We start from the raw sequence: 126,752 nt of genomic DNA on the forward strand, positions 1-126,752 counted from the left end.
CATCTGTACACAAACATGAAAACAGACTGCACAATACCTCAAAACAGCTTCGAAATACAGGATTTTCCCTCTATTTAAACAAAACAGGCATACATTATCATTATTAAACAGATAAATGATCTGTTGAAGCAGCATGATGAATATAAAACAATAATAAACTAAAGAATAAATTAAAAAAATCACAGTTATACATATTACATAGAACTAAACAAGAACACTATAATGTAAATTAATCATTATTAATTATTGTAGTCTTTCAAAGTGGATTAATATTTTGGATACTGAGTTTCCTTTCAGATCATTTGCATCTGTGAATGTAAAACTTGAAATCAGAATCAGATACTTTATTACTTCCACGATGTGTAAGTATTGGTTGCAGCATAAATAGAACAAAGAGAAAATAAAGTACAAAACAATAGTTATATCTAACTGTCTCTTGTAAATGAAGCTCAGTCCCTACATAACATATCATTTTCTGCAGCCAGTCCAAAATGTATTTAACCTAAATGCATTAATAGAATAATAGTAAGGTTGTTCATGTGTCCTTAAACAGGCAGACAATACAAGAGGTTCTCGTCCATGGCTCCTCTCGTCACTTACTTCCACCACATCTGTTGTTGCAGTCAATAAATCTATAAGTCAAACCGCATGATCAGCTTTAAGGGGACAGACAGGACATCGACTCAACTCATTAGACAGCTGATGAAACTCTTAAGATTGATCTTTAAATATTTTGTCACAGTGACTTCAAAACCTACATTAGAGGTATTCAGAATCTGGACAGGCATTATAACAGACAGACACAGTAATCATGATAACTTTCACTTCTTCCTGCATGCCCTGTTTTGAGGCCTCATCTCTTAAACATGTTACCTGTTGACTTTATAACTAATCTAAATATTATCTGATACCTGAATGATTAAATGAATGAATGAATGAATGAATGACATGAATGACTGGCAAACTGATTTAGATGATGAAGCCCTGTCAGCAAAATGGGTTATTTAACCTCTGACCTTTTCTCAGTTATTCTAACCCAACCACAACGGTCTGTGCATCAACACCAAGAGGTGAAGAGGGTCACAGGTTTGAAGTTTCTGGGAGTGTGCATCACTGAAGACCTGACTTGAAGCCTAAACACCACCTGCATCATCAAGAATGCTCAACAGAGACTCTTCTTGCCAAGGACCCTGAGATGCAACAGGCTTCTGCAGAGACTGAGTTGAGCTGATAAAAAGCAGCAAAGTGGCGCCCCATACACTGCACCCATCTGATGGCCCCAGCAGCACTGGAAGGTGTGGTGTGATTTTATGACACACCCAGCTTCACATGACAAAATCCAGAAACACACTAACCAACATTATACTCTATAAATGCTAATCGCAGTAATTTGTGTTGTTTAATTTTATTTAGAGTTCAACTGACAGGTAAAGATTGTTTGATTTACAGCTTAACAGCACTTACTGACACTTTATATTACTTTATATACTTCAGTAATCTCCTTTCACTGTTTAAACTCATTTCAGTAGATCACACTGGCACAGGCTGCAACACATAACCTTTATTGAACACATGATCAAAGATAAAACAGTGTCACATAATACTGCATTTTATTTAACTGTCATGAAGATTTGTATTGCAGTTATTTCCCTCAAATGCAATACATATGTACCCAGTAGATATCAGTCTTGTGACTGTATCACATGCTGTTCAGTGTGGTTGTCTCTGGTTCAGTGCTTCCGAAAGGTTTGCTTCCTGCATCACTACCACTGTACCTTCAGTGCAGGGAAATATACAGTACAATTCTTCAAAACAGAACAAAAAAGACTTATTTTTCTTTCTTCGGATAACTTGAACTCCAAAAAATTTTAAGACACAGCATCACAACAACAACAACAACAACAACAACAATAATAATAATAATAATAATAATAATAATAATAATAATAATAATAATAATATATTTTAGATATCTGGTGGAATTTCAGACCATTTGTGGACCTAAAACTTGACCAAAAAAATAACATTTAGAATGAAAGCAAGTCCAATGTCCATGCATTTTTTCCTACAGAAAATCAAAGATAATATAAAACATAAAACATCAAATCCATTTTCAGAAAACCAATCCAATAATCGCACTGAATCCAAATTCGTTTTTTAAACGGTTCTTAGTTTAACGAACAGACAATAAAGAAGGTTCACGGGTTTTATCCAATGAAATCATCAAAACAATTCCTCGTGAAAAGACTGAAAGTATCATTGGCCAATCAGTACGCTTTCTTCTAAATGGGCGGTTCTTATTTGATGGACAGCTGTAATACCGAATTAACCAGAGGCTTAAAAAAGCTTGGCGAATAGAAACAGTTAAAGGCGGAGCTTATTGTCTTACCGCCAGCGAATTGCCGCGCACCTCCGTGTGACGCATCCACCCATCAGCTGTTTTTGTTTTGCTGTGTGAATATTGAAGTTATAACACAATAACAACACTGCTGACCTCCTAAAGTGAAAGGAGTTCATCAGGAGGTGTTCTGTTTTCCCTTTTGTCCGTTCGGGGGTCGGTGTGGGCAGCTCGGCGCCTCTCCATGTGTGCCTTCTGAGCTCGTCCGTCCCGGACATTCCTCTCTCCCCTGAAGAAGAGTGCGAGCGTGGCGCTTGGAGTCGGGGAGCTGCGGAGGAGGGGAAGCGAGTTCCGGCGGGGATCGACCCGAGCCCAAAAGGCCTCGATCCGACCTCGGACTGTCGAGAGGAGAGAGGCGAATCTTTGGCGGCTCGGATGGAGTCCCAGGACGCACCGGACGGCCCCGAAGCGCACCGAGGCTTCATCTGTGCCTCGTTTAACCAGGACACCACGTAAGCGACCTGCGATCAGGGCCCAGCATGAACTCAATCTCCTTGATGCACCTGACTGTTGCATAATGATTTTCACCAGCGTTTATCTACCCTTCTATATGCTCTTACCTCATTATATCCCCAACAAGTGGGCAATTGTGTTCGTTCCTCTAAAATGAAAACCCAGGCTCTCTGTTGTCCATTAAAAGTTGTTGATCAGACTCGAGCTAAAAGTGAACTAGGCCAGTGTGTTAATCTTCATGGCCTGTTGCTCATTAAATTACACAGTTATACCAAATGTTATTCACGTGAAATGATGACAAACAGCTTCATCTAGTTTATTTTAAACTGTTTATTACAATGTGCCTTCCTTCTCCTCCATTCATAACAACTTATTTCCAGAGGTAGTCACAAGCTGCTGTTTTGGGAGATTCTAAATAATGATTTTACTTCCATAGGTCCCTCTTGTCTAGGGCTTACTATCATTATTGTGTAGAGAATGGATTACCACACAGCAGGAGTTGAACTCACTTACTTGTTCAGTTACAGGTGTGTCCTCATATGAACATCTCTGGCTTTTGTTTGTAAAACTAGACAGGTGGTCAAACAGTTAACCCACCCATCTTATCTGATTGTTATCATGTCCTTCTCACCCTCAGGTATTGTGAAAAAAACAGCAGTGTCAGTTTATGGCAGTCAAACCTTTAATGAAGCATTATGTGTGTGTTGTTGAAACAACACAAGACAGATTGTAAGAAATCAAGTCATAAATAGCTACTAAGCACCTCCTCAAATCAGGTAAATCCTCATCTGACCTTTTCTGCATTTGTTGTGGCAGATAAGGCATCATAGGTTTGTCATAGCATGAGCAACAATGCAGTAATGCTGCAAAGAAGTCACCTTAGCTCACACCATATAAAACATACTATAAATAAGCAGTAGGTAAACGATGATCATGCTTTAAATAAAACAAACTGTCTCTTCAGTGTGAATCAGAGGTTGACTGAGGGCTGATTTCTAAAGGCCAGTATAACAACAACAGTTACAGTAACAGTTGAAGCAGAAGCTGATAGGCCTGCATCATTTTCTCCCCCTAGAATTTTGACATTGAAAACCCATTCTGCATGTCTGAAATTAACAGCGTTTCACTTCAGTAGAAACTGTGTAACTCTTAAACTGAACATTGAATTCAAAGTAATAAATATCTTCATTAATTAAAAGACAATAAATGCCTAACTGCACATTTGTCTGTATGGATGTAAAAATTCTGCACATAATGTATATGCAGTAAACATGTAACTGTATGATAATGTGCTCTAATAAAAACAATAAATGAAGTGAAAGTGAGTTATCAGTAAATGTGGAAGTAAATATAAATCCCATGTGGAAGTGATTTTTATCTTTATCTATCTTCCAAAGTCTCTATTTCCAGGTTTGAAGCCTGTTATTAATTATTTATCATCGTTCTCAACAACTTTTGGTGATACCGATACTATATCAGTATTAATTAGTCTATCCCCAATTTAAACCTACCAGTAATTTATGTCAGTAATCACAAACAAAAAAATGGTGTGATAGTTGACATGATGTGCAGTATAAAGTGTGCCATTATTGTAGCAACAATGTAATGTACTACACAAATTACATGTGAAAGGAATACAATGTAATAATTATTAGGTTATGATTTTGAAAATACTTGTAGGTGAAAATGTAATTTCAGTGTATATTGTAATATCCCCTCCAGATATATTGCAGGGCATAATAATAATAATTTGTGTCTGCTACAGTTTTTTCCACAAAAAACTTCAATGCCTTCACAAAAAGGTCAAGTTAACTTCACTTAAAAACTTTACTTGTTTCCAAATATTAACTGCTGGTTGACACCAGATGTTTCCTAATCTATTTAAAGTCTGGTTTCAGTCTAACCTACGTGCAGAGACGCTTTCAGAGTAAAAGTTGCACCCTAGATCTTGACAGCCTCCAAACTATTTGCGATGTCATGGATTCTGGTCATAAGTACTGTATACGCCCTAAAATTCAGAATTTTGATGAGTATGAGAATATTTCCAGCTTCAGCAGATGAAAACTTCTTGAGAATGGGAATCTCTGTGCTGGCATCCCTCTGCACAATGAGAGTCAGAGAAGGGAAACTAATAATGTGTAATTGATTACAGGTATTTTTTTTTTTGATGTGCTTGTTTAATCTGGTGTTTTTGTGATGTAGGTCTCTGTCAGTCGGCACCAAGACTGGCTACCGGCTCTTCTCTGTAACTGCGGTGGACAAACTAGACTGCATCCATGAAGGAGGTAAGAAGGGAAATGCACTTTTATTCACATTTGTCATGAGCTGTGTGTCTGCATTAGAGAAAGTGAAAGGCAAATCTACAATGCAGAACGCTTATGTACATGTATATGCACTTAATTATACAAATACATCATGGCACACAAGTGCACCATGCAGTGATAATATCAAATGCAGGAATCTACACAGTATTATTTGTGCTGTGGTCCAGATCACACTGGTCAAACAGAGGGTCTTACAGCTCAGACAGGCCACAGCATGTTTGCTCTGCTGCGTTGACAGTAAATGCAGAGGAATGCTCAACTTTCTAATCCTCAGTGGCTGCAACGAAAGAGAAAGCCTGGTGTCAGTTTAAGGAAGTTGGGCTTAAATAACGCATTCTTTGTTGGTCAAAGAATACAGTTTGTAGAAAACCAGACTGGAGAGTGAAAGGTCCTTTTTCCTGTATGAAAATGTCCATACTATGTCCCCAGCCTTTACACCAACAAAGGACTTTGGAGATACAATCTAGTCATATTTTCAGCTAAAACATTTTGTTATTTGAACAATGGTTTTAATAAAGTTTATAAAATTCCATGTAGCACAGAAATACATAATATAAATCACATACTAAAACAAAACGCTAAATATACATTACATAAAATTCATCATCAACATATTGTAGTGGTTCACTGGAGTCATGTCACTGGTAATGCATCAGAAATCTGTTATTTCCAAATTACATGACACTTTTAACATCATTTTTTGATCTTATTTCACATATTTCTTGCAGATCTGTAAGGAAATGCTCATGATTAAGTCCACTGTTTTTTCGAAATGTTCTGATTTCTCATTGTTACCTGCTTTTTCTGATATATAATTTTTTCCATTATGTAATTTAGAATGTAAACCATGACTAACTACATGTGCATTTTTCATTAAAATTGTTACTAGTATTACCTTTCTTTTGGTTAAAAAAAAAAATGTAAAAAAATATAAAAAATCAGCCAAATGCCTTCACATACTATGGTGGCTAACTTTTTTTTGTTAGAAAAATACATATTTCTGTAGAATGATCCTGAAAACATAAGATCTCTGCTTTATAAATACATGCAGCATGAGTTCCTACATAGCCTTCCTCAGTAAAAGTGTCCGCCGTTTGTCTTGTCCCTGTCCCAGTGGAGTGTCCAGATGTGTATATAGTGGAGCGGTTATTCTCCAGTAGTCTGGTGGTGGTGGTCAGTCTGTCCATGCCTCGGCGTATGAACGTTTACCATTTCAAGAAGGGGACTGAGATCTGTAACTACAGCTACTCCAACAACATCCTCTCCGTCAGGCTCAACAGACAGGTAAATCAAAAAGAAGAAATGTATCACAGTAAATCAATCCATCAAATTTATAGTGCCACATCATAAGAAAAATTATCCCATAAGACTTCACATTTAGAGCTGGTCTCAACCAGACTCTTAAACCAATTTACAGACACAAACAGAATCCTCCAGAAGCAAACACTTGGTGACAGTGGCGAGGAAAAACTTCCTTTTAACAGGCAGAAACCTGGAGCAGACCCCAACTCCTGGAGGATGACCATCTGGCTTAAACTGTTGGGGTGAAAGAAAGAGGGTAAAGGAAGAGAAAGAGAGAGAGAGAGATTGGGGGAGAAGGGGGGAGACACATGGATGCACAGTAAACTGAACTAACTGTTACAAACTAGTTCTGCTGTTACTAATATAACTACCAACAACTAGTACAAATACCCATAACTGTTAACACTGCTACTACAAATACAAGTACTAACAGTGGATATACTACTACTGAAGCTGTTAGTACCAATAATAGAAACCTCTACCATCCCAGTAACTATATAATACACACTATCAAACTATATGGAGGAAGGAGAGAAGCAGAAACACAGCAGCAGGTCCAGAGATTATCCAAGGAAAACCTGTGAGGCCAGATCTGCTAAAGGTCTGCGTGTATAAAAACGTGTGCAAACTCATTGCACACGCAAAAAAATGTATAAACTGATTTACTAACAGTGTGCACTAAGGGTTGCGTCTTTCAAAGGTGCAAAATAATGTGTCTGCATCCAGTTAGTACGTTTGCCGCAATGAATATGCAATATGGGGTGTTTATATGCAATTATGCGTGTGCTGGGAGGAGAAAATGTAAATATATTAATTTAGCAGGTGCAAAATGATTTATTAAATCCGAAAGCAATTTTACTCATAGAAACTGTGTCAGTAGGCCCTTTCCCACCAAAAGGCCCAGGAACTTTATTACTAGGAACTTATTTACCAGGAACTTTTTGGGGTAAAAGAGTTCCTGGTAACTGCGTTTCCACCGCACGCGAAAGTTCAGGGTAATTTATTCAAATCAGGTTGATGATGTATGAGGGAGCAGTAACAGAAACTGTAGTCCTGTTCATGTGCATTCACAAACTAACCTCTAGCACAATGAAATGACACAGTACTGTAAGTGGATGGTTTGGATTTAACATTTTACTGGTTGTTGAATCACTTAATCCATCTGGAATACATTTTAAATGAAGTTAACCATCATACCTTAATTTGTATTTAAAAATGGTACAACATGTATTTTCAACTTCTCATTCCTTAAACTAAATCACATCTGACTTTCAGTGTGATGGATGGTTCTGTTTCATTTCTGTTGTTTTACAGATATAGTCCAGGTTCAACCTAAAGTCCGACAGATTTACTCAAATACTTGCATTTAATTCAATTGCATACTACTGATAAAAGTACTTATACTCATATTTTGATGCCTTGTAAATGAACAGACAGTATTAGATTAGATTTTTTTTTTTTAAATTAAAAATTGAAACGAAACAAAGGTGCCTTGAGATTAAAAGGGAAATAAACACGTGTGAAAGGTTCAGGCTTTTGGACCAGGGTCTGGTCCAGCTAGTCCAGGACAGCCGGTCTGGAACTCCATGGTCCTGGTCCCTTTTTCGCTTTCCTACTGGAAGAGTAATAAAAATGCATAAATGAATAACAGAACACATGATGACAGATTCCTACCAGTGTGATGTGTCATGTGACATGTGTGACCTGGGCTGTTGTAAACAGCAGTATACGATGGACCAAGACACAAACGAGCCGCAGGTTCAGAAAAAGAGGCGAGTCCGTCCGGTCCATTTCAGGTGGAAATCACAAACATACAGAATAAATCAGTGTTCAGCTCACGGCGACAACACAAATACATCCAGTTCTGTGATTTAGGTTTAATGTCAGACTGTTGACCAGTTAGTATTAGGTTAACTGGACTTCACTGTTGTCCAAACAGCTGATGTTCCACTGACTACTGTTACAACATGGAACCAACTAAACAGTGAATATTTCTGATGTACATGCCATTGGTTTGTTCGACAGTCGGATCCACTGCGACCGCTGTGGTCCTTTAGTTTCTTTTAATCCTGCATCAGTTTCTTCTTCTTTTCTCATATTTCTTTAGGCTTGTGTCTTATATTTGGCTCCGACAGCTTTTACTCGCTCGTTTCGTGTCGGCGATTCAAAGTCCGTCTGAATTTCCTCGTCATCCATCCACTTGTTGTAGCTTCTCTTTTGGCCCATTTTCCGAATGATCAAAATCCAAAGCTTGTGGAAATTAAATGAGTTAAATATTGGTGGTGAACAGAATGCGGAAATGCTGCCAGTCTAGTCCACCACTCAGCATTCTCCAGCACACAGCCCCAGCCCTTAAAGTTCCTGGTAATCTGGAAAGTACTACCTCCCTACCAGGAACTTCTTCGGGGTAAATTCGGGGCCGGGGGAGGGTCAGTTACCAGGGTAATTTTCGGTGGAAACGCACCAGGAACTTTGAAAGTTCAGGGTAATACAGAAAGTTCCTGCAAAAGTTCCTGCAGTGGAAAAGGGCCTTATATTTAAAATGTCTCATAGGTGCAAACGATTTGTATGTGTAATTGTGCACACATGACTGTGGTTATTGTCACAAGGAGACATCAAAACAATGAAACTAGATGCAGAGAACGCATTTTTCACCCTCGTGTGCCTCGTATGCCCCCCCAACACACACACACACACACTTTGCGGGACTGTTGTGCCAAATGCTGCTTTTCCACTTGATCTAATAATTGTGATTATAAATACACACTGACATTAGGCGACAGTGTGACAAAATTATGTGCACCTGACAGTCATTCAATCCAACAACCCCCACAGCCCCCCCACCTCTAAAATGAATCCGGTGCCGCTGTCCTTGTGTCTGGCTCATTTCAGTGCACTGTTGCCATTAATGCTGGCGTATCCCAGGTTGCCAGACATTTTGCACCCAGGCCGTCTCATGCTCCAAATGTCCAGGGTCCGAAAAGACCTGCTCCCGTATCCCAGAGCAGTTTTTCCAGTGTATTGTCTCCATGACGATAACCAGTAGCACACACAAAATCCTCATTTAAATAGGGTGGTCTCCAAAACTTTGCACCTGTTGTCATTTGCGCAAGCAATCTTAGTAAATCACCCACAAACCGCGGTTCAACCCCGCACACAAAATTCTAGATTGTGCATGCAAATTAGTACACACAAATTGGGATCTTAGTAGAAAAACTGCAGGGAAGAAGTCAAGTCAGTAACATGTATTGAATGGGGCGTGAATCAAGGAGAGAGGAGGTCAGAGAGGAGGGGGAGGATGGCAGCAACGGTTAAGAAAGAGTTTCAGCTCCTGACATCAAACCATCACAATTGTTGCATCTTCTTCTTTTGTGTTAGATAGATTTGAATTTGTTTGATTTTTTTTCTCAGCGGCTGGTCGTGTGCTTGGAGGAGTCGATCTACATCCACAACATCAAAGACATGAAACTACTCAAAACCTTGCTCAACACACCTACCAACCCCTCAGGTAGGTTCAGATACTAAATTCACATACAGATATATGTGCCACCCTTTGATCAGTTCGTACATTGATTGTTATGGATCATGACCTGGGTTTTGATGATGTGACAATGGTAGAGGAGGTCCTGACGTGACAGCCCACTGCTCCTAGTCTGCAGTGACTAGTGTGTTCCTGCATGTTCAACTAGTGATGGGTTAAATGCAGAAGGTCAATGTCAGTGTGTGTTGCATGTCCACCTCCGCTTCATCACCTGCTTTTATTTTTATGGTCAAAAGTGAATGTCAAATTTTTAAAAAGTGATTTGATTTTCATTTTCTATTTCACAGAACATTAAGTTAAGTCAATATGAAACAGAAACAAAAATGATGCATGTTTTTCATATTCTGACCTTGGATATAATTTTTTTATGTCCCATGCCATATCTGTTAACACAGCATGGGGTGGATTATGTTCTTCTGAAGCTGCTTTTTATCTGGAATAACAACTTCAACAACAATTTTTTTCTGTTTTTTTAAAAATGTTATTAATTTCTGAAAAAGAAACCAAAATATCAAGTACATGCACATGGCACATTACATGCAGTAAAACCTCAAAATATTTAGGCTGGAGTTTTCATTAGCAGACGTTTGTACACTGCAGTTTATTTTCACATTGTTATTTTTTCTTATCTAAGCTTCCATTTTGAAATACCTTTAGTTTTAATCTTATGAGTGTTTGTTCCCTCCTGTGGATTAAGCAGTTATAGAAAATGAATAAATAAATGAATTAAGATTTTTGTTATTGCCTCCAATGTTATCTCACAAGATAAGATAAGATAAGATAAGACTTTGTTTATCCCACTGTGGGGAAATTTCACAGCTGACAGCAGCAACATACAACAAACAAGTGCAAAGAAAAAGACAGGTAGAAAAAAAACAAAAAATGAGTGACATTTATATAGATATTCTTAAAAATATAGAATTAGAATTCAAGTTTAATATTATTTACATATTTGCATTGTAGTTGCACATGCTCATGGTGTGATATGGGGGGCATATTCCAAATAAAGGAAGATAATCGTACATGATGAAGTTTATTTCATAACTGAATTAACAGATAAATGACTGTATCCATGGTATACAGTGTTATCATGTCACTCCAGTCACTGCTAATGGTCATTTTACTACACTTACTTCACTTTAAAGGTAATTTACAGGATGCATCTTACCACCTCATAAATGAGCAGGGTCATGTTTTGATGATTCTCTCTGCTCTCTCACAGGTCTCTGTGCCCTCTCTGTCAACCACAGTAACTCCTACCTGGTGTATCCTGGCAGCGCCACCATCGGAGAGATTACAGTCTATGATGCCAACAACCTGGTGAGTCTGACACAGCTACAAAGAAAAAAGCATTAATCTGCTGTCAGTCTCTTGAAAACCTCACAGAGAAAAACAAGGCGGCGTTGATGTTATTGTCTGTTGGTCCTCCAGAGCACGGTAACTCTGATCCAAGCCCACGACAGCCCACTGGCAGCGCTAACCTTCAACGCATCTGGCACCAAACTGGCTAGTGCTTCAGAAAAGGTGATCAATCATCACATCAATCTATCAGTCCATCCATCCATCCATCCATCCATCCACTGTATCTGACTGGTTTGTTTTCTGCAGGGTACTGTTATTAGAGTCTTCAGCATCCCTGAAGGACAGAAGCTCTTTGAATTTCGCCGCGGGATGAAGAGGTCAGCACTCATCAGTGTTATTATAGTTAATAAAATAAGACTAAAACCACAAAAAAGTCATGTCAAGTCAGCTTTGTTTTCATTTTAGACTAAAATTTGACATTTGATATACCCTCTTGATGGTCAAGTATGGGAATTTTAATTAGTTATGCCAACCTTTTCAGTTCCTAACATATCTTTCAGGCTTTCCGCATAATACCTGAAGAACTAATAAAAAAGAAAAAAAACAAGTCATTTCCCCCAAATAAAAAAACTACTAGTGCACTCAAAAAACTAAATAGAATTATACTGAACTCAAAACAAATAATTTAACGGGTTGGTTAGCACTGTAGTCTTTTACCAAGAATGTCCTGGGTTGGATTCTGGCCGGTGTTAGTCTTTCTATGTGGAGTTTTACATGTTCTCGCCATGTCCCTGTGGGTTCTTTCCAGGTATGCCAGGTTCCTCCCACCATCCAAAGACACGCACCTTTACAGGTTCATTGATCATGGAATGGTAGAGTGTGTGGCTGTTTGCCTCTTTATGTCAACCTTGTCATGATGCAGCATATCCAGGGTGTACCCCGCTGGGACCTGGGTCTGGCTCCAGTGATTCCTTTGTGAGCCTTGTGAGTCAGAGGATTAAAGGGTACCTGTCGTGAACTTTCACTGCTAGCTATTTCAAAAGATCACATATAATACTAGTGGTTTCATCCAATAACTTACATTCTCGGCCGTTGTCAAGTATGCATGAGTACTAAATCGCTGCTCCATCAGTCAGACATCGTCAACGACATGTTGCCTCCTTCACGGGTTGTTCCGGTACTGGTAGTGACACAGACTTGTTGGTTTGTCCGATTATTTGGGCTGTGATGGACTGATCACTGATGCCGCGTAGCAAACACCAGTCTAAGGTGACACATTATAGGCCATTGCAGGGTCACGTCTGTAGGACAATGGTGGACAAAGCTTAAGGCAGCACAAATAAGCGTGAACACATGATTTCCACTCAGTCTCACTCACTGACTGCTACTTGTTTACTTGTACTTGATCATCACCAGAATTAAAGATGGTACGTCACTTCTGGCTGGCAACAGCTGCTCCTCATAGGTTCTGCTCTCACCTGTAATTCACGTAATAAAAAGGTCCAGTGTGGTGCATTTATGGCATTTTTTACTGCATTTGCCCCTCTCTTGCTTACAAGTACTACACAAAGCACAACTAAAGACCCTGGTGCTAAAAGTACAGAAGTCACATTTTTGGATAATTCAGGCTGAGCATATAAACAGGTTGTATTTGTTTAGCTAAGTCCACCCTATAAATATTTTGAGCAGAAAATATGCCTAAGTCTCTGTGTTCCACTATGGAAACAAGAGGTTATCATACTCTGGTACACAAGAAGTACCTAAGTCCAGTACGTCAGTGTTAAAAGTCTCTTAGTCTGAAAAGACCAATCACCACCTGACTTTGGGTCATGTGACTCACAAGCTGTCAAGGCAGAGTAAAAGGTCGTACTCAAACGCACGGCACTGAAGGGAGTAAAGGTGTTTATTGAACAGAAAGTAAATGCGACAAGGAAAACTTAAACCCTGAGGATATGAATCAGAGTCCATATTGCTGTGGCAGGAGTACATGTGGATCTGTGGTGGGCTGTGGGAGATCTGTGAGGAAGCAGCAGTGATGACAGTAGTGGCAGTAGAATGTTCCAGCACTGCTCTGGAGCAGAGCAGCCCCTTACGTGGGGCTCTGAATGAGATCTGCTCCAGGTACGGTGCTAGCTGGAGTTTTCATGCCAGGAGTATCTAAGTCCTAGCCAGGGGCAAAAAATATCTCCAAAAACAAAAATGGCGCAATCTCACAATTGAAGAGGTTTCAAAATATTGAAAAACCATTTACATACACTTCAAACATCAATGATTACAAAGCAATGCATAAAAACAGCAAAACTTTTAATTGCTGATTTTATGAATTAATAATACTAGCAGCATTGTACCCGTGGTGCCATTGTACGATAGCATGAGAGGTTAAAATCGCCCAGCATACCTCACAACATTTGAATACGGGCATAAAATTGTGCCTAGTAGATAGTCAGGTAATGTTTCTGTTCATTTGGCGAGTTTGGTGGCGATCCGGCCTTTGAAGGTCTGAGGTGAGCTGGAACCCTGTCTGCAGTGAGCTCGGACCCGGTCAGAGGTTTGCTGGGACCTGGTCTGTGGTGAGCTAGGACACTGTTAAAATCGCCCAGCATACCTCACAACATTTGAATATGGACATAAAATTGTGCGTAGTAGATAGTCAGGTAATGTTTCTATTCATTTGGCGAGTTTGGCAGTGATCAGGCCTGTGAAGGCTGATGAAAACCCGTACAAACGCCCTCCTGTGCTGCAACATTGGGACATCGATTGGACGGACGGACACAGAACGTGTATTATATAGTAGGATTTTCAGATCTGATTTTCTCAAAATAGATATTTTGTGACCTCAGTACTTTTAGCACCAGGGTCTTCAATTAACGTCAAAATCATGACCAGGATGGGTACACTTTAAGTGGTTTGGAAAATGAATGAATAAAGGATATTAAGATCAAACTCAAATCACTTCAGCTCAGCCATGCATCCATTACTCATTATTAGCAGTTATGACCAAAAATATGTTCTGTCAGATCACAGTGGTTGTGACTTTTCACCTTTGGCAATCAAAATGTTTTATTTAATCCATGAGTCCAGGTGAACATTTGACACTCAAGCCATTCCTGAGATACTGTGCGTTAATGTAACAGGAACTGGACAAGCAGACAAACAAAAAGTACAGATGAAAAATGAACAAATAAGTCTGGAGGTCATGAATGAATCATGTTGTATAAACTGCTGACAGAATGTGGACTGACTTGTATAAACCACCTCTACACTGGAGTCAAAAGGCAGCTAAAGTGACAATTACAGTGAAAGAATTCATCATGTGTGAGAATATAATTCGTCCAGCAGCTCAAATGAGAAACAACCTCCCACTCTTCAACATTTGCTGTTTATGTGAGTAACATGGTGTCAGTGATCAGTGACTAAGTATCAGTGATTAAGGAACGTGAACAGTAGAGAAGACAAACAGAAAAGGCTTTTTCTAGCATTTGTCTCATATCTGGTGTTTCTAGGATTCAGTGTTATAGGTAAACATAAGTTAATTTATTATATTCATAAATAACTGAGGATGGTCTGTATATATTAAGACCCAGTGCTACTTTGGTGGCAGTTCCCAGATGATTTTTTTCTCTCCATTTAACCTTTCTTAAGTGATTTATCACCATTTATTGTAATATTATCCTCTGTTTTTTACATGCGTAAGTGAAAATCAGGTTATTTTTTCCTATATTTAATTATTGATCATGAAGATGCTCGTAAAAGCTAAGATTAAAGTTGAGGGTTATTGTATCAGAAACAGAGAAAACTGAAGAAAAAGTGACCTTTTCAGTAAATACATAATTAACTAAACAAACCAAAGGTCTTCATCCACTGTCATTTATCAAACTCCATGGGTTTTACTGGTGAATCAGTGTTGTAGAAGATGATGGTGTTTCCACGTTCACTACGGAGCCTCTGAACGTCCAAATGGGTCATATCTGATGACCATGAAAAGATGACAAACTGTAATTTTACACCAATTATTTACATGTATTGATAGGATTAGTGGATCAACAGGTATTAAACAGTTTATATCAGTAGATGCATTTGATCATAGATGGATGTTTTGGTCTTTATGGTTTAAAATAGCAACACCATAAAAACATTTATGTGTAATGTTCACTTTTCCCTATTTTTTGTTGTGTGTCAGATACGTGAGCATCAGTTCATTGTCCTTCAGTGCGGATACTCAGTTCCTATGTGCATCCAGCAACACAGAGACAGTCCATATCTTTAAACTGGAACAGCATAGTCCCAGGTAAACACTCAGTTCATTTTTACTCCATAAGTGGATTTATCAAACATCAAAGTAACTAATGTATTTGCAGCGTTATTATGGATAGCATCAGTTTTCCTTTGACATTAAACTGAACATTTCCTGATGTCAAAATCCACCTAACCATGATCCATGATGTGTTCCAGTCAAGACGAGGAATCTCCTACATGGTCAACATATGTGGGCAAAATGTTCACAGCAGCCAGTACCTACTTACCCACTCAGGTGTCTGACATGATGCATCAGGACCGAGCCTTCGCCACAGTTCGACTCAACATGTTCGGCCTGAAGAACATCTGCGCACTGGCTATGTAAGGCAGAGCAGGAGACAGAGGGACAGGGACGGTTTTACAAAATGGGCTTCTGGGTAGGATTAGGAACACTTAATGTGTGTGTATTGTTTTCCAGGATTCAGAAGCTCCCTCGTCTGCTGGTGGCTTCATCAAATGGGTATCTCTACATTTATAATGTGGATCCACAGGATGGAGGAGAGTGTGTCCTGGTCCAAAAACACAGGTGTGCACATGTATCACACACACACACTTATATATATATATATATATATATATATATATATATATATATATATATATGTATATATATATACATATATATATATATATATATATATATATATATATATATATATATATAAAAACCTGCAGTGTTAAACATCCCTTTAGGACTGTGTTTCTCAACCTTTTTTTGAACCAAGCCCCACTAACGGCATCATGAGCCTACTGGCGCCCCCCCATCCATGAAAAATTTTGGGACTGGGATGGTGGTGGTACGTAATTCTAAAAGTAACGTGACTGCCCTGTATGTGCAGGACGTGGCAGGTGATATGTCTCTGTAGATAAAGCTCCCCTAAACTTATCATTGACTACCTGCTGCCCCCTGAAAACAAATTTGCGACCGGGGGGATGACAATATGCTGGATGATATGCCCCCCCACTCACCGCTATCACAATATCAGTCTAATCTGATATGGTTTTTCCACAAAAACATCATTCAACCTCACTTCACCTCCATCTTACGTGAAAAGTGTTGGATATCTGAATAAGTAAATACTGTTTTTGAGTTTATTTGTTAGCTACTGCATGTTTCCTGTTTCCTTAAAAGTCCACAGATTTTCACTTTCAGACATAAAAGTTCTTTAATAGATCACAACTGTCTCATTTTTGAATACTTATGCTTATTTTTTTAGATTACGGATTACGTCTTTGAGTACTTACAAAAGTGCTACATAAAACCGATATATTACAATTATTATTATTATTATTATTAATAAATAATAACAGTTACAATACAATTGCCTATGAGCCACTGGCTCAAAAGTCTTTTATGACTCCATGGTTCTACCCCTTCATTCAGATTTTTGGTTAAGAATACACACTTTGGAAGAATGAGCGGTACTGTCACTTGGCTGTGGGCGCTGGTTTGCCACGGCCTTGATCATGTCACTGAGCTCAGACATTCCTAGACATCATTCTTGGATGGGCCTGTTGTTGCCTGTTGTTCTTTTTCTGCGTGGTTTTGGGGGTATGGAGGGGTGTGTGGAACAGGGTGGGATGGAGGACCAGCCAGAGATGCTCCAGAACAGTTTTTTCTCCTGTTTATTTATTTTTTTTTTTATTTTTTTTTTAAATCTTTCATTAGACACTCACAGACCCACATGTGAGTCAATGTTCTCTACAACTTTTCTTAATTTTGTTACACTTTGTGTAAGTTGTTTATTGTATCCTCTCGACTTTGTCTTTTCATTTGCTCAAGTAACTAAAACAATGTCAAAGATTGCAATGAAAACACATCAGAACTTACTTGTTTTTGAAAAGGGAACTTTAGATGAGGAAACTGCACATTGAAGTCATATTCATCCACTAGATGATGTCCCTGTTTTTTCAGTATCCAGCATCAAAGCTTACATTGTGACAACAGCCATGTCTTCTTGTGCTTTAATTTGATATTTCAGATTTAATATGTAACATAACTTTATTGATGTGTTATCTTGACGTAGGTTGTTTGACAGTAGTGAGGACCAGGTGGAGCAGAAAGAAGAGGAGGACCCAGAGGATGTTTCACTGCCACCAACCAGCCAATCATACGCTGCCACTGTGGCTCTCCCGTCAACTCCACCCTCCTCCACCACTCTCATGGGTAAGTATAATTTAAGGTTAGGGCAACCTAATCCTGACATGATTAAATAACACATTTAGAAAGCTGTACAAAGCTACGTGTGGAAAAGTGCATCCTTTCCAAGAAATATTATAACAGATAAGATAAGATAGTTTATTTGCCATTTGTACACATTCAGGTACGTAGGAAATAGTATGCAGAGGTCTCTCAAAAAACAAAACACAAAACAGCTGACATAACAGAGATTTCCCAGCAGACACTCAAAAGGAAGATTTCAGCACTGCTCATTTTCTTCCCAGGATACTCTGAGGACGGAGGAGCCCAAAAGGGGGAGGTCATCCCAGAGCACGAGTTCGCCGAGGGCCCTGTTTGTCTGGATGACGAGAATGAGTTTCCTCCTGTCGGTAATCAGAGTTAACTGACCAAACCTTCCCAAGAACGCCCGTTTCCCCCAAAATCCCTGAACCCTGCAAAATGATCAGACTTGTTTCGGGCGGGGAGGATGGACAGAAATATTCCTGAAGTGATGAAATCATGCAGCACCCCCTCAGCCACCAACATGTACCCCTGCAGGCCTAGGGTCAAATTTACCAGAGTGTTACCTTCTGGTGTTTCTGTATTATGTGTCCCTCTCACCTTTTGTAAGGAATAAATTAAAAATATACTAAAAAAACAAAAAAACTAGTGGAAGATCCACTCATGATTAAAACATTCAGAACATCTCAAGCTCTTTGCTTAGACAGACTTAAAGGCTGTCTGAAGAGTCCCAATGATAACTACCTATTATGCCATAAATACCAGTGTTAAATACTTTTTTTTAAACTAATGACTGCACAGCAAGAAACTCTGACAATACCTGCACATTATCATCATGGTAGCTAGAAGATTAACCTGTGATTGGCCCAGCAGATTAACAAGGGGTGGGTTTCATGAAAATAAACTCAGAAAATGTGTTAAGAAGTGACCTGAGAAGTCGTTTTTGAACTTCTTAACATGACTGTCCAGTTGGGCAATAATGTAAAGGGCTAGTGTGTAAGATTGAGGGGAGTCCACGTGCAGATATAGAATACAATATTTATAATTATGGTTTCATTTGTGTATGATCACGTGAAAATGAATGAGAGAGGTTCACTGTCTGACATGTTTCAGCCATAGCTCTTACAGTGTCTTACATTCAGTGTTGAGGTGCATTACTGTCATCTACTATGTTTTAATAGCATTAGCTTCATAGCATAATTGTCTAAGTCATTTTTGGCCAAATTGTGATGTCTACGTAACTGTACTCTCCTAGCACTGAGGCTTCTTTTTATGCAGATATCACAATTGGACAAAAATAAGACTTTTGCTATGAGGCTAACAATATGGACCAGAGTTAATACTCCCATAATGAAAAAACAAAAGAACAGACAAAACAAATACCTGGAGGTCTGTAGATGAATGTGGTTGTAAGCTGAAACGTCACTGACAGAAGTTTCTGAATATCACATACTGAACAGTTAAAGTTACAGTCAGTGTGTTTTTTGTCCATTCTGGAAATTGAAACTCTGGACCAGACTCAAATACACTAGTTAACAGTATTCATCTTAATACTAGATGGCACCTTCTATAAAACATTAAAATGGAGAAGAGGAAATCCATCTGAAAAATAATATAATTATCATTTCTGTGTGATAATACACTAATGAAAACATTATTATGAATATTTTATTCAGTTTCTGCAATCCTAAATCTCCCCAAATCTGACATGCTAGACCTTTAAAGCACACATTAATCTCTGAAGAATTTACGTTTTCTATCTTCTATCATCAGTTTTGTGAGTCACAAAGGAGTAAATTACAAATCAACGGGCATTAAATGCATCACACCTCAAGACAGAGCAACAGTAGTTAAAATAAAAAAGGAGAAGATTTAGTGTTACACTATTTAAGTAATGGTACATGCAGTAAGTATTATATGACATACAGATGCAGTCGTCATACTAATTTTGTTAGTGTTTGAGGATGAAGCTAAAAACCTGCAGAGTCACAACCTGATAATCTACTGGGGAGTGTTGTCTCTGTGGGAGGAGCAGCCATGTGCTAAATGTGAACTGATGATGATGAGCTGTATGTGACAATGCTACATGTCCTTGAATTTCAGTAATATTTTGAATATGCTAACATGTAAGTCATAGTCATTTTTACTTTGATGTATTAAATTTTTAAGGGGGTTAACGCTTTAAGTGTTACACATCAACACATTGACTTACCATCCATCATTATGTTTTAAAAATTTTTACTGTGGGTATAATGTATATATAACATTTATATATAGTACTGTTGAAATGAGTAACATGGTAATGTAACTGATTTGCCAAAAGATGGTGCTGTTAGGACGCCTCTATGCTGCGTTGAGCTGTTCCATGGATATTTACACCAGATACTCATTAAAGCTGATAAGTACATTCAACCACTACTGTGTGACTTTTATTCACCTAAAGCACGAAACAAAAAACAATATGTAATGTGCAATATGCATTACATAACTGCATTATTGTATTATGCAATATTATACAGGGTGGGGAAGCAAAATTTACAATGAGCATTTAGTTGTTTTTTCTCAGCAGGCACTACGTCAATTGTTTTGAAACCAAACATATATTGATGTCATAATCATACCTAACATTATTATCCATACCTTTTCAGAAACTTTTGCCCATATGAGTAATCAGGAAAGCAAACGTCAAAGAGTGTGTGATTTGCTGAATGCACTCGTCACACCAAAGGAGATTTCAAAAATAGTTGGAGTGTCCATAAAGACTGTTTATAATGTAAAGAAGAGAATGACTATGAGCAAAACTATTACGAGAAAGTCTGGAAGATACTATTAAAGAAGAATGGGAGAAGTTGTCACCCGAATATTTGAGGAACACTTGCGCAAGTTTCAGGAAGCGTGTGAAGGCAGTTATTGAGAAAGAAGGACGACACATAGAATAAAAACATTTTCTATTATGTAAATTTTCTTGTGGCAAATAAATTCTCATGACTTTCAATAAACTAATTGGTCATACACTGTCTTTCAATCCCTGCCTCAAAATATTGTAAATTTTGCTTCCCCACCCTGTATATGTTAAGCAAAATGCATAACATAGTTGTCTAAGTAATATTTTTTCATGTCATAGCCAGTGATGAAAAATAAAGCATCAGAGGGTTGTTTTTGGTCCTTAAATGTAACATTTATTTAATTAAGCTGTATGAGACAAATATGGATGCATAAGACTTCACTTGATATTTTCTATTTTGTGTTTCTCTGCATTTAGCTAAAACACAACCTAAACTAGTCTAACAATGGCTGAAATAATTACAACCCAAACTCTTAACACTGCCTCTTTTTTTGTATTACTGCATAAAAATTCCATAATTACCTTCCAGCATATTGTAATGCAAGTGGTCTGAGAGGAAATCTGGCTTTTGTACATTCATTCATTTACAGCCTGTATAACATATTGGCTTCGATGGCTATTAACGGGTTTATTTAGAGGGGTGTATGTGATCCACAGCTTTAATTACTAATGTTGAGAGTCCAATGAGACTACTCTTCTCCATAGCTGATCACAGAACCAACACGGCAGTTCCCATAAATTTGATATTATGTCTTTATTTTTCCATAGTTGCATGAATGTGTCTGGTCATCTGTCTTTATATTTAGTCTTTTGATATGAACAGAGAGAAAAGAGTTTTTTTTCCCCTGATTTTTGCCTCCTGAATGTTTAAAATATATTGTGACAGATCTGGTGGATATATAAAGGTTGACAACACTGATAAAAGCACATTTTTGCAGCTGTCAAAGCCTCCTGAATAATGCTGTTGCCAAATTACTGACCTTGTAGAGTTTTTCCTCCCTTTGACCTCTCTAACCTTTCCGTGTTCCTGCCTGTTTGCACGTCTCCTGCCCCATCTGGACTTTGAGCCTCCCAAACAACACATTCTATAAACAAACAGCTGTGCACATCCAGAAGAGATATTTGTGTCTACATGTGTTTGCTGACATCTCTCTGTCTATTGTGTGAGTGTTTGTATGTGCTTCTTCCCTCCGTTAGCGCAGCAGGTGGCAGCGACAAACAGCCTGTGTGGGGTCACAGCAGGGTGCTGCTGATTTGTCTGTGGTGTAGTCTGCTGTGGACACAGACGTATCAGTGGCAATATCCCATAATAGCTCCTCTCTCCTGCGGGCGATCCGATCAGCCACCGCCTTGTATTCAGGTTTCTCAAAATCCAGGGGCCTTTCCTCGGCCTCATCCCTTTCCAGATCAAAAATCAAAGGTGGGTCATGGAGCTGCTGACTTCCTGTTGCACCACCACATGCCTCAGCTGCACCTGCATGGGAGGAGGGACAGGTGTGTCAGTTTGTGTTAGCCTGTGTTCACATTTATACCAGGTTTTGCCCACACTGGTTTTTTTTTTCAAAGTTACTTTAAACGACATAAACAACTCTAAATATAGTTGGTGTATACTATATGAAAATATATTTATGTACATTTCCATTTTTATATAAAGTAAACAGAAATTAATGCTTAAAACAGCACATATTTGGTCTAAAACATTTACCTGTGGTTTCAGGAAGGTTTTAGCAATAATATGTAGTTTTACTGTTTTGTTAAAGAATCAATATGATATGCTTCATTGTGGGAATAAACCTGGTACTATATATATCATTTTGTGTTAAATCCATCGACAGAAAAACAGGCTGATGCGCCCATGTTGACATAAGAACTTGTATAATCCAGTATGATAGCAGGGAATAACAAACCACTGTTAACATTACTGTATGACATTAAACACATCATCTCTACAACAAAGATTCTTCTGACAAACCTTTCTAAAAACAGTATAAACATTACATCTCAGTGTTATTGCAACACACAGTGATTGAATTTTGATTTCTAGACATGTAACAATCCTTACCTGTCATATAGAAAGCTTTATACTTCCCATTTCGAACAGTCTGTAGATCCCCAAACTTCCCTGCTGCACCACTGTTAGGGTGGAAGAGGAACTGCAGGAAACAAATGTAATGCTAATGACTGCAATTGAACTGTCATTCAAAGGGACAGTGGATTTTCAGTAGAATTTGTACCTCATGACCCGTTTGTTCACCATGCAGGAGGATATCTGTGGCATCGATGCCATCGTAACGTCGGTCTGAGGGGGGTGTTACCCCTGCCAGGGATAGCAGGGTTGGTAATATATCCATACCACTGTGAAAGAACAAAAAGAAGAGAATGTGTTTGCATTTGGAACACTCAAAGAAAACACATACTGCATTTCTAAGCAAATACAGTCGCAGGAAAAATTATTAAACCAACTTTGTTTTCTTCAATTTCTTGTTCATTTTAATGCCTGGTACAACTACAGGTACATTTGTTTAGACAAATATAATGATAACAAGAAAAATAACTCATAAGAGTTTAATTTAGGAGCTGATATCTATCCATTTTCCATGTTTTCTTGATAATAACCAAAATCACTTAAGTTCTTACATCAATAATTATGGCATTGTACTGCCAAAAACAGTGCTTTTAGGCATTCCATGTTTTCTTTTCTGTCTGTTTTAGTCACATGATACACACAGGAGTTAGTACTCGATTGCATAACCATTGTTTTTGATTACTTTTAAAGGTCTAATCAATTTTTCCACGACTGTATACCTCATGAGCCAGTTGTGTGCTTTGGTAAACATGGGTGAATCCCAAGGGGCGAGGACTACATCTCCAAAGTGAAGACAATTTTTAAAGTGCCATAACGTCGATGGCCACTACATGCTGGCCCAGGTCCCATAGACATATACTGAACTTCTAGGTCAAATATTAAGTATTTATCTGTAATTACTGCTCCATCAATAAGAATTCAGGAGCAATACATGACTTTTACATCTGCTGTGTCAGGAAACACATTTTTTTGCTGATAAAGAGCTGTTATGGTTAATAACTAAGAAACATCAAATAATGTTCAATGAAGTTTACAGTTTTGCCATATCAGTGAGCTAGCTTGCACTCCACTAACCCCACCCTTGTCCAAATATAGTCACTTCTGGCTCTAACAAGCCAATATGGCATCAGCAAAAATACAAACCCCTGGCTTCAAAAGGACGATGCAAAACACAACGGGTGATGAAATGGCTCTGTCCATTTCTTATGTACTGTCAATGGTGAGTCTATACAGATAAAGGGTTTGTGTATGAGTTGCTGGCTGCAGATTATAATGCACACATACACTGTTGCCAAAAACACTGATATCTGGATAGAGTCAGTGCTTGTCTTTTGTAGGTATTTTAGTTAAGGAGATATTAAAACAGCAGTGCTTTATAGTTTTAGCATCACTGGATCAAGAGGACAGAGCTGTAAATGGAAGGTGTGTGTATTCTTGTAGTTTTTGTCCCTGATTTTGTCTTTTGTAGGTTTAACTTTTATCCACTCAAACAGTATTTGGTGGGAATTCAACTTAATGCTGTGTTCCACCAACTGTACAATGGAAAAACAAGGAAGCTCATTTGGAGCTAATGGAGAAATATGGTGGGGCAAAGAGGCCTACATGAATGGCACCTGCTCCATTTGGAGATATAAATGGCTTACTTTAAGATAACAAAATGTAAAAATTTATGTTTTACATAACTGTGAATATTATATTTCATGACTGCAATTAGATTTTCCCACATTGCCATAAACCTTACACACTGGACCTTTAATACTGAATCATACTAGTGATATTCATAAACAAAGGATTTGCCAAAGTTTCTGAAAGATTAAATGTCTGAGCAAATGGGAGTACCTAAGCAAGGCGGTGCTGGTGGTGTTTGCAGGTATTCTACCAGGCCAGTAGGCCAATGTTGGCACCCTGTGACCTCCTTCCCAAGTGGTCCTCTTTGCTGATCCTCCACCTGACACACAACAGATGAATATGGAACATGGGAGAAGAAATATAGAAACTACCACCCAATAGTTTACAACTAAGCTGTTTTTTCAGCTGAGATGTTTGTACAGTATTCTTATACCTCTGCTGATCTGCCACTTTCCTTGGAAAGGCCCCACACTACCTGCAAACTGGCATTTCTGTTCCCAGGGGCCATTGTCACCTAAACATGACACAGACACTTTACAGGTGAATGGTGAGACAGACCCTGTGGTTGAGCAGTCACAGTCCATTCAGCCGACTGACCTGTGAACCAGATCAGGGTGTCAGAGTCAGAGGCGCTCTTTACCGCCCCCACCAGGCTGTCCATCTCTTGCAAAGTAGCTGCGTACACTCTGCCATCGTCTGTGTTTTGAGAAGTGGATGGGGTATCAGGAGCGACCAGTGGAGACAGGGGAACATGCATGTGGGCCAAAGCTATATAGAGCAGGTAGGGCTGCCCCTGGTCCCTGTGAAGACAATTGAAAGGTCAGTTTGAGGTGAAGATGTAAGAGATACTTATCTAGAGATGGTGAATTACCTGACACAGCCTCAAAAGCAAAGCAATGTATTACTGTGGACAAGGACCCACCATCAAATAAAAAGGTCTATCTAAAAGTTACCAGTGTGCTGTATTTAGAATATTTTCATCACTTTACTGTGTTTTCTCAGACAGTCCATTCTGAAGAAACTAAAACCATTACATCATTCTCTCCAAAGCCACCAGACACATTCGGCAAAAACCACCATTTTACCTGAACATGAGAGTTGCTTGTCCAGTGTGTTGATCCATTAAGTTTTCATTGTGTTATTATGTGACTTTTGTGTATTAAACACATTAGTATTCTTTAAACGAGCTGTAAGACAGCTGTAGTACATCCAGAACACTGCTGCTCGGGTCCTAACTAGAAACAGGAAGTATGACCATATCAGTCCTGTGCTCAGATCTCTGCACTGGCTTCCTGTCACTCAAAGAATAGACTTTAAAACAGCTCTGCTGGTGTAGAAGTCTCTCCATGGTCTAGCACCAAAGTACATCTCTGACATGTTGGTCCCATATGAACCATCTTGGACCCTGAGAACCTCAGGAACAGGTCTTTTGCTGGTGCCCAGAGTCAGGACTAAACACAGTGAAGCTGCGTTTCAGTTCTATGCAACTAAACTCTGGAACAGTCTTCCTGATGATGTGAGACAGACCTCTACTCTGACAATGTTTAAGTCCAGGCTGAAAACGGCTCTGTTCAACTGTGCATAGAACTGAAAGGGTTCTATCTGACCTCTTCTCTTTAACTTTGTTTTAATTGATTATTGTTTATGTTTTATTGATTATGTTTTAATTGTAATTGTGTGTTTTTAACCTGTCTCTTTTCCATTTTTTTTTTAAAGCACTGTGAATTGCGCTGTGTATGAACTGTGCTACACAAATAAATCTGCCTTGCCTAGCCTCGACTAGTACAACTTTGGAATACATGTCTACCAATGTTGGGGAAGCTACTTTGCAAGTGTAGCTTGTAAAACTACAAGTTGTTGGGCATGGCAGTAGTTTAAACAAACTACATTTCTACCCCTGGAGAAATGGAGTTTGTAAAACTATGGCTAGAAAAAGTAGTTTTAGCAACTACTTCTTATTTTCAGCATTAAATTGAGAATGTACATATGGTGTATATGAAACAAAATATAGCCATTGTTGGGGCAGCATGTCGCTATTGGTGGTGGCGCTGGTGGGAGGGTTGACCATGGTGGTGACGACCACATGACATCAGTAATGATTGCAGATCTGCGAAGCATTCGAGTGCTGCCAGGGCGAGCCAATCAGAGGCAGCATTGGCTGTCATGTCATGACATGATCATGCCTTCAAAGCAATTCAGGATGAAAGAAAAAGGGACCGCCTTATGTTCAATGGTGAACTACAATTTATAAAACAAAAAATTAATCTAAAAACCCCCTTAATTTTATGTTGTTGCCCAAAATTGGAATTTGCAGAGTAATTAAACTACAAAAAAATTATCCAAAAAGGCAGAAAATATGAATGCAGTTTAACTACTAGTGAGTTACAGCAAAATGTAGTTTAACTATGTAGTTCAACTACATGTAGTTTAAGTCTCCCCAACACTGATGACTACTTCTGTTATTATTTATTATTTATTTATTCTATGTATTCACTATTTCCTCTGTCATAACAATGTAAATATTCAACTTCCTGTAATACACAACTTCTGTTTACATTTCATCCTGTCTGCACTTCGTCCACTTTACCCACTTTATTCCTACAGTCACATGCTTACATCCTCTGTGGACAATTCAGTTATTTTTGTTGTATAACAGTTTGTTGTTATCATGTCATGCTGCTTATACATAACTTTAAATTGCCTCCAGAGACAAAAAAGTATTTTTAAAATTAAATTCAAACAGAGAGAACAGTTAACCACTAACTCCAGTGTTGTGAGAGGTAAAATTGCTGTTTTTGTTAAATGAGTTTGGTGGCTTTGAAAAGTCCTCTAGGGTTTTACTTTGGAAATGGCTCTCTGATGGCATAGTAGAGAGGTAAAAATATTACATATAAGCACAGTATTGCATCTTGTGACAAGACGTCACGTGAAAGTCTGCCTTAACCTCTTCACAAAAGAGGAAATCACTGCCTGAATAACAACCGTGCAGACCAGCTGTTCCTCTATCTCTGGTTGCTTGTTTTAGTTTCTGTTATTCCGGTTGTTTAGACTGTAGGTGTTTTATAAAGTCAACCAAGAGTCTTTCAAGGCTTCATTTACCCCATACTTTCCTTTATGTACATTTCATAAACATATAAATGGAGCATCCAGAGGAAAATAAAGACAAATTAAATGATAAAATAATTATTGAGAAATATACAGGACACATAAAATTAAAAACATAATAGTAAGAATGAGAAGGTGCAGCACTCCAGGATTTCACACCAATAAATCCTTCAGTAAAATAAGAATGAGTTATGAATGGTGTTGTTCAAGTATAAGCCCATATTTTTACCTGGATCTAAAAAAGTCTAAATTTGTGGAAGCTCTGAGCTGTACTGGATGAACTAAACCCAGCTTTACCTTTGCCATTGTATATATATTTATTAGTAGGTTATTAATATAACTGTCATGGTAACAAACAGGCTTCAGTTGGAGAGGTGGGGTGTCTGAGTAGGCATAGTTGGCTTATTGTTACAACCTTCATGTATGTTTTCATTGTCATTTGTAAATAACAAATATACATTACTAAACTATAAACTTGAGGTGAGTCTTCTGCCTGGCCTATGAAATTCATAGATGTTAAATTTGGTTAAAATACATATTAAGTTAAACTCTTAAACTACTCTTAAACTGATTTTCTAGGAGGCTAAACCCAACTTCGTAGTGCCTTTTTTATGAGCTAACACTGTGTTATTGACTTACAGTCTGTATTGACTTATTACACTGACAAATGCTTCACTACATAAACAGCTGCTCTATCTAGATCCATCCAGAGTTGTTTATGTAAAAGCTGCAGAGTTCATGACCTTCCTACTGCTCATCCAAAAATGTTGACTATGGCATTTTCACTTCATTGAGGGACATTTTTAAAGCTCTCAAGATCTGAACCAAAAGTGCAGTCAGTACGTATTGTAGTCCCAGTGGACACCTTCATAAGGTAAAGGCCTGGTAAAGTTACATCCTGTGGTTGTAAAACACGGTGTACCTTGCGTTGTGGATAATCCTCAGTGCTGCAGATTTGTATCTTTCTGTCAGTGTCCACAGGTCGAGGGGCTGTGCCACAATGCTGCTGTTTTCAATCAGAGGAAGGCCCACTTTGGAGTAACAGCCTCCATGTACATCCCTCTGGAGTCTGTGGCATGACAACAATGCAGGATGGTAACATAATATTAGAAATGTGTTGTTGCGCTACATCATTGCATCCTCCTAAATTCCACTAAATCTTACACACTGGACCTTTAAAGGTGTACTTCATTGGACCTGTTGGACAAAAATTTTACAAATATCTTTTTCTTTTCAATAGCAGTATGAAATGATGTCATGTCATTACTACTTATATTTAGTCTTTTGTTTTGGATCCAGAGGAGAAGATGTAGCAGAAAGGTCTGTATTCCCAAACTGGTGTTTTTTTGCTCTGATTTCACCTCTTGCTTCACAGACTCTGATCAGAGCGGGTGGCACAAAAAGTTTAATCCCAAATGAACTTTAAAGATCAATAATTGGCCAAATATGGGTCATGGGTTAATACAAGGATATGTTTGTGTCTAATTATTTGTGCAACAGGAGCTTCCATGGAATGAATATCTGCAGAAAGAGCTCAGAATAAATAGAACTGCTGAGTTTATTGGTGTTTGGTAAACCATTAATCCAAAGAACACGAGTACTCTCATCCAAGTTTTCCACACTTGCCTTTCAGTGTTGCAGATACTTTTCATGCACTTATGATGTTGTAAAAAGTATATAAGCTTCTAGTATAACAACATAAATTCAGACGATAGTAAGTATAATCAATTTAAATTAATGTTAGCGCACTTAAAGTATAATAAACGATTTCATATATTTCATACTGTATAGATTTACATCTAGATTTCTTAAAGTAAAACTGTGTAGAGGTGCATGTTCCTGTGGAGCACTGATGTGTTCTCAGTGTCACTGCATAATACATGAAGTTTCCAAGGTTTTGTTCAGACCTGGCATTAACATGTGTCTAAAGTGATCCACTCACACATGGACAGCTCTAATGCCAGCAGTGAACACACCTGGGATGTAATGAGGATGTACTCAGATCTCTTCACTTAGGACACATTTGGAAGTGGTCACATCAGGCATTGTATGAACATGATGCATTCTGGGACAGAAGAAGGACTACCTACTCAGCTGACATCCACTGTGTAAGTCAAGCTTATCTTAGCGAATACAACTAAAAAAAAAATCTGAAAAGCTTTCAAAGATACACTGAAATGCAATGTGTGCTACACTTTAGACTATAGAGAAGCTTATTTACTTATATATACAGGAGGGAAGTGGGATTCGACTGATCACTGGAGATGCATTCTAAAGCAAGTCTGAACGGGGCCTAAGAGGGTAGAGATACTTTTACACTGGCCTTAGAGTTCCTTATTTGTTCAAGTAGGAGTGCAGAGTCACACCTTATTACTTGTGGTCCAGGTGAGTTACACGGGAGGCACTCAGGGAGGTTAAATCCAGGCCGATCAGTGCAGCCCATATCATTACTGTAAGGAATACCTAAGTAATAATCAAACCCTGTCAAAACAAAAACATATCTCATAAGATCACAATATCAATCCTATAAGAAACACAAAATTGTCTGCACACAAGGCCTGTTTATATCCTACCCTTAAACGTACACACGTTATAAGATTCACAGGCTCAGAGTAGTTCAGTTAAGGTACAGTGAGCATACATTCAGTGGGCTGAAGGTATGTGTGTGTGTGTGTGTGTGTGTGTATGTGTAAGTGTGTGTGTGTGTGTGTGCGTGTGTGAGTGTGTGTCTGTGTGTGGCGGGGGGGGGGGTGTTGAGTCAGCTGTGGGCCATCAGTTTGGGGTAAGTGTGTCATCTGAGCAGACACAGCAGCAGGGAGTTTGTGACACTGACCCTGTTTAATCTGGTCCCTGTAGCGAGGCCGATGGACTCATTCACATCCTCAAGCCATAACCCTGCACTGAAAGAAACGCTCTGCTGCCATTTTGCTACAGTTTTCTCATTTTTATTTATGAAAATTGTTTATCCTTTTGTGTGTAAAGTGCAACAGATGTAACAAATATTATTTTAGTCTTAAATTTTTATTTATCTATAGTCTTGTAAACTTGCTCAAAACTCAGGGTCCAACTCAGACTAAAATACGGAACAACACTATAATATATGTGTTACAACCAAATGACAAGTCTTATCTCAGCTGCAAATTTTAATGTCAACTGAACAGCTCTAATGATTTTTGCTTGTGAAAAGCTTCCAAATGTCTTAAATTAATTGTCATTGTGGTTCCCAAAAGATAGATCAGGTTACATTAGTGAGTTTTGCCACTATTTTCATGACACATACATAAAAATGCATGCTGTTATTAGCTAACTAACATTCCTTGTCAGTTTTAGACACAATAGTGGCCGTAACCTTTATCACCATTGTTCAGCCCACTGATTAGACAGCAAAGTGAATTAGTTAACATTTTTTACTGACGGACGAATCAACAAAAATGTACATATTATGGCAATTCAAAATATATTTCATAGGTTTTGGTCTCAGGGAGAAACCAAAACTCTTTATTTGGTCTCAGCTAAAAAAGTTTGGGAACAATGTTCAAAAATGATATATACAGGGTGTCCCATAAGTCTCCATACATAGGAGACATAATACATATGGTTCTGACATGTATTTCTTTATATTTCTTCTTTATAGTTCTTCAGCAGTGGAGGACAGGCATTGAAATGTGTTCCCGACAAAATGGCAGTCATATAGAGCATATTATATAAATAAAAATGGTTTATGTCAAGAAACGTTTATTTTTCCTATGTATGGAGACTTATGGGACACCCTGTAGAATCTCACTAGACTAGCAGTAGCATGTTTTCTAGGGTATCAAAACCCACCCAACTCTGACTCCCACTAACCTCTATTAGTTGGGCTGTAGGGGCCTGTATGACCGAGATGCCACTTCCCGATCATGGCCGTGTAATATCCAGCTTTCTGTAGCAGCTGGGGCAATGTGACCTCAGACAGAGGTAGACCAGCTACTGAGTCTACAGCAAAGTTATGAGTGACCCCGTTCCTTAGGCCATAACGTCCTGTCAGGAGGGCAGCACGGGATGGGGAGCAGGTTGAGGCTGCAGAGTGAAAGTCTGTGAATCTAGGAAAAGTTTAAGGGTAAATAACTATTTAGCTTGTTGGTAACTGCAAGTGAATGTCACAGAAAAATACACAGAATAGCCATACTTAGTCATACTTAACAAGACTGAATCAAACACCAACATCTTACTATTAGTGCACACATAGAGGTTAGAGGAAACACTGCAAAGGTCTTACACAGCTTTAAGCTTTGTTGTTTTTGTAGGGTTGTGATGGGCATGAGTTTTTATTTCTTAGAAGAAATAAGGAGATATGTACTGAAACACTCACTCACACACACACACACACACACACACACACAAATCAGGACTACAGCAGCTTCAACAACGTTCATATTTTTTCTGAAATACGTTTTTGTTGTTGATACTGTTGACATATTTTACGTCTATTCCAGTGGCATATATTACTACAAAGACTGACAAATACATATGTGTTGTCATGTATTTCAGGAAAACAATCTGAATATTATAGAAGCTACATTGGATCCTATGAGCACAGAAAAGGATCAAAGACTATGAAAGCCTCTGGGACATTCTGAAGGTGTGTAATAGAACCTAAGGTTATCCAGTGAGGGTTTTTTTTGAGTGTATTTCAATACTGCACACATATTTCCTGTATATTTCCTGTTAGAAATAAAAACACATGTCACTTATAACCCTGCAAAAACCACAAACCTAAAGGCTGCCTAAGAGCTTCTGTGCATCAAGCATAAAGTGAATAAACAACTGAACGACCTCATTCCTTGCTGGGCCATCAGGTTAAGATGAGGTGTGTTATTGTTCGCTCTCTCTTCAGGCAGATTAACATCCAGATCACCCCAACCAATATCATCGGCCAGGATGATGATGAAATTTGGCTTCTTAGTGGATGTACCAGCATGATGGGATACTATGTGCAGCAGGACGCCACACAGTAGCATCCCCGACAGAAGCAATGTGGAAAAAACCCCAGCCATTTTGTCTGCAAAAAGATAGGCTTTATTAAGATCTTCACACAAACACATGCACCAATCAGCCATAATATTATGACCACTGACAGGAGCAGTGGTCATAATATCCGTCATTTCACTACAGTGGGACCTTTCAGTGGGTTGGATATATTAGGCAGCAAGTGAATATTTAGTCCTTGAAGCTAATGTGTTGGAAGCACCGAAATGAACAACATAAGGGACAGCATCACTTTGACCAAAACCATATTGCATCTGTGAGGACTGGGTCAGAGCATCTCCACAACTGCAGGTCTTGTTGTGTGCTCCTGGTCTGCAGTGGTTAGTACCAACCAAAAATTAGGGAAGGACATCTCAATTTCAGGCCAGTTGAGTATCTTTTTTTTTTTTTTTTCCTAAACCTGCCTTATCCTAAACCACCCCTCTTCGGAGGACAACTTTATTTTTAATTACAGCTCGTGTTTAAGTAACAATCTCCAACTTCATAGTCACATGTTCATTCATTCCATGCTTGTATACATATACAAAGAGGAAGAGCTCACATAGCCCCAAGTGTACAGAGACAGGACGAGACAAGACAGTGGGACAAGCCAGACAAGACAAAAACAGACACTGATTACATATTCATTATTTTACATTGGTGTGTGTGTGTGTGTGTGCGTGTGTGTGGGTGGGTGTGGGTGTGAGGAGAGGGAACCAAACACAGAAGCATTCTACTGCTGGGGTTGCATGGAAGTGGTTCAGTTTAGGTTCTCCAGTGAAATGTGTTCTAAAAGGGGGAGGAGAGAAGGAGAGAGCGGAGGGGGGAGAAAAGTGGAGAAGAAAGTGGCGAAGATCCCCACAGGAGAACACTTACAATACCACTAACAGCAACCATGGTGATAACCACAATGGCAACAATGACCAAAACAAGAACCGAGCAAATTGGGCAGCGGGAAAAGAAGAAGAAGAAGAAAAAAAAAGGAAATTTCAATAAAACAAGATAAATAAGACACGCCAAACGAGAAATACAAGAGAAGAAAACATGAAAAGAATCCCACAAAAGACAGCACAAAAACAGCACCAGCAACAGATCCACACCACATCAGCTGTCCTCACAAATCCACCATGACAGAGTGACCACACCAGTGCGAAGAGAACAAGACAGAGAGACTGAGGTGCACCCAGTGATGAACACATCCATGCAGCCGCAACCCCTCCAAGGACCAGGGGCCAACAAAGAGGATCCCAAGGCCCGGCCAACCAGCAGACAACACAGAGAAGGGCCAGTTGATCATCTGTGGGAAGCTGTTGGATAAATAAATGTGATCCATGTAGGTCCACCTCTCGGTCCACCTCTCTCTACTTCCAGGACTTCAAGGATCTACTGCTAACGTCTTAGTGCAGATACCACAGCACACCTTCAGAGGTCTGGTGGAGTCTAGGCCTCAGGTCAGAGGTGTTTTTGTGGAAAAAGGGGAACCTACACAATATTAGACAGGTGGTAATAATGTTCTGCTCCCATAGATGCTTGATTGTTTGAGATCCGGTTGCTGTTCTTGACATACTTTTGGTAGGTACTAACCACTTTGCACTGGCAATAAACAACAAAATCTGGAGATGTTCTGACCCAGTGGTTTGGTCATCACAATTTCTGCCTTGTCAAAGTCGCTCAGATCCCTACTCTTGCCCATTTTGCTGTTTCTAATACATCAACTTTGAGGGCTAAATGTTCACTTGTTGCCTAATATATCCACCCACTGACAGGTCCCATTGTCATAAGATAATCAACATTAATACCACTTTGCCTGTCAAGAATCTTATGGCTGATCAGTTTAAAATCCTATGCAACTTTGTTTTCATCAAAACAGATAAATATACACACCCAGTAAATCACTCACACAGGGAAGAAAAACATAAAGAACAGAAGAAAAAGCAATTTTGAAAACACTCACAACAACACAAATGTTTGATGATGGTCGTGTTAATCTGATTTCTGCTGTTCAACATGAGTGTAGAAGATAAGCTGTTGAGTGGTTGGCCTTCTGACTTCACTTTAGTTTTTATGCTGGTGATAAGATAATGAGTGAACTTCCTACTGTAGTGCTACTGTAAGAAATGAAGCTGAGTGCAGGCTTTCTAATGAAATTTGTATTTGACTTGTCAGCTGCTGAATTCATTTCTTAAACACATGCATCATGTACAGTAAGCGCCAAATTTGTTATGTCAGTAGTAATATGTGGGGATTTTTTTTGGGGGGGGGTCATGTGACAGAGTAAACAACAGCCATATATGCTGATGAAATTAATGTGTCTGAGCTTTCCAGCAAAACTCAAAACATGGCAGTTAGATGTCAGGCTTGTTAGTACACGTCAACACATACTGCAATGATTCTACAGTATTTCCGATAGCGTCATTCTTCCTCCTGACACCTGCATATCTAGTTGAACTTGTTTATCCACAGTCACTGCGCAACAAAAAAAAAAAGAAATATGCATTCCCTTGTGAGTGCTGTAAAAACAACTTAGCAAATGTACTGAATATTAAACAATAGATTCTCAACCATTCCTTCATTATGTCTAAAACATACAGTGAAAGACAAATACATCTATTTGACTTCAATAGTATAGCACTTTAAAGGCAGACTACAGGCATCTTTGTCCTTCTCTGCTACTTTCCAGCGACAAAAACTGTACCTTTTACTCCTTTACATTGTTCTGACAGCTTTAGATAGATTTAAGTTTGCAGTTTTTCATTCCATATCCTGTCAAATGAAAAATCAGATCAAATAGAGTCTTTAAAAAACTCCCATTAAATCCAATATATTAAGAAATAACAGGAAATTAATTTGTCACTTCTGGAATGTGTTGAATGTAATGATTGTATTATATTGTATTGTAAGAGGTTTTATTTGACAATTCTGCTTGACATAACTGTAAATGCACGAGTATTTTGTTAAAAAATGGGCAGAAAATATAAGATTGTTCTATGTTCTGCTCCTTTTCATTCAGAATGTTGAGATTTTATGGACATGAGAGTGCAGATTTTCTTTTTCTCTTTCATTTAATACTAAACTAAAGTACTAACACTATAATAATAATAATAATAATAATAATAATAATAATAATAATAATAATAATAATAATAATATTCCTTCATACCCTTAGGAAATTTTCATACTTCTGTAACTGTTTCTTCATCCTTTCATACTCAGATACTTTTACTCCAGTTTTGTGTTTTGTTTGGGTGTATGTTTCTACCACCTAATCCCCACGGCTGAGGTGTGTGTGTGTGTGTGTGTGTGTGTGTGTGTGTGTGTGTGTGTGTGTGTGTGTGTTGGGGGGGGTCTGTGAGGGTATCCACAGACGGATACGGGTACAGAGAACTGGCTGTGACCAGTCCAGATCCCCCTCGCCCGGCTGGGAGGAGCCGTTTATGAATGCGTGTCTGTGGAGGACAGAGTGTGTGTACGCGCCCTGCTGTGTGTGTGTGTGTGTGTGTGTGTGTGTAAATATATATGTGTGTGTTTATGAACATACCGTATACACGTGAGAATGCGTGTCACTCGTTGACGCAGCTCGGCGGTAGGATTACAGCAGCCGATCCGGGGACTATTTGTGTGTAGATCTGTCTGAGCAGCTTCATACAGGTGAGAGACTATTTATTCCACCGGTTTGAACCATTGGATACTCGAGTACAGGTTGTAAACTTCTCTACATTTAGGCGGATTCTTGTCTAGAGGTAAACATAGAGTAATGGAAGTCAAAGAGGCGCAACACAAGTACTTACAGAAGTACTTACAGAAATGTAATTACAGTCACATTACCCACCGACCACATGAGCCACACCGGGGTCGTTGCGTCAGCCGGTCCAGGACCATATGGCTCCGGTCAGTATCTGCCCGGTCACCCCTCCTGCTCCCACCCCTCTAAATGAAACAACTAAAAAAAAAACCTCCAAGTACTGTCAAACAGAAAATACAGCCTTGAGAGTCATAAAAAAAACCCAGCTGAGGGTTGGGTACTATTACTACTACTATTACTAATACTACAACTACTGCTACAGCCTCAAGTGGAATGTACAAGTGTTTATTTGGGATCAATTTTAATTTTTCTGATTGGGATAAGTTGTTTCATTCCCAATGTGTGGACTTGACTAGCTTAACTTAAGTGTTTATGATGGGTTTTAAGCTCCAAAGAGAGGGTTAACTTCAACAGAGGGTAACAAAAGGTTAAAAAACTGCATTAGACTACTACTCCCATGATGCATTTCAGCAATAATCGTCCAATCACAGTTACAAAAATATCAAGTAATCTGAAGCTGACAGATTGTACTTTGTATGAACAGTTTGAGACCCCTTCTCCATTGCAACAACAATAGAGTAAGTAATATAAAATTTAGAGTCAGTTAATATTTTAATTAAAACTCGGTGCAGGTTTTGCAATATTTTGAATACATGAACGTACATTGCATACTGAGGTTCATTCTTAACCTTCGAAATTGTTTTGACAAAATAGTAATAAAATTTGACTCTGTTTCTACAACTTTAAACAGTAAAGTACATGAAAGTACACTAAAGTACAGTCTTGAAATTCATGAAAAACCCAGATATTACTTCTACTATTACCACTACTGTGGCTACTACTTCTGTTTTGAGTATTACTGTGATTTATAATCAGTTTCAATTTTTCTGATTGGGATAAGTTGTTTCATTCCCAATGTGTGGACCTGACTAGCTTAACTTGAGTGTTTATGATGGGTTTTAAGCTCCAAAGTGAGGGTTAACTTCAACAGAGGGTAACAAAAGGCTAAAAAAACTGCATTAGACTACTACTCCCATGATGCATGTCAGCAATAATCGTCCAATCACAGAGTTACAAAAAAAATTAAGCTATCTTAAGCTGACAGTCTACTTTGTATGAACAGTTTGAGAACCGTTCTCCATTGCAACAACAGTAGTGTAAATGTATTTTTATGCCTCTCCTGTGATGCTTTTATGTTTTATGTAAGGCACTTTGAATTGTCTTGTACATGAAAATTGCTGTACAAATAAACGTACCTTGCCTTGCCTGGCCTAGACGAGGTAATATAAAATTTAGGGACAGTTAATATTCTAATTAAAACTTGGTGCAGGTTGTGCAATATTTTGAATACATGAACGTACATTGCATACTGAGGTTCATTCTTAACCTTCAAAATTGTTTTGACAAAATAGTAATAAAACTTGACTCTGTTTCAACAACTTTAAACAGGAAAGTACATGAAAGCACATTAAAATACAGTCTTTAAACTCATGAAAAACCCAGTTATTACTACTACTGTTACCGCTACTGTGCTACTTCTATCTTTAGTATTACTGTGGTTTATGATCAGTTTTAATTTTTCTGACTGGGATAAGTTGTTTCATTCCCAATGTGTGGACCTGACTACCTTTACTTGAGTGTTTATGATGGGTTTTAAGCTCCAAAGTGAGGGTTAGCTTCAACAGAGAGTAACAAAAGGTTAAAAAACTGCATTAGACTACTACTCCCATGATGCATTTCAGCAATAATCATCCAATCACAGTTACAAAAAAATCAAATTATCTGAAGCTGACAGATTGCACCTTGTATAAACAGTTTGAGACCCCTTCTCCATTGCAACAACAATAGAGTAGGTAATATAAAATTTAGAGTCAGTTAATATTTGAATTAAAACTTGGTGCAGGTTGTGAAATATTTTGACTATATGAATGTATATTGCATACTGAGGTTCATTCTTAACCTTCGAAATGGTTTTTGACAAAATAGTAACAAAAGGTCTATAGACTCTCTGTTTCAACAACTTTAAACAGGAAAGTCCATGAAAGTACATTAAAATACAGTCTTGAGACTCATGAAAAACCCAGTTGAAGGTTGGATACTATTACTACTACTGTGGCTACCACTTCTGTCTTTAGTATTACAGTGGTTTATGATCAGTTTTAATTTTTAGGATAAGTTGTTTCATTCCCAATGTGTGGACCTGACTAGCTTAACTTGAGTTTTTGTGATGGGTTTTAAGTTCCAAGAGAGGGTTAATTCCAACAAAAGGTTAAAAACCTGCATTAGACTACAACTCCCAGGATGCATTCCAGCAACAAGCATCCAATCACAGAGTTACAAATTCTCACTTCTTACAAAGATTAATGTGAAACTACAAATTCTATTTTGTACAAACAGCCTGAGGCCTCCTTTCTATGGCAACAACAGTTGATGCTTATGGGTAATATAATATTTGGAGTCAATTAATATTTTTCTTGGACTAATCCTTTTCTTTGTTATTGTCTGTCAGGTTTTTTGTTTTGTTTTGTTTTGTTTTTGCGATTGCAGTAAATACATCCCATTCGTCTCCAAAAAATGGAGTGACACTACTGTAAGATATGAGTGTTGAATTTACAATGTGTCATTAAAATTTGGAGAAGGTTGTGGAATATTATGTCTACATTCTACATTCATTCTTGACCTTCAAAACTGGTTTAACAAGACAACGTCCATTGAATCTCTGTTTCAAGAACTTTAAATAGGAAAGCACGGTGAGTTGATACTGTGAAAGATAGTGGCCTTGAATAAGTGAAATAGGAGTAAATAGTTCTTCTAATGTTTTAGTACACTGATCATTCACTGTGTGCAGGCCTTTGTCTGAGGCTTCACCCACATATTAGAGTCGTGTGCATGTTGACACATGATTATACTGCAGTACTGCAATGGCTCTGCACTTTATTTACGTACTTATAATTTTTGTATATGTTCCAAAAAATCTAGCAGATCATTTAAGGGTTTAAGACAAATAGTAATGTGTCTTTTTCAACAGGAAAGAATAATGCACAAACATAACACAGGAAATTTTTCGCCAGCATTTTTAATGTAAAACTCTGTACTTGTGTACACATTAACATACCAATGTAGCTTACCTCTTTGTGAGAACCAGAGGAAAATATTTCACAATAGCCCTCTTAGAAAGACGCTTAAGTACATGGTCAAACAAAGTGCACTGTGAATAACAACACAGGGACATAGTATGAGGCAATAAGTACAGAATGTAAAGTATGAATATGTGGTTTTAATAAGGTTGAACAGAAAAAGTGGCAAAACTGTTGCTGCAAACCTTTCTTATTGTAAACATAGTGACATATAGGTACACAATGTAAATCCAATATGAAGATCGTGTCTGTTATGCTGTAACTTTTCTTTCACTATGATTTTTGTGATAAATATTCTCTAAAATGAGCCACAAACTTGAAACAAATGGCTTAAATTATATCTTTAGATCATCCTCACCATGTAAACAGAGATAATAGACATTAGAAATACTACTTTATTTTACACACACATACTTTTTCATGTTCTCAGTGCACATAATGATCCGAGTGGAATGTGAAGCTTTAGAAATTCATTCATGAACCCACAGAGCAGTTTTTGGATTTAGATTTCTATTTTAAGAATGTACAATCACCATCATCCATTTATGAAATTATAAAAACCTCAAATGATTCTTTGGTTATGTAATAGAAGGCTTAACTGCCCCTATTATATGCACTTTTTCCTATAAAGTTGGAATAATTTTCTTTTCAGACACATTCCTCTTTTTATTTTTATTTATACACATCAGAAATAACCTTTTACCAGGTGCAATGATTACATACTGAGTCCCAGTTATACTTTATTTATAAAGAATAAATCACATTGTCACAATCGTTTCATGAAAAGAGGTACAAATATGTAATTCCAACCTTATGGGCAACACTGTATTTAAGTCAGGTCAAAGTAACTACAGTTTCATTGATTCTTTTATTCATTTATTTAGAATGTCATCTCTCATTTATCATTTTTAATACTACTGATTTCTTGACCCTCCAAGCTCGACAAACATGAATGTATTCCTAAAAGCTAAGAACTACTTTGACAGAATGATGAAAACGAAATGATGTTCTACTGAGTAGTGACTTACGCAGTTACACAATAGTTACACTAAACATCTAATCTGATCTAGTGTCCCAATATCTACTGGGTATTAATAATTGACCAAGTATATCCTTGTGCTGACAGGGGCTGGACGTCTGCCACTGCTGCCTCTTCCTCCATGCCTTTGGTACAGCACCGTCACTGTTTCTAGATTAAACAGAGGCCTGCTCAGGATGCATAGGTTCACTTTATTAACGGCTGAGGCTGTGAACTCCTGAACATCACCTAGAGTGGGGAGGTCACCTCATTTATCTGACTGGAGACATCCTCAGGAGCAGGCCCACCACCGTTCATCTGTATTTAAGAAGAGGAGCAGCTGACACCTGTATCAGCAGAGTGAGTCAGTCTTTGTCTCAGCTTATGTCAGGGACAGGGATACACTGGACTCCTCTGGGCTGCTGGTTGGTGGACCAATGAACATGGTTGTCACATGAACGTTTCTGTTTCGTAACTGACTCACCATGCTGTTTGTTTAAGATAATAAATAACCCATGTGTGTTAAACTATATTTACATTTACGTTACAGTTTGTCAATGTTAATAATTGGATTTATTTATACACCTGATGGATACCTGTGTTGTACAGGGATGCTTTGTCACATGCAGGGGCGGGTGTGGAGGGGGGCAAGGGGGCATGTCCCCCAGCTACCCAGCTACCCCCCACCCCCAAAAACAGGCCACTAGACAGAGCTGAAATCACAGTCCTTCTGGTTGTGTCCCATGGGACCTAAATTTGAGAAAAAAATTGTAGTGGGACTAGTATTTTTTAATCCTTTTTGAATTATGGATCATTTAGAATAGAATGCAATACAATACAATAGATATACACAAGTAGTAAAGTGCAATGTCATGTGATTTTGTTAACAATATACCAATAAATGGAAGGGAACAAAGGGTAGTAAATGTGGTTATAGATAGAAATATAAAATGAAAAATACTGTAAACTACAAAAATATGGCTATGGGTAGAAATATGTACAAAATAGTGCAATTAGTTTACAGTATAAATACATTATTTATATAGCAGCATGGGTCAAAGTTTAGCATCCAGTATTGATATATCATATACATAGTAGTGTGGTGATGATTTGCATCCAAAATAGTGTTTTTTATACATAACAGCATGGGTGACAAATTATCATCCTGGTAAGTACTTTAAAAACATAGCAGTGTGGGTGGGGTGGGTTGTGTCTTAGGCAGAGAGTTCCTTGGCCTGACTCAGAGCAGCCACAGCTCATGGGAAAAAGCTGTTCTTAAATCTGGTTGTGTGGGTGTGAAGGGCTTTGTAATGTTTCTCTGACAGCAGCAGTTCAAGCAGGTGCTGGTCACTTTCCTGAGGCACCTGGTGATGTAGATTTCCAGTGCTGGGAGTTGAGTTCCCATGATCCTTTGTGCACTAGACACAACACACTGAAGTGTCTATGTTTGTCACTTTAACAGATCATTTTACTCGTTAAGGTAGTTGTAATTTGTTGTAAAACTGTTGAACTATCTGTAAAAATATGTAAATAGAATTAGTGGCGCAATTTGTCCCTCCCCATTGACCGCTGTTCATATTTTTTCCAAAGTAAAATAGCAATCCCCTTTGAATTATGTAATCATTTACATATATGGTGTTTAACACTTTAAAAGATAATTTTACAGATTAAGACAGTAGTTTGTTGTAAAACTTTGACCAAATCCCCCTTGCCTGCCTGGGGTCAGACTGAAACTATAGAAATACAAAGACTACACACCCTAAAGTTGTGGAGATGATGTCATTGCAACTCTCTCTCCACAGAATCACTGAACACGTCTCTGAAGGCTCAACATGATCAGACTTGATACTGATTTTAATCTCTTTTAATGCTTTTTCGCCTCCCTCTCAGGTGAAATATGCCAAGTAATGGTCATTTTGGTGTTGGTGATGTGCACCATGTATGACAAGAAATGCAGTCAATTGAGCTGTGGCACACAAAACTAGATGTTAGTTTACTATCCTTGCAACATTAAGTTATCATTTAAATTGACAAACAACATCAATGATGACCTCTTGCCATTGCTACCCATTCATAATGTTTCTGATGTTAGCTCCTTGTTTGAATTGTGTCACCATTTACACATGCATTTGTCAATTGAAAAGATAATTTTATGCACGAAAGAAAGTAGGAGCAGTTATATGTTGTAAGTTTGTTGCATTTTATTGACATTAGTTAAAGGCCTTCCAGTTGAGTCCCATGGGACCTTATTTTGGAAAAAAATATCCGCCACTGTGTTAATCTCTATAATTTCTTTCTACAGGATATGGCACCGTGTGGCCCACTGCGAATACCTTTCTTGGGACCCAATGTGTATCCAGAGATCCCTGATGGAGGCTGGGGGTGGCTGGTGGCTGTGGCCTTTTTCTTGGTGGAGGTCTTCACTTATGGGACCATCAAGAGCTTTGGCATTTTCCTCCAGGACCTGATGGGGGAGTTTGGGGAAACCAACAGTCGAGTCTCCTGGATTGTTTCAATATGTGTATTTGTCATGACCTTCAATGGTAAGTGTTGATGTGTTTTAATGAGCACAAACTTACAAAACCCAATAAAGTAGACACTAGGGATGTAAACAATTAATCAGCTATCATAATTGTTGATAATAATTTGCTCGATTAAATTTTTAATTGTCAGTTAATTGCACTTTTCCATGGTGGGATTTGTGGTGTCAACAGCAAGGGGGGTCATCGCGGCTAAAATCTCGCTCCATCATATCAGTGATGCAAAGTCAGAAATGCCCATTTCTTCTAAACTGCCCCTCTTCCGATCCATTTATTTTATTGAATTTCTCTGCGGAATTTATTTAGGTCTACTCCATAAATGTCATAGCCAGTACTGTATCCAATGGTACAATAAATCAATCATTAAGGAACATGACATGCTTTTTTCATGAAGTATATAAACAATATTTAGCTTTTATTCTCATAGACCCTATTGAAAGACAAATTCAGGTTCTCAGGAAAATCCCCACTTATCAATTAATCTTTAATCGATCAATAAGGTCAACCATCTAATGGATTAATCGATAATTTGCATCCCTAGTAGACACTGAAGTAACAATATAGTAGAGTACTGTTATTACTGTTAGAATTACTGCATTATATTTTACACTAATGAGTACTTGTGTCTCCAGGTCCTCTCTCTTCTATAATGACGAATCGTTTTGGATTCCAACTCGTTGTTATGACTGGTGGGTTCCTTATTTCTACGGGTACCATTGCCACCAGCTTTACCACCTCCATTAATCAAATGTACTTCACCTACGGACTAGTTGCAGGTATTGCAGCACTTTCATATGTTTATTACTGTACTTTTTTCTATGTCTAGAGCTGACGTATTCTTATTTGTACAGGGCTGGGCTACTGTCTGACATTCCTGCCCACTGTCACTATCTTATCCCAGTACTTCAACCGCAGGCGGTCTCTGGTCACAGCTGTGGCTTCCACTGGAGAGTCCCTGGCCATGTTTGCCCTGGCTCCAGGTAAATGAGAAATAACAGCTGCCACTGATGTTTTGCACAATTGCCTGTGCATTTTCAAGATTCAAAGATTCTTTATTGTCAATTCACTAGATGCACAGAACATACAGACAATTGAGATACTGTTTCTCTCTCACCTTGTTAAATGTCATGCATTTAGTAAAAAAAAGAGGTAAAAAGAGAATAAGAATAAATAAACGGTATGAAGAATAAACTATAGCAGAATATAAAGTCTACATGTCAATATATTTACAGTAGAAGCTTTAGTGCAATACAGTAATGGTTATGAGGTAAGAAAGTGCATAATGGAACCAAACAGCAGCAGATATGGCAATAGTGCAATGTTTATAATAAAACAGAAGTGAAATAAAGTGATTTTTGTAACTGGGTGGAGAAAAATATAAATAATTATCTATCTATCTATCTATCTATCTATCTATCTATCTATCTATCTATCTATCTATCTATCTATCTATCTATCTATCTATCTATCTATCTATCTATCTATCTATCTATCTATCTATCTATCTATCTATCTATCCATCTATCTATCTATCTATCTATCTATCTATCTATCTATCTATCTGAAAAAAGTGCCATATGTTAATTTGGCCTCATATTTATTCAACACGAGTACAAAAAGTAATTGGATTTTGATTCCTGCAACACACAAAAAGCATTGCAACTTTTCTCTAATGTTGACTCTTGATTAATACTCCTTTTATCCTTCAGCCTTTTCTGCACTGAGGGACCAAATGGGCTGGCGGCATACTATGGCAGTGATAGGATCCTTGCAAGGAACCATAGTCATCTGTGGCGCCCTTCTCAGACCAATTATTATCAAACCTAGAACCACCCAGGAGATAGAAAATGATGAATCCTCCAAAAATGAACTGGAAGCTCTCAGTCCACAGAAGACTGTAGACACATGTGGAACAAACAAAACCTCATTTGAAGCAGATACGTCCTACAGTCAGGACAATGAACTAACCAGACACTCTGTGAGCACTGGAGACTCGGGTGTCCAGTCTCTGAAGGACAACACCTCTGAGGAGGGGACTTTGCTGCAGAAGGATGCAGGTTTAGAGACAGAAGAGAAGAAATCAGTGAACAACTGTAATGCATACGCACAGGAATCTGAAAAACAAGAGCGAAACAATAAAGATGTAGAGAATCAAGTGATGCAAAAAAGTGAAGATGTAGCTGCAAAAAAACTTATAGATTTCTCCATCCTCAGAGAACACAGCTTCATCCTATATTCTTTGTTTGGACTCTTTGCAACGCTCGGCTTCTTTGCCCCTCCGCTCTACATAATAGAACTGAGTGTAAGTCGAGGTGTGGAACGGGAACATGCCACATACATGCTCTCCACAATGGCCGTGGCTGAAATCTTGGGCAGATTCTCCATTGGTTGGATCTTGACAAGGAAGCAGTTCATGACGAGGAAGCTGCTTGTGCTTCTGGGTTGTGTAATTATGATGACTGTTGATCTGGTGGGATTTACGTTGGTCCAGGAGTTCTACGGGCTGGCTGTGTGTTGTGCTGTGTATGGGTTCTTTATGGGAACCCTGGCGTGTACCCACATCCCCATGCTGGCTGAAGATGATGTAGTAGGCATAGAGCGGATGTCTTCGGCCGCTGGTGTGTATGTGTTCATACACAGCTTTGCCGGGCTGGCCGGACCCCCACTTGGTGGTAAGACACATCTTTTAATTTTACTGTACTTGAGATTCCGTGTTCTCAGGATTCGAGGATATTCAAGGATGTTGAAATGTGTTTTAAAAATATTACTAATGAAATTCACACAGTTGAAGCTGTCACTGATGAATTTTTTTTCCTCCTGTACGTGGGGGTGGGTATTGGTCAGAAATGGCCAGTACAGATACTTATTATGATACTTTGAATTAAATACTGGTTTGTATTTTTATAATAATTTCCTATTCTAATCAAAATTAAATTACTGGGGATGTGACAGCAGAAACCTTTGTTATTTTTCAGCTTATTAGCATTTTTGTACACTCACTTTTACAACACTGAAACAAACCTATTTATCACAAATTAAAGCTGTTTTTTAACATATCATAAATACAAATAAAGTAAAATCCATTAATAAGCATTGAATGCACTGATTGATGAGATTAACTCCTTACATATTGACACTAGGTATCAAGCAATACCAGGTTTTTTTATATTTGACATTTATTTTTGTAAAATTGTAATGATGTGACTCTCAATGGGACCAATCTGGTTAAATAAAAAAAAATATTCAAGTTTTTTGGTCAGTGCCACAGAAAATAAAATGTATTGTGACTATGGATCTTTACAAAAACAGATGTTTTGATGTGTTTGGAAAGAATTTATCACCATCACAAAGCAGCTACCCTCTGCTCTTGCCTCAAATTTCTCTGAACTCTCTTTTTTTCGTAGGTGTGTTGGTGGACGTCACTAACAACTATGGATCAGCGTTCTATTCCTGTGCTGTCGGCATGGCCCTCAGTGCCGTGTTCCTGGGTTTGGTCAGACCGGCTAAGAGAGGGTTAATCTGTAATAAGAGGAACTCTAAATGTCCAGAAGACACAAATGAAAGGACAGACGACTCTGTGGAACAACCTACAGACCATATGGCGGACAAAAGAAATGACAGTCCAGAGGATTTGTCCAAAATAGATGTGAACTTAGATGACAATCAGAGAGAGGCTACTAGAAATGCAGAGGAGGTTATAAGTTTTGCTTGAGAGACGATGGGTCAGGGTCAACAAAGATCAAGCCATATTAGTTGAAAGGGTCATGAGCTACTGCTGGTAGAGTGAGATGGATACAACTGAAGAAGATCTGTATCACATGTTCATAATCTACTGTTGTAGATCTAGTCTCTGAGCCCAACCTCAAACATTTTTACATCACTTAACATACAGTATGTAATAACTGTACCGTACATTACTAAACAGTGTTTTACCAAGAGTCATGACCATTAAAATACTGTTTTAGACAGTCTTGCTCTAAAGGTCAGTGTTGTAGGAAGTGAAGGAAAGGACTTGTTCCAAATGGACCATCAGTGATGTGCTGTTAATGGAGGAGCCTTGGTTTGAAATATTCCAGAAAGAAGCTGCTGCGCTGAAACTTCATAAACTAATTCAATCACCTCCTTCCTGATCACCAGCGCCTTAATGTAAAACTGAAATAATGTAGCGACGAGAACAAGAAAGCGCACGAATTATGTAACATGTCTGTTAAAAGATCCATGAAACTCAGGTCAATAGTATTTTTTTTTTATTTTTGATCAACCTGTAAACAAACTGACAATGCACTGTTATGTTATATGTGATATCAGAATCAAGCTATTTTTGTAATAAAGAAGTTCAACCACAATAAAGCCACTGAGTGACTTGAACCCTTAAATTATAAATAAAGGTTTACTGCAATAAATTTCAACCCTGCCACAACGTATTTTTCCACATATACAGGATTTTTATTCCCTTCTCCAGAGGTATTAATACACTATGATGAGAGCATCTATGAATTCAACCACCAAACCATTCAAATTTGTATTTCATATTTTCTTGTAGAAAAATACATCATTTAAATCTTGCATTAGTATTTCCTTAAATCTCATTCTGTCATAAGCAGTATTACAATAGCCAATACCAGTATGAAAATATGGAGTGGGCTTCTTTCATTCTAAAATTGGTGTAATAATCTGACACAGCATCAGGATTCTGTGTAGATCAGCAGCAATAAGTCAAATAAGACACACATTAGGCATGGTTCATATAAATGTGTATCCCATTCTTCTCCTTCTCATTCAGAGTGAAATACTATAAGTCACCCTGGAGTATGCTCAGACATCTGCAGAGCCACAGTTTGCAGGTGTGGAAAGCATGTGTGGGTTTAGGGAAGCTGAGAGAAGACTGACAGGCAGATGCTTCTTCAGGGCTGGAGACTGGACTCTGATCCTCCTCCATCCACTGCAGTAATGCCTGGAGGAACAAAGATTTACTTTACAAAAAGAACAAAATAAGACAAGAGTTACATTTGCTTTCAACATTTACTGCCTCACCACACCAAAGCACTGGAAAAAATCTAAATCTTACTAAGTGTGTTTTTCTCATTTCTAGTCAAAATATCTCATCACACTTAAAATAAGACATAACCACCTAAAGAGTAACTTTTCAGTGAGATATAAGAACTTATTTTTAGACAATAGATCTTGAAAATCTTATTTCAAGAAATCTTACCAAGATAATTTTCACTTGTTCCATTGTCAGATTTTTTTTTTTGCTTGAATTAAGCTTAAAAAAAAAAAAAAAAATCTTGAATTAAGAAAAAAATCTGCCAGTGGAAAAAGTGAAAATTATCTTGGTAAGATTTCTTGAAATGAGATTTTCAAGATCTATTGTCTAAAAATAAGTTCTTATATCTCACTGAAAAGTTACTCTTTAGGTGGTTATGTCTTATTTTAAGTGTGATGAGATATTTTGACTAGAAATGAGAAAAATACACTTGGTATGATTTTGTTTCTTGCAGTGAGATATAAATCAGTCTGCTTTGAGGACTCCCTGTGCTCCCTGCCCAGGCATGTCATCCAAATGAGAACAGTTTCCATGAATTCACGGATATTGGTAGAAAGCAGAGACAGATCAATGAATGTCTATAGCACTGATAGAACCTTTCACAAACTGTCTGTATCAGCAGAATGTAGCTCTAATAGTAGCTGATATCAGACTTCTAAAATTAAATACATTGTCTCTGAAGGAAGAAAAATAGCTAAGAAATAAAATAAAATCACACTGTAAATCACCCAGGTTTTTAACAGTTTTCTGATGTTTTCACTTCAGATTTATCTGTTGCCTATTTCATTCATTTGGGTATTTATTAATATATTTAACATGTTCCGTTTAACAGCTCTCAGGTCCTTAATAAAGTCCAGAATTCATGTGTTGATATTGGTGTATTGACTGGCAGTCAGGATTGCTTTGACAGAACTGAATGACTGAGCAGGCTGAAACTGTACTGTCATTCCATTGAGTACACCATAACTGAAGTGTTTTGTCCTGTTTGAGTCTTACAGAATCTAATCTTGATATGTTGTCACAAATATGCACACAGAACATGGGTTCATCATCTAAAGGAGCATATTTCTTTCCCTTTCTTTCTTTTTTTTTTTTTTTTTTACCTTGTATCTATCAGCAATCTTAAAGCCAATTGCGACTTGTAGCTTGCGAAGGCAGATGGGGCAAAAATCCAGGGGCCGACGATCTGACTCCTCCAGGTGGTTGGATCCTTGCATGACACAGTTTAACCACTGGCAATGCCTTATTCCAAACATATGACCGATCTCATGGGTCATTGTCTAGAAACAAAGGTTACAAAACATGAGGGTCTGTTAACCTGAAAAAACCAGCAATATTGATTATTTTTAAATCAGTAGTTTTGATACTGTTAGAGTGACCTTTGGTGAGACTGTTAGTAGGGTCATAGTACCAAAACAGATTGAGTGGAGGAGCATGTTTGTTTGCAACCTTGCATGATCGAAGCAGCAGAGTGCTGGTGATGGGGGGAGTATAATATCCATCAAACACAGAGTAGTCCCCTTTCTTTGGTTTAAGATGTTTTCTTAGTCTTCCAGCATAATTTCTGGTGTAAAAGTTGTCATCATATCGGGCAAAGCTGAAAACACCCATCCCTGCACACAGTTGAGAGACAACTGTAAAGATATAGTGAATAAAAATCTATTCTGGAGTCTAATGTGTTTCACTTTAGCACCATCTTGTGGCTAATGCATATCAGTTATTGTACTTCTACTGACTCTGTTTCTCTTCTGATATATTTTTGTGATTATTTATTCATTTATTTAGTTTTATTATTATTTTTGGTTGTATTTTTTATATATTCTTATTAATGCTGACACAGTACATGCAACTTGTTTTGAGGTAGCATAGATTGGACATCCATGCTGCTGAAAAAAAAAAGAGAGAAATTGATATAAAGTAGGACAAAATCTTTTAGATATTATGTTAAACTATGCTGAAAAAAAATTGGAGTAAAATATTGAAGAAAAAAAAAGACAAGACACCCATGCTACTTACAGAACAAGTTGCATATTGATAGTGATGTTGTAAACTCTCACCCATACTCAGAGACGCTTGTCCAAAGACGAAGTTCCAGGAGTCTTTGGGGTAAAGGTCAATCATAGTGATCCCAACAATACAAAAAGCATCCTTTGGTTTCCTGTTGCCCAAGAATCGCAGCAGGTCTCCTGAATTTGAGAGAAAAAGTTATGACAAATGACTGTTGTTGACAAACCCATTTTACATAGCTACATACAACATTACACTTCTGAGTAAGTTAATGGAAAGTGACCATTAAAAAGTCAAATCATCATCTTACCGGTGAGAATCTGAAGGTTGTACGAGTTACTGTTAAGCCTGAAAGAGCATCCTGTTTCAGCGACAGTAACCGCTGGCAACAACTTGACAGTGAGCCCGTAGAAGAAAGCCTGGCAGTATGCTCTGAGCCACTCCACATACTGGTCTGTCTGGGCCCCCGCCTCCCCAAACGAACCTAAATGTTAGATGAAGCGTTAAAGGTGTCCAACAATGGGATGTCTGCATTTAGTGTGCTATCATAAAAACAACAGTATACATCAATACACAAGCCTCATTTATCTTTATAGCCCATAATATTGCTTGAATATGGTTTGTTGATGGTCATGCTGGCATATCTGCTCCTGTGACGTGATAGGAATTTCCCAACGCGCTAACACAAACTACACAGATACAGAATACACAAGTACGACTCACCAATGGTCTGAATATAAATAGTGTTCTGACTGGTGCTGGGGGTCTTGCGATAAGGATCTTTGTAGAAGCTCTCAAAGTCCTGAGGCTCCTCGGGGTGAGCGGGAATCCAGTCTGAGTCTGAATGCACAGTGATGTACTGGAAAAGGGAACCCTGCTGCCCTGCATGGAACCCCTCCTCCAGAAGACGCTGCTCCTCTTTTGTGTACTTCTTGTAAAGTTCAGCCAAGTCCTTATGTTTAGATATCAAAGCTTTTTGCAGCGTCTCCACTGAGTGCTGGATTACCTTCATCTACAGGAAACAGACCACAGTTAAACAGACAACAGTTATAAAACACAGCCTGCTATACAAAGATATTGAGTTTAGCATCAGAGGAGAAATTAGAAAACAAGAAATTATTAAAATTTAAGAAGGCAGATCATTTTGACTTGTATTTTTTAATGACAGAATCTGATTAATGGGTCTACATTATACCCACAAGTTTATATAAGTGTCACATGTCGTTACCATGGACTTCAACTTGAGCTGAGCAAGAGGAGACTCAACTAACCAGATCAAATGTCTAAAACATAACAAAAACATGAATCTTTGTTGGAGTTATCAAATGTAAAAGTGCTGTAAGTTTCAGCTAAAAATTCTAAACAGATCACTAATTCCAGTCCTGTGCAAAATATATTGTTTCTGTGTCTACTGCTTTATACTCAAATAAGCAGTTGCTGACCACGACCCTCTCCTCTCAGTCCTATGGATAAAATCATGCCCTAATGATTGGTTTAATGAATCTTGTGAATCTGGAGTTCTGAATGAAGGCTGTGACTTCAGAGTTTAGACATAAAAAAAGAGGAGACTGAACTCAAAACAGGTGGTTTTTGGCCCATGTAAAATATATACAGCATTGTCCAAAAGTCTTAGACCAACATTAGGTGTTTTGGTTTAGTAAAGTTATAATAACGACACACGTGCATTTCTCAATCTCTGCATTAAGATACAATCTGGATATATGTGAAGTATGTACAGCAGTAAAAATAAAAAGTTTCAGAGAAAAAAACAACTGTTATAAACCACAGTGGTTGTATTTAGTGTGACCTCCCTTTGCGCTTAACATGTCTTTACCCCTTTTGCTCAGACCATATGAGATTTATTGCATTCATTTTCTGTTGTTTTACACCTGGTTTCATTCAACACATGTCAGATGTTTCTAATCGTTTGTGCTGCTTCTTGTCATTGGGTCAGGGGTCACACTAAATAATGACTTTATTCTTTAGAACCCATTTAGTTCAGTTCTTTGTGGGTCTTTTAAGGCTGTGCTCAGATTTGGTGTACATATATCTGAAGAAAAGAGAATGAGAAACAAATATGTATACTCATTAAAACACTACAAAAACAACAAACCTATAGGTGACCTAAAACTTTTGCACAGCACTGTATATTTTATCTGAGTGAAACTTTTGATATGTTGTTTACAGAACCCCCAGACCTGCTTTATAATACTAGAGAAAGGACAACTGTACTGTTCACAATATCTATGTCTACTTAATTAAATGATAAAAACAGCTGTTATAATAATAATATTCACTGACAAATGGATTGATTGTTACAGCATGGCTATGCTGGTTTGCCATCAGCTTATTTATTACACCAGCACTTCTCACCTTTGACCCAGCTACACCAATTTAGTCTGGTCTCCAGATAACAGCCTAATAGTAGGTAAATCAAACATGAGTAGCCAAATCTACAAATTATTTATCTTTGCAGCAACCAGGAAGTAGCAGGGTGAAAGCAAAAAAAATCTACACCCCCAAGCCATAACATTCTGACCACTGACAGGCACAGTGGCATTAATATTGATTATCTTCTTAAAGATTCTTAAAGATTCATAAAGTACGCACTACATTAAAAAGTTTCTGTATCACCATTTATGGAGTAAAACTGTGGAACAAATTGTGTGCAGAGATAAAACAAATATCAAACATAATTCAGTTTAAAAAAAGATATAAAGAATTGATTCTTGAGAGGTACAGTATTTAATAATGACACTGAGGCCTGTTTGTTTATTAATGATGTTGTACTGATAAATATGCTGTAATTATTGAAGAAAATGGTTGATTTGTTGAGTCTGTTTGTATGACTGTACTGACATGAACAGACTGTTATGGATAATTCAGTTACCGCATTATGGATTGTTGTGGTTCGATGCTAAAATTAGGGAAATAGTATTGTTTGATTGTTGTATTAAGGTAATGATAAAGGTGTAAAAGCACTGAGGGGTAGGATTAAATAAGTTCATACTTCTTCCTACTCCTTTTTGACCATGCAATATTCAGACTTGCATGTGCTTGAAGATAGATTCTGTCCATTTAAATGTTATTTTGTTTATGCCTTAATTTGCTTTGTTTTGTTTTATTTTTCTTTGCATGTTCGAAATATATAAAATAAATAAAATGGAAAAAAAAGAAAAAAAAGAAAATCTTATTACAGTGGGACCTGTCAATAGGTGGATATATTAGGCATCGAGTGAACATTTAGTCCTTGAAGTTGTGTTAGAAACAGCAAAATGGACAAGAATAGGGATCTGAGCAACATTAACAAGGGAGAGATTGTGATGTCAAATCACTGGGCCAGAGTATCTCCAGATCTTGTTCATTCCCAGTGTAAAGTGGTTAGGACCTACCAAAAGTATCTACAGAAAAAACAATGGAGCATCTATGGGAGCAAAACATTATTAACACCTGTCCTATTGTGTAGCTTCCCCTTTTTCCACAAAAACAGCTCTGACCCGAGGCCTAGACTCCATCAGACCTCCGAAGGTGTGCTGTGGTGTCTGGACCAAGATGTTATCAGCAGATCCCTGAAGCCCAGGAAGCTAAGAGGTGGACCTACATGGAACAGACACAAAACAACATCTGACACTGAAACAAACTTGTGAACAGAGACAATATTCAAAAGTCAATATTATTACCATTTTTCCTGTCAGTGGTTATAATATTACGGCGGATCGGTGCATGTCAGTAACGATTAAGTGCGTGCAACTTCAAATAGCAGGCGATATGCATGTAGCATCAGCGGTAGAATGAGGTTTTGAAACATAGACAGGCAGTGAATACATGAAATTTTCGTGTACCTGGTTATTGTAACACTTCAGTTCGACCAAAGGCAAAGTCCTTCTCAATAAAAGGTCTTCTATGACAAAAATATATCTACTTGACAAAAATATAAGATAAAAATGTCAGTTTCGTTGCCCGAAGTTCACGTTAATATTGATACCGGAAATGGTTTTGGTTTTTGTGGTACCGTGTAAACAGAGGGGCGGAGCTATTGACTGAGGGGAGCAGCAAACACTCACGCGCCGCTACATGACACACTCCGAGACGTTTAAGTATCACCTATTCTACTTCTGGCGACGAAAAATGTATGTATGTTTTAGCATTTCGTTGTTTGGTTCACTGTTTTAGAGGGCTGTGAAGTACAGGGAATGGTTAACCCTGTTTAACGGAAAGTGAAGGGGTTACGAAAGCGGAAGAACTTGGAGTTAGCATAGGGCACAAGAAGTTAGCTTCATTAAGTAGGCTAGTTAGCTTGACAAATAGCCGGCAGAACGTTACAAGGCACCAGCTGCTAGCGGATTAGCCTGTTTCTGCTGCTGTCATGCCTGGAGTTCCTCGAGATTTCACTGCAGGAACGAGAACACGTAACAGTTAGCAGCTAAGCAGGCGTCCAGCAGTAGCAGCAGCAGGCACTGACAACCGGCCGAGGCGCTGACCGGTCGTAACTAGCACCCCCACAGCTGCGGATTGGACTTCTCTGCGGCGACTAGTGCCCCTGAACATACTCGGTAGGAAATCCTGGAAATCCTTCTAAGATGAGATACGATGGAGCTTGTCACACGGAGGTTGTAAAATAAGGTAGAAGAGCTGTAACCCAGCCAAAGCTTTAATATAAGACATCGAAGTCCAGCTCATAAGGATTGTCAACCCTTTTTTCTGCCAAACAACATCCTTTAAGACTGAAGAAATGCTGACTGATAACAGGTAAGAGGATTTTTGGCATTTGGTAATCATCACTGGCTCATCCTTACATACTGTTTTCCATTTAATCATTGTGTCATTCAATATATCACACATTTTTAAGCATTTTACCCAAATCCAATGCACAATTTTAGTCTGATAACACAATTATCATATGAATAAATACCCATACCCTGTGTCTCCCAGCTCTAATTAGACTCTATTGAAAGTATGTTAATAGTGTAGTCTCATAATGAGAGTGCCACATGTCTGATCATGTAACTCTCTGAATGTGTGTTACTATTTTTGGTTCCTCTTCATGTTTTTTTCTTTCTGTCACTCTGCCTTTCTCCACCCAATCTCCCTCTCCCCCCTCCCTGTATCGTTTCTGTCACGCTATCTCCCTCACTGTCATGTTTCCTCTGCTTTTTCTCGGCTGTCTCAATACTGTCATTTTCCTCCCTATTTCTTCTGCTCAGGAAACGACATCGTAGTTGTGACAGTGAGGAGGATCAACAGCTGAGTCCTCAAGCCAAGAGGTCAGGTGGTGGTCCCTGCCTGCTTGTGTCAGATTTGGACTCCGAGGTGAGGGAATTAATCTTAACATTCAGCTTTAGAACATCTTGTGAGACTCACAGTAGGTTCACACAGTTTTCATCTATTGTGAGATGAAAGTTATTTCTTGGGGAGGTGATTAAGATTTCTGCTGATGTCACTAATGATGATGTCTTTCAGTTTTCTGCATAGTATAAAGCAGGTTGGCTGTAACGCATAGCAACCTAGTGCTGTGCATATAAATACACTCTGCACTGCATTTGCACACAGCGGCATTTGTAGAAAAACCTCAGCCGGTTTTACATCCACAGCCATTCGCATTCATTTGCCATATATGAGTAATTTGTAGCCAAGTCTGCAGTTCAAAGCTCATGTCTCATTCTGTATTTGCAGTCTTCCAGCAACGACAGCAGCAATGGGATCTGCAGTCCAGACAGAGCAATAGTGACCAGCACAAGTCCATGCACACACAGCCAGAACAACTGCATCTCTCAGTACTCTCTTAGCCCAAAGCCTGAAGACTCTGCCAGCTCTTTGCAGCATGGTTTCCATGGCGATAGCAGCAGTGTCTCCTACGACTACATCAACAGAGTCCTGAGGGAGGCGCACTTCAGCAGTCTGCAGACTAGAGGGCGCCCAGGCTCGACATGATGTAACCTTTGACCCTCTCCTGACCTTCTGCCCCTTGCCCATCAGTACTGACTGTGCTGGCACCGTCCTGGAAAAAGCCTCAAGTGACATACTTGGGTCAGGGGGGAAGGGGATGAAGGTCAGGGAGGTTTACAGATTTTTGGCACAAAGGCTCATCCCCACCATCTCACAATGTAACATTTGTCAAGACCATAAGCACATCCACCTTACCATGGCCCAGCCACTGTGGTTTTCTGTGCAGTATTGATGGGTATGTGTGTTTGTGAGTGTGTGTGCATGCACCCTGTGCACTTTATAAAGAGGTATCTGTCTCTTTACATGCGTGTGTTGATGCGTGGACATTTTCATTGGTGCTAATCACAAGATAAGTGTGATGATCCAAAGTGCTTGCATATTTAAATAAAGCTAAGCACTTTACTCTTCGTTTTGTTTACTCTCGACTGGGGAAGTCAGCCACATGTTTGTTTTTGTAAAGCAGGAGCTGTTGAAATCCCACTCACAAAGTCAGTCGACAAGCCAACAGATTTATTCCCATGAAGCCTTGTTAAACAGTCCAGTTAAATATCATTTTAAGGCCTCATTTATTTTCTTCAACCAAAGTGATATAAAGTTTAGAGTATACTGGACTTTGCACTTCCTTTCATTATCTAACGACAGTGTGTAAGGTTAGCGGGTTCAACCTGGTGGAACAGAAATTCTTCATGAGCCTCACCACCGAAGTCCAACCTGAGATTAGACGCTGGCTAATTATAGAGCGGTGAGCAGGCTCTGGAGTCTGCTGCATGGGCAGTGAGTGACATGTTCTACAAGAAGCAGCTCTCTAAATCAGTCTGTAATCAGTTGGTTATCTCCTGAATATCTTTACACAAAATGTGTATGTGTATGTCATAAGCCTTTCACCCATAATTGTTTATGGATGGTTTAATATGACCAGTACACTGTGTTGCAAATAAAATAAAAGTGAGGTGTAAAAGTGATAGTTACTCATAATCAATGTAATTTTCCAGATCATTTGACATTGAAATAAAGTGTTGCTGCAGTTTAAAATAATGTGACTTCACTTATCTTCAACATATTACAGACACTACGGTTATGTTCACACACAGGTAACAGTAGCCACGGTGTTGTGTTTTTGCCCATATGTGACTCAGACCTGTTTTTGTCAAACCTTAAAGCTGTACAGCAGTAAAATGCAACATATACATAATCCTCATATCGTTGCCGTCTGGCAGAAACCGCTGAAGTCCAGTTTTAGTCCTTTTTTTGTCATAAAATGATGCTATTAGTCTTCACGTTGGCTTAATGGTTTTTGAAATATTTACCAATGAAAAGTATTGAAAACAGCTTGTGACTACATCTCTTAACTCCATTCATTTATTTAGAATATACATTTTTTCCTGAAAAATAACCATTTTGGACATAAGAGGTTTTTGCCCGACAGCAACGATCTGTAACACAAAACGCTGATTATGTTACTGCATAGTGACTAGATAATGCTGATGTTACAGGTTTGTAATGCACATCTTTGACCTGTATTTTTACTGTGTGTATTATTTTTACTTAAGAAAACTGAATATTTTTAGAGCTGCTCTTGTTCCTGTTGTTCAGTTCACACTGGAATCTGATACTAGTTACACACAACACCAAACAAAATAAAATTATAGTTCAGACACATAGTTTGTTGCACTGCCTTGAGCAACACAGTTCATAACAGAAAGCTACTGTGAAAGTGAAGGTAATCTGCTTTTTATTTGGTGATGAGAGCAACTGTCAGCAGTTGTAGATATTTTGCATTATGTTGATTTCAATCCAGAGTTTTAATCAAACACAGTTCCAGACATGGTTATGCACACAGAATATCTCAGTAATACAATTCTCCATTAGTTCCCCATAAAATAGTATACACATGCACTCAACAGTCACTCTCATGATTATGATCCAATCAATACATGGTAGGCGGCATAAATAATTTGTAAACTAACACTCACAATGTTTATATTAACATTTAATAGTTCAGTACCAAAAAATAACGGAAGACCACTCTCAATTATGAGCTCATATGAAAAGCCATTGTAGTGCAAAGTACAATAGAGAGATTCTCCCTCAGAGGTTCAGGGTGTGCTGCAGAGGCATAAGAGTTGTTTCAACCACCTTAAAGGAATCCTGAGATCAAGCAACTGTTGATAATAACCGTATGTACTTGTGAAATACTGTTGAGATTCTAGACACCTCAGTTAACAAAAGCAGCAACATAACTCAGAAATGAATGAGCACTCAGCTGAAGGCTTGTTGAACAGACTCAACTGTGTCCATGCTTTTAATGCACTACAGTTGTGTGACTCCTTGATTCAAATGTGACATCTGAAGAGGAACCAAACACCAGACCAAACAGAAGGTGAATCAGCCATCTTACTACACTGATCTGGACGCAGAAAATGACAATAAAGCATCTAAGTCCTGCTCTTTCCTGTGGTCCATCACCGGACCTTTTTCATAAAAAAATGTGGACAGTTGTCAGAGGTGGAGACTAATCATTTTCTAATTCTGTTTGGATCACGCCATCTGATATAATATCATTATATCAATATTATATTCTGCAAATGTTCAGCAGTTGTATCAGACTGTGAGAATATACCAACAGAATGACTACATGCCCAAAACCTGTGTCGTGTGATGTCATTGTAGCTTTGCTGCAGCAGCTCTCCACATGGACACATGAGGTGATTTTCACCTCTTTTAATACATTTTCAACTATTGTAAAATATCTTAAATATGCAGAGACAGGAGAGGCATTCCACTGAGCAGCTTCACATACATATAAACATAACTGATCCCTCAGGGAAAATGGCAAAGGAGACACAGGATCTACAGTAACATTCAGTCGTCCACTGCAGTTGCTTCTCTGGTTGGAAAGAAATACTTTCCATTTTCTATTTTATTGTTTTTGCAAAAAACTGCACATTTCTTCAACTCAAAAAAAATATTTGATGGGTAATTAATGGCATGGTTTGTCTCACCAGTGACTACTGTACTTTTTTTTTTTCTTTTCAGACCCTGCCTCAAAGGAGATACTTCATGACATCATTTGTTTAAATATATAAGTTCCATCTCTAAAAAAAAAAAAAGTCAGTTGTCAAAAGTTGAGAAATGAGAAGGCAGATACAGGCTGGCTGCTATCAGACACAACTGTGTCATTTGCTGTTTTACTGATACAAGGCTGAGGTGAGTCCACAGGACTGACAGAGTTTTGTTCATCTTGATTCTCAGTTAAACTTCCGTCCATCATGTCAAACTCTGTCTGAGATGTTTCACAGAGAGGCCTGTCGCACAGTGGCCTCCCCTTGGTCACCAGCTCCATACCACTAAACAATGACAGTCTGCTCAGACAGGGCTGAGCGCTCTGATGCCCAGACGATGTGGGAGGGCCCCCGTCTGCAATAAGCTCTGGATCTTCACCGCCAACGTCCATCTCAGCAGTCCTGACAGGATCTACTCTCTGAAGGGGAGGAAGGCTTTCATTTACAGAGCACAATGTGTGATTGAGGGGGTGTGTGGCACATGTGGATAAGGTGTCGGTCTGTGACGCCTTCAGCTGATGATGGTTGGAGTTGGTGCTATCAGCAGAGTGAGCTCGAAGCAAAGGGTTTGAGTATGTTGACATGGACGATGGGTCATTTGTTGCCCGATGACTGCCGTTCGTTGCATCCTGCCTGGGTGTGTGCAGAGGTCCTTGCATCAGAGCCTCAAACTGTCTCAAGATCTGTTCAAAGGAGATAAGGAAGAAAAACTTGTAACTCGTCTCTTCCTCTGTATCGCTCTCACCACATCATTCTTTCATTTACCTTCGTGGCCTTGTTTGCTGCAGGTTCCGGAGGCCCCTCGCTCAGCTGATGAAGCCTACGGTGTGTAGCTGCAAACATTTGTTCCAAAGAGAGGAGGTCAGTGGTCATGAGGCATGCTACAGCACACAGTGTCCGCTGCAGGGTTGGAGATACACAAATATAATAGTTTAAGTACAAACACCAGAAAGAAAACTAGTGTCTTCAGTGAAAGCTCAGTGGCTGTTACCATTTTAACAGTGCTCGAGGGATCTTGAAGTTTGCTTGACAGCAGTTCCACCACAACTTCGCAGTTAAGAATGGAGCATCTGATTGAAAAAGACAGAAATTAGGCCACAACTACGAATGATTACACACTCTAACACTGGGGTTTCCAAACTTTTTCAGCTCGAGATCCAAAATATAAATTCGGTGTCTCCACAGGACCCAAAGTTAACAGAAAAATATTACAAACTACCAAAACATCTACAGTTTTGAACAATGTTCCACCATAAAAACAATCAAATAGCTGTAGAGTAGAAAGTACAATATTTCCATCTCAAGTAGGATAAATCAGAAGCATTTTGGTAAAGTACAAGTCATATTTGTAACCTCTTAAATCATAGCGTTTTTACACATTTTACTGGTTGCCACAGTTGGTCACCTAAATGTGGATCCTGACCCTAAGTTTAGGAAAGGTCATTGTAATAAAAACCCTCCAAAAAGAAAAATAATGCATTATGTAATGGACAAACAAAACCCCTCATGTACTGACTCTTTGATGAAGTGCTGGCTCTCCTCTCTGGACAGAAAAACTCTGGAGCCCTCAATCAGTCTGTTAATGAGCGCCATCTCCTGGCCACAGTCTCCTAACTGCAAGGCTTCCACCCTTTAAATATCAAAAAAATGTGGAGAATGCATGATAATGAGAGGGTACCTTATGGTAGAAATGCACAGCAACAGACTTTTTTTATTTGTGCTTCTTACCGTTCTGACAGGTCTCCACTGCTCTCTCTGCTGGCCCCGGATTGACTCCCGGTACCGGCTGACTTGCTCCCCACAGAGGCCCTGCTGTGGGCTGCGATGTCCTGAGAAGAGTTGTGAGATGAGCTGTTGCCGCTGTCAGTCTCTTCCCATCCGCCTCCTACCTGTCCTGGACACCGCTGGGTCACTGTTGTAGAGTCAACACACAGTGGTTACAGCAAATTCACTGAATTTTAAGATTCAGATTCCAAGTACAACAAATAATTTGCCGCTTCTGCACTAATAAGTACTAATTAAACAATTCAAAGGCAAGTAATGTTTGTCAGAAACATCATATAAATATTTAGTGGAGGCCAGTACGAACAACAATCCACACTACATAAAATACAACAGTTACAGGTGACATGATGATATAAATGAATAGAAGAGTCTCAGAAGAATCTAACAGTCACTTAAAACTCTACATTTAGTAGCTAGGTAACAGAAACAATGAAGGAGGTGCTTTCTAACACTAGCCTGAGGGCACTGCAGTGAATCCACTGCCCAGAACACGGTCAGATTGCTTAATCATTCCTTTTCCTTCACAGGCCTCTTGTTTCTCCCAAAGGGAGTATGAGTCTCTGTTTGACTCCAAATATATAGAAGCATTACAACTGTTCCTGTCCTTTGCAGACCACACATTGAATCAGCAAGTAAAGGAGAATGTTAAAAACTTTCAATGAATTTCTGTGCCAAACTGTGTCGGAGCCACAAAAAAACATTTGTGTAAGTTTGTGTACTGAGTGAATTCATTGTCCACACTTCACTCTGTGTTTTAAATCAGCTTTGAACTAAGAGTGTATAACTGTTCATATGTACTCATGTGTCAACAGTCTCATCATTTGATAAAAGCTGCATTTTCAAAAACGTAAGACCTCAGATCATATTTTCTAATCTTAATTCTGATGTCAGACCTTTTGGTCTGTGAGCCGGTAGGTTGTAGGCACATGCTGGCACTGCCACCTCTATAGGTGCCGTTGGAGCCACAACCGCTCTGTAATGGTTGTCATGGAGACGGATGCCCTGGTGCTCAGTTGGGGGAAGAACCGCACTGGCTACCACCTCTGCGGCCTTCTGGATTTTATCCAGTAGAGAGTCACTGCCGGCTGAGGGGCCAAAGTACAGACATGAAGTTACAGAATATTGCACAAAAGTCCAACTGATTTCATTGTGTGTGGAGATTGTGGTGGGGGTCACGCACCTGTTCCCTGCTTCCCTGGACTGTATCCAAAGCCCTGCATTCCTGACCTGTGGGAAGCTGCTGAACCCATACCTGAGCAGGAGGCAACAGAAACCCCTTTGTACTCATGACTTTGACAACCATATAACAGCACTTTTTTTTAGATTAATGCTTATCTTAAGTTTTATTTACAACCTCACTTTAAGTCGATCTATCAGGGAATTTCAAGGTATACCAAAATTAATTATTGTGACCGGGCTTGTTTCTAAGTTTATCCAATCAAAACCCTAAATAACATTCACTGCCAAGTGTTACATGTGCTTGTTATCATTAACTTTATCTTCGATGCATCCACTCATCATCGACTCAATACCTTCAAATTTAACACAAACATTCACTTGGTCTCAACAATGGGCTTGAAACATTTTGGTGCCTGAAGGTCAACGGTCAAGGATGCTGTGACCTCAAATCTGTCCATTCTTATGACTGTGATATCTCAGGAACACCTTGAGGTAATTTCTTCAACTCCACCACAAATATTCACTTGGACTCAAGGAGGAACCAAATTTATTTTGGTGGCCGAAGGTCAAGGCCAATGTGCATGGTTGACACTTGTCAGGTATCTCTTACTAAAATCTTTGTCACTGCTAGTAACAACAAAAACTACATGAACAGATTCTGATTTCAGGATAGGGGATGTATCTGAATGAACTTACTCACCCATTGTTGGGGGGGCAAGTGAAATTGGGGTGATGTTGCTCTTGCTGGAAATTGTTTCTGTAAAAAGCAGCCTAGCCACCTCCTGCAAATGTAAAGTTAAAACCTGAATGCTTGTCTTAAAATCATAGACATATAATTGACTTGATAAAAAATATGTGCCAATTAAATACAAAGTTGATCTCACCTGTGCTGTATTCCTCACTTTCTGGTACAAAGCTGTGCCATGGATGGGATCAGGTGGGCCACTGTAAACTTTTGTTTGAAACAGAAACAACCAGAGGCATACGGGTTGACTACTCAGTTGATAGTGGTGCCATTCAGAGTTCTGAGTGTTACTGTGAATGAAGAGCACAAGTGGCTATTCTTGTCTGACCTGATGCCTGCTGGATGAAAGTTGAGTTCCTTCGGAGTTCTGTGAGGAAATGATTTGAGCCATGGCCACAGAGGTGGACAAAAATCTTTAGCACCTGGAACACCAGAAGCATCAACAGCCACATGACCATACCAGTGCACATCTTGTTTCATATTACACACATTATCTTGAGTCTTTACACTGCTGTTACCTTGAGTTTGACATGACAGGATTCCACCTGCAGCCTCTCCAGAAGGTACTCCAACAGACACTGACCACATCCTGAGGACTCATGGGAGATTTCTACAGTGTCATGACAGTTAAGGAATAGACCACATCTTAAAGGCTACAACAATATTATAACAATTTCCTTCAACTTTTCTTCAAATAAGGGAATTACATATGTCATGACAGCCAGCATTTTATATTTATAATGTACAGGGACGAACAGGAGTACAGGATACTACCAATTTCTTGGAAAAGGTAGCCAGGACAAGGATTTTCATCATCTGCTGTGGCCTTCATCAGAGTCGGCACCTTTAGTGGATAGAACAAAATGACACACAACTTTGACATTAAACCTACATACTCTAAAATGAAACAAGGGGCTCTACTTCATGTGAATGGCAACTATCAGACCACAGTTAATTTTTAACTTGCACCGTTGAAACACTACCTACTGGCACGGAAAAAAAGTTATCGTGATGGCACTGCTATGTCTGACTGCCAGTGTTGGATAAACAGGAGTTGAACACCTTTCTGGGGGTTATACCTATGCGAAAACAAGCTGGCATGTGACAGGAATTTACCTAAATTGTTTCTTCATGATGTTAGCTAGCAGGCTACCAGCAAGCTAACCATAGCAAGACATGACAGTTTCAAACAGGCACATTAACGCTTCGTCGCACTGGTCTTGATTTATTCAGCAGTTTATTATTTTTATGACTGATATGACTCTAAACATTGCTTACTTTCTGAAGAAAAGCCAGTCGCTCCATAAATGTTGCCATGATTTAGCAATCCTGGCTGCGGGTTACTCATCTTCTTCTTGGGGCTACGAGGGGAAGGCGGAGCTAGAGGTGACAGCTAGCCAATCACAGAGAACTAAGGACTACCGCTGAATGCTATTGGTGTTCTTGTGAGGTTCAACGTGGAATAACACGCAATCAACTCCAGGAAAAATTTTGCTGACATTTTGATGGACACGGAGTTGAACCAATCACATTTTAGTACACTGCTCCAACCGTTTCCGTGATGACAGGGTCAACAACATGGCGCTGTCCATGGTTTATGAAATTCCTCGTTTGTTCGTTGATATGTGTGTTTTAGTCTAAAGCTTTATTCGCTTAAGAACTTGTGAAGCAGTGTTTGTTAATAAAACACCCATTGGGTTCGTCAGAAACATAAACAGTTCTAAGAGCTTCACCATGTCTGGCTCAAATGTTTGGAGTCGCAGCCGGGAGAAGATGAGACTTTTCCCCGAACTTTTTGCACAGTGTACGATGGAGGTGAGTCCAGACTGAGGGTTACTGTGGGGAATTTTCATATTTTATTGGAAATACAGAAACTTAATTAGTTGAACATCTTAAAATAGTCCACTTAAACTACATGTAGCCTGTAGTTAGCTTAGCTTTATTGTGGCATGTACATCTTACAATCAGAAATGCCCTTTTCAGTTCATTCATGATTTGCTTAACACATAAAATTTAATCAAATTACAGGATCAGAGTAATTTAGCATCATATTCTTTTGCATCCAGTTTTAGCTAAATGTACAGCTGTATTGCATCCCAATTCTATTACAAATATTTTTATTTGTATTACACTGGTTGTTACTTAATATTTATTTTTTAATATATCAGACCAAGTACAAAGCTTTAAAATGAGGAGATGCATATTCCTAAATTCTCTCATTACATTAGTTGTGAAGCACAGTTAGGTGAATGTGTGACCACTCTATAAGTGAGAAGCAGAGAAACGGATATTCCACTTAGACATAGTGCTTCCTCATATTTAATGTCACATCTAATGTGCAACAGGGGATCCTTGTTAGAAGGTGAATGAATGAAAGGAATCGAGACTAATGTATGATATCACCACCATCAAACACCAGATTTTTTTTTTCCCCCATAAAAACACAGTCGCATTAACCATCTTGGCTTGCTTTTCCTCCTTGTGATCCAGGCAACGGCGTATGGGAAGTGTGTGGCAGCTACCACAACCAGCAGACAGGAGTTAAAGAAGGACTTGTGTGTCAAGGAGTTTGAGGCACTCAAGACCTGCTTTGTAAATGCAGTGAGTAGTAACATCGGGAGCTCTCAGACTGGCCCCTTTGTCATGGAGATAGCTGCTCATACTTTTTAAACACACCATTTTCTTTCAGGCCAAGAAAAAAGGCAGATGAATGGGAACCATCCTGGAGGAAAATGGACCTGACGTAAGAATCAACGGTGTGGATGCTATTGGAAAAGATATTTATAAGCTCTGCGATCTTTGGTGTTAACTGAATGTGTGTTGTGTGCAGAGGTGGGTAACTCTGCTCCAGAGTAGAAGTTCTACCCACATATTTGTTCCAACCATTCACTAAACCAGCCTATTTTGATGAGCACAACTCATCCTTCAGGTAGAAGGGATAATAAGTGGAATCACCTGTGTTAAGTGAACCGGTAGAAACAATACATGGCAAGACTTTTTCTCTTTGAAGCTAGGATTCCCCATCTCTGGTTGTGGGCTTTTTCATGACTTCCAAATGCAGTGACACAAAGCCATATTTATACATTCATAAAACTGTTTCTTTTTCTATGTAATATCATAATGTATATAATTACATAATAATTGTGTTATGTACGGATGTGAATAAACTATGTTTTTCATGTTTATTGGAATGCACTCCAGGAGCTGTGGTTACAATAAAGATCTTTTATTTTATTTTCTCAGCAAATGTACACAAACACAATGCATATACAAAAATAGTCAGAAAAATAGGCTCTTATACAAAGCAAAGGTCCAACATGGGAATTCTGAAACACTACAAACAGTCTGTATTTTTTCTTCTAAAATGTTCTTAAAGCAAAGGAACTGTTTCTCCATTACTGTGCAATTTACAGTAAAAGGGGCCTTGTGAAATCAACAACTACCATATTTTGTCTTAAAAACACTACTGCAGCATACAGGTTGGAAGGCACTGAAAAATGAACAATGGAATGATTAAGAACTACAGTCTGGATCAAGCTGCTTTAATATCCACAGTTCCTCAAACGATAAGGCTATGCTACACCTTGTAGCTCCAGCATGAGGCTGATTTCAGCTACTTTCAGTTGAAAGTACAGTAAAACAAAAACATGTTCTGAAAAAGGCTTGACCTCAATATGTGGCTCTAATATCTTTGTCATCAATATAACAGATTTACAATATTTACATATCAAAGAAATACAAACTGAGCAGAACTAATAAAGACAGACAAAGCAATAACTGAAAAAAAAAAAAAGACAAATTAAAGTGACTCAAAGATATTAGATACCCCATGGAATGGTATTTGCATAGATTTATATACATTTTAACAGTAACTTAAAATTCTCCCTCACAAAAAAAATAAGTTAATATTTACAAAACACTTTGCTCTATTTAATAAAGACTTTGGGGTTACTAAAGCCAGCCACTTGGACCAATGAAGGTGCACTTTATGTCCATAATATCTCTAAAGGCATAAGAGACTCTAAGGCAAAGATATCATGGTCCACAGTAATAGGAGGTTCTGCAGGTAAAATGGACAAGTGGAGTATGTGGTCCATTTATTGAGTGTGAGTGTGTCTGATGTGTGTTATTTTGCCCCCTCAGCCTCTGAGGCCTGTTTAATCTGCCGTGAGTGCACCATAGCCCCTGCCAGTAACTGCTCCTCCAGGGCTGCGTGCAGATTGGAGCCTCCCAGCTCCAGCAGGGGCTCCAGCCTGTGCACCCCCCTGGACGCCCCGGCCTCCTCCGGGGGCCCTCCCACTGCCTCTCTGGCCCCCAGTGCCCTGCGCCTCCGCCTTAGATCCATCTCCCCCTGGTCCCTGACTTTCTCGTGGGAGCCCTGGGGGATAGCCTGTGCTTTCATAGCCTGGTCTTCTGCGCCATCTCCAGGGTCTGCCAGGGCACCGGCTTCCTCCTTCAGATCTCGGCCTCCTTTCTTCAAAGTATCACCGTCTTCTCCCTCTCTCCCCTGTGCTGCGTTTTTGGCTTCAGCGGCTCGATCCGGCCTCTCTTGCGGCTCCTCCACCTCCTTGTTCCTCGCTCTGTCGAGTTCATTCTCTGCTTTCTGTGCCTCTCTTTGGAGTCTCTCCTCAGCTGCTTTCTTCTGTGCTAGTTTATCTCTTTCTGCTCTCTCTTTCTCCAGCTCCTTTTCCCTGGCTAGCTTCTCCCTCCTCTCCCTTTCCAGCCGTTCTTTTTCCACCCTTGCTTGTACTTCTTTTTCAATCCTTTCTTTCTCAGCTCTCTGCTTCGCCAGCGCTTGGTCCCTGGCTATCTTTTCTTGCCTCTCCTTCTCCAGTCGTTCTTTTTCCAGTCTTGCCTGAACTTCTTTTTCAATCCTTTCTCTCTCAGCTCTCTCCTTCTCTAATTCTTGTTCTTTGGCTTGCTTTTCTTTGATCTCCCTTGCCTGTTCTTTTCCTAGTCTTGCTTGCACCTCTTTCTCTATTCTTTCTTCATTAAGTTGGTCAACGTGTTTTTCTTCATCTTTAACTTGGGCTATCTGTTCATTTTGAGGTACAGGCTGGTGGTCATCAGGTTTTTTCCTTCCCAGAGGTACTCCTCTTGCTCCCAGCTCACTTTCTCCTCCAGCACCAGCAGGTTTGATGTCCTCTTTATAAGCTACTGGAACAACGACTTTAGGATCCACAACCTCGGCATGCGGTTCCACGGGCAAAGCTTCTTTCTTGTCTGCAACGTGAGGCTCACCTGCTGCACCTTGTGCAGCCTCAGCCTCTTTAGGCTGCTTTGGTTCCACAGCGAGGCCTGACTCTTTGGGCTTCACTGCTCCACCTTCCACCACTTCAGCATGTTCCTGAGCGCCTGCCTCACCTTCAGCAGCAGCACCTAAAGGAAACAAATACTCAGTTTACAAGTTAATTTGACTTAAGACACATTCACTACTTATTGTAATGACTGCTTTTCTCAGTAAAATATGGACAGTAGGGATTTTAAGACCCGATTAATAGGTTATGTTCACCAGGTACAAGTCAGGATGAAATCGAGGTCATCATTTTAAGCAATTTTGCTTGGATAAAATCTGATTAACCCATTAAGACATTAAGAATCGTGTGAAGACAGTGAAAAACCTGGCATTTTTAAAAAAAAGTTTTTAAAGAATTCTAAATGTTCACAGCAGTTGTCAGTCTTAAATATAAAAATATACAAACATGACACTGACCCTTTAGAGTAAATTTCCCTATGGGATGAATAAAGTATCTATCTATCTCTATCTAAATATATGCACCTGGTTGTAAAAGTAAAAATATGCAAACATCAGACAGTCTCAAAACGTTGCGACTGGTCTTTAAGGTAAAGATACATTAAGTTGCTTCCTGTCTTAAAGATGACAACATGCAAACGCCACACCTGGTTGTAAAGGTAAAAGACACAAATGTCACATCCGGTTGTAAATGTAAAATCAGACAAACGTTGCATCTGGTCATAAAGGTAAAATCATGAAGATGTTGCATCTGGTTGTAAAGAGAAAAATCTCGCAGTCAGTTGTAAGGGTAAAAAAAAACACAAACGTCTCTGGTCTTGAAGAAAAACCCATTTAAACATTGCATCTGATTGTAAAATAATATGCAAATGTTATACAATCTTGCAATGATGCAGTCAGTCATAAGGTAAAAGTACAGACACACGCAAACCTTACAAACTGAAGAGTGTCCAGTCTTTAAGATACACAGTATGTCTGATCTTAATTGAATAGGTTGTATATTACTATTATTAGTAGTAGATGTCCTATGTCTTTACTATTCAGAAATATGATCAGTCATTTGTGCTTAATATCCTATTCATCCGAATATTATTCCTCTTAAACTGTCCCCCCCCCCCCCCCCCCCCCCCAAGTACGTCTCATCTCCACTGCTGTCATGGACACTTCATACAGAGTCTTGCGCAACGAGTACAAAGCTTTAGGCTGCTGTGGAGCCTGAGGTGTGTTATAAAACTTTAACTGGAGACAGAAGAGAAAAGAAGGACTGGTTTTTATTTTATCTTTAGTCAGTCACTTTTTTGCACTACAGAGGACATTTGAAAGGGTGTTTTAGAATTCAAAAAGAAAGGCTATAAATGAGACACTGACTGAATTTAAGCACTAGAGCCACAAATATGTGAAGGAAAAATGGTTCTTGTTTTATTTATTTGCGGCCTGTTTAAGAAAGCATTAACTCTAATCCAGCTAAATGTAACACAATGAATAAGCTTTAACTACATACCTTTGCATCAAACTGCATCATGTGGATATTATAATATGTTGAATTAAACTGCATCACAATCACATTAAAATGTATTTGTATCACATTCTTAGTTGCTTTATATGTATTTTTAATGTATCAAATCATGTGCAAAGCGTTGAGATGATCACATCAGCTTCAGTGATGAAGATGCATATTCTTAATGGGCACTAACAGTCTCAGTGTGTACTTACCTGCAGGCTGTTTCTGGTGAATTTCCTTGTGTTGCTCTTCGATGACAGCCAGCAGCTTCTCCTGTTGGTCCAGAAGTCTCTTCTGTTGCTCCTGCTGCTCTTTGATCACCTGCAGCAGAACTGCATGGTCGAGTTGGCCCTCTGCACAGAGGAGCAGAACACACTCACCACATATTCTCACATCATTACATTAGTTATGAAGCTCAGTTAGGTTAATGTGGGGCCAGTCTCTACGTGAGAAGCAGAGAAATGGATGAGATTCCACTTTGACTTAGTACTTTCTCATATATAATGTAACATCTAATGGGCAACAGGGGATCCTTGTTAGAAGGTGAGTGAATGAAAGGATTCTAAACTAATGTATTACATCGTTAAATTATGACAACACAAGGAGGAGAAGAGGCAAGAGGGAATTCGTACCTGCAACCAGCTTTTTTATCACTGTCATAGTAGTCCAGCAGAGAAAGAATGAAAACGGAATAAAAATGGAGAAAGAGAGAGAGCAAAAGCAAACAACAGAAGTCAACGAAGGCCAAAAAAGACTATCAAGCCAAGTCCAGAAGTAAGGAAAATAAATGGATCTGTTTGCACTTTACACCTTGAAACAAATAAGGGCCATGCTGTAGTTCATAGATGATGAACGTCATGAACAAAACTGCACCTGCATTCTGGTCCTCTGAGGCCACTACTGATGGACAAACCTATGGGAATGTCTTACTATAAGTTGAATGTTTTACAATGATTTTTAATCTCACTCTCTGTAACATGATAGCTGCTAAAAAAGGGACAGAAGACTGATGTCCACTCCCAATGTCCAGTCCACTTACCGTCCATTTTTTCATCTGCTGCATCTTTGCTGTCTGCAGCTGGAGCGTCATCTCCTGGAGGATGATGCTCGCCATCGCCAACTGGAACTTAAGGACCACCAGATATCACACGTCACTCTTAATGTTCCATGATATGAGCTTCACTTGCACTACAGTTGTATGGTAAAGGTTAGTACAGACCAAAAATTTGTACCAAGTACAAACTATATCAGAATGTTAGCCCAAGTCTGATGATTGATTCTACCAAAACTGTGTTTTTGGAAAGTAGAATTATATAGTGTGCGTTTTTTCACCATTTATGGACAGTAGGTTACGTGTTACCAAAAAAGGCTTGCATTATCGTAAGCTGTCCTGGTTAAATCCTGTTTTAATAGTGACACCAACATTTCCACTAAATACATAAACATGAACTGTCTTGTCTTTTTTTTCTACTGTTTCATGAATACTACAAATGTAACTGAAGTCACTCATCATCAATAACCTCTTTTATATTTAACATTAGAAATTATATTCAGCTACAAAATGGCCTGAAATGTAGGCAGTTAGAGCAGGAGTTTAGAGAGTCACTGCTCTGGAAGCTTGTCTCATAAGTTTGTGGTCTGAATTGTGCTTAATAAATACTCACGTTTCCCACCAACATCTGAAGCTTTGCCTGCTTTCTCAACCTGATTGGCAACCGCTGCTCCATTCCCTACTGCGGGGTTTTTGGCAGGATCTCGTTTTTCCGGTTCGTTTAGTTGAGCGACGTCCTTTTTGACTACGTCGGCACCAGGCTTCTCCAAAACCTCATTGGACTGCACCTCACCTCCACCCAAGTCCACATCCTCTTTCTTCACCTCCCCCTCAGCAGGCTTCTGTTTCTCTTCAGCCTTCTCCTCTTTCTTGTCTTCTTCTCCCACTGCATGCTCTTGATCTTTTACAGGTTCACCCTCACCTCCTCCTGCAGGAAGAACAGGCTTCTTCTTCTCCTCCTCCAGCTCTTCGTTGTTCTTTCTTGTGTCTATCTGGACCTCGTCATGAGGGATAGGAGGTTCGTGGCGATGGGCCTCCCCTTCTGGTACCGCAACACCTGGGTAAACATACAGCACTATCATCAGCTCATATCATTGGGGTCAAATTATAGCTCTTATCTGGAGAAAAAAAAATTAATGTTAGAAAAGAATGTCTGCAAATATTTGTAAAAAAAAAAAAAAAAAAAAAAGAAAATCCTTTTAAAATAACCGTTTCAATATTTGAGTCTTTAAAGACGTCAAAGAAAATCCATCCACAGTTTAATCAAAATAAGGAACAGATACAATAATTACACATGCTCTGGCCTAGAAGGCTGGAGAGACGGCTTGTGACCAGTTTGATAACTTCGACTGACAGAAAGTTGTTGGCTGATGTGCCCTTGGGCAAGGCACTTAACTCCCCATTTACTCCCCAGGTGCTTGATATGGCAAGCCCACTGGTCCTAGTCTACAGTGTGAGGTGTGTTTCTGCATGTTCTAGTGATGGGTTAAATGCACAAGGTCATTTTCTGTCTGTGGTTCATGTCTACACATGTGATCTATATACGAGCGTACTGACAAAAATAAAGAATCTTCATCTAAGTGAGAAGCGATACTCAGTCATACAAATTTGCGCCAACTAAATTCTCTTCAAGATGGAATATTCATTATTTTTGTACTCCTCCATTAAAAGATTTCCAAATCAGACACTGAGAAATTTTTGGACCAAAGAGGCAAACTATTTTTATGTATTTTTTGGAGCTGATTCAAGCAGCTACACCTGGTTGATTTGGAGGAATATGCGAGGAGGAAGAAGGATAAATAACTGGTAAGAATATTTGTGTTGCCATGTAAAAAAGTTCCTGGCTAAAACAAATGTGTGAAAAAAGAAACACCAAGTGTAGATGACTGAATTTAATCTGGTGTGTAATTCTCTGAAATGGAGGATACAACAAAGATGCATTTCTTCAGAAATGGGCAAAATGGATTACATATGTCCACACCCACTAGCATTCATATGTTGATTCACATAAAAACTTCACATATAATTTTATTTTTTATTTTTCTGTGTCATTAAAGCTGCAGGAGTCAGAAGTCAGGAACTTATGCAGCTTTCTCATCTGTCCAAATCAAAAGACTAAGTATGAAGATGGATGATCCGATGCTGTTTGATGCTGCTGTGGAAAAGTGCAGTCAACATATCACAGTTGTGGGATTTGCCATGTTGCATCTGTGTCTAACAACAGAGTAGAGCAGTAGACTTGCATCTGACGGAGCCTTAATAGCAATCAGTAATTAAAGCTATCAATCATATAGTATGCAAGTCTCCCTGCTGTCTGGAGATGGCTATGATTATCCAGAACCTTCTGTTACAGGGAAGGTCTTCTACAGCTTGGAAACAGAGCTGCAGAACTTGTTTCTTCTCACAGCATATGACTTATAATATGCTGAAATATAATTACAATTGTAACCTCTATAACAGTGATGGCTGAAACTATGTTGCACTGGAGCTTTAAGCCAATAAAAAGATAGTAAAGAAACGGCGGGTCTGGTTCAGATTCCTACCAGCATCAGGTCGGTCCAGCTGTGCTTCTTCCTGTTTCTTCCTCTCAGGTAAATCCACTGGTACAGCAATCTGCGGGGGATCGCCTGGGTCCCGCACTGCAGGTTCCCCCACTGCAACGCCAGGGTGCTCAGGTTTTTCAATGTCTTCTGGTTTCTTGTTTGGGTGATTTCCTTCATAGACACACAAAAATAACATTTTATTACACTTTAAGTCAAGATCCTCTAATATCATCTGAGTCCTTTAGCAACAGATTTATACCACATTGCTCATATTTTGTACTAAAACCGGTAGGTCTTTGATTCTTCTTTTGTTGTTTTCTCATCTAGAAAATATGGGAGAGTTGACTGCAGTTATATTAAGAAAACATACATTCGCCACCACATTTATTCCATTTACTTTGTCAGGTCTAAGGAAAATAGCATTACATTTATACTTTATTTTAATGTGTTTATTGTACATATTAACAGCAGGCATTGAAGTGCAAAGATGCACTCAGTGGCCTATTTGCGGTCTCTACTTCCACTAGGTGGCAGCAGATACTGACAATGTCACCACTGGCGCACTGGTCCGATATAATAAATGACTGAGTTAGAAGTATGAGGGTAAAGGAAGCAGAATAGAAAATGAAACTGATGGAGAGGAAACAGGTGTGGAGGCCAATGCACATGGGAGGAAGGAATATATCAAACTGAGTTTCAGAAGAAAGAGAGAAACATGCACAGTGATGGACTTTTTTGTGTAAGTGAAGAGGTAACAATATTTTACAAATCTTCACATAAGGAGAGGAAGTGAAACTGAAGGTGTCTGGACTCTTGTAACACCACTGTTTCCCAAGAACATAACTCGCAGCTTTCCTCCCAGTCTCATTTCCATTTCTTTCGTCTGCACCCTTGTACCCTCCCCAAACCCGTATCGCCCTCTTCTCTTTATATAGTCAGAGCTCGCAGGCATTTTATAGCTGCCACAGGAGATATGGTCGGGGGGAGACAGGGGGTGTAGACAATGTATTTTAGGGGGAGGGAGGGGTGGCAGGAGAAACGAACAGAGGTGGGGGGTGGAGGGGTGGGGAGTGGGGAGAACGGGGGTTGAGAAATTGCTGGAGTTTGAAGGGCATCACTCTCGCTCCATCAACGTCAAGCACTCAGCGCTGCTCTCAGATATTATCAAGAGGTTATCTCCTCACGCTGCCTGTCTGTCTATCAGTCACTCTGTCTGTCTCCATCTTTTCTTCTCAGAGAGATGAAAGAAAGCCTTTTTCTCTCAGTGGCTTGGAGCTTTTGTTTTAGTCTCACCGGCCTGTTTGCTACTGGCTTCTGTTGTTTTGCATTGCTCTTTAAGGGCGCTGCAGTCCATGACTTTTGAAAAGGAAAACAATAAATAAACATGTCCTGGATTAATTCCCGGTACGGGTGACCTTTGTTGCATGTTGTTCCCTGCTTTCCTGTCTCCTCTGTACAATCTGCTGCCACATGAAGCTCTAAAACATATATAAAGAACATGGTCTCTCCTGCATCAAATAATGACATGCAAACGCTGCCGCTGCTGTCCAATCTCTGCTGCAGACAACTCTGGCTCCAGCCCGTTGAGGTAAACGTTTCTATGGCTCATTAGTAAAACACTTTCATCTACAAGCTTTCGAGTGGATAAGTGATTGCCAGCCATTAGTGCATGTCATGATCTTTACCGTGCATCTCTGGGAGGTCCGGTAGCAGTGGGTTGGTTTTGTCAGGTGCCGGAGGAGGAGGAGCTTGGACTCTGGCACCGGGGCTACTGGCTGAGATGGAGAGGGTGGTGAAAGTGCTGATCAGCAGGATGCCCAGACCCACCCACAGCACCAGCTACAGGCCGCAGAGAAGGACAAAGTCAGAAAGTCAGAGCAGAAGTAATAACTTGAACTTGAAGAGAGTTAATGATCATGAATGTGCAAATGTTACCTGAGCAATGATGCCATTCTTTTGGATTTTTCTGTAGATGAGGGCAGGACATATGAAGCAGATGAGACTGCCCATGGTGGCTCCAGTTAGACCTAGAATGGTTTCAACTAAAAACAGAAAAGAAAGACTTTATAATTATCACATTTGATGTCATCTTAAACAAATTTTAAATCACATTTTGGGAGTTTGTGATTTTCTAAAATTTGCAGAGGAGGCAGAGGTACACAATCTTTACTCAAGCCGGAATACAGATAATAATAATAATAATAATAATAATAATAATAATAATAATAATAATAATAATAATAATAATAGAAATGTATTCACTGTAGAAAATGTTGAAAGGTTCAGGCTTTGAAATGAACTCAAAGTACAAAAGTCAAAAGACCTCTGAGGGACATTTCTACCAGCTGTTTCTGTGTAAAGTGAACTCAACCTCCCATCATATTAATATGATGAATAGATTATTAAACCTTTCTAACTTCAGGTCAACTAATTAAACAACAGTAAAATTAAAAAAAACGAAAAATACAATAACTTATAGCTTGTATCTTTGCTCTGTATAGAATTAAATTTCAACATTTTCAACAGAACTTGAAATATTACATCTTTTTGTAGTATTTCAGTATAGTAGTATTTTCAGAGTTTTGAATTGTACAGTAGGAACTCAGATACAGTATATACACTAAATCAAAATAAAATGAACAAAATAAGCACTACGAGGGCCGTTCAATAAGTTCATGGCCTCACCCAGAACAGAACAACACAGACTGATAATTTATATTTTATTTTTCAACATAATCTCCATTTACAGCAATGCACTTGGTCCATCGATGTTCAAGCATCACTATCCCATCACGAAAGAATGTAACATCCTGTATTATAACAACCAGTATTTCTGGGTGAGGCCATGAACTTATTGAACAGCCCTCGTAAATCACAAAGGTAGAAACTACAGATGTCTTTTCATTTTACATGCCTTAAGTTTTCATCCATATTTTTCATCTTTACAACAAATGTTTGTGCATTTCAGTGACTGGAGTCTTTGGTTAATAATTACTGCTATGGGCCCCAAGAAATCCACATTGCTCAATCCCCACTACTCTAATATTTTCAGATAACGCCTATAAGTAATTCCCTGCTCTGTGCTCCTTAGTGGTAGTTTCATTCATAGCTAACCTCTGCTGTTCTAGTCAGCACAGCTCCAGGCTCTGATGCATGGCACCCTGCTCCTGGCAGCAGTGAGCCCTGGCCCCACCTCTGTCTCAGTGGACCGGCCTGTGGGCGCTGGGCCCGGAAACCCATCGCTCATCCAGAGGACGGACACCATATTGTCTGCCTCAGATTTAGTGTCCATTCTCCCCAGGGTCCTTACCTCCCTTCTCCTCAGTCTATTAGTCTGATTAGATACACAAAGAGGCAGCCAAACCTGCTCTGTGTGCGTTTGAGTGTGTGTGTTTTCACCAAATCAAAAGTTTAACAAACAGCCACCATATAAAAGGATGAATAAAACATAAACTCATGCTAACCTTTACATCTACACCACTTCAGAGTCGTTGGAGAGGGAGACAGAAAGACTCAAAGAATCTGACAGAGAGCCAATATTGGTGTGTGTGCAGATGTATATGTGTGTGAGTGAGAGAGAAAGAGTCTGGGAGAATAATAGCCCTATCTTCCCGTCTGCCCGTCGAAAAGGAGATAAAAGTTAGGGCCCTGATTTAAGGACTGTGTTAGAGTGTGACAGTCACTGACTCGTAAAGTCACATTCACACACATCGTAAAGCTGCACAGCTACTCCGCCCACATAAAGCACCACATGCACCTTAAAGACCTCCAGTCAGTGATCTGCACCCAAACACACACACACGCGCGCGCGCACACATACATGCACGCACACACACACACACATACAATTTCAATCCATGCCACACTGTTCATGCGCACCACAATGTACCGTTGGGGATGAGAATTCCTCCCAGCATGGTGCCGAACACGATACAGAGGGTGATCATCTTAAAGCGCAGAGGAGGCATGTATCCCCCGGCAGCAAACGTCCCATCCTTCTGCTAGAAAACACAAAGAATGTGATAAGAAAGAGACAGACACCACAAATCTCAAATTAATTATTGTGTTGTAGACTCAGATAGATTACACATATATTTTCAAGGGGGCAGGATCTGGGTATTATCTTATTATTTTAAGACAGAAACAATACAGCTTATATTTGTATTTGTAAACTGGTGCTCATGTCTGCATACGAAAAGATTCTAGTCAAGTTAGACATGAGGTTTTTCAAAGCACTTCTGTTAAGATGCAACCATACGCTGAAGTTTAATATTATTTTCACGCTTTGTGGTTTTAAGATCTTGTCTTACTACTACTACTACTACTACTACTACTACTACTACTAATAATAATAATAATGATAATGTAAAAGAAGGCCCGGTTTAGAGTAACATCTTATTGTTGAGCTCTGCCATTACACTCAGTGTATCCCCACTTTAAGGCTGATGCAGATTTTCCATCTAATTTTTTACAACAATGACTGGAACTACTGCCTGGTGTCTCACTGACAGCTGAAAAATATATTCAACTACGATGCTTTGGTGCGTCTGACCTTCATCGGGTATATAAGGGCACCATCACAACACTTCCTCAGATTTACACAAGGGCTCCATCAATCATTAGCTCATCCAATCAGAGGATTTGGGGCCAAAAGTCTCAGTGATGTTAAAAAAGCTACAACATTACATAAATTATACAGTATATCTCCCCCAAAATCATGTTAAATATTTATAAGGCAAGAATGCATACCTATCTTAAAATAAGCTAGAATTTACACACCTATGTGGTTTTATACAGGAGCATCCTTCAAATTTAACAAAAAGATAGCTGGATTTTGATGCACCCTTCAGCAATAAGAAAGATATTTTAACTGTTTCAAAATGCTCTTTTCAGCAATGTACCTGTGGCAGAAAATGTCTGCAAAAAACACACTTTTTAGAAAATGATTCAGCTACTATTTTTTATAGCAAACCACATAACCAGGAACAAAATTCATTCAGAAAATCCTCGGCACAAGAACATTAGTAGCATCTGAGCTCACCTGCTGCTCAAAAAGCATGGTGTTAATGGCCTGGCGGCACGGCAAGATCATCATGGGGAATCCCACAGCCACAGACAACATGAAGCCCACCCGAATCATTTCCGTGACAAGGTTAGAGGAAAAGTTCATTAGAACGTTTCCTGCAATGTCATCTGTGAAGCTAACGTAGCCAAAGAAGCCCACCTACAAAAAGAAATAGGAGGGTTTAGGAAAAAAAATGTGAGGACAATCAAATGAGAAGAGAATAAAGTGAGTGAAATGATGAAAACATGACATTCCAACACAACTTTTAAAACACAAAAAGTCTAATTTCTCACTTACGCAAACATAAAACGACTAGCAGTGATGTGTAGTGTGTGGGAGTGTGTTTTTTCCACTCACAGTGATATAGAAGATGGTGACTACGTTGAGGGCCGAGGTGAAGATGGTGCTCATGCGTTTGACAGAAGGCTCGTCCAGGCTGTCGTAGGTCGGCAGCACCTGCCTGTTAGAGACAAGCAGTCCAACAACTAAACAGTCCGCGTGTCTCCAGATAGAAGACCACACTGGGACTGCTGCTGCTGTGCATTCATGTGTTGCCAACAGTGTCCCTTAGATGTTTTTTGAGATTTTTTTTGCTGCTCAACCAATATATGACAGTCTACATAGTCAGTAACTCCAAATTTAGCAGTAATAATAACAGCTCTGTCTTTTTTTTTTTTTTTTTTTTAAATGAGCAGCCATATGGGGGCCCATTTGTGCCACTCAACAATCAAATCATGCATCACTCTCCTTATGTCCTTGTCAGCATCCAACTCAGACTTGTGATTTCTGTTAGCTTGTTTAGTCCATTAAAGTTTCAACACCAGAAGGCAGTCATCAGTTACATATCACTGTACACTTTGCATTGTCTGCTGCTTGACTGATTCTTAAGTCACTCGTGCCAACTCCCTAATATAAATGTGACAACATAAGCACCGTGTCCTGATTTTAGTTTTCCAGCAACTTCTGAAAGACTTCCTTGTGAGCAAAGTTTAACAAGCAAATAATAGTTTGATATCTTTATTTGATATCCATTTTTTTTTCAGTTTCACTTAATCTTTCTGCCAGAGCCTAGGGTTATGTTTCAGCTAAATCAACAGTTGAGATGTGGATGTTAGTATTTGTATTACACTGTTGACTGACTTATCAATTGGTCCTTTTTACTTTCAAAATACAGCACCATGACTGACAAACACATGAATGCAGCACATTTTTCTGCTTCAGCATTTATTAAAATTAGAGATAGACTGATAGTGGATTTTTAAAGGCTGGTATAAAACAATAGCTTTGTGAAAAAAAAACTAACTCTTTCTCCTGAAACTACCTTAGCTGGGCTATAATGATTATAGATATGCATTTTTCAGTCTATGTATCAACATACAGCTAGAATCATTCCAGAAAAACAGTTTCTACAGACCTGGCTAGTATTTAATGTGACCTCTCTTTGCATTTAACATGTCTTGAGTCCTTCTAGGTAGATAATATTGATAACTCTCAAACACTGAGACCATTATCTGTGGCTTAAATGGCTTTTTTCACAAATGTTCAATACTTTTTTGACGACTAATCCACACATATGCCCTAAAAAAACAGTGTTTCTCAGCTTTTCAGTGATATTACGTAGTTCTTTTCTGGACATGTAAACGCTCAATAGTGAATGTGTTTAGAATCTAACACTGTGTGTCACTGATTCATCAGAATGAATGGCTGTCTACAGCAGAGAGTAATTTTTTGGGTCTAAAACATCTACATTCAATTTTCTAAATAAAAAAAAAAAACTTGCTACAACTTTTGTCTAGGTACTAAAGTAAAAAAAAGCCACGTTTTGACCCTGTTTTGGATTAAATCAGATGTTTGACACCTGATTCTGACTGATACTATAGAGATACTTTAGGGAAACTAAATAAACTAGTACAGGTCAGGAACCACAGGAACAGTTCCTGGTCTATGAGGTTTTTTTATGCATTTACTACATTTAACTTCTGCTGTATTACACCAGGTTTTATGTTGAATGTCTGAGGCTCTAGGTCATACTAGAACTATGGATTTTGCTTAAAAAAGACATTTAATTCAGATTTTTGGGGGTTTCATTAATGTGTGCATACATTTCCTGAGACTGAAAAATAAATGTCTACTCATTACAACCTCGCAAAAACTCAAGCAATTAACTAATTAATTGGGGTTGATTTGTAACCGTTATGTTACTAAATAATACAATTACTGATTGAGAAGAGTGATATTACCCAGCCGCCAATATCAGAGCTAATGTCTGCTGATGGTGCAGATTAATCAGCCAACCCAAGTAATCAGTCCATCTCTAATTCAAATCATATCATTAAATCACTGTTCATATTTCTTTACTAACAAATAATGTTTCCCCTCTAAACTAAATACGTTTCACTTGACGGTAATAAACCGGTGGAAAGATGGCAGAGGGAGTGAAGTGTGAATGTGTGTGTGTGACACAGAATGGGTGACAGTAGTCATGGGCTGACTGAGGTTGAACCTGAACGTCTCGCACTCTCAGTTCTTTGCTATAAGAAGAGTGTGTGCGTGGTGTGGAGGTGAGCGGCAACACATTAACCAGTGAATTTACAGGCTTTATATATAACAGCTAGTGCCTGGCAGGTTTTAGAGCATTGTAAACTTTTCTTGGCCGACTCTGTGCTCGCCTGTTCTTCCCCCGCGCTCGCGCCCTCATATATGTGAAAGGAGAAAAGAAGAAATGAGACAGAGGGGGGAGAGAGAGAGAAACCATAACTTTCTCTGCCTCTCATTTTTCTTGTTTGCCTGTCTTTCTTTCACACACTCTGGTTTTATGAGCGTGCAGTGTCTCGTGGTGCTATTCCTTGACGCTTGTTTAATCCACAAACCAGTAAATCTCATAGCCAAGGTTAAATAAAACAGCATAATGTGAGTGATGCGCTAAAACATCTAATGGTCACTCAATGGTCGTGACTCAGAGGCTAATGTGTTTTTATTTGCTGTAGCAATGCCCTTAAAGTGGGGAAATATGACGAGAAGGTCTTCAAAGCCAATGTGGGTAGGTGTGTAAATGCATGTGTGTTGGGAGGGCCAGAATGTGTACTGTAGACGATATCATTAACTCAGAGTTGAAAGCATACTGACAGTAGCATCACAGAGGGATATTTCCATTGCACATGTTTTTCTTATGTCCCTCCATTATGAGCTAACTGCTCTTCGCTATTCCAACATTCAGCCAAAAAAACAACGGGGCCAGCTCCCATCCCGTCATAATGGTGATGTTAAGTAATGTTTTAACTGAAAGTAAACACATTTCATGAATGTAATAAAAATCCAATGTGCTGAGAGCTGTTTAATCAGCCTGTGAATACATCAGTGTGTGTCTGTAAGATGGCGGCTTTCCAATGTGTTGATTAGTGGTTTGGCTTAAGCTGCCTGCCGCCTAACGGAGCGCTTGCCTCGCTCAGCCTGACCACAGGCCAAGAAATCACCCTGCCAAATATCACTCAGCACTGCTAGTGGGAACCAACACACAAGCATAAACACACACAAACTTTCTTCCTCTCCTCCTCTGAACACGTGCACGCCTCCCCTGCTAATGAACATGCCTTCTATACCATACTGTTACATTTGCTTTGTTCAGTTGTATTAATTAAAACCTCCTTTGAGTCTCAGGGCTACAGTCACCCATTCCAGCCACTTACCTCACTCCTTTTTCACAAACAAACCCCATAACACCGCCACCACCACCTCTGCCCTAACATCTGGCCCCTAATGACCTCACTCCTCACCTCAGTCCCTTCCTACATCCTTCCCTTAACCAACGCTGCATTCAAATCAAAGATAAGACTCTGTACACCCAGATCCCATTAGACCATCACACATTACCCATCACCAACCCAGAGTGAGCACTTAAAGGTGCCGAGGACAGGAGAGAAGAAGCAATGATGGAGCATGCAGATGGGTGAAAATGGAGACATGAATGACAAAAGTGACTCGGAGGCGTTCTCATTACACTGGGAGACGTGAAAATACAGTACTGTAATATTAGTTAATGGGATGCTAAAACCTTTTTACTACAGTACTGTGCAAAAAACATGAGTCAATGTGAGGTTAGCTGTTATTAGCAAAGTTTAGAACCTGTAGAAGCTGTTTAATTCCAATTTTTGGTGTATTTTTTAAGTACTGTGCACACATTTTTTGCATTTCCTTCCAAAAAAAAATGCAGAGACATACAACAATGTGCTTATTACAACCCTGCAAAACAAGAGATCTAAAGGTGGCCTAGAGCTTTTGCACAGTTCTGTACAAGATGTACATACTGTTGAGTATAAGTAGAGCATTTGATATTCAAGCTAGGTCATCATCCAAGTGTAGTTTGAACAATATGATTCAAATCAATATTGATTGGGACATGCTCTTTAAGCTCAAGCCCCTGAAAATACTATCAATGCAAATATGTGATTAACTGCTAGGGCTGGGCTATACAATGATTATTTTGATATAGCTTAATATCGCAATGAATATTATAGGAATTTGCCTTTAGGGTTTAATTACAGTTAGAACTGTTAAATGTTCTGACCATAAAAAGACCATTTATAGCCATAAATAACAGTCTTCTTCACAGTTTTGTCCAGGTTGCAAAGTGTTTATTGCTTTCAACTTGTGTCTTTTTCATAATTTTTGGCTTGTTGCCCCTTTTACAATTATATCCAACCTGTGTCTTATTTTGTATTTATCTTATTGCATCCAATGGCACCTTCCAACTTTACAATCATTTTAATCCTGTTGTGTCTTGTGTCATTAAAGTCATTTTTGTCCTGTTGCTTCTTTTAGGTCATTTTTGTGATGTTTCAACTCATGTCTTTTGTATCTTTTAGGTATCTCTCATTTTGCATTGTTTACAGTTTATTGTGTCTTTCATGTAATTATCATTAAGTTGCAAATGGTGTCTTCACATGCAAACTTTTAAATAAATGTTCTGCAACTGACACTTAAGACTGTTCTATGGTCATACAGCAAGTTGGAATTTCCAAATCTTTACTGACGAAGTATGATGTGGATGAAATATATCTAATTTTCTTGCCAAAAAATGTCACTGAATGTTTAGCATTTTGCTTGACCTAACTACTAAATGTAGTTCTATTCTTTTCCAATTAGCATAAACAAAAGCACTAAAGTAGTTTAAGTCTACAACAAAGTTAAAAGGTTAATTCCTCAGTTGGCAGAGGCAGAATGCTAGAGGAGACATGAATGAGCTGACTGTGAAAGCACATTAGAGGAAAAAAAAAAAAAGAAAAACAAGCTGCCTTTACAACTAGAAACCCCTTAACAACCACACCAATCTGCACCACAAATCTGTGAGTCTCTTCATGTGACAAACTCAACCCAAACCCTCCACTGTGGCTTAAAAGAATGAAAGTACACATGCAGTAATTTTTGCTAAAATTTCAACATGCAGCAATGAAAGATTTAATTGACTGCAGGAGTTACAGAGTGGAAAAGTCCACCTACTATGTGAATTTAGGATTACAGAAAATTATTTTCCCCAGTTCGGAATCAATGGGCTTGCTACTTTGGGATCCTTATGAAGCCCTGTTTGGCATTAGTTTTATTAGACGATCCTGTGCGGGTGGAGGGGCGGGAGGAGTACTTACGACTGACAGGCGAAGGCCATCCCACAGATTGGGAGACAGCGAAACACACCCTCCCAGCGCACCACATTGACCCGCCCCAGCCACCAGCCGCTGAGCAGCTCATGTTTGAACGAGGACAGCACCATCTGAAGGGGAAGGAGGGGTGGGGATATTACGGCCCGAACCAAATGAAGTCAAGTGGGGGAACAGCACGAAGAAGAAGAGCAGGGGAGGGCAGGATTGGACCCATGCTGACAGCTCACGAACAAAATAATGAAAAAATGAATGAGGAGAGAAAACTAGAGAAAATGAAGAAAGGGAAACAACAAAGAGACATGACAGGAAACCACATACTGAACAAAGACCTTGTGCAATTACAAAAGTACACAATCATACTAAATAAAAAAATGACCTGATCAAAAAAAAAAGGGAAATCTAACTACACTGCAGGTTTTTGGTCAGCATGTGTTTCCTCCATCTTGCTCCTTTAGTTACCTGTTTTAAAAGCAGAAAACTCCTGAAACCTCCAACATCCAAAACCAGACTGACTATCCTGGTTAGGAGGTAGAGTTTCCCTCCTATGACTTACACCTCCTGCCACCAGACACACACATACACACACACCTGAGATGGTTCAGACCAAGCCCAAATTAAAGGTGAAAAATGGGAATGACAGTGAGGAGTTGGCAAAAGGTTTAGGTAGGTGGTGGGGCAGTTTCAAGGAGATGAGGGGGCGGAAACATTGGGTTTCCTTGAACTCCAAAATTCACTCTCCACCCCCCCTCCCACTGCCCTTACTGTGGTGTTACTTTTGGGGGTGCTTTCCGTGGTTTACTTACGGGTGACAGCAGAAGGTTGTGGCGATAATGGGCAGGCACTGAATGACGCCCTTGAAGCGCCACAGGTGAACCCGCTCCACCCAGGAGCCTGAGATTATGCCGTAGTGCAGAGACGACAACACTATCTACAGCACCAGCGGTGGAAACAGCAGTGGGACAGGAGGAGGCAAACACAGGGTGCAGAAGAGCAGAGGGGTGTAGCGAGGCAGAATGAAGGAAAGCAAGTGAACGAAAAGGGAAGAGGGAAGAGGAGGGGGAAAAAAAGGAAAGAGGAAAGAGGATGAAAGCGGGGGAGGGAAGGAGATACGTCACTGTTAGAGGGTTAGGGGTCTGGACTGGGTCAGGCAGGCTGGGCCGGACCTGGATCTAAAGCCAGACACACACACCACACTTCTCCAGGTATTCACCATGCTATGAAACTGGAAGTCATATCACACAGAGGGACTGTACACAGCTGTGACGTCTGTGGAATCAGCACTACAGGTAAAAAAAAAAAAATAACACACAAATGCACACACACACACACACATCACTGTATGTGTGTATTCAAAGAGCAAACGAGCTGAACCACATGAGATGGAAAACTGTTAGGCTAAAACCTACAGTGCTTAGAATAGAGCATGTTGTAAAACCTTTAACAAAGATTAACCTAACTTTGGTGATGGGTTTCTTTGGCTGAAGATTAAAAAAAAAAAAAAAGTTTTTTTGTCAATTCACTAGATGCACAGAATATACAGATAATTGAGATGCCATTTCTCTCTCACCTAGTTATTAAGAAAAGAGGTAGGCCTAAAAATAGAACAAGAATAAATAAGAGGTACAAAGAATAAACTATAATAGAGTATAAAATGTATACAAATGCTATTTCTAATATTCTATAAACATTGCTTTCTTAATTTTGGTAGCCTTTTAACTTCTTTAGCTTAAAAAAAAAAAAAAAATCTGGAGTAAGCTTAGAAGTTTTCAATAGAAAGATATCATTTATATCACATACACATCATTTTAAGATATGAGTATTAAACAATCTGTCCACACATCTTCTATTGCAGTTTTAGAATTAATCTCCATGCATTCTAAGATGGCTGTAACGCACGTCACATTTCCAGAGGGACACAGCAATGGTCAAACATCACGCAAGTAACAAATCTTCCTCTGAGAATGTTATAATGCCATGATAAAATGCAGAATTTAAGTGTAAAAAGACACTGCTGACAATTCAACAAGGACAGAAAGGCCTATAATTCAGTATCTGTGGTGAATTAAAAACCCAGTGGTCAGAGATGTTTTCTTCATGGGTCATAATTTCCAAAAGTTTCTGTTTTAGTTCATCACACTGAAACGAAACCCTAGACTTCTAAACTAAAACAGACTGCTCGTCGTTTCCAAAAGTCTCTGTTTAGGGACCCTTATACGCCAAAGTATTGTTGACACTGGTCGTAAAAGTATCAAAACTTATTTGTTTAGAACAGGAGTATATTAGTGTGGATGTAGCCTCTGTCCATGTAATTCGATCCTTCTGAATTCATTTGTGTTTTAACAGTTCAAGGCATCTAATTTACAAAGCTGGATTTTTTTTCTGATTCAGCCATTTTCAGAGTAGTGCAACAGTTGTCATTCCAATGTGATTTAGTGCTGATTTGCTCTTTAAAAACGAGGAGCAAGACAATAATGTGTCGGTAAAGGGGGCACAGTTCTGAACAAAGAGGTAAATAAAGAGGAAATATCACAGAGCACAACAAAAATAGCATTCATCACAAAAAGGTGAGGGTTAATGCAGAATGTGAGGCAAGTAATCTATGCATCAGTTACTAAACATGAGACCTCTTTTAGCCTGTGGTATTCATATGTAAAAGAGGAAGATGTTGAAAAGAACTGAAGAAAAAATGCAAGAATAAAAACTGGTAGAAATTGATATAAAGAACATAATAACCAAAAACACTATAAGAAAACTGTCCCCTTACACTGTAAAAAATGATTAAATTATTGATGGATAACTACTTTACCCACATACAGTGCTATAAATTTTTGGTGCTTCATTTGACCATTTCTAGAACAAAACTCCTTGTTTTGATGAACTGCCATCTTATTTTGTCTGGAGACAGTTTTTCTCATGCGTTTTGATTGTGGAGCTTACAATGTGAATGTAAAATGTGTTTCTACTCTACAGTCCCAGTGCACAGACAGTGTAGCTTGCTGTGCGGTGGCGGGCTCACCGTGAACATGAAGAGAGTGTAGAACATGAGAGCCATAGCAGAGAAGGACTGGATGGAGGACATCATGTTCCTCTGCAGACTCAGAGGAAGCACGATGAACAGAGACACAGCGATGAGCAGCAGCACACGGAAACTGCCAGTTACCTAATGTGATACAGAGCAGTCGTGACAATTCACATAATTTAGAATTACTTGAATTATTTATTACTGTAGATAAGGGAAAGGCAGCTGAGTTCAGAGAGACTGGTTGAAGTGATTAGGCAAAGTTATTTATTCAAACCTGCAAACCCAACAGCTGAGCAAAAAAATTTGAGCCCAAATCAGCAATGACAACGTAGAAGGCAATACAGGTCCCCAACATCAGCCCGATCATACTGCAAAGACAGACAGACAGGAAAAGACATGAAAACACAGGTGACTTTTCAAGAACCGCAAAATACAACTAGAATGATTCACAAAACCTCTCAACTTTTCAATAACTTTCCATGAAACATTTACAGACTTTCTATGTCTGTTCAAAGAAGTGGAATAATTCAGACATTGGCTTATATTACACAGTGTCAGATGTGGTTACATCACAGGGTTTGTGTAGTTTTAACTCACATTAAGGACTTGACTGAGGACCTTTCTGAATACAACTGAAGAACCATTTCATCTTTTATAATTTACCAGTCCATATTGGCAAGAAAATATAACAAGTGGTGGCAGTCCCAACATTACTTGCAAAGTAAATGGGTAACAGTTCAGGTTAGTTCATTATTTATTTATTTGACATATTCTTAATGTTGGCTTTGCACAGTTGGATTTCTGCTTATTGGTTCCATGTTGGTTTAGTTTTGTAGTTTTATTTCCATGACCAAAAACTATTTGACAAACATACTGTTTTAACCCTTTCATGCACTAATTATGTGAAATTTAGTCAAGATATTTTTCTGCAGTGTTTTTATTCCTCTTTAGACATAAAAAAAACAAAAAAAAACAATGTGATTGACTTAAAAAAAAAAATGTTACAAAAATTTCCACTCAGCTGGACACCATGTATTTGATTTTTTAAGCAAAGAAACATGTATTTAAAATCTAAAAACAGAAAATGATATGGAAAACTATGTAATAAAAACATTTTTACTGCTGCTAATCAGATGTTTTCTCACATTTGAACATACTCTAATACTAGTTATTATTCACAGCATGGAGATAATATGCAAAAAAAAAAAAAAAGTTTAAAAAATACCTGTCAATTACAGTCTAATAAGAATTAGCAATTGATTTACACTAAAACATATCACTGCAGATCAGGTTTATTAAGAACAGCAAAGTTACAGTAATGGTCTGAATGTCAGTGTATTATGGGATGGTGCATAAGTGTCCACTGTGTTGGCTGATATGGAACTAAAACGACCAAAACCCTGAATATACAAGAGAACAGCTGGAGAAGAACTGTCCACTGGAGTGACCACTGTGCATGAAAGGGTTAAATACATTTTATAAGATTGGATTTGAAACCTCTCAGGGGACTTTATAGTCCAAAATTCTGATGACTGGGTTTTAAAAGCTGGCACTTTTATATATCAAGGAAAACTGAACTTGACACTGGTTTACGACACCGTGCTATAACATATTCACGAACAATTTGAAACAAAACTGTAGATTTTACACAAATTAACTGGCAAAAGAGCTCCATAATTGATAATCTAAGAAAATAAAGCCGCTCAGTGTTGCACCACAGTTTCTCATCAGTGTCCTTGTCTGACAAATTTGCTCTAGTCATTTGTTTTACATTATCGACAACAAAATTCAATTCCATGAATTTTTCAAAACCTTTTACTTTATTTAAATACTTTTTGAGCCTGGAAAATTCATGACCACAGGATCTGTGTATTATGAAAGTGTTGAACATTGATAAATATTTATAATAGGAGGACAACTCCCTTAATAAAAATAAAGTGTCCTTTGTAAATGTGAATAAACAATGAGACTTGCCTCGTTTCTACCAGTGTTTTTCCTGGTTTCCCATAAGCATGGAAGGCTGTGGAGAAAAGAGTGACATCAATGAGAACAACATGGAGACAAACAGATGGCAGTGTCCTAAATTAGGATTTCTGTTGTGATAACACCTTAGATTAGGAGACTAACTCTGTTTAGCTAGCATTCAAAGCCCACTAGTTATTCACTGCGGCTGCCACAGATAAAACTGAATAAAGTTATTTACACAATTGCTGGTTACTTGTGAGGACTGTTGTTGCTAATGCTAACTAGCAAGTTGGACCAGAGGAAGAAGGTGGCAGTTACCATCTGGGTACTGCTGCCAGATCCTGTATGTAAAACATAGAACTCCCTGTGCAAATGAGATTTCCCCCCCTGTCAACATACAGACAAACCCCAGGAAGAGTAAGACAGGCAACTTGTGCCTGTTGCTAAGTTTATAATGAAACCAAATATACACTCTCTCTTCCATGACAAAGTCTCTCATTAGTCTCTCATTAAACTCACCTAAACCAGCATAGGTCCGTCTTTTGGTGTTGCTGGCGGTGTGAACCAGGAACATGCATGACTTGTGGGTCATCCACGAACAGAAAAACAACAGTAGTGTTCCCAACACTATCCCACACTGTGAAAAGACAGGAGGCAGATTATACATCTGATGAGGTAAAGGACATATGAAGAAGTTGCCTGGTTAGTAAGTCATTTTCTTTAAATATTGACAGAAAAGGCCAAGATTAAGCTCACTGCCAGCATGATCAAGAACAAGGTTTATTGTTTTGTTTCACTTTTTGATGAAAGACAGGGATTTTACTGACATTTTTCATTGTAAGTGTTTAGAAAATTCCTGCTTCCACACAAACTTAATCTTAATTAAAAATACATCAAATGTTAGATTAAGTGTATGTAAATTTTTATAAGCTCTTGAACACAAATCTTAATTCTGCACTGAGACACTATTAGATTTTAATCTGTGATCTTTTTTATCACTGTGTGTTGTGTCTTATTGTTTTATGCATATTTATGATATTTGACTAAACTGTTTCTATCTTATAATTTTTTAATCATGCTTTTAGATGTAAAGCACTTTGGTCTTGTTGTAAAGTGCTATATAAATAATCTTTGATTCATTGATAGATTGATGAATTCTGGAAAAACTGCATCTGAAACCATCAACACTTTGCATTACTGTCACTTTGCAAACACAATTCACTGCTTCACTCATTTTGTGACTAAATAACACACAAACAAACTGTAAACACTAGTCTTTGTGCATGTACATTTACTGATATGAGTATATTATCTTAAATACCATAAATAAATGTCACCTTAACAACATCAACAAGATGGGCAGCCAATAGGTTTTCAGTAACTCCACAAAGATCTGACTTATCAAACATGCACCTCTTATAAATAGCTATTGGAGATGAAATTATGTATGAGAACATGGCAGTAAAAAATGGTCAGGAACATTCATTTATAAACTAATTTGATGAATAGTACACATGTATTTTAAAAACCAAGTAACTATGGTTTGTAAGTCTTAGTGGGTTTCCAGAATAAAAACGTGGAAGACCGTGTTAAAAGCACAGCCGTTGATATAATGTACTTTACACACTTGTTTTAGTTTGTCTGTATTTTGGCTCCTGTTTGGAGTATTTAAGAAAACAATCAGGGTTTTCCTAAGCATGACAAGACAGAGATAAAGTATTAAATAGTATGCATTTTTTTTAATTAGCTCTTCTAAGTTGGGCTCTGTTATTGGCAAAATTAGAAATGTGTGTCAACTTCATTCATGAGTAGATTTATTTTGTGACTTTTCTGAGATAATATCTAAATGTTTTGTTCTAATTTCCACCTGCACTTATTCAGAAACGGACTTTCTAGCCATATAACAACAAAAACCATAGTACCTAAACTTTCTACAAACTTTAAAGAAAAACTGACTTCCACTTCAGTAACTACTCCTATTGGATTTGATTCAGTGACAATCTAAATTCTCCTGGACATTCATGTCTATGCATGTGCACAAATGATCAATTAGTTCAAACAGTGAGCAAAATTAAGATCTATTATTTTAAGAGTTGACTATTTTTCTTTTTATTTGGGGGTGGGAGAAGACTCATGTTGTATTTAAGAGATGCAGAGCTAATGTTCATGTTGTATTTTAGCCCAACGGAGTTAACAGGAGACTGAAACGGTTGTTAAAAAATGGAATTATTTTACTCATTTGGACAAAAACTTTCTACCATCTCATAAAATCAGAAAAAGTGTTTAAAAAGTGCTAAAATATCAACCAGTAACCTATACATGTGGTTCACCTGTTCTTTTGCTAGTCAGTTTTTTTTTGTGTTATTATTTTGGTTTGGGTGGAGGGCATGTGCTGATGATGATACAATGATTATTCAACTAACTGACTAAAACTCACATGATTATTCAACTCTAAAAAGTAATTAAAAAGTAAAGCCCTAACGGTATTTCTTACACAATTTCCAAATAATATTTTACTCTATAGTTAACCTTTCCTAAATGATTTATCACCATTTATTAAGATAATATCCTCTGAATTTTGCTTTTAACAATTTTATAAAGGCATTTTCATTCATTTAATTTACTGATTATGTAGATGTTCATAAATTCAAAGGTTATTCAGTCAAAACAGGGAAAATCCATGTTTTTGTTTTGTGTTTTTCAACAAGATAAATCACTAACTGAACATAGTAAGCACCTATAACCACTGTCATTTGTTAAACTACATGGGTTTTGTTGGTGAATCAATGTTGCAGAAGATGACAGTATTTCTGGAGACTCTGGATGTCCAAATGGATCATATCTGACAATGATGAAAAGCTGACTGAAAAGTTATTAAACATTTCAGATCAGTAGATGTTTTTGGTTTGTTTTAGGTGTTTGAGTGTTAAAAAGCCAGTTCACAATAAATTACTTGAGTGAAAACCATGTGAGACCTACTGTTCTTGGACCTGTCTGTCTGACCCTACCTGTTCAACTCTAAAAAGTAATTAAAAAGTAAAGCCCTAATGGTATTTCTTACACAATTTCCAAATAATATTTTACTCTATAGTTAACCTTTCCTAAATGATTTATTACCATTTATTAAAATAATATCCTCCAAATTTTGGTTTTATTAGTTTTATAGAGGCATTTTCATTCATTTTATTTATTTCATAAATTCAATGGTTATTCAGTCAAAACAGGGAAAATTTATGTTTTTGTTTTGTTTTTTTCAACAAGATAAATCACTAACTGCACATAGCAAGCACCTATAGCCACTGTCATTTGTTAAACTACATGGGTTTTGTTGGTGAATCAATGTTGCAGAAGATGACAGTGTTTCTGAAGACTCTGGATGTCCAAATGGATCATATCTGACAATGATGAAAAGCTGAGAAACTGCAATGTACCTGAATTGTTCACATGTATTCATAGGATAAGTGATAGAAAAGTTATTAAATGTTTCAGATCAGTAGATGTTTTTGGTTTGTTTTAGGTGTTTGAGTGTTAAAAAGCCAGTTCACAATAAATTACTTGAGTGAAAACCATGTGAGACCTACTGTTCTTGGACCTGTCTGTCTGACTCTACCTGTTCAACTCTAAAAAGTAATTAAAAAGTAAAGCCCTAATGGTATTGCTTATACAATTTCCAAATAATATTTCACTCTATAGTTAACCTTTCCTAAATGATTTATTACCATTTATTAAAATAATATCCTCTGAACTTTGGTTTTATCAGTTTTATACAGGTATTTTCATTCATTTTATTTATTTCATAAATTCAAAGGTTATTCAGTCAAAACAGGGAAAATTTATGTTTTTGTTTTGTTTTTTTCAACAAGATAAATCACTAACTGCCCATAGCAAGCACCTATAGCCACTGTCATTTGTTAAACTACATGGGTTTTGTTGGTGAATCAATGTTGCAGAAGATGACAGTGTTTCTGAAGACTCTGGATGTCCAAATGGATCATATCTGACAATGATGAAAAGCTGAGAAACTGCAATGTACCTGAATTGTTCACATGTATTCATAGGATAAGTGATAGAAAAGTTATTAAATGTTTCAGATCAGTAGATGTTTTTGGTTTGTTTTAGGTGTTTGAGTGTTAAAAAGCCAGTTCACAATAAATTACTTGAGTGAAAACCATGTGAGACCTCCTGTTCTTGGACCTGTCTGCCTGACTCTACCTGTTTGAAGCAGAAGGGCATCGTCAGTACGCTCACTCCGACGATGCTGTTCACCACGTTCATGATGAGACCCCAGTTGGACGCCGTCATTTTGACCCGGTGTTTCAGTCCGTCTCCTTTAGTCCGTGAGTAGATGTCAGACACGGCGGATGCAGCTTCCGTTTGCCTAAAATAACCAAATCTCTCCGGTCTAAAACTGCTCAATTCCGGGTGTGTGTGTTTTTTTTCTGCCAAGTTCAACCAATGACGTGGCGCTCTGTGAGAAAAACACAACTCATTTCAACATTTGACACACTTTTCTATCCACCTCGCTTCCTTACGGCGCCACTAACCACAAACATAGCAAAAAACACAAGCATTTAGTGTTTCCAAATACTTAACAGAGGTTTTAAAGAGTATTGAAGCTTTTAGCTAGCATGCTAACATTACAATCAGTTTAATTACTCACCTCTTTGCGCCCCACGTCTCACCTCTCGTTTACGTTATCATGGGTAATATCGCGACATTAAACGGTCATTCGCTACTGAAAGACTGCATATGTGCGTGTTTTAGCGGCAGATTTTTGGAAACTCCGTCCAAGATAATAACAACTCCAACCTGGCTGTTTTTCAGAACGCGTATCCAGGAAGTAAGCTTCACAGTCGAGGAGGTGACGGGAGACAACACCGCCTCCTGGTTTGGACACGGGTGAAATACTTGTGCGCCCACTAGTGGTCACTCAGTGTTCACAGCGGAGGTAAGGCTGGGTTTGTCTTCATCTTATTCTCTCATATTTTTTTCTTCACTGTTTTATTTTTATTTATTTATTTATTTATTCATTTTTTTTTTATTTTAAGCCTCTTTCAGGATATCTATATAAAGTACAGATATGAATGTTTCTCCAGATGCTTCAGGGATCAGGAAAAGGGAAACAGACAACAGGGATGTAAGGGGCAGAAAGTGTGACAGGGATCAAGAACGGACTAAAACAGAACAGGCAAATGTGGATGACGTAAAAAGAAGAAAATAGTTTGTGCACCTGGAACGCTGCTGCAAATAGTTTCCGACTATTTTCCAGAGCTAAAATGCCTGCTCGATGCCCTCTCTGATACATGTCCATTGTGTTGTTTGATCAGGAAAGAGAAAAAGGAGCTTGGGGTTGGAAGTGGGGAGGGGGTTGACCTAGGAGCTTTTACCCCAGCCGGGTGTGTTTTCCCTGGAGATGGCGGATTTTCAGAAACAGGGATGTAGAGTCTTAAGAGGCAGGAATATATGTGTATAAATATATATGTATGTTCCTGTTTCCATAAAGTATTTCAGTCAGCTAGATCTCTATCCCTGCATGCAACAGTTTACAATTTTACCCTTTTATTTTGCTTTTCGAATAACTCATTAATATACTATTATAATAAAGTGAGAACAGTTTTCATGCATCAGTTCAGACTCATTATCTGGCCTAACTGATGCTGTTCAGTCTCAGATCTTACTGTTTCAAAACATTCCCTGATTTGCTTTTGCTTAATATATTTTGTTCTTATAGTTACTAATGTTTTCGGGCAGTTCTTTTACTCAGGTTGCAAGGTCATTCAGTCCCACTTCTGTTTTATATTTTTACCTGTCATTGTTTATTATTGCTGCTGTCAAGCACTTTTCCTGGCCTGCTTTTATGTATAATATAAATAGTTTATTGTCATTATGTGTGCATGTGTGTAGGAACGTGCATGTGCATATGTGTGTGATCAGAGAGGTTAAGACAGGAAAACCCTGGCCATTGTGCACCAGTGACCCCTCAAAATCAATGTGACATACCGGTTGATTGGCTGGAGGGTCCTGTCTCTCTACACCTAATCCTTCAAGGTAGACCCTGGGCCAGTCCTGCTGTGCCTGTGAGTGTGTGTATACGTGGCTGTATATTCGTTTGTATGTGTGTCTTTCTGCACCTAATCCCTCAAGATAGACCAAGGGCCATGGGATGGGGTATTAGTGCAGTTACAGGGGGTCATGCTCATGTGTGTGTATGTGTGTGTGCGTGTTAGTGTGACAGGAGGAAAGAGAGAGGTTGAGTGCTAGTCCACAGTAGTCCAATTAGACTGCAGAGTACCTATGTATTTCTATGAGACTCAGTCATGTGTGGAAGTAGTAGTGGGTATTAGGGTGGAATAGGGAGGGGGGGCAAATTTTAGCGCAGATTTGGTCGGATAACCCAGTTGGGGCAAAATTAGACGCAGGCATCTGGATTTGACCCCGGGCCCTCACTGTGACCCCTGGGTCACTCAGGGGTCACGGGGCACAAAGCAGAGCACTGACCCTGCACAGGTCAAGCATGCGAGCGGCTGAAAGGACGCCTTTGTGGGGCCTGGCATGCACACTATTTCCCATGAGCACCAGGGGACTGTGTCTGCCCAGGAAACTGGACCAGAGAGTGAGCCAGACAAGGTGTGTGTTTCTGTGTGTGTGGATGGAAACCATAATTGATTTTTGTTTATATTTCTGCTTGTTTGCCTTATGATTATCACAGACTAGAGGTCATTTTTTATCCTGATTTTTATTTGCCTTTCTTGGTATGTGTTTGTTTGTTTTCTGTGCATTTTGGGAGATTTTGGAAGAGTACTGTCAGGTAAAAAGCTTACATCTCCAGTTCCTGCAGTAAGTCCAGTTGAAGGGTCACATACTCCTTGATGATTAAAAAACTCTGCCTCCTTTGGGCTTATAAACCCCTTTCAAATCCAATCCTGCTTCTCTTAGCTCTTTAAAAGTGGACATTTTTGAGATACATGATTTTGACTTGTGTTTATGTTTGTATGTGTCAGGGAGAGATATGGCTTAGATTTTTAGGTATGCCTGTGGTCGTTGCTTGTGTACATCTGTTAGCGCCTCCTTAATGAGCGCATGCACGCTGCCTCTAGTCCTGTGTGTGGCCCTCTGAGAGGGAGAGAGGAGCCCTCTGCTCCAGTAATCACATTTAATTACGTACCAGCATTAGACGGCCTATGAATAGGGTTTTTAGGCAGGCCTCTTACACAGAAATTGGCTGCATCCAGCTGAACATTGCTCACCTTTGTCCTGCCCGTCCCACTATATTCTATTAAGACTTTGTCTTTTGACCATCAGCAAAGCACTATGGGCTAGCACTAACAACTGCTGGACTAATGCTACACATTAAAAAACTAGAGGGTAAAGGGAACAATAGACGTTTTCTTGCCTGAATGGCTTGCGTCCGCCCCATTAATGAAGCAAATGGACCACACATTAGACTACATCCACAATTACGTAGCACCTAGAATTGTAGATAAAGGATCTATGGTCTCAAGAAAATCCTCCTCGTCTGCTTATCTGAGGTTTAGAGAAAAAAATTGTGGGGGCTTCTTTTGGAGAGTCGAAGTGGAATTTACTTTGTTAATCTCCAGGGGGGTTCTCACACTGTGAAATCAATTTCTAAGCAGAGCATTTTAAGATGACGTGGGATTTCGCTTTGCAGAGAGGGAGATGCCAAATCGCCATCTGCACTGCTCTGCTCTGTACGCGTCAATGTGCACTGTGTGTTTATATGTTAATATCAGCATTAATCACTATGTTTACATGCAAGAAGACTTCTGTTCATACTCAGATAACCTGGTTTTGGGTCAACACATGTAAACATCACAACTCAGAGAGATTACCCCATTCTAAACATGTTACTTAGGCATGAAAACATTAGTGTTTTCACTTCATTAACCCTTGCAAATGAGCACAATATACTGTAAATTTAATTTTAAGTATTAGCCTTTGCATGTAAGTACAGACAATAAGGACAGAGGGAAAGATCATTTACATATAGCTCAGAAGAGAACACCTTTACTGTCTGTACTGCTTCATAAGTTCTTCCTCGGTGTAAAGTGAAGTTACACAGACTGCTAATAATCCTCTCATCACTTCCAATGTTTGCATGTTTTAATTCCTATTTTGACAGTGAATTAAGCTCATTTTCTACCCTAAACTACAAAATATCTCTCACTTTTTCTGTTTCTCACATGACTGTGCATAAACACTCATGTCGTGTCTGCGATAGCACCCAAACTGACCATAAAGCCAGGGTGTTTTTAAAAGGCCAGACTCATAAAGAGAAGAGGCGATCGACCCCACTGATGGGTCACTGTGGTCCCCTTCTCATCATACACAGTACACCCACTCACTCACAAATACTGCTGGAATCTACCTAATTGCATATACTCAAGTACAGCTATGAGACAGCTGTACTTATTTGAGTATTTTCAGTTCATCCAAATTCATACCTTTCATTCCACAACCTTTGTCTGCCTTGTCACATTACAGTCGTTCCTCCCCTTCCTATCCCTACACATTTCAGGGAGGCCATGTCATGTATGCTGACATTATGTTAAATGTTTGCAACAATATGAAGAGATCTGTGTTATCTTATCCTCCTGATGCCCTGTTAAATTATCTGGAAAATGCATTGTCACAAAGCTGAAAACAGGCCTGTTGTTCTGAGCCCACGGCGAGTTGACATTTTAGAGAAATGTGGTTCTTACAAGATGGCAACACTGCAAACATATAAAGCTCTTATAAAATATGATGCACTGCTGTAGATGAAACTATGAAAATTGTATAAAGTAATTTAAATGAGCTCCAGGCATAATAAAATGTAATGCAGCAGTAATATTTAACCAAAAACAACATATGCACAGACAGGAACCATTACTGTACAATGACTACTTTGACTTTTCATACTTTTAGCACACTTTGCTTTTACATACTTTTCCTCAAGTAAGGTTTTGAATGCAGAACCATAGAAGTAAAGGATCTGAATACTTTTTCCACTATACATATACATAATAATATATGACCACATGTATACAATGTAGTCATAAACAACACAAAGACATACACAGTATTGCATAATAAGACACTCAGTGCTTCACATATACACATTGTATATACATCTGTACACACAGGCACATAGTATGTACTGACGTTTGTAATGTACAGTTCTCACACCCATGCATATGTGCATTAACACACACACACACACACACACACACACATGCACACAGGGCGAGTGTGTTGTGAATGGTGTATTTGACTGGAACAGAATGACTGTGGGGATTCATGCTGGCTTTCCTCTATTAAACTCTGTAATAAGGCTCACTGTGTATGGGAGTGCTGACATCCCTGCCCACCTCAATGATATACAGCCTGTGTGTATGTGAGTGTGTATGTGAGTCTATGTGTGTGTGTGTTTGGTGTCTGTGTGCACATGCTAAACTCTCTACCTGTTCCCAATGATCTATAGCTCCAGGGGATTTTATATACCATATACGAACATTTGTGTGCATTTGTGTGTGTTTAAATCAATGTTTGCGAGTGAGCGTATCCACATGGGCGTGCAGCTGCATGCTTCACAGCCTCGGTTTGGGGTTTGGCACACAGAGGGAGGGAATTCCTTCAGATTCGGACCAAGACAGAGGAGGGTCTCACTGGTGACTCCAAAAACTGCTGCGAACCTTGGACTGGGGGAGTGATAATTTACAGTCTGAGTGGGCTGCAACTGAAGGGGGCTCAGTAAAGTGGTGGAAACGGGCCGGCCCGTATATCTCCCAGTAATTGACGGCGCTTGAGCCCTTTTGCAGAGTTCAGAGCCAGAAGAGACGCTGTTATCCCAGGTTCTCCTCAGGCTCCTCCACTGTTCGTTTTTCTTTGGCTGTCTGCGGCCGCTCGTTCAGAAACAGGCCTTTCATTTCAGACGCTGCTTTATATGGCTCTCTGGTGCCAGCAGCATCATTAGGATTTTAGGAGTGGCACTTATCACATGAACAGCTAGGTCCTCACCCAGCAAATATTAAGATCATTCCTTCTTTTTTTTTTTTTTTTTTTTTTTTTTTTACTGCTGCTGATTTATTACAGACAGCATCCTTCACAAATGTAAATAGTCTTGAATGATATCGTTTGTAACAGCCTAGATTACATAACTTTAATAAAATGTTTGTTTCCTGAGATGTACTTAAAACTGTGTGCACAAAAAGAGAGACATTTTCCCACCAAAAGGATTTCAACGAGGAGTCATGACAAGAAACAGACAGTGGTTTGAGATTAAAAATCTTGGATATTTACTAATGGAAGGTTGGCCCCAAAGAGGTTTTCTACTTAAATGTTCTTATGATAGTTTGTGAGTCTTGTGTGGTACAGCGTTTGGCAGGGTCAGCACAGATCTGAGCACAGATTAAATGGATCTATCACTTTTTTAATATCTGTCCTTGCCAGAAAAATCTTGCTTCAGTGTTACTAAACGATAACACTGAAGTTAAATGATTGGTATACCCATATCGCCAGAATGTAACATTAAAAAAAGTACAGTGTTCGCAAAAGTTTTAGGGCACAATTAGTATCATGATATATTTTAATGTATGGATGCATTTCTCAGTCTCTGTAATAAGATACAAGTGAAATATAGAACAGCATTAAAAACAAGAATTTCAGACAAAACTGACTTAAGTATTTTGTATTTATTTTGACCTTCTTTTGTTGTTAACGTGTTTTGAACTCTTCTGCACAGATGTTATTATCTGCTCGTGTTTTACACCAGGTTTCATTCAATACATTCCCAGTGTTTCTTATTGTTTATTTTACTTTTTGTCATGAGAACAGAGATCACACTAAATACTGTGTCCTGTACAAGCCATTAAGATGTTTTTAAAGCTGTGCACCATTATTCACTCTTTTTTTTAAAATCATATTTTAATAAAAAAAAAAGACTGAGAAATAGATATTATGCGCATTGCAGCTTTGTAAAATCCTCCTAAAACTCCTAAATCACCTCCTAAAAAAATAAGAAATATCTCTTCAATCCCAGCAAATAGAAATGTATTCACTTTTCAGTAATGTTAAACACAGAGGCAGCTCTCACACACATCTCAAACTTATTTTCAAGGCTTTAAAATGAGATTTTTCAGGATGGTTTTGAAACAAGCTTTGCAAGGTTCGCTCATACAGTCTAAATAGTTTTCCACATTCCATCCATTTCTCTTTTTTTGTGAAGGATATACTATCTTCTTCCTTCTCTTCCTTTTCACATGCCTTCCCCGCCTCTACTTGTTCTCCCTTCCTCTTCCTTTCTTCTGTTCTCATCGAAATTCAGCTGTGTAATTCCCTCTCCGAGGACACCATTGATCTCTCTCTCCCTTCCTGCATGTTTGAGAAACACTGGGTGGGCAAAAGCAAGGTTTTAACGTTCAGCGAGGAGCGGTGGGGAAATACCAGTGAGAGGAGAAGTACGGAGAGGAGGATGACACAAGTGAAAAGGAGGAGAAACAGGAAACAGAAAGAAAAAGCTCAAGAGGGGAGAGAAGAGGGGGAAAAAAGGGTACAGAAGAAGAGGAGGAGGAGGAGGATGGAGGGGGCAAGGGAGAGGGGAGTCAGACCCTGTCTATAGAGGTGGGAGAAGAAAAGACACGGGCTTTCCTCGTGATCGCATCTTCCGCCCCTGTTTTTGAAGCATAGAGAGACAAGAGAGCAGCTATTTACTGGAGCCCACACATAATGGCCACTTTTATTTACTCTCATCCATTTAGCTTCTGCCAAGGACTCTCCAGTCTGCGGGCCAAAAACCCGAGGTGTTTTACAAAGTCCCCTCCTCCTCTTATGTGTGTGTATGTATGTGTGTGTTTGTAAAATGTATTTGCTGATATCCAGCTTTGTAATATCTAGAAAACAAAAAAGCGATATGTATCCTCTGCTCAACATGTGTGCACATTTATATATGACCTGCCTTCAGTCCTGCCCCCAGGCTACACACACACACACACACACACACACACACACACACACACACACACCTCTTCTGACATCAGAAAGGTCAGCAGGACCACTCAGGGTACGGTGGAGCTGACCCTGTGTCCTGAGGCGAGGCTGATGACCAGTGAGTCCTCACCACCTCCTCTGGGTTCACCGCTGACCTTTACAGAGCTTCATTGCTACCAGACCTCAAACTGCTGCTTGTCTTCGTTCAGTCTGACTCTCAGCTTCGCCCTGGTGCCATAAAGTGTGTCTTTATTCACTTATGATGAGATGCCTCCATTTGTTTTCACTTGTCAAACTAAAATGCAAACAACAATAAACATATTTTAAAATAAATCCTCCTCAATTCATACATTTCACTTTTACAGAAGTTTAATTGGCATAAATCCTTGAAACTAATCACATAATAGCTGGTGACATAATAATACAACTCACATTTAAAATAATAAATAATAAGAAAATTAAACCTTCATATTGTAATGACATTTTTGTCTGTGTTGCCATCTTTGAAAAACAAGTCTTAAATATCAACAGAATGAATTTCACGACCTTCCAGAAACACTCCATCCAAATTCATAGAATTTGCAAATGTTTGTATTAGACAAAAATAAAAAAGAAATCAGTCTGAGTGTTTTTCTCTGAATGTAGCCACTTAAGTCTGAATTTTAGAAATACCATAGGTTGTCAAAAATTCACCCACTGTGACCTTGTTTTTAAGCAGAAACTTAAAAGATGGTGGCCTCGAAATTTGATTTCCACATTTAACTTCATTTTAATGAATATCTTTATTTTATTTTTGAGAATTGTACATGTATTATTCCCACACACAGGTCTAATAAGTGTTTTTCAGCTAAATTATTAATGTATATTAAATATTAATTTATTGGGGTCCTAAAGGAGCTCAAATTCATATATAATAATTTCAATATGATATTAGGATTAATAAATAAATAAATACTGCTAATATGAAATTGTCAGTTGTGAGACACAAACCCACAAATCCAATCCCTTCAGATCCCAGTTAAACACCCAATTAATCAGCAAAAATAAAGAACTTAATCTCAGTATTTTCCACATTCCTAGAAATTAGAAGTTTTCTTTGCTCATACAGTGATCATGTAGAATAGATTTGGGGATATAACTGATGATTGGAAAATATATGTACATTTTCTTGTTTAATACTTTATAAGTAAAACGCCCCCAAATTAAAAGTAAAGCTTTACCAAGTTTCAGTCGCTAACAAAGAAAAATGAAGTCCAAATGCTGGTTGGCTGTAGTTTCCAAGATACAGTCTTGGGTCAAAATGTGAAATTCTGACAATTAATGGGAAAATATGTATGACTCAAACAGAGTGTTTGTCTCAGAGTAACTGGATCCACTTCAATGCACTGTCCTTACATACATTCACTTTACAACTTCTTTATACTGGGAGAGTTATAAATCTACTGCATAAATGTATATAAATAAATATATACTGTAGGCATACTGACACTTTATCATATATATTGAAAACATCAGCTAAACAGCACTTTTTCATTTGTTTTCCAATTTATCTTATTAATTAAGATTTAGCACATGTAACCTTTGAGGCAGATTAACTTCTAAAAAGAAAAATTATAGACCAGTGATATTGGAGTCTCTTCAACTTCTGTGATCGTGGACTTTTTTTTTTTTTAAACTTTGTGTAACTGCTGCTTGTCTTTGTTCAGTCTGACTTTCAGCCTCATTCTAATGCCATAAAGTGTGTCTTTATTCACTTATGAAAAGATGTCTCCATTTGTTTTCACTTGTCAAACTAAAATGTGAACAATGACAAACATGTTTAAAAAGAAATCCTCTATAATTCATATATTTTACATTTACAATGTTTTAATTGTTAATTGGCATAAATCCTTGAAACTAATCATGTAATAGTAATAAATGATATAATAATAGACTCACATATAATAACAACATAAAACCTTCATTTTGTTTTGACATTTTTGTCTGTGTTGCCATGTTTGAAAAGCCAGTGGAAAACCAGTGATATTAGAGTCTCTTCAACTTTTGGGATCATGGACTTTTTAAACCTTGTGTAACTGCTCATGATCATTTACTTCAGAACGCCACATCCTGCTCTTTTTTGTTTTCCCTCTTTTGGCAAAATGAGAAGCTGCTCCGTCTCAAATAAAGTTCAGAAGGGGGCCGGTCACAAGAAGCAGGAGAAGCCCGTGGGTCGTCCTCTCCGCTTCCCTGCTCGTTGTTCTCTTGTGCGTCTGCTGACAGAACAGTGACAGACGCCCTTCTCTGCCCTGCGCTTAATGCCTTTTAATGTGTGTGTATGTGTGTGCGTGTGTGGAGGGAGGGAGGGGAGGTCTCTAAGCCTCCTGCATTCAAAAACAAATAAGCTGCCACATAAAGATCATCCTTCATTTCTTCTCCAGTCACTCAGAGTCTTACCCCCTACTTGCAAACACACACATAAAGATGCACCATCACTTAACGTGCACCCACTTCCACACCTCACCAGTCACAAAAATACCAGTGTCTTTCTAAAAGAAATATGTGCTACGTGCATTTCTAACCCGTGCACACACCGTAACAACACACACTCACCCAGGCATGCACCAGAGGCTAACATCTGTAAGGGATTTGTACAGTGAGATGATACCCAATAATAAATAATGTGAACATTTGAAACTCATTTCAGTCCCCCTCTGTGTGACCCTAAACAAGGTCAGAGGAGTGTGTGCAAGTGTGTGAGACTGTGTGTGTAGGAGGACAGGAAAAAGAAGGCCTGCGTGCACATTTACACTGACTTTGTATCAGTGTATTATTCATGCATGTCTATGATATGACGAATTGTACATCCCAGAATCCCACAGGTGTTCGCAATCCCCAGTTACCACGGTGACCTCGCCTGGTGTCCCCTCACTCACCCTTTGCCGTTTCCTCTGAAAGAATGAAAAATATGTTTTGAAAAAAATCTCTGTTTCCATCAAATATCACCTACTCTGCTGACTTCTAATCAGGCGAATCCTTTAATTGGTTTAGTTAATCAGATTCAGATGCAGATTCAGGATCAGGATCAGGATCAGGCCAGGGTCTCTTTTTTTTCACAGTGTGGTTTGGTATGTGGCCAGTAGGGGAGGCTGTGGCTCATCCTTTGAAGGCCTCCTTTGTGTTTCCTGTAGAGCTCCCACAACACTGAGACCAGCTGATCCTGAGACCAGCCAATGACCCCCCACCCCTACCCAAAAAAATCCCCCATTCAGCTCCACCAAGAAGCATCAGGCCTTCCAGTCCACATGAGGCAGGATTCTGTAGACCCTCTTTGGAAAAGTAAGGACGAGGTGTGACGTCCCTGCAGCAGTTGAAGTTTTAACTGACTGAAGACATGACTCCTCATCCGTCCTCCTCCTCCTCCTCCTCCTCCTCCTCCAGCCTTTGACCCCCACCTCCTCCTCCTCCTCTCTTTCTCAGGATGGCCTGTTGAATATTTTGTCGTTGTCATGACAGCGGTGGCATGTTTGAGACCATGACGGGATCATCTGTTATGTCACCTGACCTTTCTCTGAACCCATGCACCCATAAACACACGCACGCACGCGCACACACACACACGCACACAAACACACACACACTGCATACATAATAGTGGGGTGATGTCATCTCACACAAGACCACCTTTAACTTGCCGGTGTGTGTGTGTGTGTGTGTGTGTGTGTGTGTGTGTGTGTGTAAGGTGGTGTGACTTCTAAATTACAACATCGTCTCTGTGTGTTAACATCAGGTCCGGGCAATAAAACTGTAAAATTACATCACAATAAATATAATTATCATGATACACAGTTTATTTTGTTTACATTCTCAACTTTTGTTTTGTCATTTCACTTAATTTTACTCAACGCAAAAATATTTGATTGAATATCTTCTATAATTCTGAAATGTCTCACTGTTTTGTCAAGTGTTTGTCTGTTCTGACCAAAAACGGTAATTTCAATCCCCCAAATAACTATCATTTACATGAAAATCTCGAAAATCGTATCATATGTTTTGTGTTTTTGTCTCGTCATGTCTCTTATCTCATTGTCACTTTGTTTTGTTTCTATGCAGTTTTGTCGTCGTTGTGTTTTTTCTGCTGTTTTTATTTTTAGTCATTTTCATTTTTCATATTATTTTCATTGTACTTGGTCTTTTGTATCATTTGTCTCGTCACATCTTTAATGTTGTCACATCCTTTATGTCGTTTTCATCTTGTTTCTCCTCTTACGTGTCTGTTACGAAATTGTCCTTGTGTTATGTATTTTATGTTGTTTTCATCTTTATAGTTTTCACATTAATGTCATCTTCTTTTGTAATTTTCATGTTATTATATTTTTTTATTATAATTTTCATGGGTGTTTCACAACATTTCCAGCTTTTTTTTTCTCTTTTTACTGAATTTTTACTTGTTACATTTTTACGTTGTTTTCATCTTTTTTTGTCCTGTTTCAACTTTTATTCAGCTTTCATCTCCTTATGTACTGATTACCTCTTTATATTTAGATTTTTATTTCATTTTCGTGTTGTCTCTTTCACATTTTTTCATCTTTTAGACAATTTTCATTTTTATTTGTTATATGTTATGTTTTTAAACGCCATTTTCTGTGTTGTTTCACCTATTTACATAATTTTTGTCTTGTTACATTTTTACGTCATTTTCATCTCCTCATCTTCTTGTTACATACTTGATACATTACGACTGTCATTTTTCTCCTTTCACCTTTTACGTAGCTTTCATCTTATGTTTTTTATATTGTTTTTTTTAATATATTTTTATGTCTTTTTCCTTTTGTGTCTTTCACATTGTTTTCATCTTGTTTATTTCTTCATTTTCTTTATTGTTGAGTTTTGAATGTAATTTTAAATAGAATTTTCTCAGTTTCACCTTTTACATACTTTTCATCTTTGTTGCATCTTTAACATTTTTGTCTTGTTATTATTTTTATGAAGCTTTCATCTTCTTCATAATTTTATGCTTTTTACATTTTTGTGTCATTTTCATCTTTTTTTATGTTGTTTTTGTAACATGTCTTTGATATAATTTCCACACTATTTTTTTTTTAAATGCTTTTTATGTAATATTTATCTTGTTATGTTTACTGTGTCATTTCCATGTTGCTGCATCTTTTACACCCTTTTATTTTTGTTACTCCTTTTACATCATTTCCACCTTGTTTCTTCTGTCGTGCCATATTTGTCATTTTTGTCTCATTAAAAAAGGAAAAAAACAGCTATCTGGCTTCTTCAACTCTCACTCAGGACCAGAAATCAACTTTTAAACGTGGATATAACACTGATTTCATATTTACCAGTATGGGCTAATATGAAACCAGTTTTGGCCTATAGTTTTGCGCCTTGACATAGAGATGCAGCTGCATGTTGTTATTTTCTACGTCCAGCTGAATGCAGCAGAGGACGGAAAGGAGTGAGAGGTGGCATTTGACGAGTGTCTCAGCTCGGGAGGAAGGAGGGTGGGAGTCGGCCTGACCCTTCGACACACCCCACCACATAAACACACACTCACAAAAGCACACACCTTCACATCTGGTTTGGCCATTGGACCCACTCTCAATTGACATAGCCCCTCCCACAACACACACACACATAAATTCCCCCCATAGTGCAGCTCCTCACCCCTTTCTCTATCACTGGCAAAGTAAACCCACCACGTGAAAATGATGAATGGGCCATCCTGCACCGGAAGCACACGTTAGAAACCCCCTGTCGCCCATGCCTGCCTCACGCACACACACACACACACACACACACACACACACACACACACACACACACACACACACACACTCTTTCTGGCTTTCTCTCACCCTCTCCTGTCCACTATCCTCTCTCTGTCTGTCTCTCATCCTCACCCACCTCCCCTCTCCTCTCCTTTCTCTCCCCTGGTGACCTCATAAGCCTCCTTCCTTCCTGGTCGGCACATCTAGCTTCCCACACACACACACATCCACACACCAGTTTGTGATAGCATGTGTGTGTGTGTGTGTGTATGAGCCTAATACAGAGAGCGTAGTGTCTTGTCAATGGTGTCCAATGTCGTACACACACCTGCAGGTCATGCGCTTGTGTTTATTGCGTGCTTTGTGTAAGTAGATGCCTTTAAATACACCATATAGGAGGCTTGATGTTTGGCTTTAGTCATTTGTAAAGAAAAAAAGTCCAAATGTTCTGATTCCATCGTCTTAAATTGGATTATTTTCTGTATTACGTCCTCTTCTGGCTGTGAACTGAATATCTGCAGACCAAACAAGACATTTGAGGACATCACATTGAAATTTGGGAAGCACTTATTAACATTTTTCACTATTTTCTTACAATATACAGACCAAACTGGAAAATAATCAACAGATTAACTGGCAATGAAAATAATCACAGCCCAGAGGGTGCAGTATCTTGTTGATGGTGTCCAGTGTCACACACACACACACACACACACACACACCTGCAGGTCATGTGCTTACGTTTAGTGCTTGCTTTGTGTGAGTGGATCCTTTTAAATACAATATACAGTACATTTGGGTAGAAGGTTAATGAAAGAGCTGAGAGATTATTTTATTAATCAGTCGACAGATATTCTGATAACCAAGTTAATTATTTTTGAGTATTGTTTAAAGAAAAATATCAACATTTTCTGGTTTCAGTGTCTATTTTCTGCTTTCTTTGCTTGTGTTTTGACAGTAAACTGAATATAAATCAAACAAGATGTCACATTGAGCTTTATAATACACTGAATAACCTCCTCACAAACCAAACAAGTAATCAATTAGTCAAGAAAAATAACAAAACCTCAAAGATTTTTGTCCATGATTCTTTATTAGACAATTTTAGCACAAAATGAATCAGCTAACAACTGATAGCTTTAAGATTGTTACTAAAAACCTACACAAAAAATGTAGTATTTATAAGGTAATCTGTGTGACATGATATCATCTTAGCATTACAAATGACACATTCTGTCTGCTTTTTCTTTAGCTATAGACGTCATAAGTATGAGTTGACCTGAGGGAGTCTGAAATCAGCCAGGAGAAATGTTGAAACAGCAGGTGGTCGACAACCAATTAAAAAAAAAAGTATTGAGGTGCTTCTTCTTTCTCTTTTTTTTCTGGGAACACGCACAGACACACGCACATACACACAAGCCCCCAGATGCAAAGTGACAGAAAGTTAAAAAAAAAAAAAAAAGAGAGAGAGAGAAAAAAAAGCTTTTTTTTTTCTTTTACAAAACCCAAACCTAATGTGGAAAAAATGGAAAGTTTCATTTGCGGTCAAAACATTTGTAGTGGAATTAAACATATGGATGCCACAGGCAAAGTGAGGGCTGGAATATATTAGAGTTGTAGGATGTTACACTAACCCTCCAGTATCTTACACCACTCTGAGAGATTAATGGAATAAAGAGGAAAGACAGGGAAGGAGAAAGAGTGTGTGTCTGTCTTACTCAGACCACTGCAAAAATCAATATTATTCCATGATACACAGCCCTTTCTGTTGGCCGTGTGTACACACATATCCCTATCAAAACCTACAAATGAAGTACCTCGAACTGCAGTCTGACTTCAAAGTTAATTAGACATATTTGTTCTAAATTGTAGTATTTGATATGTTTATGAATCCGCCCATTTAAGATTTTCTAGTTCTGTAATAAAACCCCACTGTCCACGAAGCTTTTTCAGCCTGTACACACACTCCACTCCTGTAAAGTGTAAGTGGGTCGTCATTCTTCGCTGAACAGATACTATTTTGCACCCAGTTCCAACATGTTTAGTCCCATCATGTCAACATGCTGGCATTTGTAAAAATGAAGACAAAAAAACTGGAGAGAAAAAGAACCCAAGGAGCTTAATATTGCATTGATTTTTCTGTTAAATGACTGTTTCAGCAGAGCAATTGGGAAACAGACTTGTATGAGAAAATTTCAGTGTGCAGAGAGAAAGGAGGGGGAAAAAAGGAATGTGCAGATACATCCGCAAATGAATAGTGGGCTTGTTGTTTTATGCCCTCAGTAAGGAGAGAATTGAATATTACATTGAGTGTGTCAAAAGGAATGGAGCCTGAAGGGAGGGGTAACTCACAAGTTAAGCGTTTCTGGTTGAAAATCCACAAGTTAACCTAAATGTGAACTGACTCAATGCTGCACGATCACTTAAAGAAAAGTAATGTCAACATAACCAGAGGTAAATCATATTTTATTCAGTTATTATGGTTTTTGAGTTTGCCTTCAGGGGGCTTATGAGCACATATAACTGGCATTGCTGTAATACCACTTACTGTGATATTTGCTGTGAATACGAGTCATAAAAGGCGTTTCAGTGGTTTGACCCTCCACATGTTTACACACTCACCAGGTGACTCGCTGTCGAAAATCTGTACTTTTAAATGAATGTAGAAACTTTTATAATGCTAAAAGCAGTGGTGTCAGTTCACATATAACCTAGTGTATTTACATTTTTAATGGATGGTGGAATTAATCATTTTTTCCCCTCCATTTTTCATTTGAAACCCAATTGAGGTTTTTGCTTTAAGCATGGACAAGAGTGACATTTAAAAATAATAAGTGTCATTTAACTGTGAGCTTCATTAAATCAGCCAATAGAATAAGAGTGAGGTGAAATCCAAAGGTTAAACTTGGTTAAAATAGATTTATACAGACCATAGTAATTTAATCTTATTTTAAAGCACAACATTCCTTCTGCAAGTGTTTCAAAAGACAAAAAAAGGAGTTAATTTGTAATTGAAAAATCCTTGTCCTTGTCCTTTACTCTCTTCTAAGACTCACTTTGAATAAATTAAACATTATTAATGCTCTTCTTTTCCGGAAGAAACTTCAGATCTATATATTTCTAAGTCAAAATCATAAGAAATAAAAGAGTCAGGCTGATAAGACCCTTGTGCATAAATCTGTGTGTGCATGATGGGAAGTTTTCTAGAATGTATGACCCATATGTAGGTGGTTTTGGTCCTGTTTCCTGCACCAGAGCCTGCAGGTGAACAGACCACCCCTCCTTTCTCTTCTCTCTGGCCTCTCACTCTGTTTGTAATTATTGTTTACACTGTTTACTGCTAAACCATCTTTTGCCATGTACTAATTTCACGGTAGACAGCCACAAAATTATTCCCGCACTCTCGCAATAGTCGTAGATACATTTTTATTTATTTTTCTCAGCTCTAGACGTCCTCACTCGGGGTAACAATGTGGTAATTTAGCCCGTGTTACAGTTTGACCTTAAACACACACCCAAATGGAGACAAACCTTGTTATTTGAGCAAGATTTTTTCCCCTAACAAAAGCCAGCAGACATTTTTTTGGCCCCTCCTGGACTAAATTTGGTAAATGTGCGCCTATGCATATTTTACATAACGATTCTGCCTATTATTGCAATTTCAGAGATCCTACAGTGTGAGAACGACGACCAATTTATCATTCATTGCGGTAAATCGCAGCGGAGACTGCATTTAATTGAGTTTGTATTGTATTTCTTAGCTGGGTGCCTCCTTACTATAGGGTGGGGGTGGGTGGAGTGGGGGGCGGTATGAGTGGGGGGTCCCTCTCTCTCTCTCTCTCTCTCTCTCAGGCCATTCTAGTGTAGTTTGGGTTGAGGAGTGGAGGTGGAGTTGGAGGGGTGGGGGTTGAGGAGGACCCTCTTCATCACCCCCCCCCCCCCCTCCCTTCTTCCTCTCTGCAGGTCTGTCTTACCAAACAATCAACTGGTGTAAATGCATCTTGCAGGGTGCATGCTCAGTGTAAACGCAAACCAAAAGGGCTGATAGAAAGATGATATTTTCCAAAAACTCCCATTTTACACGTGGAAGTGGATCGAGTCTGGAGCTGCATCATCGCCTGTAAAGCCTATAAAGATGAAGATCTGATTGAATGATCACGGACCCACTGCACGTCCCGCACATCTCTTGTTATATTCCACTTCACAGGCCCACCACTTTGTTAATTTGCGTCTTAATTGTCTGCAATGCAATTACTGAGATATGGATGATCGGCATGACGCCCATCAGTGCTGCACGAGGAGCGTGTAGGCCGCTAAATCAAGTCCTTGACACCCCTTGAGTCCCCCTGGTTCCGAATCGAGACTAAACTTCCCTGTGGTAAACTGGAGGTACGTGGCTTCAACTGGCTGCTAAAATCATTTCCGAGCTCTGCGCAGTTCAGTTCAGCGTGGACAAATCCCAGCATGCTCCTCTGCATGTGGCCCCATCACAAAAAACCTTTCTAACAATCTCTCTTTTTTTGGTTTAGGACTAAAGACTCTATACAGGTTTGAATAGAATTCAGGATACACTCTTGGTTTGTAGAAGTGATCACAACACACACACACACACACACACACACACACACACACACACACACACACACACACACACACACACACACAAACACACAAAGGCTGTTTGTCTTGCAAATGTTTTAATAATTCACGCAAACCTTCAACAATTACAATCGTGCACAGTGCGCATCCACGCACAAGAATCATTTTATAGGCAAATGTTCTACCAACGGAAAATAATAGGCCAAAATAGAAAAGGTTACATGTTTGACCTGCTCAATAAATAATGACAATGCCTGTTTGCTGTGTGTTAGTGTGTGTCTGTGTTCTTTCATGAAATCAAAATCAATAAAAGTCTAAAATTAGGCTGCAGGATTTGCGAAAAAGGCGTATTATGATTATCGTGGACAATATGACAATTGGAGTCTATTTGCTTGTTTGTCAAGAAAAATACAGAAATTACTGAGCATTTTTAAATGTGTGATTTTTTTTTTTTTAAGACAACCATACACATCCGGAAAAGTGGCTCATAGCTACATACAAATATGTATATACATGCAAACAAAAAAAAAATGACCCAAATTCCAGAAATAATAATAATAATAATAATAATAATAATAATAATAATAATAATAATAATAATAATAATAATAATAATAATAAATGATGCAATGGCTGATTTTGAATCTTTTACATAATAGCCCTTTTCTCTGTTCAGTCTCAATGAATAAAAAAAAATTCTGCAGACACACACTGGACCTTTAACCTGCTGCCTTTAGCGATGGTTACACAATCTGACTTCAGATTTAGAGGAAGAGAAACGGCTGAAAATGTTTGTACAAGTAAAACATATTTTCCTAATGTGGGTTTATTTGTTCAAAGGCTGTAACAGAACACTGCAGGACTGAAAACAAAAATATAAAACAAAACAATCTTTCAAATACATTTATTTATTTATTTATTTATTTTATTTTATTTGTTTGTTTATCTACCTATACTATAAATTATAATATAATAAATCCTAATTATTGCAATGTAATTTTTACATTATATTTTTTATAGTTTTCAATACATCACATTATATGATTATCATGACATAATGTTTTTTCTTTAGATTTCATTTTGTTTACACTGCCAAAAACAAACAAACCAAAAAATGTTTCAACATTTTTTTTGCGTCACCTATTTTTACTCGTAGCTTCAAATTCTGATGCAAAAAAAAAAAAAGATCAAAATTTGTCAGTAAAGTAATAGTTTTAAATACATATTTGTAAAATTACTGTCATGTTTTAACCATGAAATGTGGTTTTAAACTACTCTTCTTATGCACACGTAGTTCTTTCAGTTTTCACTCAGTCTGAGTGGAAACCAGCCTTTAAACTCTGTGGAAATGATGATTTGACATATACCGTCATAGTTATAGAAATCAGCTGGTTTTAATTTAATATCTAATGTAATATGCTTATATTGTAAATATTCAAGCAGTACGTTTTCTGTTCTTTTTCTTTGGCATTATTTAATAATTTATTATCACCAAGAAACAATGTAATACTGATGATAATAATCATTATTATTGAAGTTTAGATTTTTCTACAAATAGCAAATTAAATAATTCTAATAATAAAATGATTCTTGTTCTTACTAAGTATTTGATCCTATAGTGTTGTACACTTTGAGGCAGGGTGCCCTCACTGTGGTTTTACGCGTCAAACACACATGGATCACGGGCTCAGGGTGCTCCGTGGGTGCCGTGGCTGTTCGCTGTTTTCCTGTTTGTCCTCGTGTTCGTCTGCTCCGTGAGTCTGTATCTTGTTATTGTTATTACTGCTATTATCACCTCATCGCGCTGCCACACAGAAAGCTGTGCGTCACTTCAGATTAACCTCTCCAACAACACCAAACCTCTCATTTACTCCATCAGAGGCACAGACGGACGCAGAGGACCACAGTGAACGTTTTAACCGGAGCTTCCCGTGGGTTTTTCACGGTCTAATTTCGTTTTCTAAAGGAGAGAAATAATTCACCACTAACTCAGAGTGAACCGGTTGTGTTGGCGGTGAATTAAATGCCCGGAGTGACACCAACAACACAATATCACCTTTTGTCAAAAATGTTAAAAGTGAATTCCAAAAACTGCGAATAAAATAATACGGATAATATGTTTGCATTTTAATGAGCCGGTGTTGTACAGGCTGTGGTGATGAGTAAAACTAAAAGCGTGTTCTTCAAAGTGAGCAGACAATTCCACTGTATGTAATTATGTAAAACAGGCCTACACTCCTGCAACCAGCCTGTAATTTTAGATTTCTGAAGCCCCTAGACTTTACAAAGACCATCTCACATCAGCTCCAACGACAAGAAACAGGAGGGGGATGCTTTACAAATGAAAGGCTTTGGCATGAAAAAATACAGGAAAATTAGTAAAAGAGAAAAAAAGTGGAAAACAAAGTCATATGTCAGAGACGCAGATGCTTTTTAAAAAAATTCAGTATAAATAAATTATAATCTACATTTAAAACAAGCTTTAGTCTGACTCTATTAATTATAGCTATTTTATATTGATAATAAAAGTAAACTGTGGTAGTAGGATCTCAAAGCACACACACACACACACACACACACACACACACACACACACACACACACACACAAAAGGTTTCAACATGGCGAATAAGGCTCGCCCACCCCACCAATGATCGATTTTAGGTTTTACTGGTTTGGCTTTTTGCGCCTGGAATGCACCGCTGAGTGCTTCACAAGGATTTTAAATAAATTACAAGAAAATACAATTCTCCATACACTACGTGTTATTTTGATTAAATTAGCGCATTTAAATTTAATAGTTTATAATAAATATTAATCGATTATTTAGCTATATTTATAATTTAGTTCTATTTTAGAAGTATAAAGGTTGTCAAACGTCGAATCTTCTACATATTTAGGAGCTTGCTGCGTTCAGTAGATTAACATGTAAAATATTACGAAATATTGCTTAAATGTAAATCTTTTAATTTTTACGCACTGCATAATATAAACCAAATATTAAACAATGTTGTTTTCATGTTTTCCATTTAATGGAAGTAAAGCGCAACAATAAAATCAAGATCCAAATTACTGCATAACCTATACTATTTTAGAAAAAAAAAATCAAATAAATAATTTTAGTATTTCTCACCTTTTCAAATTAAAAAATGAGACTAGATTACATGTTGAAGGTATGGTCCAGTTTTCCTCGTCTTCGTTGCATATTCTTCTCGGGTGTGTAACATGAGACGGCAGGACGGCTGCAGCAAAATAAATCTCATATGCAAAGAAGGCTTTTGAAAATGGCGCCCTGCAGCAAACGCCTCCCTGTCAGGGGGGAGGAGGAGGAGAAGGAGGAGGAGGAGAAGGAGGAGGGGGGCAGGGGGCGTACCATATGCGTCGCGTTGCGCGCAAGGGGTTGTAGCCTCTGCTCCCGTGTCGGTTGTAGTATCTGGATACGAAACCGTTCCCGGTATTCGCCGGTAGCCCCACACGTCGAAACCCCCTCCCCTCCCCACTTTTTTTTTGTCAACAACACGTCGGAACAACCATCGGAGACACGCACAGTGTCATAACGCACGGAATAAAAGCGCACTTCTCGGGCATTCGTGGCTCTCCAGCAGGCTTTCCCATCCCCCTCTGTGTCTCCTCGAAAACATCGAGCTGTGTCCCGTTTCTTCCGCGACTTTCTCCGTTAAAAGCAGACGCCGCGTGCACCCTCTCTCTCTCTCTTTCTCTCTCTCTCTCCCTCCCGTGCCGTCCGTCTGTCCGTCTTCAGCCTCTCGCTCGCGCTGCAGCCGCTTTGGCGCAGCCGAAACATCTCCACATCCAAACACCGCCATTCCGGTGCGCAGGCAGGCAGCCCGTGTAACCGTGCAGTCTAGCCAGCAGCTGGGGCTTCCAGGGGAGAGTTGTGAAGAGGGGATCTCTCTCTCTCTCTCTCTCTCTCTCTCTCTCTCTCTCTCTCTCTCTCTCTCTCTCTCTCTCTCTCTCTCTCTCTCTCTTGCTCGCTCTTCCCCTCCCTGCACGGCGGAGCAGCAGCGAGGGAGAAAAGAAGAAGAGGAGGAGGAGGGGGAGGGAGAAGGAGGGGGAAGCCCACGCTGATAGCTGGAGGGAGCCCCAGCGCACAGAGCCCGTGTGTATGTGTGTCTGTGTGTGTGTGTGTGTGTGGGAGAGAGAGAGAGAGTGTGTCCGTGCGCATTATAATCGTTGCTAGGAAATCCTTTCTGTGGGTGTGTGAGGGAGGATCTACAAGCAGGATGAGAAGGCAGCTGCAGTGAAAAAAAAATCCCTCTGAAAAAACGAAATCAACTTTTATCCTCTTTCAAATATAGATTTTCCTCCTTATTTTTAAAGTGTGAGGTATGGATTTGTTCAGCTGCTCCTAGGTGTGTGTGCATATATTAGTGTGCACCCCCGTCTTTGTGCACATTTGGATGTTTGCATGCATATGTGCATGTGTGCAGCTGTGAATTAATCTGGCGACACACACTGGATGTGAAATGGGCACTTTCATTCATAGTGAAGGAATTGATTCAGTGCAGTCCTAAAGGTGTGTGTGTGTGTGTGTGTGTGTGTGTGCGTGTGTGTGGTTACTGGTGGAATTTTCAGATAAATCACTCTCGGCTTGCAGAACAGTCAGTCCTCACCTATGTAAACGCACCCCTGAGGGCAACAGATTTATCTGCAAGAGGACGGTTCACCTCCCTCACACACAAATACACACACACATACACACACGCCCCCTCCCCCTTTCCCTCCCTCTGTTATCCCCTTCCCCTCAGCGTGGAGATGGATGGCCCATGTCCCTTTTGTCTAGATGCAAATGGACTTTAACCCCGAATTAATGGATAACTCCCTAGAAAGGTCTAATAATGCTCTGCTCACATGATGTAGACACACACTCACACACATATACATTCGGCAGGAACACACACTTGGCACTACTGGCCGAGCACCTCTGATTTGATTAAACATTTAGACATGTTGGGTTTGTCTGCAGAACATTTACACTATGCATCACATTTATCGGAGCTGGACTGTATTTAACATGTTCTTTGCAGGCAGTGCAGCACCATAAAAGAAACTGGATGGACTTGTGTGATTACCATTAATTACCAAAACAAATCTTTGACTTCTTGTAAAAAAATTTATGTCCTCTCTCATCTTCATGAGCCCTTATATAAATTAAATCAAGTCCTAGATGCAGGGGTAAATCTACAAATCATTACAAATCATCCAACCACAACCTTCTTTTCCTGTTGGAGTCAAATCCTGCAAGCACACAATGTTGTTATATATATATATATATATATATATATATATATATATATATATATATATATATATATATATCTTCCTCTATAACTCAGAAAAATCCCATTGTTGTAATTCTATTTTCAGTTTATGAGTGGACATTTGAACTTTCAGTCCTGTTGTATCCTGTGCCAAGAACATAAGATGATGACAGACGCTGGGGTTTAACATGGAGCTGGGTGCAGGAACAGGGATGTAGATATGATCCCCCATTAGCTGTGGCGCCATGCTGCTCCGCAACATTACCACGGCACTAAAATTTTATTTTAGTAGCCCGCTCAGTCAGGTTGATCAAGAGGAGAGGGTGGAAAATGAGAAAAGTGAGATGGAAAGCAGCACTGAGTGTGTGCGTATGTATTTAAGTGACTGTATTTACATGCACATTTTTTTTTTATTTTTAACAATAAACTCTCTCTTCCTCCATGTGCACCTGTCACCCCTAAACCCAATCACTGAAATACCCTATTTGCTTGGTGTCAGGGGGAGACTGCATTACCACGGATGTAAAAATTCATCTGGAGAAGAGGCCACTTGTTGCTGGAGATGACGATAGCCAGCTGGGGGAAAAGAGAGACATAAGGGGGAGAGAGCCAGGATAATTTCATCAAAGTAAGATGGATGCTTTAATGCATGTGCTTCATGTAAAGTCCTCTACAACATACCACATAAACATATCTGTCTTTATGGACACAGGATGCCTGGACAAAAAAAAAAAAAAGGAGGCAGGTGGTGAAGCGTTGTCAGCTGTATAAAAAGGGGCAGGGGGAGTTTGTGCAGGTTACACACATACAAATCTATCAAAAAAACTTGTATTGTTGTGTAGAAAATCAAGGTCAAAGAAGTTACCATATTTGGTTCCTTACCTGTAAGTGTCCAAAAAAATTATACAAGCAGTAAATATAAAAAATACAAGAAAAACAGATGCAATGTGAAAGAAACATGTATTTTAGAACATTAGAGCATCACTTTTAGAACATTAGACAAACATAAGTGCTGATCCAGACCCCTGTCCACATCCACATTATCCCTTTGAGCATCATTCCTTACATTAGTACCATTACTTCATGGTACCTAACAAAGCAGGTACACTCACTGTTCATGCAGAGGTGGACCTTACAGACCCTGTAGACCACATCGGACTCACTGTCTTCACTGGAACTGTTGCTGTCACTGTCTTATGTGTGTGGAAATTACCAAAAATAATCAGTTGTCCAATAAAAGGTTAGTGTTTGAAACGTGTGCAAGAAAAGCATGAAAGAAGCAGGAGATTTTCATCATGAGCTCATACAAATACTGAATGTTTTGTGGCTAATTAATCCACCACAATGTGGTCTCATTCTCTGAGATTTAATCAGTGAATTAATTATTTATGGATAAACTGTATTGTAGGTCTGTTCTAGTTTTCATTTAAAAAACACAGATGTGAATGTGTAGAAAGTTTTGAACATAAGGAAAAGTTGGACTAAAATACATTTGACCTGTTAAAATCTCTACATTTATCAGTGAATTACAATGACTTTATGTATCATTGACTTGAAGATATGTCCTATATTCATTTAACACATAAAGACCCATGGCTACTTTTGTGGCAGTTCCCAAATTAATTTTTCACTCTGGTCAACCTTTCTTAAGTGATTTATCACCATTTATTATAATATTATCCTCTGTATTTTGCATTTTCCACTGTGGTTATTATATCAAAACAGATTAAACAGAGAAAAAAGTGACTTTTTCAGTAAAGATATCAGTAACTGAACATAAAACCAAGTGACCCCAACCACTGTCATTCATCAAACTCTATGGGTTTTACCGGTGAATCAATGTTGTAGAAGATGACGGTGTTTCCATGTTCACTATGGCACCTCTGAACATCTGAATGGGTCATATCTGATGACCATGAAAAGAGGACAAACTGCATTTTACACCAATTATTTACATGGATTGATAGTATTAGTGGATCAACAGGTATAAAACAATTTAGTTCAGTAGATGCCTTTGGTTGCCAGTGGAGATTTGAGTCTTTATGTGTTAAAGAAGCCAAACAAAAAAGAAAACAGAAAGGCAGAAGACTACGTGGACCCTGAAAACAGAATGCATTATATTCTATTACATTACACTGTAATACCTGGTGCCTGATTTTGTGTTTTTCTTCACATGAAGACATCTCTCTCATAAACTGATGCCAAAAAGCCACAAAGTGGTGTATAATATACACAAGTATATATGACTGTTAGCAGCATCGTTGTGAAATTATTCTCTTTTTTTTTTTTTTTATTTCAGACTTTACAAAACCATTTTAAAGGGTTTCTCGCTGAGTTAGATGGATTAGCCAAGGGCTGAGGAAACCAAAAAATGTCATTAAATCTATTTTTTACAAAACACTTTTAGTTGAATTTAAGACAGTAAATGATTATAGTGACTAACACATTCATATAAATTTGGAGATTTTTCTGGCTTTTATGTCAGCCACATGATTTTTCCAAATAGTGGTCTCATCTCACCAGTTCAATTGCTCCTCTGAGCTCTTTCCTATCATTCTCAGTCCAAATCCTTTGGTGCTGCCACATTCCCACGATAAACAAGGGTGGATATTGTTGTCCCAGATGATGAAGTAGCTTGACCAGTGGGATACTCCCATATTTTCTGATACTGTACCTGTAACAGCATCCTTTTACAGTCACTTTACAGCCAGTGCACATGACCTTGATATTACTGATAACAAAATAGTTGCAGAAGAAGAACTCAGATCCTTAGGGAGAAATGTGTAAATATTGTCAAAATATTTAATTAAAGTACGAAAAGTCAGAGCATTGTCAGAGCATTGCAAAATCATTCTTGTCAGTATTTTATATGTTTTTGATTAATTTTACTGCTGCATTCATATGTATACACATTTTACTATTGTACATGTTTAAGGTTGAGCTCATTTGAACAACTTTAAATGTTGTAGTTTATTCCACAGCAATGCAGTATATTGTGTAAGATCATCATATGTTTGTTGTGTTGTCATCTCATGAGAACCATGTGTCTCTAAAGAGTCCGTTTTTCTTCAGCTCAAAACAACTGGCCTGTTTTTCAGGTTTGAGATTAATCCAACAGGGTTTTAAAGAGTTTATTTCGCTTTAGAAGAAGAAGAAGAATTTCCTCCACACATAAAAGAACAATTAATCCTTCAGTTTATTACAGATATGCCAGATCAACAAATTAGGATACATGTGGTTTCTCTTGACAGGAAGAGCATGGAAATTCTAAAAAAGTAACTAAAGCTGTTATATAAATGAGTAATAAGTGGAAATAAGTACAGTTCTATCTAGATAGCACCTCTCAAACGCTAGATCACTGGTATACAAGACAATGATGATCATAAGAACGGTAAAAAGAGCAATAAAGGAAAAGACAAAGAGCAGTAAAAACAAAAACATAATAACTCAAGTGTAAAAACAGAGTTTTCAGCAGGATTTCAACTGCAATTCAAAGATTCCCCATGAGAGTTTGCTGACCTGACTCCCAGGAGGAAACTATTCCACAGCCTGGGACCCAGGACAAGCAAAAGCACGGCCTTGTTATGTTCTTATTCCAGAGCACGGGTGTCAAATATGCAGCCAAAGGGTTCAATCTGGCCTGTGGGATGGATCTGTGAAATGCAAAAATTACACTAAACATATTAATAATCAATGGTGTTAAAATTGTTTTATTTCAGGTTCCACATACAGACCAATATGATCTAAAGTGGATCAGACCAGTAAAATACCATCATAATAACATAAATAATGATAACTCCAAATTATTCTAAAAAAAATTAAATTCTATAAAAAATGTTTGCATTTACAAACTATCCTTTCACACAAAATGTGAATAATGTGAATAAATATAAACAACCCAAAATGTTTTAGGAGAAGTAAGTGTAATTTTAATAACATTCTGCCTGTTACTAAATGTTTTGTGTATTTTTAGATCCACTGTGATCTATAAGTTGTCATGCACATTTGTAAATGATAAACTGAGGCATAAGATTGTCAAATTTGCGCTTATTTTTCTTAAAAAATTCAGGTTGTTCATGTTTTCCACATTTTAAGGGAAACTTTGTAGATATAAACACTTTCATAATGTAAGCTCTTTTCACTTTTATTATTTTCCTGTTCTGGCCCACTTCAGATCATACTGGGCTGAGTGTGGAACCTAAACTAAACAACCATTCTGGAGGGAGGTTGAGTCCAACCAACAGACCTGACTCAAAGGGGCTGAGCACAGACAGTAATAGTTCACTAATACGCCGTAGAGTAAGACAGTTGAAGGCCTTATAGATGAGGAGGAAGAAGGAAGAAGAGGATTTTTAATTAAATCTAGTGACCGTTAGTGTACTAACGTTACAACTATGGTGAAATGAAACTGTTTGTGAGTAATATCTGACAATCAGACTAACTTTGACTGTTTAACAGCATCTTGGCTCATAGACAACAATAACAAACATTACAAAAGTCTAAGCGGGAGGCATGGATAACTGTGTCCAACTGCTGGAAAGATAACAAAGGGTGTATGTTTCTTACGTGGAAGTAGCTGCACTGAATTACTGTCTTGACACATTTATTGAATTTCAGCTGGTACCTTTGTGAAAATGGATTTCATACTGAGGCTATTGGGGTGAAATAGACTATAAGACCTGATACTTTGATTTTTATAAAGATTTTAGTTGAAGAAAGTGATGAGAAATCTGATCAGACAGTTGTGAATAAAAGAAGTTACACTTGGACCTAATAGATAAATAAAATTGTGTATCATCAGCATAGAAATGGTCTCTAGTGAAGTAAGAAGTACAATACAGTCCTTACTGCTAAAATGTAGTGGAGCAGAAATATGTATAAAAATGTGCATTGGATGAAAATATTCAGGTGAAGTACAAATACTTCCAATTAATTTTTGTGTGAAAGTAGGGCTGGCAAATTTAACTTTAACAGTTATCACTGTAGTTTTTCCTTTATTTTTGGTTAGTTTTGTTTAATTTCAGCTAAAACATGTACAAATGTTTGAGTGTTTTGTTTTATGTGAATTTGCTCAATTATTTTTATTTTAATATTGAAAAAAGATTTCAGTGTTATAATTGTTTTGAATGTTCTTCCCCTTGAATTAGAGTATTTTTTTTAAACCAGCATTTATCACATCATGACCATAAAGAGGAGTGTACAACCACAAATAACCATCTTTTGCTTTGTGTTTGTGTTGCTGAATGAGAACTCAGATTTCAAGCAACTTTAAGCAAAAACTTTTTGCAAAATCAACAAAAATAAACACTAAATCATAAAACTAGGGACTACAGGTTATCTTATAATATGTTATTATTCTTCTAGCTACACGTCTTATGTCATTCTCATCTTGTTTAATCTTTTATATTGAGTTCATTTTTTGTCATTTTTATCTAGTTGCATTTTTAATGTTAGCTTTATCTTGTTTTGTCTGTTATATATTGTTTTGTTTTTTGATTTTTTTTTTTTTTAACAAATACTTTAAAACACAGATAACCATAATGTTTATTCATCTTTCACTCAGGACCAAACATCAGCCTTTTACTGGTCAGAAACAACAATTTAACATTTATCATGAAACTTTTGTGGACATATTGGGTGGCCCTATATAAATGTTAGCTACACTGAATCACTGGTTCCACATAGAAAATGGAACTTACAAAACCAGCATATTTAGATCCCTCCTGCTTTAGTCAAGTTTTGAGTAAACAAGTTTAACATCCTGAATTAATGAGGTCCGGATAATGCACTAAACCTTAAATGTATGTAATTCAGTCCTTAGTTGTTGTTTTTTTTAACTACCTGTGCTAATGATGGCCGCTAATTCTTGATTTAGATTCCAGTTGGTCTTCATCAGGATTTGTGTACTGGCCTAACTATGATGCAAATAAAATAGTTTGTTTTTTTTAGATGTTATTCATAAAAGGAGACTTGTGGCTAAATTCATCCATGTTTTTCCATTAAGCTGTAACAGGTTTTTTGAGGGGACATTTTAATGTATGCTTTACATTTACAGACTGTGATAGGTTCTTGTTGAAAAGACAACTACCAGTTCTCAGCCTTGTTAGTGAAGCACCTGATATTCTTGTGATGTTTAGGTTGATCCGCAACATGTGCATATCTGTAGTTGGATCCAACTCCATGCTTTGAGGTGAGGCATTTGGGTCAGACCATAGGCCAAAAAGTGAAGAAAAAAGGAAAGATGGCATTTCAGAGACAGGAGGAGGAAAGACAGAGCGGATAGAAAGGAGCAAGCAAAAGTGAGTCGGCTCTTTTGTGAGTTGAACTGATTGGATTCAGGGTTCAGTTGACCTCTGACCTCACAGCTGGGCAAAAAACGGGTTCCAACGCACACACACTTCCTTTTTCTTCTCCCACGCAGCAGCCACTGTGCAGATCACATGACTCTCCAGGCCAGCTATGCCAGGCCGCGTGATGCTGCTGCAGATGTGTAGAGAAGAGGGGGAAAAATTATAAAAGGAGGAAGAAAAGTTTTTAGTGAAAGATTGGAAGGGGAACAAGGGCTGGGGGGTGACATGCAGAACAAGCAAAAGCGTCAGCAGACAGTGAGGAGGGAGAGGGGGTCACAAAGCTAGCTTTGTTTCTGTCCTGGCTGGTGCATTAGCAGCTGCAATAAAAAAAAAAAAAAAAAAATGCTCAGAGAGAGGGATGGATGGACGACGGCATAGAGGGGTGAATGGGGCTGGCATCACGTTTAAGGGATGTCTCTGTTTGTCACTTCACTACACTGTGTTTAATGTGGCTTCATAGAATATGCATACGCAGCATAACTCACCCTGTACAGAGGAGCAGACCTACACTACAGCAGACTCAGATAAAGCCGCCACTGTGTGCCCGCTGATGTAACACTCTTTATAGCTGATATGCATTACAATAGGAAGGCAAAGATGAAAGATTTTAGTGTTATGGCAAGACGTCATTTCCCATGATGCCTTGCTCTCTTAGCTGCCTCAGTTATACAGCTATGCTCAGCACCGATGGGGTCACTGGGCCTCCATAAACTTGAGAGGAGTTCTTATGTGTGTTTGCGTGTGTGTATGTGTGTGTGTCCAGTCTGCTGTGTGTGTGTGTGTGTGTGTGTGTGTGTGTGTGTGTGTGTGTGTGTGTGTATGCAGTACACTTACCTCTGGGGCATAAACTTCCAAAAGTCACATGACCATGTAAACTGGCCGGCATTAGAAACCCGCACCATCTTTTAGGTCCGGTGGCACCTTGAAGTGTTTTCCGTTTACCCACGAGGAGCTGGCTTCAAATTGGAACCAGAGGCAGGTTCAATGTCTGATTCTTAACCTATCGCAGCTGTGTCACACACACAAATATCACAGGTCCACATATACACACGTGTTGCTGAGTGAGCTCTGAACAGGGTTAAGAATCAGCAACTGTATTACACCACAGCAAATGAGAAGCATCACATCTACAGGGTAAATCGCAAACATTTGTCCACATTTATCAATACTGCCATATGTGAACAACATTATGATGGGTTTAAAAGCTTGTCTGACACATGTTAAATGCTCTAAAGGACGTGTATTGTATCCCCTGCAGCTGCTCGTTTTGTAATGAATATTACAGATGTTTCCCGCATAGATTTATTTACAACATAATGGTAAAGCCTACTGTGAATGTGCATTTGACATTTCAGTAAACAACTTAGAATATGATAATGGCTGAAGATTTTGTATAACCAAAAACAAAGAATGTGCACTGTTGAAGGATGTTTTAATGCCACAGGACATAACTTTGTTCCAACAGGTGCTCCATATATAATCCACAGAATGTGAAAGAATCCAGGGGTGAAAACAACTCGACACTTCTGATAGTATCTGTATGAAATGTGTTTACACAGCATAGTGTGCAGAGGGCCTGAGCTGGTCAGGGGCTTAGCGGAAAACTGGTCTTGTTTGGGATCGTTTTAATGAAGAGGGAAGGGTTGCATTTCAGGCTGCAGGCGCTGGTTTGACAGTGCAGCCAAATCATCTGTCATCAGAGTTTAAATAGAAGGATGGGTGAGGACGATGGAGGCTTGCTCTTAGGCCAGTTTCGAGCTTTTCTCCATTCGCTGAAGTTGCAGTTTTAAGACCCTGCTGAGGTGCGTCACAGTGTGTATTCCAAAACAATTCTACCCTGAGTAGGTTTTTAAAAGTGAGAATCGGGACATTTTTTTTTACGCAAGGTTTATGCATTTTAGTTCACACTGCCATCTTGATGCATATAGATGCAGAAAATTTATATCATTTAACCAGCCAAATCAGTAAAAACAATTCTTAAAATATTCAGGAGTCTGTTTTTTCTAATACAGAAGAGCTGAAGTCTAGCAAGTGTTTTTTACTAAAACAGTTAATTAAAATATAATAAAATATAATAAAATCTGTGATATTATGTAAAGCAAACACTGAAATATTAAAATGTGATTTAATGTTTTATAATGACCTGAAGAAAATCCTAAATTTGCATATGAATATATAGAATAACAGCATAGGCCACAAGGCAAAAGCAGGCCCCAGAGACAAACAAAGGTCACGCTCTGAGTGGGTGGGGTCTGCCTTGACCCTCCCACTTCCCCCTCACATAAATCCTTTCAAAGGGAAAGCCAAAAACCATACTGGAAGGATTTATGTGTGTATTGTTGCTTTTGGGTCTAGAGAATAGCTTCTATTTTCCAACACTGTGATGAGAGCCGCAACAGTTTGGAAAAGTCATAATAGTCTTACTTTGGTTGAGTTTGTTTAAACAGATCTGCCTGTTGGGGCTGGTAAAGCATATTTCTTTTTGCTGTCAGATGGTAATGTCTGATGTCATTATATAGCCAAATATTTTCATGTCTCAGATCAGTCGGATTACAAAAACACAGTGTAGCAGGGGATTGTTGACCTTTTTTTCTCTTTTGGTTGTTATTGGGAGCTTCAGGTGTTGGATGTGTTTCGGTTTGGGGTTTTGTTGCTGAACATCAGTGAATCACATTGTGTTTTATCTGAAAATCATATCAGAAGTTGAATTCTAGACATCTGGAAACGATCTGCATAAAATGACCTGAGAAGCTTATGTAACATTTTCATACACATAAAATATGCCCTGAATTTTATGTGTTAAAGTATATTTAATACATTTTGGCTAATTACTTGGACTACACTGTTATAATTGTATTCACTATGGGTTGAAGTAGCTTCAGAGATGCACAAATAGAGGGAAAACAGTTCTTAGACTGGATGCAGGGCCAGTACCTGTGCAGGACAATGAGGAAACCCATGCAAACTAATCACAGCAGTCACTCTTATATGAGCCGTAGTAGAGTGAATTTCCAAGGAATAAAATTAAATTGAAAGAAACCTGTTCCTCATTTTGCCGGAGACCCCCTGGAACCGCCCTTCAGGGGGCCGGGGGTCCCCCATTTTTTTTTTTTTTTTTTTTTTTTTTTTTTTTTTTTTTTTTTTTTTTTTTTTTTACCCTTTCTGGAGTGGGGTGGGGTGGGGGGGGGGTGGGGGTGTGGATTCGGGGGACCCGCTCCTCCCATCACAGTGCAAATTCCGCAGGGCTCTCATCCGCTTCTGTCCCGGGACGTGGGGACGCAGGGGTTAACTTGGTGACGTGGGGCTCCTGAAGCGGTGACCTACGGGGGCAGCCGGTGGGGGCTGCGGGGGGAGAAACAGGAGAAAGCCGAGGCTGAGGTCCTGCTTGAGAAGGAGGGAAGGAGACCTCAACCGCCCGCATTTCTGCATTTATTTTCAAGCTTTGCAGTTCGTTCTCTGCGCTTCTTCCGCATTCATCTCCAGTCTGCGGCTCATTTGTTTTACGCATAGGTCTCCACTTGAGTAAAACTGTCTCTCGAATGGAAACCCTGTTTGTTTGTTTCTTTCTTTGTGTTTAGTTCACCGATTCTTTGCATTCCTGTCTTTGTTTCTTTAGTTCAGAGCGACAGATCGAAGCAGACTTGAGCTTCCTTTTCTGTCGAGCGAGAACGAGAGATAAATTCACTTTTACGCACAAACTTGTCTGGACCGTTTGGACGTGATCAAAGGCGCCGGAGCAGACGCACAGAAAAAAGCCGTGGACTCTTTAACGCCTTGTGCTAAATGTTTATAGTGCTTTTACAGTTGAAGCCGTGTTTCATGACAGCGTTGCGTGCATCGGTCATCCTCAGCGGCCGAGCAGAACAAAAAAAAAAAAAAGCCTCTGAAACTCCGGAGAGCAGCTATAGCCTATAAATAGCAGACATTAATGTAGCTAGTGGTGAATCTTAAAAAGGTGGGTAAACTGTGACCTCCAGGCGGTAATTA

General features: G+C 38.7%; 8 protein-coding genes across 16 annotated transcripts; 4 read left to right on the top strand and 4 right to left on the bottom strand.

Moving 5' to 3' along the window:
* The first annotated feature begins 2,392 nt into the window (after window positions 1-2,392).
* LOC115410043 (WD repeat domain phosphoinositide-interacting protein 1) lies at window positions 2,393-20,210 on the top strand. The gene is made up of 12 exons (XM_030121444.1): window positions 2,393-2,850; window positions 5,054-5,136; window positions 6,290-6,459; window positions 9,889-9,985; window positions 11,241-11,338; window positions 11,450-11,542; window positions 11,627-11,697; window positions 15,501-15,608; window positions 15,773-15,937; window positions 16,035-16,142; window positions 17,644-17,783; window positions 18,062-20,210. The coding sequence occupies exons 1-12, from the start codon at window positions 2,774-2,776 to the stop codon at window positions 18,178-18,180; spliced, it is 1,329 nt and encodes a 442-aa protein (XP_029977304.1). The 5' UTR covers window positions 2,393-2,773; the 3' UTR covers window positions 18,181-20,210.
* A 609-nt stretch (window positions 20,211-20,819) lies between these two features.
* On the bottom strand, window positions 20,820-36,132 carry arsg (arylsulfatase G). Of its 2 annotated transcripts, none has more exons than XM_030121708.1 (11): window positions 36,009-36,132; window positions 32,279-32,504; window positions 31,310-31,545; window positions 29,830-29,944; window positions 28,386-28,532; window positions 24,956-25,158; window positions 24,792-24,872; window positions 24,569-24,677; window positions 22,878-22,998; window positions 22,706-22,796; window positions 20,820-22,117 (listed from the first exon to the last, which is right to left on the bottom strand). In XM_030121708.1, the coding sequence occupies exons 2-11, from the start codon at window positions 32,497-32,499 to the stop codon at window positions 21,837-21,839; spliced, it is 1,605 nt and encodes a 534-aa protein (XP_029977568.1). In that variant the 5' UTR covers window positions 32,500-32,504; window positions 36,009-36,132; the 3' UTR covers window positions 20,820-21,836. The 2 variants fall into 2 exon arrangements, with proteins under 2 accessions (XP_029977568.1, XP_029977567.1); XM_030121707.1 differs by having other exon boundaries at window positions 32,279-32,519; window positions 36,009-36,109.
* LOC115410203 (monocarboxylate transporter 7-like) lies at window positions 29,553-47,376 on the top strand. 4 transcript variants are annotated; one of them, XM_030121704.1, is made up of 7 exons: window positions 29,553-29,571; window positions 40,536-40,787; window positions 42,730-42,970; window positions 43,600-43,743; window positions 43,819-43,947; window positions 44,677-45,639; window positions 46,372-47,376. In XM_030121704.1, exons 3-7 carry the CDS (start codon window positions 42,733-42,735, stop codon window positions 46,677-46,679), a joined length of 1,782 nt encoding a protein of 593 aa, XP_029977564.1. In that variant the 5' UTR covers window positions 29,553-29,571; window positions 40,536-40,787; window positions 42,730-42,732; the 3' UTR covers window positions 46,680-47,376. The 4 variants fall into 4 exon arrangements, with proteins under 4 accessions (XP_029977564.1, XP_029977566.1, XP_029977565.1 ...); XM_030121703.1 differs by lacking the exon at window positions 29,553-29,571 and adding an exon at window positions 35,982-36,118; XM_030121706.1 differs by lacking the exon at window positions 40,536-40,787 and having other exon boundaries at window positions 29,554-29,571.
* Window positions 47,377-47,539: 163 nt separating this feature from the next.
* On the bottom strand, window positions 47,540-54,042 carry amz2 (archaelysin family metallopeptidase 2). 3 transcript variants are annotated; one of them, XM_030121709.1, is made up of 8 exons: window positions 53,864-54,042; window positions 53,472-53,618; window positions 50,745-51,033; window positions 50,332-50,505; window positions 50,072-50,200; window positions 49,464-49,627; window positions 49,118-49,294; window positions 47,540-47,921 (listed from the first exon to the last, which is right to left on the bottom strand). In XM_030121709.1, the coding sequence occupies exons 3-8, from the start codon at window positions 51,031-51,033 to the stop codon at window positions 47,760-47,762; spliced, it is 1,095 nt and encodes a 364-aa protein (XP_029977569.1). In that variant the 5' UTR covers window positions 53,472-53,618; window positions 53,864-54,042; the 3' UTR covers window positions 47,540-47,759. The 3 variants fall into 3 exon arrangements, with proteins under 3 accessions (XP_029977569.1, XP_029977570.1, XP_029977572.1); XM_030121710.1 differs by lacking the exon at window positions 53,472-53,618; XM_030121712.1 differs by lacking the exons at window positions 53,472-53,618; window positions 53,864-54,042 and adding an exon at window positions 51,805-51,823.
* Window positions 54,043-54,069: 27 nt separating this feature from the next.
* si:dkey-21c1.1 (protein FAM104A-like) lies at window positions 54,070-56,995 on the top strand. The gene is made up of 3 exons (XM_030121713.1): window positions 54,070-54,770; window positions 55,226-55,331; window positions 55,695-56,995. Exons 1-3 carry the CDS (start codon window positions 54,754-54,756, stop codon window positions 55,950-55,952), a joined length of 381 nt encoding a protein of 126 aa, XP_029977573.1. The 5' UTR covers window positions 54,070-54,753; the 3' UTR covers window positions 55,953-56,995.
* Window positions 56,996-57,680: 685 nt separating this feature from the next.
* tepsin (TEPSIN adaptor related protein complex 4 accessory protein) lies at window positions 57,681-64,124 on the bottom strand. The gene is made up of 13 exons (XM_030121702.1): window positions 64,017-64,124; window positions 63,510-63,582; window positions 63,257-63,348; window positions 63,067-63,160; window positions 62,878-62,945; window positions 62,694-62,775; window positions 61,995-62,066; window positions 61,708-61,899; window positions 60,758-60,941; window positions 60,546-60,659; window positions 60,021-60,099; window positions 59,795-59,929; window positions 57,681-59,712 (listed from the first exon to the last, which is right to left on the bottom strand). Exons 1-13 carry the CDS (start codon window positions 64,053-64,055, stop codon window positions 59,086-59,088), a joined length of 1,851 nt encoding a protein of 616 aa, XP_029977562.1. The 5' UTR covers window positions 64,056-64,124; the 3' UTR covers window positions 57,681-59,085.
* A 171-nt stretch (window positions 64,125-64,295) lies between these two features.
* On the top strand, window positions 64,296-65,938 carry ndufaf8 (NADH:ubiquinone oxidoreductase complex assembly factor 8). The gene is made up of 3 exons (XM_030121714.1): window positions 64,296-64,553; window positions 65,229-65,339; window positions 65,428-65,938. Exons 1-3 carry the CDS (start codon window positions 64,473-64,475, stop codon window positions 65,446-65,448), a joined length of 213 nt encoding a protein of 70 aa, XP_029977574.1. The 5' UTR covers window positions 64,296-64,472; the 3' UTR covers window positions 65,449-65,938.
* A 10-nt stretch (window positions 65,939-65,948) lies between these two features.
* Window positions 65,949-93,651, bottom strand: slc38a10 (solute carrier family 38 member 10). 3 transcript variants are annotated; one of them, XM_030121698.1, is made up of 18 exons: window positions 93,454-93,650; window positions 93,006-93,261; window positions 89,313-89,430; window positions 88,803-88,848; window positions 87,103-87,196; window positions 86,823-86,966; window positions 83,792-83,916; window positions 78,510-78,612; window positions 78,129-78,311; window positions 76,977-77,088; window positions 75,023-75,129; window positions 74,773-74,926; window positions 73,088-73,258; window positions 71,158-71,601; window positions 70,533-70,619; window positions 70,126-70,146; window positions 69,706-69,846; window positions 65,949-68,117 (listed from the first exon to the last, which is right to left on the bottom strand). In XM_030121698.1, exons 2-18 carry the CDS (start codon window positions 93,093-93,095, stop codon window positions 66,865-66,867), a joined length of 3,393 nt encoding a protein of 1,130 aa, XP_029977558.1. In that variant the 5' UTR covers window positions 93,096-93,261; window positions 93,454-93,650; the 3' UTR covers window positions 65,949-66,864. The 3 variants fall into 3 exon arrangements, with proteins under 3 accessions (XP_029977558.1, XP_029977560.1, XP_029977559.1); XM_030121700.1 differs by lacking the exon at window positions 83,792-83,916 and adding an exon at window positions 84,610-84,734; XM_030121699.1 differs by lacking the exon at window positions 70,126-70,146 and having other exon boundaries at window positions 65,949-68,118; window positions 69,704-69,846; window positions 70,533-70,613; window positions 93,454-93,651.
* Window positions 93,652-126,752: the final 33,101 nt, after the last annotated feature.

Source organism: Sphaeramia orbicularis, chromosome 19 (assembly GCF_902148855.1).
Source record: "Sphaeramia orbicularis chromosome 19, fSphaOr1.1, whole genome shotgun sequence".
NCBI classification, from domain to species: Eukaryota; Metazoa; Chordata; class Actinopteri; order Kurtiformes; family Apogonidae; genus Sphaeramia; species Sphaeramia orbicularis.

Coding starts and splice junctions, on each gene's coding strand:
- LOC115410043 (XM_030121444.1), top strand. CDS start 2,774: ATGGAGTCCCAGGACGCACCGGACGGCCCCGAAGCGCACCGAGGCTTC. Junction 2,851..5,053: donor TCGTTTAACCAGGACACCAC/GTAAGCGACCTG, acceptor TTTGTGATGTAG/GTCTCTGTCAGTCGGCACCA. Junction 6,460..9,888: donor CCGTCAGGCTCAACAGACAG/GTAAATCAAAAA, acceptor TTTTTTTCTCAG/CGGCTGGTCGTGTGCTTGGA.
- LOC115410203 (XM_030121704.1), top strand. CDS start 42,733: ATGGCACCGTGTGGCCCACTGCGAATACCTTTCTTGGGACCCAATGTG. Junction 43,744..43,818: donor CACCTACGGACTAGTTGCAG/GTATTGCAGCAC, acceptor TTATTTGTACAG/GGCTGGGCTACTGTCTGACA. Junction 43,948..44,676: donor CATGTTTGCCCTGGCTCCAG/GTAAATGAGAAA, acceptor TTTATCCTTCAG/CCTTTTCTGCACTGAGGGAC.
- slc38a10 (XM_030121698.1), bottom strand. CDS start 93,095: ATGACGGCGTCCAACTGGGGTCTCATCATGAACGTGGTGAACAGCATC. Junction 88,849..89,312: donor ACGGACCTATGCTGGTTTAG/GTGAGTTTAATG, acceptor TTTTCTCCACAG/CCTTCCATGCTTATGGGAAA. Junction 78,613..83,791: donor ATGGCCTTCGCCTGTCAGTC/GTAAGTACTCCT, acceptor TGTCTCTAACAG/GCAGGTGCTGCCGACCTACG.
- ndufaf8 (XM_030121714.1), top strand. CDS start 64,473: ATGTCTGGCTCAAATGTTTGGAGTCGCAGCCGGGAGAAGATGAGACTT. Junction 64,554..65,228: donor TTGCACAGTGTACGATGGAG/GTGAGTCCAGAC, acceptor CTTGTGATCCAG/GCAACGGCGTATGGGAAGTG. Junction 65,340..65,427: donor AGACCTGCTTTGTAAATGCA/GTGAGTAGTAAC, acceptor ATTTTCTTTCAG/GCCAAGAAAAAAGGCAGATG.
- tepsin (XM_030121702.1), bottom strand. CDS start 64,055: ATGGCAACATTTATGGAGCGACTGGCTTTTCTTCAGAAA. Junction 62,776..62,877: donor AAGTGAGGAATACAGCACAG/GTGAGATCAACT, acceptor TTACATTTGCAG/GAGGTGGCTAGGCTGCTTTT. Junction 61,900..61,994: donor TCCAGGGAAGCAGGGAACAG/GTGCGTGACCCC, acceptor TTGGCCCCTCAG/CCGGCAGTGACTCTCTACTG.
- si:dkey-21c1.1 (XM_030121713.1), top strand. Junction 55,332..55,694: donor TGTCAGATTTGGACTCCGAG/GTGAGGGAATTA, acceptor CTGTATTTGCAG/TCTTCCAGCAACGACAGCAG.
- arsg (XM_030121708.1), bottom strand. CDS start 32,499: ATGGCTGGGGTTTTTTCCACATTGCTTCTGTCGGGGATGCTACTGTGT. Junction 29,945..31,309: donor CTACAGCCCAACTAATAGAG/GTTAGTGGGAGT, acceptor TTGTTTTGACAG/GGTTTGATTATTACTTAGGT. Junction 22,999..24,568: donor ACCAGCACCGCCTTGCTTAG/GTACTCCCATTT, acceptor GTTCTTTCACAG/TGGTATGGATATATTACCAA.
- amz2 (XM_030121710.1), bottom strand. CDS start 51,033: ATGAAGGTAATCCAGCACTCAGTGGAGACGCTGCAAAAAGCTTTGATA. Junction 50,506..50,744: donor TATTTATATTCAGACCATTG/GTGAGTCGTACT, acceptor TCTAACATTTAG/GTTCGTTTGGGGAGGCGGGG. Junction 47,922..49,117: donor AGATTGCTGATAGATACAAG/GTAAAAAAAAAA, acceptor TTGTTCCTCCAG/GCATTACTGCAGTGGATGGA.